This window comes from Marmota marmota, unplaced genomic scaffold (assembly GCF_001458135.2).
Source record: "Marmota marmota marmota unplaced genomic scaffold, marMar, whole genome shotgun sequence".
Lineage (NCBI taxonomy): Eukaryota > Metazoa > Chordata > Mammalia > Rodentia > Sciuridae > Marmota > Marmota marmota.
The window spans coordinates 5,005,034-5,117,843 of NW_025999925.1; the positions used below are offsets into that span (position 1 = coordinate 5,005,034).

General features: G+C 39.3%; 3 protein-coding genes, 1 non-coding gene and 1 pseudogene across 7 annotated transcripts in view; 2 read left to right on the forward strand and 3 right to left on the reverse strand.

Moving 5' to 3' along the window:
* Nucleotides 1–11,263, reverse strand: part of LOC107152298 (NLR family apoptosis inhibitory protein) — a 34,895-nt gene extending 23,632 nt beyond the window's left edge. For both annotated transcript variants that reach the window (XM_015497820.2, XM_048800161.1), the window contains exons 1-5: nt 11,123–11,263; nt 5,380–5,950; nt 3,623–3,722; nt 1,982–2,063; nt 155–206 (exon numbers count right to left, since the gene is read on the reverse strand). In XM_015497820.2, the coding sequence (XP_015353306.1) occupies nt 155–206; nt 1,982–2,063; nt 3,623–3,722; nt 5,380–5,947 (802 nt within the window). In that variant the 5' untranslated portion in view covers nt 5,948–5,950; nt 11,123–11,263. The remainder of the gene's footprint in view (nt 1–154; nt 207–1,981; nt 2,064–3,622; nt 3,723–5,379; nt 5,951–11,122) is intronic.
* A 30,463-nt stretch (nt 11,264–41,726) lies between these two features.
* Aggf1 (angiogenic factor with G-patch and FHA domains 1) lies at nt 41,727–79,304 on the forward strand. The gene is made up of 14 exons (XM_015497822.2): nt 41,727–42,325; nt 46,794–46,896; nt 48,841–49,040; nt 51,452–51,616; nt 53,932–54,120; nt 56,728–57,058; nt 58,345–58,456; nt 58,806–58,857; nt 65,581–65,682; nt 66,749–66,914; nt 68,102–68,184; nt 74,855–74,982; nt 77,164–77,263; nt 78,878–79,304. The coding sequence occupies exons 1-14, from the start codon at nt 42,104–42,106 to the stop codon at nt 79,076–79,078; spliced, it is 2,154 nt and encodes a 717-aa protein (XP_015353308.1). The 5' UTR covers nt 41,727–42,103; the 3' UTR covers nt 79,079–79,304.
* LOC125615794 lies at nt 42,950–46,047 on the forward strand (annotated as a pseudogene).
* Nucleotides 79,305–93,413: 14,109 nt separating the features above from the next.
* On the reverse strand, nt 93,414–108,492 carry Zbed3 (zinc finger BED-type containing 3). 3 transcript variants are annotated; one of them, XM_015497824.2, is made up of 4 exons: nt 105,335–106,316; nt 102,405–102,529; nt 99,276–99,349; nt 93,414–97,310 (listed from the first exon to the last, which is right to left on the reverse strand). In XM_015497824.2, the coding sequence occupies exon 4, from the start codon at nt 97,294–97,296 to the stop codon at nt 96,589–96,591; it is 708 nt and encodes a 235-aa protein (XP_015353310.1). In that variant the 5' UTR covers nt 97,297–97,310; nt 99,276–99,349; nt 102,405–102,529; nt 105,335–106,316; the 3' UTR covers nt 93,414–96,588. The 3 variants fall into 3 exon arrangements, with proteins under 3 accessions (XP_015353310.1, XP_048656120.1, XP_015353309.1); XM_048800163.1 differs by lacking the exons at nt 99,276–99,349; nt 105,335–106,316 and adding an exon at nt 108,394–108,492; XM_015497823.2 differs by lacking the exon at nt 99,276–99,349 and having other exon boundaries at nt 105,335–106,312.
* On the reverse strand, nt 99,457–99,594 carry LOC125615842. The gene has a single exon (XR_007346442.1). It is a non-coding gene; the product is annotated as a small nucleolar RNA SNORA47 (small nucleolar RNA).
* Nucleotides 108,493–112,810: the final 4,318 nt, after the last annotated feature.

Sequence of the window (112,810 nt, forward strand, 5' to 3'; positions counted from 1 at the left end):
ACAAAGCAGAGGGGGAGCAGGGAGGGAAATGGGGGTGGGGTGGGAGAAAGTGCTGTAAAATGAGGAGCTGGAGAGTTTTAAAAAAATGATGGGAATCAAAATGCCAAAGAAGAAATAAACAAGCAAAGCCTTTGGAATATTTCTGAGTTTTTACCTGATGCCATAAGCAATTCTCTTTTAACCCAGGAATTCACAAAATGTTCTCCCTGAGGAAAATTAAATTCATGTTATTGATTATTTAGCTTATATATACCTATTTGTGAATAAGAACTGAAGAACCCCCATATACACCATGAAGAATCTATTAAATAAAAAGGGCAGAGTTGTTGGAGAAACATTCTTTTAATGAATTCTCTTAATGCTGAATGTGTTTTCAGTGACTGTTTACCTGTACCTGTTAGGGGACAGACAGACCTGAACGGTGGGAACATGAGGCTAAGAGAATAATTCTGTAAGATGGGCCCACTGTGCTGACCCCCCACATGCTTTCTTTTCCAAGAGGCAATTTGCCTGCAGCCCTGCCTGACCTCGGTGGACAGGCTATGTCACATTTTTCAGCAAACTACCTGTTTACTGCAGGAGAAATGCATGTCCAAATTAATGTTGATGAGAAGAACCTGAGACACCCTGAAGGAAGAGACTTTTGTGATCAGATTGTGAAACTCTAAGAGATAAGGGTAGTTTCTCCTAACGATAAAGTCTGTAAGAATGTATGGTTAAGAATCCAATTAGAACTGGTCAGCATGGGCCAAAGTGACCTAGAGTTGCCATGGCAGTGGGAACTTGAAAGTCTGATGTCACTCTGCTGTCAGTCAAAAGTCAAGAGGTAGACCTGGGCAGAACTCTCTGGAAACTTCTCTGGGAATAAAATTGGAGTGCAGGAGAAGCAAATTGTCCCTTTCCTTTCTGAAAGGACCCACTCCCCTCCTTTTTCCTATCCTTTCAATAAACTCATTCCTGTTAGGCTGAGTGACATGTCTGAAATCTCTCTGACTTGATCGTAAGAATCAGGGTTTGAAGAGGGGGTCTTCATGGTGCCTCAGTTTCTCAGAAGGCCTCAGCTCCAAAACATACCCAACAGGAAACCTTGTCAGGGTCCCTTTTTCAAGAGACTTGACTCAAAAACAGAAGCGCATTTAGATACCACAGATTCATTTTGACTAATGAAGAAGTACAGGGCAGAGGAAGGAAACAAAATTCAGAAGTGCATTAGGTATTTAGCAACAGATTTTTCTGGGAAAATTGCCTGAAGAGGCACCCCTCCTCCCCCACTCTTAGTCCAGGTTCTCTGCTGGGTTCCAGTCTTCTGTGTCCTGTTAGCCAATCAATTCCTTTTTATTTAAGCCAATTTGGGATGGGTTTCCTGTCACCTGCCCCTAGGAAGTCCTTACTGATTGAGGCTAACTAAATAACCAAGAGGAAGACCCTCTGTGGATGATGGTCTCTCATCAGAAGAACTTACTCAGGCAAGTGGTCAGCTCCAAGAATCTGCGGGAATGGCCTCAGCAAAAGAGCAAAGACTATCAGGAAGGCAGGCAGAGCCAATTAAAAGCCAGTCCCAGAGGGGAAGGGAGGGGGTATGGGATTATAAGTGATGGTGGAATGTGATCATCATTATCCAAAGTACATGTATGAAGATACGAATTGGTGTGGAATATACTTTTTATACAACCAGAGATATGAAAAATTGTGCTGTATATATGTAATAAGAATTGTAATGTATTCTGCTGTCATATATAAATATAAATAGTTAATTAAAAAAAAAAAGAAGGCAGTCCAGGAAAAAGAAATTCTAGGGGCTTGAAATTAACAAAAGGATGTGAATTTTTTTTTTTTTTTTTTGCAGAAGAGAAGCTGGGAATGAAAGGACAGAAAAAAGAAATAGAACCCATGACACAAAAAGAATGCTTCCCACCTTGTGATTCAGATATTACTAGGCAACCAAAGACACTTTGGGAAAATTTTTGCTGTTCTAATTTACCGTTACATCAACAAATCCCTTGTAGCTTTCAATATACTGGGCAATTTCATCTGAGGATTTCTTACTTTGAAGATATTCACATCTATAATAAAAAATAATTAAAAATTACCCAATAGAGTGATACAGTTGTCCTATATCCCAATGAATATGTATTAAAAATATATTGAATTGTTGAATTTTCAATAAAGCTATCAAAAATTTTTACCCTGAAACTTACTTGTGAGAATTATCATTGTTCTGATGTAATTATTCTTTATTTCCATATTGACAGCATGTGTAGTTATTTAATTAAATCTTCAAACAATCCCATACCACCTCACCCACAGACAAAACCAAACCAAGGGGTATCTACTGCTTGGTTTAGACTTTTTCCTATATAGATCTTCAAACAAGTCCCTATATAGCTTGTATGGTTTTCTATTTTTTTTTTGTTTCTATTTTTTGGAAGTTCTGGGGATTGAACCCAGGGCCTCACAAAGACTAGGCAAATCATCTACCACTGAGCTACATCCTCAGCCATATGTGGCTTCTTCTTTTTTTTTTTTTTTAAATTTATTTTTTAGTTGTAGCTGGACACAACACCTTTATTTTATTTAGTTATTTTTATGTGGTGCTGAGGCTCAAACCCAGGGCCTCAAATGTGCTAGGTGAGTGCTCTGCCGCTGAGCCACAACCCCAGCCCCATATGTGGCTACTTTAATGAATAAATGACAAGGAAGAAAAGACAGGGAAGAATGAAATCTATAAATTAAAATCTCAAGAGGAGAGAGGTGAGCATTGATTACTGACTCAGATATTGGATTACATTGAGAATTAATGGTCATCTTCTTTAAAGAGAGATAATAATATTGTGATTGTGGTTTTTAAAAAGGCACTCATAATTCAGAGTTACACACTAAAATATTAAGAGTATTAAAATATTATGGATCATGTAATAGCTGGGATTTGCTTTAAAATAACCTAGTTAATATTATTTCCAGGGGAGATGGGCAGGAGATAGATGAAATATGATTTAGCCACATGTTGACAGGTGGTTAAATAAAAAACTTTCTTAAAAAACTTTAAAGAAATGAATCTGTCTGTGGTAGAAATAGAGAAAGTCATGTTGAAGACACTAATTAGTATTAAAAATAATTAAAATATGCTTCCTTTTCTAAATAAAGACCATTGTAATTTAAAAAGAAATTCTCAAGTTTTTGAAATGAAACATTTTCATTTGGCATATATCAGCAGTATGTAAAACCATTTGTAAGATTGTTTCAAACATTGTTATTTACTTTTTAACTTCTTCTATAAACCATTTTACACCATCTCTATGCAAAGTATCTTGTTTATTAATTGAGGCAAATCATGAAACTTCAACTTGGCAAAACTTATCTTTGCATTGGGGGTAATAAAACAACATTTATAAACTGTTTAAAATTACATAATTCAATTTTTTTTTTACACTGTGACCAGGTCTATCCCAATTGCAGAAGAGAAGCTCGGAATGAAAGGATAGAATAATTCTGGGATAGTCCAGTTTTGGATAGGGAAAGATCAAAACTGATACTCCAGCAAGGTGGCTCTTTTGTCTTTAATTTTGTCTGATTTTTTTTTTCAAAACTGAAAAATTTTATCAGAAAATACTTATCTACTTACTTGGGGAACCACTTGGCATGTTCCTTCCAAGGACTGTCTCCTTCTTCCCAGTCTCCTAAGCATCCACCGCAGGAAAAACACTGCACAGTGTCCCTTTCACCTACATGTGAAAGAAAATGTTTTGATCACCCAGCAATGCCACCAGAGGTGATCATTTTGTGTATGAACAAGACATGCTCCATCTTGCCTGTCCTCTCACAACTCTCTGGCTGAATCTCCATTTCATAGTCCTGCCTTAAATGACCACTTTTGAGCTCTAGAAAGTGACCCCTTGGCCATAGCTATCCTTCACAGAGGACTCTAAGCTATAGAACTCAACATGCTGCCCTAGGTGCTTCCCGGGGCTGGCATGAATGACATTTTGCTCTTTAACCTCTCAGAACCAAAATGATGGAGAAGTGGACAAACATCAGTGAGAAGATCTAAGTTTGACTTTTGCTATGCCATTTCTGTAGAAATGCAGGCACATTTCTTAATTATTTGAGCTCAATAAAGAATAACTAAAATCTGAGGAAAAGGGGCATATTGGTTGGATTAGAATTAGTGCTCATTCTGTGCCTAGCATGAAGTAAGTACTCAGTAAATGATATCTGTTCTTAGAATTCTCATTCACATCCATCAGAACATCTATGGCATGACTATGGCAATTCAAGGTGCCATGCTCTGAAATGCGTTTTGCCCTATATGTTAGAGTAAGATTTAAGATTAAAATAAACAAGCCAGGCGTGGTGGTGCACACCTGTAATCCCAGCAACTTGGGAGGCTAGGGCAAAAGGATCACAGGTTTGAGATTAGCCTCAGCAACTTAGAGAGACCCTAAGCAAATTAGCAAGACACGGTCTCAAAATAAAAAATAAAAGCTGGGCATGATGGTGGCGCATGCCTGTAATCCCAGGGGCTTAGGAGGCTGAGACAGGAGGATCATGAGTTCAAAGCCAGCCTCAGCAACCCAGGGACCCTGTCTCTAATAAAATACAAAAAAAGGGCTGGGGATGTGGCTCAGTAGTTAAGCACCTCTGGGTTCAATCCCCAGTACTACTACTACTACCATTACTACTACTACTACTAATAATAATAACAATAATAAAACCAGTATTACCTAAGGTCAAATTTAAGGACCAGTAACATTCTTATTTTCTATATACTTGACAAATTAATACACATTGTGCTAAATGCAAAATCAAAACAAAATTACTGAAGTTGAATTTTATTAACTTATTTAAATTAATGAATTTTTTTCAGTACTGGGGATTGAACCCTGGAACACTCTACTACTAAGCTATACACCCAGCCATTTTTATTTTTTATTTTGAGACAAGTTCTCACTAAATTGCTGAGGTGGGCCTTATCTTGCAATCAGCCTGCTTCCGCTTTCCCAGTTGATGGGATTACAGGTATGTTCCAACATGTCCTGCTTGAAGTTAATTTTTTTTTTTTTTTAACCCAGAGACACTTAACCACTGAGCCATGTCCCAGCCTTTTTTATATTTTATTTAGAGACAGGATCTCTCTGAGTTGCTTAGGCCTTGCTAAATTGCTGAGAACTCGCTTTGAATTTGCTATTCTCCTGCCTCAGCCGGGAGGATTACAGGTGTGCACCATCAGGCCCAGACTTGAAGTTCAATTTTAATAAAACAGACTTCATATCGGATACAACACACTTAACAAGTGAGGGTTCATAAAATATTGAGAAATGCCACCAGAATATGGAATTTAAACACTTTAGAGAAACACTTCAGAAAAAGATTTCAAGTTACCTGTAAAGATGAAGCCCGCAGCTGAGAGGGCATGTGGGGATATCCCATGGGCATAAAATGGCCAATTCTTGAAGGATTCGAGTCTGGTCTCCTCATTTCGGTACCTTGCTTTGTCCCCTCTCAGCTTCTTCCTTGGATTCTTCACCCTTACGTCATACTTGGCAATGTTACCAACATCTTTGCCCAGAAGGAACTCACAGTGTGGACGAAATTTCTTGTGATTTTCTATGGGAAGTTTTCTGAGGCTGGTACCAAAGAGGATTAAGCTACAGCAGAAGCACTGAATCCCAGATTTTACCCCAGTGAAGTAAAACCCAGCTGCTGCCATCTCTGATGGTATCCATGAACTAAATGACTCGTAGGTCATGAAAGTCTTTAACCTTTTGACTTCACTGCGCATTTGTGAGTTAAAGCCTTTCTGCATTTTTGCTCGGATTTTCTCTTCATTTTCTTCCATTTCCTTTGCCATCTGAACAGCATCTATGCCCAGAAGGGTACTCAGCTCTGGGAGCAAATCATAATCAAATTGAGAAATCCTCTCCTCAGAGGCCTTCCCCTCAGTGGCCATTTTCTGAAAAAGGGACAAAAGGAGGTTGATTGGCTATGGTATACTTTTACTATAAACAGCCTTGCCTTACTGTTTCTGAAGAAGGCAGAACTTGAAGGAATTCAGAAATTACCTGGATTTTCAAGGCAAAAAAAAAAAAAAAAAAAAAAGTTGCTTGGACAATGTCAGTGCTCATCCACTTTATCAATCCACAAATATTTGCTAAATGCTCACTTGTGTGTTAAGCACTGTGAAGGCACTGAGGATCTGGCTCAGTAAGACAGATCATGAAACCTTCCAAATGTCCATCATGGACACATGCAGTAACATGGACATAAATTTACATTTGTGTTAAGGGAAAATATATACAAAATGTTATAGTCCAGTAGTGGTAATTTGATAAAATTATTTAGCTTCTTGTCTGTTTGTTTTCATTTTTCTGGTATTAGAGATTAAACCTGGGGGTGTACTACCTCTGAGCTGCTCTGCTCCCCCAGCCCTTTTTTTACTTTTCATTTTGAAAAAAATGTCTTGCTAAATTGCTGAGACTGGTCTCAAATTTTCTGTCCTCTTGCCTTAGCCTCCCAGGTAGCTGGGATTACAGGTATACATCACCATGATGGCTTAGATTTTTTAAAAGTTATTATTTTAATTGCTTTCACTTTCTAATTGTGCTCACTTTCTAAATGGCAGTGCTCTGTACCCAAGCTATAGGTGACCCACTATACTTACTGTTATGTGTGTGATACATTTTATTTTATAAGCTATTTTCCTAACTAAAAATTATAAGGTATTATCACATTAATAAATATATTTCTTCAGTCAGGGCTGTGGCATTGTTATGGGGCAGGCTATATGGGCAATGACCAAACAGACTCCATTTTACCCTGAGACTCCATATCATGTAAAAAATGCTTCTCCCTTGGGAAAACCCCACCTCTGTACCCATTAATAGTTACCTAGCATAGCATATCTGGCAACACAAAATAGCAATTCTTATACAATGTAAAATTGTTCTCTTTGCTTTCCATTTATCTTGGACAATATACCTTGTCAGAGATTGTCTAGACGTTAGTAACCATTCTCTAACTTGTACTCCACTAGTGTCATTTTGACCCCCTTCCCTTCTGCTTGCTTGCTGCTATGCCAACCTGGAAAGTCCTGTGGGAAATACCAATGTAGCCATTGCATTGTCTCTCAGACTGCCCAATCCAGTGTCTGTACCTGCTTGCTTACAGCAACGTCAACCCAGATGTAGTTTTTACCTTTAAATATCCTAAAATTCTCAGGCTTGGGGCTGTTCCTGCAGAGACAGTCATGGGTCCTGTGGGGAGCAGTTGCCGGCTGGCTGGCTTAATAAAGACTATTCAATTTGGACAAAACTGGGACTTGGTGTGTTTTCTGAGTGCCCTGCCCCACAACAGCATATGCCTGTAATCCCAGCAACTCAGCAAGCTTGAGGCAGGAGGATGACAAGTTTGAGGCCAGCTTCGGCAATTTAGCAAGACCCTGTCTCAAATAAAAAATAAAAAAGAGCTGGGGATGTATCTCAGTGATTAAGTGCCCCTGGGTTCAATTCCTAGTACCTAAATAAATAAACACATTTCTTCAATGTACTTTTTTTTGGGGGGGGGCACCAGGAATTGAACCCAGGGTTGCTTTGCCACTGAGTCACATCCTCAGCTATTTTATTTTGAGATATGGTCTTGCTAAGTCTCTTAGAGCCTCAAAAAATTGAACTTGTGATCCTCTTGCCTCAGCTTCCTCAGCCACTGCGGTTACAGGTGTGTGCCACCATGCCTGGCCATATTGCATTCTTAAAAACCACATCAGACATGGCTGAAGCTATTGGAGGCACAGCTGGATTTCATCCTCTGTAGTCCACAACGAATATCCTGTATCATCAATTTATATCACAGGCCATACCAGATTTTTTAACAAAGAACTCATCATCATTAGTACAACTGCATCTAACATGTCCTTAATTGGGGCTGAGTCTCTTGACATCTCCCAAACATCCTGCATTGCTTCAAATGAAACACTTGAATAGGCTTGAGTCATTCTAAAGACCCCTATTCCAGCATCTCCAAATAAAATCAGATGAAGACCAGATTTTCATGAAATCCTTTTCCTCAAAGGCTTGGGTAAGGGACATATTCCCCATTCAGACATCATGTCCATTTCAATAATATATCAGGGAAAGATAGCACAATAATTATGGACAACATAATTATATTCTAGTACAACACAATTTTTTCCTCATTAATTCCTGCCATCTTTCATTTTTAAATCACAGCTTTATTGGGATATAATTCACACATCATAATATTCACCTGTTTAAAAATATAATTCCAGAGATTTTAGCATATTCAGACTCATGCAACCCTTACCACACTCGATTTTTAAGTAGTTTCATCACCCCCCTCCCCCCAAAAAATGCTCATTAGCAGTTGTTTCCCATTTTTCTCTAACTCTCCTAGCCCTAGATAACCACTAGGTTACTTTCTGTCTCTGCTAGATTTATCCATTCTGGACATTTCATATAAATCGTACAACATGTGGTCCTTAATGTCTGGTTGCATTCACTTAGAATAATGTTTTCAAGGTTCATCCATGTTGTAGCATACATAATACTTCATATTTCCTTTGTTGTCAAATAATATTCTATTATATGGATATACCATATTTTATTTATCCATTTATCAACATTTGGCTTATTTACATTTTTTTTGGCTATTATGAAGAATGCTACTGTGTGCACTTGTGTACAAGATTTTGTGTAGACTTTTTTTTTCTTAAACCTATAGTTGCATTGTCATATCATAAAAATTAATTTAGTTGTACTTTAACTTTTCATCAGTAGGTTTAGATATGACAATACATTATGCACTACTAAATTTTTTTTTTAACCACCTGCAGGCTATTTTATCCATAACAATGTAAAACATCATCAGGCCCCCCGTGGGGCAGCACCAAGAGACCTTGACCATCCTCTTCTTCACATCACATTGTTTGTTTTAGTTGTAGATGGACACAACACCTTTATTTTTATGTGGTGCTAAGGATTGAACTCAGTACCTCACACATGCTAGGTCAGCACTCTACCACTGAGCTCACATTGTTTTAAAAGGACTGTAGATTTCACTTTTGTATCATCATAATTTTTTTTTTAATTCATCAAGGCTAGTATAAATTAGAAATCCATTGTGATTCTTTCACAGTTTAAGGATTAATGGAGCAGACAGACTAACCACCATAATGAATCATCTTAGAGTGGTGTGTTGAAATTTCAGCAGCAACTCCATTTCTTTCCTCCTTTTTTCATGTCATTTCTTAGTTCTATTTTGTTTTTCAGCATGGTGACTGAATCCAGGGCTTTGTATATGTTCAGCCCATGGTATACCAGTGAGGTACAATCAGCCTTTTCATATCATTTGTAATTATCCATCTGAACATTCATTCAGTTCTCTTGTCCTGAGGGTTTATTCATCTTTTATTCTTTTAGCACAACTAGGATCAAATGAGCTAGTTGGTGGGCAACAGCCTTTCTTCACTGTTCTCCTGACATTCAGGTCACATAAGCAATTAGAGGACCTCTTATCACAGCATCACTTAAGTCAAAGGCATAAAATTTAGGCTACCTTTGTATCATCATGTCACCAGTCCAAAGGTGCTTGGTTGCATCTCAACATTTCTGTAATCTCACCTATAGATGTAGTTTGACAGTTTCCCTTTACATGATGTTTTATGTACCCCATTTTTTCCAGCTCAACCAATTTGGAATTTGCCCACATTTCTGCAAAAGCTGCAACAAATTGAAGATCATTATCAAGACCAAGCATGCCTTTCATGTGAAAATACATTTGACAGTACTTTAAAAAAGGAAGAGCTCCTTTGTCACTAATGTATTAAATATACTTTAGCTGGGCATGGTGGCATACACCTGTGATCCTAGTGGCTTGGGAGGCTGAGCAGGAGGATCATGAATTCAAAGCCAGCCTCAGCAAAAGCAAGGTGCTAAGCAACTCAGTGAGACCCTGTCTCTAAATAAAATACAAAATAGGGCTGGGGATGTGACTCAGTGGTTGAGTGCCCCTGAGTTCTATCTCCAGTACTCCCCCAAAAAACTTTAAAAAATAAAAATAAAAATGGGTGGTGGAGCATCCCTATATTTAATCCCCAGTATCATGAAAAACAGAGCAAAAAACAAACAAAAATAAATAAAATTAGCAATAGTTTAAGAAGCTCTCTGTGACAATCTACAGTTTACTTATCTCTTTGAATAATTATATTTTTAGTTGTCTCTTGATGTCCTTTCCCTATAGAGTCACTTTAGTGATCATCTATAAGATGAGGGTCATAGTCCCACCAAAAGAAACATCTTCCCCACTCTCATGTTCCTTCCCTATACAGAAGGAAGTGGTCATGGTTTGGCAACCTAGGACTCTTTTTTAACTTACTTTCACTTTTGCCAATGCCAGCTAATATACAGTATCCTTGACTGACTTCCTCTGTGCCTGGATTTCTTTTTTAATCAATTTAGTTATTTCTTTTGGTTTTAGATCCACCGCCTTCAAATTCCATTAACAGATGCATAACCGTAAAGCAAAAACCATAAATCATCTAAGAAGGGGTCTTTTATACTCCTTGGAGTCAAGTGGCCCAAACTAGGATGTATAACCAGACTTGGAAACATAAACCAGATGCTACAGGGCTGTCCCCCGGTCTAACTCACACCCTAGCATAAGACTACATTCATAAATAGTTTCTTTCATTCAGGTTTGGCCAATAAATGCCACAAAGCTCTTGTCCTCCCTGGAGATAAATAAGCACAGGGTTGCAACAAACCAGTTGTTTCCCATAAGGCGCTCTGGCCCACATGAGAATCCAGAACCAATATATTGACTCAATAAAGTTTTGGTCAATTTTGCTGGCTGTGAAATCATTTCTGGGGAGAAGAGATGATTGCCAAGGCCCTTTCCAATGCTCTTTGACTATAAGTACCAAGAATGCCATTGAAGTAAATATGGTCACGGAGCTAGGATTTAAACTCAAGTTTAAGTAACTTCAACCCCTGTCCTTTTTCTTCCATACCAGCCTTCCTCTGAAGAAAGAAACAAGAACAAGAGAAAGAAGGGAGGTCGTAAGTTTAAATGTGGAAGAAAAGTCCCTTTGTCAGAGAGATCACTGACTTACCTTGAAATTTATCTGGAGTCACGGTCAAATGGAAGGAGAAAGCCAGCTAACTGGAAAGAGAATGAGAAAACATGTGACTTAAATACAAATGCTCTGAGTTTGTCCTTTAATGGGAAATTGTGAGAAAATATTTGAGGAACTAAAACTCAAAACAAATTGCACAAAAAAGTCACCAGTAAATGTGCTAAGATACTGAGTCAACAGGGTTAGTGAACTAACCCTTTCAGGACCAAAAAAGGAATAACAAAACATACCAATTCCCACAACAGGAAATTTTTTATTCTATATATGCGATTTGGTTAATAGTTATGCTGCAAGTGTAAGTCATTAACAGTGACAAGTTTCTATCTTTCTGGTTCTTTCAGGATCTTCTCTTTTATGCTTGGAGTTATAATATTACAAAATATTGTGTCTAGGTGGTCTTTCCATATTCACTGTGCTGGAGCAGGAGACCCACGATTGCCAGGGGAATGTGCAAGGGGAACAGAAGAAAGGGGCTGTGCGAGGACCAGGAGACAGAGGGAGGCGCAAGGGGCACCAAGGGGAGCGTGCTAGGGGCCCTTGGGTCACACCCGACAGGAAACAATGCCATGCTACTCCATGGGACACTAGGAATGCAGTCAGAAGTTCAGGCTAGCGGCCAGGCCCAGGGACTGGAGAGCAAAGGGTCAGGGTTAGGGAGAACTGGATTGGGGTAGGGGCAGCATGCAAGGCGAGAGGGCAGGGGAAGAAAGGGAGGGGATCGCTTAGGGCTAGGTAGGCCCAAGTCCCACCTCCATTACCAGGTGTCAAGGTTTGAGCTGCTAAGGGGACCCAGGCAAGGGGCAGGGCTCTGTTTCCCATAGGCAGCATTCAGGGCCCAGAGGCCAGCCAGTTCTACTCCTCTGCCCCAGGTGAGTAGATCCTTAGAGAGGGACCTGGAACAAAGGAGGGCAGAAACAGGGCACTGTGAGGGGATACCTGGTGTGCAGAGGTGAGGGGTGGTCGGTGGGAAGCCAGGACCCCCTGGAGGAGCACTGGCTAGGGAGAAGCAGGGGGAGTGGAGGGTCCAGGCAGTGCCAGTATACCACAGCACACGGGGAACAGAGGGGAGGCACAGGAGGGGGCCAGAACAAGGGGCCTGAAGTCAAGAGATAGGGACAGGGTCCTAGAGAAGGGCGGCCAGGAGCTCAAACAAGGAGCCAGGCCTAGGAATGGAGAGCCAAGTGCAAGTGCTGGGGTGTGGTGCATGAAAATGGACAGGGCTGGGGAGGGGAAGGAGGGGAGAAAGGGGAGCGGCTGGTGCAAAGGGAGGAAGGCTCATGAACCAGGTCCACTGCTGGGTACCAGGGTTGGGGAACTGGGTCCTGGCTGAGGGAGGCCAAAGGGCCCAGGCCAGGACTATGTTTTCTTCAAGGGAGCCAGCAGGGACAAGAGGCCAAATCCAGTCTCCTGGCCCCAGTGAGCATCCTGGGAAGGGGATCGGGAAAAGGGCCCTGGCAGGGACAGGGATGATAGGAGGGCGTAAGGAGGGCACAGCCTGAAGGGGAGGAAAACAGGTGTTGGTGGGGTGGGGGCCAGGACCTCAGCAAGGAGCCCAGGTTAGGGACTTAGAGAAGGGCCCAAGCCAGGGGAGAGCAGGGAAGGGCAGGGCCGGGAAGGTGGGGCTGCACTAGGGTACTGCAGTACAGGGAAGCCAAGGGGAACAGGGAAGAGGCCTCAGCGAGAGACTCTCAGTCAAATCCCAGGGACTCACATGGAACAAGAAGAGCCATCAGAGGCTCAAGCGAGGAGCCAGGCTGGGGAATGGAGAGCCAAGGGCCAGCGCTGGTGCAGGGGGCTCAGGACAGTGGACAAGGCTGGTGAGGGAAGGCAGGGGATCTGGCAGCCGGGAGCTAGGCTCCAGACCCAGGGCCACTGCCAGGTGTCAGAGTTCTAGGTGCAGGACCAAGGGCCCAGGGAGAGCAGAGGCCCAGGCGAGGGGCAAGGCTCTGTTTTCCATGAGGCACTCTGGCCCCGATGAGAATCCAGAACCTGGGAACGAGCTAAGGACGCCTGGCAAGAGAAGGGGGCCAGGAGAAGGGTGATGGGAGGGCACGGCGGGGGTGGTGGTGGCTGTGTGGAGGAGCGAGAGCCAGGACCCAAGCCAGGTGCCCAGGCAAGGGACCCACCCCACCCACAGAGGATGAGGAACCCAAGGAGCAGGAGACCCGCGAGCGCCAGGGGAAAGCGCGAGGGGAAGAGGAGAAAGGGGCTGCGCTAGGAGCAGGAGACAGAGGGAGGCGCATGGGGCATGGAGTGGAGCTCACTAGGACGACCATGCAAGGGGCCCCCAGGTCAGACCCGACAAGAAGGACGCTACACTACGCCGCCACGTGACTCGAGGAACACAGTCAGGGGCTCAGGCGAGCGGCCCTGTCCAGGGACTGGAGTGCAAAGGCTCAGGGCTCGGGAGGGCTGCCTTGGGGTAGGGGCAACCTACAAGGGGAGAGGGCAGGGGAAGGAAAGTAGGGGATTGCTCAGGGCTAGGTCAGCGCAAGAGCCAAGGGGCAGGGCTGGGGCAGGGGGCTTAGGAAAGTGGACAAGGCTGGGGAGGGAAGGCAGGGGATTTGGCTGCGGAGAGCTAGGCTGCAGGCCTAGGACCACTGCCAGGTGTCAGGGTTCTGGGTGCAGGACCAAGAGCCCAAGGAGAGCAAAGGCCCAGGCGAGGGGCAGGGCTCTGTTTCCCAGAGGGGCACTCTGGTCCAGATGAGAATCCAGGGTCAGGGACCAGGCAAAGGAGGCCTGGCAATGGAAGGGATCAGAAGGAGGGAAACTGGAGGGCACAGCGGGGGAGGGGGGGTCGCGGTGAGTGCAGAGAGGGGCGAGAGCCAGGACTTAAGCGAGGAGATCAGGCAGGGGACTGTCTGACCGACCAAGAATGAGGGATCCCAAGACCAGGAGACCAGAGAGCACCAGGGGAAAGTGCAGGGGAAGGGGAGAAAGGAGCCGCGCGAGGCCCGGGAAACAGAGGGAGGTGCAAGGGGCACCTAAGTGAGCGTGCTAGGAGGCTCAAGCAAGGAGACCCCAGTTTAGGCTCTACACGAAGTGACCCCACCCAACGCCTGGTGACACGAGGAACATGGACAGGGGCTCAGGCAAGCGGCCAGGCCCAGGAGTGGAGAGCGAAGGGTCAGTGTTAGGGAGGGCTTGGTTGGGGTAGGGGCAGCATGCAAGGCAAGAGGGCAGGGGAAGGAAGGAAGGGGATTGCTTAGGGCTAGATCAGCCCAAGTACCATGTCCACTGCCAGGCGTCAAGGTTCGGGAGGTGAATGGGACTCAGGCGAGTGGCAGGGCTATGTTTCCCATGGGAACATTCAGAGTACAAAGGCCAGCCAATTCCACTCCTCTGCCCCAGGTGAGTAGATCCTCAGTGAGAGACCTGGAGCAAAGGAGGGCCAAAAGAGGGCTCTGTGAGGGGATACCTGGTGTGCGCAGGTCGGGGGGGGGGAAGGTGGGGAGCCAGGACTCATTGGAGAAGACCAGTGTAGGGAGAAGCAGGGGGAGTGGAGGGTCCAGGCAGTGCCAGGATACCACAGCACAAGGGGAACAGAGGGAAGGCACAGGGGGGTGCTGGAAAAAAGGGCCTGAAATCAAGGGACAGGGACTGGGTCCTTGAGAAGTGCGGCCAGGGGCTCAAGCAAGGAGCCAGGCCCAGGAATGGAAAGCCAACTGCGAGTGCTGGGGTGTGGTGCATGTAAAGGGGGACAGGGCTGGGAAGGGCAGGGAGGGGAGAAAGGGGAGCAGCTGGTGCAGGAGGAGGAAGCCTCAAGGCCCAGGTCCACTGCCTGGTGTCAGGGTCTGGGAGCAGGCCCCGGGCTGAGGGAGGCCAAAGGGCCCAGGCAAGGGGCAGGGCTACGTTTTCCCAAAGGGAGCCCCCAGGGTCAAGAAACCAGGTCCAGTCCCCTGGCCCCGGTGAGCATCCTGGGAAGGAGATCCCGAAAAGGAGCCTGGCAGGGATAGGGATGACAATAGGCAGGCCTAAGGAGGGCACAGCCTGAAAGGCTGGCAAAAAGATGTAGGTGGGGTGGGGGCCAGGACCTCAGAAATGAGCCCAAGTGAGGGACCCAGAGGAGGGCCCAAGCCAGGGGAGAGCAGGGAAGGGTGGGGCCTGGAAGGCGGGGCTGCACTAGGGTACTGCAGTACAGGGAAGCCAAGGGGAGCAGGGAAGAGGCCCCAGCAAGGGGCCTCAGTCAACACCCAGGGACTCATGGAGCAGGAAGGGCTACCTGAGGGAGGCTCAAGCAAGGAGCCAGGCCAGGAAATGCAGAGTCAAGGGCCAGGGCTGGGGCAGGGCGCTCAGGACAATGGACCAGGCTGGGGAGGGAAAGTAGGGGATCTGGCAGGGTGGAGCTAGGCTCCAGGCCCATGGCCACTGCCAGGTGTCAGGATTCCAGGTGCAGGACCAAGGGCCCAGGGAGAGCAAAGGGCCCAGGTGAGGGGCAGGGCTCTGTTTCCCATAAGGCACCCCTCAAGTATCATGTTTTGAATCATGGGTTACAAACCAGGCAAGGTGGCACATAACTGTAATACTAGCAACTAAGGAGGCTGAGCCAGAAGGATAGCAAGTTTGAGGCCAGCCTCAGCAGATTATCAAGGCCCTAACTCATTTAGTGAGACTCTGTCTCAAAATACAAAATAAAAAGGGCTGAGGATGTAGCTCAGTGGTAAATCACCCCTGGATTCCATCCCTAGTACCCAAACCCCTGACCCTCAGCATCTCAGAGGCTTTCTTCTTTAGATGGGACATGTGCTTGCCAGAGGCCACCCCTCTTTGCCTCACCTGCCTGCCCCTTCATACATGTGAATTCGTGCAGACCCATTTCACAGCTCCTCCTTCCTACTCCTCTAACACTTGGGGCAGTATTAGCACTTTCACATGGACTTCTTGACAGGGCTGCTTATTTTTAGACTGGGAGGTTCACAGACCCAGGAGGTTAGGGCTTATGTCCTCTTTTTACTGTCCATATCCCCAAGGCCTAGGATCTTGTTGGACTTTTAGATGACGTACAAGGTCTGTGGGGTGAATCAATAAATTAATGAGTGTGCCTTGTTTCCCGGGTCCTGGCCTGAAATGTAATTCAAATAGCACCTCAGGCCAAATCAAGAATTTAATCCCACAGAGAGCCTGCAGAGTCCCCAGTCCACCTTCTAATAATACCTGTCTTCAGAACGGAACTAGGCAATATGCAAAAAAAAAAAAAAAAGGTTAGTAGGGTTTCCATAAGCTTACCTCTCAGGCCCAGCAGCCCTTGGCCAGGCTCAGTGGGCACTAGGACTCCAAGATGGCATCAGTCAAACCAGTGAAAGCAGAAACTCATGGATGTCAAACTAGGGGAGCTTCCACAACGGATACTGGTGAGGGATTTCACCCCTAAAGGAACAGCGGGAGCATTTCAGAGAGATTACTACCATTACCGCAGCAAGTACATCAACATGAAGAAGGGGAACATCGCCCGGGCTAACATGGGGCTGGAAGCTTATGTGCTTTTCAGCTACTGCCTTCCTTACAAGGGACTCAAGCGTGAGCAGTGACACTAGTGCCACGGAAGAGGGGCCAATGTGGAGAGTCTATTTGACCAGGACCACCTCCCCCAGGCTCCCCGATGAAGAACTCAAGTCACAGTCAAGGCTGAGTTATTTCATATTCCTGAGAATTGACGACCATAAAAGGTGGCTGGTCTGTGGGGGAAAAAATGTGACAACATCTTGTGCCCTTTTCTTAGGGGACTCAAACTTCTTGCCTTTTCTCCTCAACTATACTACCTACTAAAGGCATAGTATTAGTATTCTACTAACCCATTTCCCAAGGACTGGTTGTGACCCTTCTCTCTTACCATTCATGAAATTAGTCCATGTTATGAATTTGCTAACCACTAAAGAGATAGAGATGGACACAGACATCACCACAAACATGAGGAAGTCACGAAAAATTGAGTGATCTTGAAAAATCCCTTCCTGTTTTTTCCCATTGTTATTCCGAGCAGCAGAAGCCCTGCTGACCCCTGTTGCAACATATTAATATTTTTTTTTGTTTAAAAAACAGCTTTATTGAGATAAAATTCATGCAACTTAAAAAACTCAAAAAGATTATAAGGGAGGCTGTGTCTGTGGCTCAGCGGTAGAGCGCTCGTCTAGCATGTGTGAGGCCCTGGGTTCAAACCTCAGCACCACATAAAAATAAATAAACAAAATAAAGGTATTGTGTCCAACTACAACTAAAAAAATATTTAAAAAAAGATTATAAGGGAATACTGTGAACTAGAAGATATAGATAATTATTGTTAAAAGGTATGGGTTTCTTTTGGGGGGGGTGAATATGTGAATTGTAAGATTTAGAATAATGTTCCTCTTTCATTCCTGATATTAGTAATTTCAGTCTTTTTTTCCCTTGGCCATTCTACTGAAAGATTTGTAAACTTTGTTGAACCAATTTTTGGTTTTATTGACTTTTCTCTATTAATTCCCAGTGTTTCTTTTTCTTATATAAATGCATATTCTTATTTTTCCTCCTTTTTTATATAATAGGTAGCTCGTGATATACTTGGAATGTTATTATATTCTGAAGGATGTGCTTCAGGTAGAAAGAAAATGATCCTAAATAGATCTAAGATGCAAGAAATGGAGAGTCAAGAAAATGGTAAATATATAATTAGATTAAAAAAATTTTTTTTGTAGTTGTAGTTGGACAGAATGCCTTTATTTTATTTGTTTATTTTTATGCAGTGCTAAAAATTGAACCCAGTTCTTCACACATGCTAGGCAAGTGCTCTGTCACTCGGCTACAGTCCATCCCCTAATTAAATTTTAATAAACATTGACTGATTAAAATGAATATTAGTTGGAATGGAACCACCATTTGACCCAGCTATCCCACTCCTAGGTTTATACCCAAAGGACTTAAAAGCAGCATACTACAGCGATGCAGCCACCTCAATGTTTATAGCAGCCTCAATTGACAATAGCTAAACTATGGAAACAGCCTAGATGCCCTTTAATAGATGAATGATAAGGAAACAGGTATGTATACACAATGGAATACTATTCAGTGTTAAAGCAGAATGAAATTATGGCATTTATGGGTAAATGGATGGAGTTGGAGAATATCATGCTAAGCGATATAAGCCAATCCCCCCAAACCAAAGGATAAATGTTTTCTCTGATAAGTGGATACTGATCCATAATGGGCTGGGGGCAAGGGAAGAATGGAAGAACTTTGGATAGAGCAGAAGGGAGGGAGTGTGTGTGGGGGGAAGATGGTACAATCAGATGGACGTTATTATCCCTATGTATGGGTATGATTGCTCTAATGTGTGACTCTACTCATGTACAACTAGAGAAATGAAAAGTTGTGCTCCATTTGTGTAAAAAAATTAAAAATTAATTTAAAAAAAGAAATATGATAACAGGGAAAAATAAACAAATATTAGGGCTGCGGATGTAGCTCAGTGGTAGAGTGCTTACCTAGCATACTTGAAGCCCTAGAGTTTATTACCAATACAGCAAAACAAGATACTCAAATATTAGTATTTTATGAAACAAAAAATTAAATATATAACAATAATAATATATATGAGAGAAGGAGTTAAATGAAATTAAGGTAATTTTTTATTTCACTTAACATGATGTTCTCCAGTTCCACCCATTTACTGGCAAATACTATAATTTCTTTTTTTTATTTAAATTTTTTTTAGTTATTCATGCTAGTATAATGTATTTTGACAAATCATATATACATGGAGTGTAATTTTCCATTCTTGTGGTTATATGTGATGTGGAATTACACTGGTCGTGTATTCATATATGAATATAGGAAAGTTATGTCTGATTCATTCAACTGTCTTCCCCATTCCCAACCCTTTTCTCCCCATTTCTCCCTGTCCAATTCGGTGAACTTTTACTCCCTCCCCTACCGCCTATTGTGAGTCAGTGTCCACATATCAGAGAGAACATTTGGCCTTTGGTTGTATGGGATTGGCTTATTTCACTAAACATGTTAGTCTCCAGTTCCATCCATTTACTAGTAAATGCCACAATTTCATTCTTCTTTTTGGCTGAGTAATATTCCATTGTGTATATGTACCTCATTTTCTTTATCCAGGAACTTGCGGATCTGGCAGCAGGTAGAAGGGACTGGAATTGAGCAGACTGCTTGTTTGGAGCCCAGTTGCTGTTGTCCCTGAGTTAGATAGAAACCAAGATACTTGAATTTTTCTTGACATATTTGGACTTTCTTGAGACTTTGTAACCAGCTTTACATAGGACAGTGAGGAGTCTTGTAGAGACATCGTAGAGACATATTTGGGTTGCTCTGGCCAGCAACAGATCCTCTACATACTGGAGAAATGTGCATCTACATTGTTTTATAGGAAAGGCCCTCAGAACAGGCCAGCACCATCCCAAAGATGGTTGGTGAGGTTTTGAAGCCCCGTGGCAGCCTGGTGCAGGTCAGTTGGCCCTTGTTCCTGTTAGAGTCTCCCACTGGAAGGCAAAGAGTGGATGACTCTGAGGTGCCAATCAAATGTAGAAGAAGGCCTCTTTGACATCCAGGCATGTGAAATAGGCTGCCTCAGCAGGGAACAGACTTAGGAGAGTATATGGATTGGGGACCACAGGATGTAAGGTGACTGTGGCCGGATTCACTGCATGCAAATATTGAACTGGCTGTTAGTCATCAGTTCCTGCTTTCTGGACAGGCAAAAGATACGTATTCTATGGTGATTGGTAAGGATTGAGAATTCTATATTGTAAAATTCTGTCCAAATGTTTTTGAATTCCAAGTTGTGCTTTCTAAGGAATATAGTAGTCTCGGGCAGACCAGTATGGTTCCTGGTTTTAATTCCACCACCATGGGGGATGTCTGGGCTAGTCCAGGTGACTTGTCCTCAGCATGCTCCTGGTACCCAGAAAGGGAGCTGTTGTCCCTATTGTGGTGCCAATGTAAGGCCAAAGAGGCACCACTACTCTTCCCAGGGAACTGTAAGAGTTAGAACCTTTACTTCAGGTTTGCCCGGTGACAGGATTGCCTGGTCTCTAGCCAGGTTGTCAAAGGTTATCTGGTCTTAGAGTTTTCCCAGCAGGTCTCAACCCATCATGGCATCAGGCAATCTGGCATGTACAGAAGCTCATGGATCACTTTGTGACCTGCTACGTTGCAGTGCCAGGGTATCAGGAAAGGGTGACACCCCTTGTAGCCAGTGGGTCCCACAATTATGGTCTGTTTCTTTGAAAGCGGGCCCACAGGTTGGGTTACCATGAAATGGTGAGCCCCAGTGTTCGCCTTAAAGTCAATAGGATGTTCCCCATAATCATTAGGACCATAGGCTCCTGGGGGCCCAAAGGGATGGAGCCCAGTTGGTCCTAGTCCTCATAATTTTTCATGGTTTTCCAGACCCACAAAATCCTTCTCAGAGGCATCATAGAGATATTCACAGTGTTGAGCATCAAGGGGATGTGTGTGGGACTGGGATCACTCGGCCCTTTTATGCTGGTAAGGAGTAATTTTAGCCCAGTTGTCTTCCTCTAGTTAGGGGCATGCATTCCTCCAGTGGCCCTCTAGATGGCAGTAGGCACATTGGTTTAGTCTCAGCCTTGTCCCCAGATCCGTCTGTCCTTCCATCCAGACCTTCCTTGAGATCTGCATTTGGCCCCAATTTTGATATTTGCTTTGGTTTTGTCCTGGTGGGACACCCCCCACCCTTTGGGTGACTTCTGGGTTTGTGGTTAGGGGCAGCTGAATGGAGATCCATCTTCTTCATCTTCCAGTCTGCCTCTCATTGAGCCTCTTGATCTCCGTTGATGAAAACTGGGGTGGCCACTTCAATCAGCTCACTGGCATTCTTTCAAGCAAAACCCTCTAGTTTTGTTGATTTGGGCGAATGTCTCCCTGAGTTTGTCCCACAAAGCTGGCATTAATCATCTGCTGGTTGTGTGGTGCCTTAGGATCAAAGGGAGTGAAGAGTCGGAAGGCCTTGCACAGTCGTCCATAGAACTTACTGCCTGGGGCTCCCATCGGGCATTTGGAGTACTTGTGATATTTAGTTCACATTTAGGGCTCTTTTTCCCTCTTCTTTCAGGCCACCAGTGAGAGCCTTTTGATATCTTTTTACCTTTAGAAGATCTTCCTCTTTGTTGGAGTCCCACCTGGGTCTGTGTCTGGGAATCGGGTTTGGGCATAGGCTTGAATGTTGCCTTGTGTGTCTGGAACATGTTCCTCTAGTCATTTTATTTGTGGATGAAATTTTATTTATTTATTTATATGCAGGGCTGAGAATGAAACCCAGTGCCTCACGCACGCCCTATAGGCGCTCTACCACTGAGCCACAACCTCAGCCCCATCCTCTAGCCATTTTAAAGCAGCTTGGGTCACTCATCTGCACTCCTCCATATTAAACAGAGTCAGAAGCAGGGGACAGCAGTCAATCCAGGTGGGCTGGTGGGTCTGAGTAATGGATTACATCAGATCAATTTTGAAAGCAAGTGTCTCAAGCAAGGAGCTCATGCAAGGGAACACACAAGGGGACATTCAACCTTGTGCTCAAGCCACAAAGCCAGGCCAGAGCCCAACCAGGCAATGTGGCATAAGAGTGGAGGACAAAGGGGGCACAGGATGTCTTCTGTGAGTTTCTAGGCAGATGGCCCAAGAGAGGAGCCCAAGCCAGGTGCTTGTGCAATGTCCCAGGTCCGACCTGGAGGCGCAAGGGAACCGTGCTCCATGGGTCAGAGCAATGAAACTGCTCATATCAGTGGACTTGGTATTTTGTACACAAATGGATCCAAGGGATCCATAGAATCAGTCTCTCAAGTAGATCCCCATTGGGAACTGTTTCAGTGCTCTGGCTCGTGTGGGTCCTTGGCAAGGGAACAGCTGAAGCACTGTGCATTGGGTGTTGAAGTTGTGCATGAAGATTCCAGTTTGGAGCAGATGCAAGCTTGATTCTTCTTGAACGGGTTCTTGATTGCTGCTGCAATTGTCTGAGGATTAGTTATGGCCAAAACCCTCTATGAAGCAACAAAGGGTGGGTAGGGGGAACCAGAGCCTCTGATGTGGGGACCAACACAACAAAAAGTCTTTGAGGACATTAAACAAGTACTCACCAGTGTGCTTGGACTAGGACGCCCTGCCCTCACAAGCCTTTCTTTCTATATGTCCATGAACAGTCTGGAATAGCTGTAGGAGTCCTAACTCGAATACTTGGGGACATTGCACCATCTAGTGGCCTATCTTCCTAAGCAGCTGTGATCTGGGGCTCAAGGCTGGCCACCTTGTCTACAGGGCCCTTGCAGCCTTGGCTCTTCTGGTGGTGGAAGCTGACACTGACTATAGGACAGAAACTGACAGTCTAGGTGCCCCACTCTGTACTGATGCTGTTAGAATCCAAATGACAATATGGCTACTAATGCAAGGATGATCCGATACCGGGGCATGTTATGTAAAAATCCACATGTCTGCATTGAAGTTGTCAGGACTCCTCTAAATTCAGCAACTCTGCTCCCCATTGGGACTGGACAGCCTAATCACAACTGCACCAAGGTCATCTCTAGTAGACCAGACCTGACAAAGCAGCCCCTAAAAGACCCTGATGTGCAGTACTTCACAGATGGAAGTAGCTTTACAGAAGGTGGAATATGTTTTGCTGGACATGCAGTGGTCACTGTGGACTTCACTGTTGAGGCAGATCTTCAGCTTTAGGGAACTTCAACACAAAAGCAGAACTAATCTCTCTGACTCAAGCACTCCAGTTGGCACCAGGAATTGGTGGCAATATTTATACAGACTCAAAATATGCCATTACCACTTTTCATGTTTATGGGGCCTTAGATTAGGAAAGGGGGATAATTAATTCAGGAGGAAAAGACATAAAACATGGCCAGGAAATGATCTTTTAGATGCAGTAGGGGCACCCAAAAATTTTGGTTATATACTGCTGTGGCCACCAAAGGCACCACTGCCACCATTGCTCAGGGCAACCAAAGAGCAGACCAAGAAGCAAGATTTGCAGCTTGTAAAAAGCAGACAGAACATCCAGCTCCCAATCTTAAACACTGCTCTTCTTCCTAATCCTCTAACAGAATGCAAACCATAGTAATCCCAGCAGAAAAATAACTAGTTTAAGACTGAAAAGGGAAGCTATCTCCCAAGTGGATGATGGAGATATACAGATATTCTGATAACTGAATAGCCATCTCTGAGACTGCAGCCCCTGCCTTAATCATACGGTTCCACAGGGGAACACACATTGGCCAAACAGCACTCAAGTCAGCATTTCTACCCCCCCCCCAATAAGCATCTCCTGTGTGATTTGTGAGCAATGGGAAACTTGTACCTGCAACACCCACACCAGGGGCCAAGGCATCCACCAGGAATCCAAACTATAGGAGAAGCACCTTTTGAAGACCTAAAACTAGACTTTACTGAACAACCATGTTTATGAGGCTATAAATATCTTTTGGTTTTTGTGTGCTCATATGCTGGCTGGTAGAAGTCTTTTCAACTAGCACTGAAAAGGCTCAAGAGGTAGCTAGGATGCTCCTCTGGGAAATTGTTTCCCAGATTTGGCATCACAGTAAACATTAGCTCAGACAATGGGCCAGATTTTGTGGCAGAGATGATACAATTATTGCAAAAGTTTAAATATTAGATGGAAATTACATACTGCTATAGGTCACAAAGTTCTGGTAAAGTCGAAAGAATGAATACAACTTTAAAGGCGCAGATGGGTAAACTGTTTTTCAGGAAACTCACCTGCAGGGATGAAATCCTCCCTACTGCACTTTTGAGAATTACATCCTCTCCCATTAAGAGGACTTGATAGAGTCCTCTTAGAGGCTGGGAGAGCCCTATGAGACAATGTGTGGGAGACCTCTCCCACTTACAAGGGGATTGCAGGAAATAGAGAATTAACATTAAGACAACAGCTTCACAATCATGAAATTCATCTGGAAAAATAGGAGACCCAGAATAGCTAAAGTAATTAATTCTAAGCAGGAAGAGTGAAATGGGTGGTTATCGCGATTCCAGATTTTAAACTATACTATAGAGCAATAGTAACAAAAACAGCATGGTACTGGCACCAAAACAGGCTGGTAGACCAATGGTACAGAATAGAGGACACAGAGACAAATCCACAAAATTACAACTACCTTATTAGACAAAGGTGCTAAAACCATGCAATGGAGAAAGGATAGCATCTTCAACAAATGGTGCTGTGAGAACTGGAAATCCATATGCAACAAAATGAAATTGAATCCCTTTCTCTCACTATGCACAAAAGTCAACTCAAAATGGATCAAGGAGCTAGGACTCAGACCAGAGACTCTGCGTCTAATAGAAGATAAAGTTGGCCCTAATCTTCATAATGTGGGGGCAGGCCCCAAATTTCTTAATAAGACACCTATAGCACAAGAGTTAAAACCAAGAATCAACAAATGGGACGAATTCAAACTAAAAAGTTTTTTTCTCAGCAAGAGAAATAATATGTGAGGTGAATAGGGAGCCTACATCCTGGGAACAAATTTTTACCCCTCAAACATCAGATAGAGCTCTAATCTCTAGAGTATGCAAAGAACTCAAAAAGTTAAACAACAAAAAAGCAAATAACCCAATCAACAAATGGGCCAAGGACTTGAACAGAAACTTCTCAGAAGAGGACATACAATCAATCAACAAATACATGCAAAAAATGCTCACCATCTCTAGCAATCAGAGAAATGCAAATTAAAACTACTCTAAGATACCATCTCACTCCAATAAGAATGGCAGCCATTATGAAGTCAAACAACAATAAGTGCTGGCGAGGATGCGGGGGGTGGGGGGTGGGGGGTGCGAGGGGGGAAGTACACTCATACATTGCTGGTGGGAGTGCAAATTGGTGCAGCCAATTTGGAAAGCAGTATGGAGATTCCTTGGAAAGCTGGGAATGGAACCACCATTTGACCCAGCTATTCCCCTTCTCGGACTATACCCAAAAGACCTAAAAAGAGCATACTACAGGGACACGGCCACATCAATGTTTATAGCAGCACCATTCACAATAGCTAGAATGTGGAACCAATCTAGATGCCCTTCAATAGATGAATGGATTAAAAAATGCGGCATTTATACACAATGGAATATTACTCAGCACTAAAAAGTAACAAGATCATGGCATTTGCAGGCAAATGGATGGCATTAGAGCAGATTATGCTAAGTGAAGTTAGCCAATCCCTAAAAAACAAATGCTGAATGTCTTCTCTGATATAAGGGGTGTGACTACCACTAAATAGGGAAGAGAGGTGGGAGGGAAAAAGAGGGAGAAGGGGAGTTGCACGGAAGACGGAAGGAGAACCTCATTGTTATACAGAATACATATATGATGTTGTGGTGAGAAAAAGAAAAAAAAGTGTGTCACATTAGATTGGATAGAGAGAAAGGATGGGAGAGGAGGGGAGGAGTAGAGGGGATAGGAAGGGCAGCAGAATAGAAGAGACAATATAATTGATGCATGTACATTCCATGTATGTATTATATGTCAAAATACATTCTGCTGTCATGTATGACTAAAAAATTAACATAAATCATATGGTAAAAAATTATTTATGTACAAGTATAATGTAACAATTAAAAATATTAGTAAATTTTTTTTAAAAAGACAACAGCTTCAAGCTTTAGGAAAACACAGACTCTCAATCAATGGGTCAGGGAAGGTTGCCAGTAAGTTTGACCACAGGTGCACACTCCTTCAGGCGTGGAGATTTGGTCAAAGGATAGACTATTCCACCCTTAAAACCTCTTTGGAAGGGTCCTTGCACTGTTATTTCATCCTCCCCAACTGCAGTAAAAGTTGCAGATTCAGGCCCCTGGATTCATTACACCAGGCTCAAGCCCATAGCCATGGACTGAAAGTGCACTCCAGATCCCACTGCACCTCGTAAGCTGACCATCTAGAGGAAGGAAACAGCAGACAAGCTTGAGAATCAGAAGGACAACAGCCCTGCTGCGGTCACTCTGGAAGCTGACTAGCCTGCCCATGGCTGAAGCTTGAGGAAACAACAGCCCTGCTTCAGCCACTCAGGGGCTAGCTCATCAATGCACAGTGGAAGATAAACTAACCAACAGGACAAATGAACTGTTTCATCCTCTAAGAGGGTTCTTATATTGTGATGCATTGCCACCCCTTACTTCTAGCTGTATATGTAGTCCTTTCCTTGATCTTTGCCACAGGACTGATACTAGTAAGTCCTGCTGACTGGACTCTTGGTAACGAAATTTCATTTGTACTTTTAAATTTTGCTTACATAGGTTTTCTAGGCTTTGGTTGGTGTTATTAGTTTTACTTTATTGACTTACACAGTTTAACCCATGCTAGCCAAAACGTTAATCTATCACTTAGTATGTTTTCCTTTGATAATCTTAGAGGGCCCTTCCCCACTATGGACACATCTTTTGCCATCATGCGATCCATGTGTCCCACTAATTTATTATAACTAAGGGACAGTTCAAAATATATATTTAGGACCTGCACCGTCAGAGAGATGCTATAGTTCAGTGGCCACTTGCCTCTGGGAAGGAGAAAGAGTCAACATAGCTAGGGTCAAATCCCAATATGTGGGAGACACAACTTACCCAAGAATTTACCCTCCCACTTGGTATTGCTGGCGATTGGCCACTCGGCCTCTAACGGGAAATAAGAATTTTGATTCAAAAATGAACCAACCTGGGCTGGTGTTGTGGCTCAGTGGTAGAGCACCTGCCTGCCACATGTGAGGCACCAGGTTCAATCCTCAGGACCACATAAAAATAAATAAACAGGGTCTGGGGTTGTGGCTCAGAGGCAGAGCACTCGCCTAGCAGGCGTGAGGTGCTGCATTTGATCCTCAGCACTACATAGAAATAAATAGATAAATAAAATAAAGGTATTGTGTCCAACTACAACTAAAAATATATATTTAAAAAATAAATAGAGGTATTGTGTCCATGTAAAACTAAAAATATTTTTTTGAAAAACATCAACCATGGGGTGGGGATGTGGCTTAAGTGGTAGCGCGCTCGCCTGTCATGCGTGCGGCCCAGGTTCGATCCTCAGCACCACATACAAACAAAGATGATGTGTCCGCTGAAAACTAAAATATTAAAAAAAATTCTCTCTCTCTCTTTCTCTCTTTAAAAACAAAACAACAACAACAAAAAAATCCAAAAAAAACAAAAAACCACAAACAAACAAACAAACAAACAAAAACATCAACCATCCTGGGCTGGTGATATAGCTCAGTTGATAGAGTGCTTGCCTAGCATGCACAGGGCCCTGAGTTCAATCCCCAGGGCCACAATCAATCAATCAATCAATCAATAAAAAAATAAAAATAAAAATAAATCAATCATCCTGATCTCCATTACAAGCCCTGGACCAGCTGCTAAACTATATGAGGGTTTAATCCCAAATATTAACCTTCCTTCTTTGGGAAGAATTCCTTTCTGGACCTAGCAGAAAAAATAGCCAAAAGTCTTTGGGTTAAAAATTGTTAGGTCTACGGAGGAGCCCTCATGAGTGAATGGCCCTGAACAGGAATAAGTTTAGATGCTTATTCACTATTACTGTGAAGTAAGACCTGCACTGAACAAAAGGGTGAAAGACCCCAAGGCTGGGATCTTACTTCAGAAGTACCTGGAAAGAAATGTAGAAATGGCAGATTTGGACCCCACCACACCCAGTGTGTCCATGAAACCCCATGTAACAAAATACTGTCCTGGAACACCTCCTAGTGGACAAAGAAAACTACTTGGTTGTGAACAGATAACCCCTATGGGCTGAGAATTAATGGTCTCAAATGCAAAAATCTCTAAAAGAAATGAACTCTTTTTAACTACACCACTTCAGACACTAACCAGATCAGTTCTTTTCAGGGCATCCCTGAGATCCATAAAATTATGGAGTAATTCAGTCCAGACTGAATGGAAAGACCAGATGGGCTGTTTTGAATCTGTGGGGAAAAGGCACATACGTACCTCCCAACAAACTGGAGGAGGACCTGTACTATTGGTGTTATTAGACCTGGATTTTTCCTACTGTCAAATAAAACTTGAAAAGACTTAGGTGTTCCCTTGTCTGAAGACCGAGGACCAAAAAAAAAAGTCCATTGGGGATGGATTTGATCTTGGAGGTCAACAAACTTGGGGTGAAGACATCTGGCCACCCTAGAGGATAATTGCCAGTTATGGTTCTGCTACCTGGGCACAGTACAGCAGTTGGGGCTACAGAACTCCTGTCTATATGCTAAACCAGATTATTCCCTCAAGTGGAGGTGTTGGATGCTCCCCCACTCCCATTCCACTGGGACCCAGTTTAGACCCATCAGTAGTTTCCTCCACTTTGGGTTCATGGTGTCTCATAGTATTATGTGCATTGAGTACCGAAGTGGGCTGACAGTATTGGTTGCAAGTCCTACTAGCCAATTGGTGGGGATAGATGATGGAGGACTGACATCCTCATGGACACCAGGGTATAGGCAATGGAGACTTTTTTTTAAATGAAAGCAGAACAACTGCAGGTGATGGCTCAGTTACTGAGAAGTTCCTGGGCCCAGGACCAATAATCCTCACAGGTACTTTCTCAGATCCATCCACCCAGGTCTTCCTGAGTGATGTGTTCCTTCTGTCTCTCTCCATATTGGGCGTATGGGCAATTGGACCTGGGAATGCTTTACCACTAAGCTACATCCCTGGTTCTTCCTATTTTTTATATTGAGACAGGGTTTTGTTAAGTTGCTGAGGGTCTCACTAAATTTCTGAGACTGGCCTCCAACTTGCCATCCTCCTGCCTAGGCCTCCTGAGCTGCTGGAATTATAGCTTTCAGCTACTCTTTTCTTTCTCCTTCTTTCTCTTCTTCTTCTTCGTACTGGGAATTAAACCCATGGACATTCTACTATGGAGCTACATACCCAACCCTTTTATTGTTTTTTAAACATTCTGAGATGGAGTCTTGCTAATTTGCCTGAGCTGGTCTTAAATTTGTGATCCCCCTGCCTCAGTCTCCAAAGTCTCTGAAATTACAGGCATGCCCCACCATGCTTTGTCTATCTGAGCAACTTTTCCTGGCTCCAAACCTGGCCACAAATTCCTCTTCTTCTTTCCTTCATCCCTGTATATGTTCTTAAGAAAAATGTTTGCTTATTTTTTTTCTTTGACTTCCTTAGAATTCTTCTTTCTCTTCCTCAAACCTAGTCTTAGTTTCTTCATGATAGAGTAAAGTACATTAGGCTCAGAACCCATTCCTTCATTTGTTTTCAGAATACGGAGAAATTGACTATTAGACCCTCCCAAGACAGGGGAAAATCATCCTATATTAATTGTTCTTATCACGATCATAATGATATAACATAAAATTATTTTTATAGCATTTTGTATTATTGTGTTTGGATATTGTTGAATTATAAATGCTATAATATTGTTATTTTCTCATAATAATATTGTTATATACTTATATAATGATTTATAATATGAATTGTTATATTTTAATGCATAATATTCTTTTTTTTTTTTGGGTACTGAGGATTGAACCCTCAACCCTCAGGGGTTTTCAACCACTGAGCTACATACCTAGACTTTCTTTTATATTTTATTTAGAGACAGTCTTGTTGAGCTGCTAAGTGCCTCACTAAATTGTACTCGAAATCTTCCTGCCTCAGCCTCCTGAGCTGCTGTGATTATAGGCAATGTCACTGCTCCCAGCTTAATGTATAATATTCTTATACTATTTTATTTATTTTTTTGGGCAGGGGGAGAATTACTGGTGATTGAACTCATGGGCACTCAGCCACTGAGCCTCATCCCTAGCCCTGTTTTGTATTTTATTTAGATACAGGGTTTCACTGAGTTGCTTAGCACCTTGCTTTTGCTGAGGCTGGCTTTGAACTCGTGATCTTCCTGCTCAGCCTCCCAAGCTGCTGGGATTACAGGCTGTGCCTCTGTGCCCAGCTATCTTATACTATTTTAATGTAATACATTTTTTCTTTTCTTTCTTTCTTTTTTGTTTTTGTTTTTGGTACTAAGGGTTGAACTCAGGGGCACTCATCCACTAAGCCACATCCCCAAACCTTTTTTTTTTAAATTTTATTTAGAGACAGGGTCTCACTGAGTTGCTTAGCACCTGGCTTTTGCTAAAGGTGGCTTTGAACATGGGATCCTCCTGTCTCAGCCTCCTGAGCTGCTGGGATTACAGGCATGCCCAGCTTAATGTAATACATTTAAAAATCTCAGTTTGATAAAAATATAAAAATTACTTTTATGTAATATTACATCATTATTATATGAAACTGGCCTAACATTCTTTCCTTTCCATACAACCTACTGTGAACATAACTGCCCAGATGTGGGGTAATGTTGGGAAAGTTTCTAAGAGAATGAGAATGTATTCTGTCATAGTTATCTGTTTTGGTCCTCTAAAAGAGAATTTGGATTGACTTTTTTTTTTTAACTTATCGTTTAGTTAGTAAAATCAAAGAACCTGTTGCCACAATTCCCTTACTCATTTTCCTCATTATCGTCAGCACTCTTGTCCTTCAAATGGAACTCCCATTGCATTTTTACACAGTGCTCCTATTGAGTAATGTGCATTCAATGAATGATGGGGTTCTAATGCTGTTATTGTCAGTTGTGTTTTTATTTGTGTGATTTCTAATGAATGTTAGATGTCTCCTCCACTAGACTGTACATGATGAGAGACTGAACCTATTTTCAACTCACCATTATAGTGAAATGTGCCTAGCACCATGTCTGGGACATAATGTTTCCTTAATATTTATATAAATGTTGCTGTATTTTTCCTTTAGAAGAATTCTTGAAAATTTATCTACATTTTAGCAATAAAAATGAAGAAGAATATCAGCAGACCCAGGTTAAAGGTGTTATCTTCCATGCCCCAGCTCTCTGATTTTTTTTTTTGTTTGTTTGTACTGGAGATCTAAACCAGGGGCTCTTTTACTACTAAGCTACATCCCCAGCACTTTTTATTTTGAGACAGGGTCTCGCTCACCTGGTGATCCTTCTGTTTCAGCCTCCCCAGTTGCTGGGATTACAGGTGTTCACCATCTTATTCAGTTTCTCACTTTTTTTTTTTTGAGCTCGTAAACTCTGAAAGTCTAATACCACTCAAGCTATTTATCTATAAGCAATTGCTTTTCTCTTGCACTTAATGATTTTTCAATTCAATTTAGCAGCTTAGACTGAACACTTATTGTCTTGGGAACATGCTGGCTGTGCTCAGTACACACGAATTATAGTCACCACTCACTTATTTCTTCTCTTGGCGCTGAGATTGAACCTAGAGCCTCTCGTTTGGTAGGCAAGCACTGTGCCACTGAGCTACACTCCCCTACAACCCCCTCTACTCACTTTTTGATAGATTTTATTTTTTAGAGAAGTTTTAGGGTAACAAAAATTTATTGTTCATTTTCAAAGTCTGAATCAGTTATTTGCAAATTTAATGAATTGCAGTTTTTCAAAGGAACCCATATAGAATGCACATGCATGTGCTTGAGCATCTGTGCATGTGTGCACATACATGTGCATGTGCGCGCGCGCACACACACACACACACACACAGCCCTCTCTCTCTTTATTTTCTGATGTGGTCCTGGGGATTGAACCCAGAAATGCTCTACCATGGAACCACACCCATAGACCTTTTTTATTTTTTTATTTTGAGACCAGATCTCAATAACCTGTCAAGATTAACTTCAAACTTGTGATCTCCCCACCTCAGCCTCCCAAGTTGCTGGGGTGACAGGTGTGCACCACTGCATGCCAGCTCCACTTCCTTTTTCTAGCATTGTTATAACTTCTTCTGGACAACATTTCTTGGATTAAAGGGGAAGGGGAAAACCTATAAACTTCAAAATGCAGCAGGAGCATTTTTATGTCACACTATTAGGAAACATTAAAGGAAAATTTATTGGTCAAATTTTCAGTAAGTTTTAAGCTATTAATTGCTGGACACTTGTCAATTAATATTTTGCTTTTGGAGAAAATGTTGGGGGAATAAAACTTTTACTCTAAGCCAATTGAAATGTTTCTTAACTGGAAGGTTTCTGAATCATCATTCACATAGATGAAGACAAAAAACAAAGAAGAGCCCTGCATATTCTAAACACATTCACTGCTAATCAAAATAGCACCAGGAAGTCAAAGAAGTCAAGCTTCTGTGTGTGTGTGTGTGTGTGTGTGTGTGTGTTACTGGGGATTTAGCCCAAGTTAATCTCTACCACTTAGTTACACTTCCAGCCCCTTTATTTAAAATAAAATATTTTTTAAGATAAGGCCTCACTAAATTGCTGGGACTATAAGCATGTGTCACAACCCTCAACTAAAGGTTCTTAAATGGAGTGTCAGCAATTATTTATTTATTTATATTTTTGGTACCAGGGATTGAACCCAGGGGCATTCAACCACTGAGCCACTCCCCCAGCCCTTTTAAAATTTTATTTAGAGACAGGATCTAGCTGAGTTGCTTAAGGCTTTGCTAAGTTGCTGAGGCTGGCTTTGAACTTGAGATCCTCCTGCCTAAGCCTCCCGAGCTGCTGGGATTACAGGCGGGAGCCATGGTGCCAAGCTTTAGCAATCATTCTTTGAATTGAAATTCTCATAAAGCATGTCTAGAGACTAGTATAGTAAGTAGTTTAGTCATTCAAAATTATTAAAAATTACTAAGACATCTAACAAAGTATATAAACATTCCCCTTGGCTGTATGAAATAAAAACCCAATTTAGTGGGGCTGGGGTTGTGGCTCAGGGGTAGAGCACTTGCCTAGCACCTGTGAGGCACTGGATTCGATTCTCAGAACAACATAAAAAGTAATTAAATAAAATAAAGGTATCATGTCCATCTACAACTAAAAAATAAAAAAAAAAAAACCCAATACAGTGACTTAATCAAATGGGGTTTAGTTTTTTGACTAATGGTGTTCACAGCACCATTAACGTCTCAGCTTCCTCTCATTGTTCCTTTTCTTAGAGTATGGTGGTCACCTCCATGACTGCCTCATGGTCACAAAATAGTTGCTTCACCTTCAATATAATATCCACCTTCCAGGTAAGGGGACTCAGAAGAAAAAGAAAGATTAAAACAAAAGCCTAAATCTGTTCTTTTTTTTTTTTTTTTTTAAACAGAAAGCAATAGCTTTCCCAGAAATCTTGCTTCTAGACTTCTACTTATACCTCATTGGCCATAACTTTGTCACATAGTCAACTAGTTGCAAAAAAGGATCAGAAATACATTCTTTATTAGACGTATTTCTACCTCTAACAAAAGGTGAGCACTTGCTGTGAATGAATTATTGGTGAGAGTTCAGCCCACAATTATGCACAAAGACTCTGAGTCCTAAAATGACAATTTATTTCATGGGGGAGCTGGGAGCCTGGGAAGCTGCAGCCTGCTTTGTTCTTGCACAGCACATCTCTTACAGGGCAGTGTGAGGTTAAATCTTAACTATGGCATAACACATTGAAAACAACTAACTGGTTTGCTAGTACTAAGAAAACATTTCCCCAGTGACAAAACAGGATATGTTCTCATAAAATGGCAGGAAACATACACCTAAAGTACACAGCAGGTAGTATAGTTGGGGCCTTAGTTTTCTCCTTAATCAGGGTCAACATGCCCCACAAGAATTAGCCTAGTGTCAGGAGTCATTGCTGTCCTGCTATGTTCAGCATTCCAGCCTCCTTGGCTTCAGCTAATAGACAGGAATTCTGTGTTGGGATTCCTCAGGGTACTTATTCTCTCCATGAATTCAGGAGGTTGGACCCCCAACAAGTTTCCCTGTAAGAAAGTTGGGGGAATGGCTATTCAGTTAACAACCTAGCAGTGTCTATCTCCAAAACAGTTTTAAAAATAGAATTCAGAGCCAGGTGCTGTGGTGTATGCAGCTGGGAAGGCTGAGGCAGGAGGATCACATGTTCAAAGCTAGCCTCAGCTATTTAACGAGGCCCTAAGCGACTTAGGAAGACCGGGTTTCTGTTCTCAACTAAAAGGCTCAGGGGTCACTCCAATTAAACTGGGCTAACTGGTCTGCACAAAATAACCACACAAGAGACACAAATACCTTTTTCTTTGGGGTTGCTGTGACAGCTCCTCTGACCTTAAGGGTCCGCAGGAAGAGAGAGAGTGAGAGCATATGCTGACCCCTTTTATTGAGGAGAAGCTATTCAAATGAGGCAAGGGGTCAGGTTTCAGGGGGCTGAGTATCTTCATGATGTCACTGTCAGCAGGTTGACTGATACCTGGGTAGGTCACACCCAAGGGCACAGTAAGAGAAGGGGACACACAAAAGGCACTTCCATGGAAGATTCTATCCTAAACAGGGCAAGGGGTTATATTACAAAGGAAAACAGGTGAGCATAGCTCCACTCATGGGGCTGTAGGAAGACACATCCATGCACCAGACTGACCCTCGGACCCAAGAAGGGTGGGGAAAGCTCTGCCACATTTCTGCCACTGAGTGCCTCAGCACCCAGCCGGGGAGTATAACTCAGTCACGTGTAAGGTTGGTCTCCCACACGTGTCTCAAAATAAAAAATAAAAAGGACTGGGGATGTGGTCCAGTGGTTGAGCATAGCTGAGTTTAATCTCTGTATAAATCAATCAACAGAAATCAGAAAGGGTCAATTCACAGGCTGTTTGGAAACGATGAGAAAATAAATGATTTACTTAAGGTTTTGAATAAAAGTTTTTTACAGGCCAAGGCCAGAGATATTACAAGAGATTATTAAAGCTCAGCATGGATGGGCTGGCTTGAGTGAGATTTTTGTTTTGTTTTTGGTACTAGGGATTGAACCCAGCAGGGCTTAACACTAAGCTACATCCCCAGTCCTTTTTATTTTTTACTTTCAGACAGAGTCTTTCCGAGTTGCTGAGGACCTCACTGAGTTGCCAAAACTGGCCTGGAACTTGCAGTCTTCCTGCCTCAGCTTTGGAGTCCCTGGGATTACAGGCATGTGCCACCACACCTGGTGTAATGAACACCTTCAAAAGAATTTAACATCAATGTAGAATTGCTAATTTTTGCTTTTTGTAGCCAAATTTGAATACTGAAAAATAGAAATAAGCCAGTCATGGTCAAAGAAGCACAGTTCAAAGCATAACTTTTAAAATCCATACTTCATTTGCATCTCTTGAAAACTAGTACTTCATAGTATCCAGCAGCCCTTATTACATCCATGTTCTCTACATACCCTCCCTGCCCCATTAACTCACACATTTTGTTGTATATTACAAATACATCAATCCAAAATGGATTGGAACATTTTATTACATAGTCCTTCACCAAAGAGAGTTTGAGAGGTTCAGCTCCAGGATAATTCTTTGATCTTGAATCTTGAAGACCTAGGATTAGGTCTGTGGAGACACACTATTCTCTGAGGGTCAGCATTCTCATTATTGGGGGGAAAGAGAGGGGAGGAAAGTGTAGGAACATTTATAATATAGTAATATATTTATTAAGGGGATTAAGCCCAGGGACTCCACCCTCCACACGCCCCCCACCCCATGCCAGTGAAGCATCCTACCACTGACCTACATCCCCAGCCCTTATTTTGTGCTTTAGCTATGGGCTCTGGCTATGTTGCCCAGGCTGGCCTCAAACTCTTGGGCTCAAACAATCTTCCTGCTTCTCCCTCCCAAGTAACTTGGACAACAGATGTGCACTACCACACTCAGCTTAATAATTTTTAAAATCATTATACAATCATAAGATAAAGGTATAAATGTAAGAGTATCTGTTGGGGATGGAGAAGTTCTTTGGCTTCCTTTACCATCACTCCAGTGTTTCAATGTTACATCCAACAATTTTTCTCTTGGACCTCCAGGGGAGGAAATAGGTAATAGTCAATTGACCAAAGGTAATATGGAGCAATAAATCAGAACTATTGAAATGCTATGGCTCCCCAGACATCCTTCTGTGACATAAAGTAAGATCAGGTAGGGGAGAGTTAGCTACCCACAAGATCCAATATAAATTATGATAAGCGAATGTTCATTAAATAAAGAACTGATGTCTAAAAGACATGGGACATAAGTTAGGCTTTGTTGAGTTGATAGTATTCCTCTATTTTGGAATATGTAGTATTTCAGGTATTTGGACCCCATCTGCTGAAACTCACAAGCTCTTGGAATGGCTCTAAGTCAGGCTGAGCATAAGTTAGCTATTGCTCCATACAGAACACCCAAAACTTTAATAGCTTCAAACAACCACATTATTTCTCACAAGCTTGAGGGTTGTGTGGGGGCTGGCTGATCACCACTGGCATTGATAATGTTCCTGAGGGTTCCCTGGAGCCTCTGCCCTAGTTGGGCTTAGCTCTGGAGCATTTTAGTTGGGAAAGATCTGCTCCATGTGGAACTCATCCGCCTCCTGAGTCCAGCAGAATCCCAGAGAGCAGGCATACTACTGAGTCCTCTTGAAAACTAGATTTAGAAGGGGTTTTCTCTTTGGCATATTACTTCATTCTACTGACTAAAGCAAATTATATGGCCAAACCCTAGACTCAAAGGCAGAATGGAGAATCTCTCTCTCTCTCTCTCTTTTGTTATTATTATGGGGATTGAGTTCAGGGTGCTCTACCACGAAGCTATATCTCAAGCTCTTTGTTGTTTTCTTATTTATTTATTTGGTACTGGGGATTGAACCTAAAGTGGCACCCGCTTTCTCCACAGAAAAGTCTTAACTGGGCTTCTCCAGAAATCTTCACCATGGCTGATTTTGGGACTGTCAGCAAAAGAGTCTCTGCAAAAGAATTCAATGTAGATAAACTTCCTATTTTCATGTTGCCTTGTTTTACTTGGCCACTGGCCGGGAAGATACCAGCACTCCTGGTGTTGGACACCCCCTTACTAGTTTTTCACAAACATATCCAGTATAGTAGTTTGTAGAAATGTGTAAACAAGGCCTCTGGCCTTGAGCTGGGCTTCACAGAGATGTCTACATTTTTAAGATAAGTTACCAACTGGGCTTCATGGTATCAACTGGCAGGGGGAGGAAGGAAAGGGGAGAAGAAGCTCTCCCTTTCTCAGGTGTTGTCCTTGAAGAGTTAACTTGCCCAAATCAGTGAAAGAAAAACCTGATTTTATGTGAACTTCTGCAGACTGTGAACTTCTGAAGCCTTCCCCTTACATGCTGGGTATAAAACTCTGAAACTACCTGAAATCATAGTTCAGGGGATTAATTGATTACAGCAAAATCTGTGCCCTCTGAACCTGGCTACAGCCAAATAAAACTGTTTCCTGCTATCTTTGGTGCCTTACCTCATTTGTCCTTATAACAAACCAGGAGCACTTAACCACTGGGGCATATCCCCAGTCCTTTTTGTTTTGAGACAGGGTCTCACTAAATTGCTTAGGGCCTCATTAAGTTGCTGAGGCTGGCTTTGAACTTGCAATCTTTCTGCCTAAGCCTTCCGAGTGGCTGGGGTCACAGGTATGCTCCACTGCCCCCGGCCTCCTTAGTTATTTTCTATTTTGAAACAGGGTCTCTGCAAGTAGCCAAAGCTGGCCATGAACTTGCAATATACTTGCTTCAGCCTCTGGAGTAGCTGTAATTACAGTGTTACCACTTGGTAAGAATCTCTCTTTAATAAGGAAAACTACAAAATCATGGCAAGGGATATGAGCACAGAACAAATAACAGATAGAAGTCATTATTTGGATCTCCAAAGTGTGGGATGGTCAACTAATGTGTCAGCTTGACTGGGCCACACAATGCCCAGATATCTCCTTAAATGTGATTTCTGTGTGAGGTTGATTTCAAGAGATTAACACTTGACTTGAAGAACTGAGTTAAGCAGATTGCCACTTCCCCCCGCCCCCCATGTGAGTGGACATTGTTAGGTTCAGGGCAGGCTGAACTAAGTTGTCTGCAGGGTGGGCTGAACGAATGGTAGCTGCAGGATAACCCAGGGCACTCAAACCCCCTACTGTCTGGTTCTTTATCACCTGTTTGCGTCAAGGCTGAACACTCAACCCCACTCAAGGCTGAACACTTGACCCCCACCTGTCTGATGCAATGGAAACCCATATCTGACCCCTACCCCATCTGTCTGAAGGCAGAAGATGATACCCTTAGCAACTACTGTATGATCCAATCACTGTACGCCAACAAGGCAGCTTGCAGACCCAAAGACCCCATTAGATTTTGGCTATAAAAACTCCCTCCTGCTGGGCCCCTCTCTCTTGCTCTCTCTTTCTTCCTCTCTTTTTGTCTTCTTCTCTTTCTCACTGCTGCAATAAAGATCTCTTGTGTTGTGGTCACTTTCCTTTCAGACATCAGGCAACACACAAAGGGTTTGAATAGAACAAAAGGCAAGCATTAGTCTCTGCCTGCCTGCTGGAGGGAAGCACCAATTTTCTTCTGCCCTCAGCACTCCTAGTTCTCAGGCCTCCAGATTTGAATTGGGATCTACATGATTGGTTCCCAAACTTGGAGGTCTTCGAACTACGCCAAGAGCTTTCCTGTTTCTCTGGCTTGTAGGTAATACATTATGTGACTTCTTGGCTTCCATAATCAATAGAGCCAATTCCTTATATTCCCTACCCCCCTCTATACACACACACACACACACACACATATATATATATATATACATATATATATACACACACACATATATATAACAAGTAGAAGAAATTACATATATATTACATATATAAATGTAATATATATATATAATTTCTCCCATTGGTTCTATTTACCTGGAAAACCCTGACTTATTACCTGAGAGATCTATCAACTGATGCTAAGTACATGCCAATTCTGATTCATAGAGAGACAGTTAAACTCTTCAGATGAAAGCATGAAAAGAAGAAAAAGTAGGAGGAGAAGAGCAAAGAATGGGGAGGAAAGGGACAAACACAGCAGGGATAGTGATGGTAAAAATGAGAAGACCCTGGAGCTTGTCTGAAGCAAACATGGATGATGAAAAGGATGGAATAACCAGTAACGAGTAACGAGTAATGACAAATTTTCTTTCTAACTTGAACCATTGTTTTTAAACAGGGGTTTCCCCTTTAAATTTTTTTTTTGCCTTTTCTAAAAAAACGAAAAGCTGCATAAGACAGGGAGTCCCATTCCCATAAGCTTCCATGGTCCTTGGAACCCAGTAGTAGTGGCTGGCTGCCCTGTGCACTCATTTGCTTTACCTCCTTCACCCTGAAGCTGTGTGAAATGCTTTACCCAGTACTAGCTGTACAGTCAGATCTGTTTCTTGAGCTTCAGTCGGGTTTCTGAAGTGCTCATTCCCTACTGGACATTGGTACAGGGGTCCTGAAGGTATCTCAAATTGGGTATAATCATCCAGGCATACCTGTGACCCCACAACTCAGGAGGCCAAGGCAGGAGGATTGCAAATTCAAGGCCAGCCTCAGCAACTTAGCTTGGGCTCTAAGCAAGTTAGTGAGACCCTGTCTCAAACTAAAAAACAAAAAGAGCTGGGGAAGTAGTTCAGTGGGGGTTAAATCTCTAAAACCCTACCCTATCACCCCCATAAAAGAAAGACCAAGACCTTTTCAGAAACAGTGTTAAAACTTGGGCTGGGGTTGTGGCTCAGTGGTAGAGACTTGCCTGGCATGTGTGAGTCTCAGCACCACATATAAATAAATAAAAAAAATAAGGTGTCGTGTCCATCTACGACTGAATAAATTTAAAAAAAAGGACTATACCAACTTAAGAGGCTGGTGGAAACATAACTCAGAAGTAAAGTCCTTGCCTAGCATATGTGAGGCTCAGTATTGGCATGTGCTTAGCATGAGACATGTTCAATCCCCAACACCACACACACACACACACACACACACACACACACCAAAGTAAAAGAAAAAATAAAACAGAAGGACTAAAGTAAAAAAGAAGGTATGTGAATTGATAAACTTTCATGTTAATTCTATCCCCAATTAGTCTATACATTTGAATGTAATTTTCAAAAAAACGTCCCATTGGATTGCTTGAGGAATTGAAAAACTAACTTTAAAATTTATATGGAAAAATAGAGAGTCATGATAATTAAGTCAATTATGTCTTTTTTTGTGTGAGTGGTGTTGGGAATTGAACATGGCTCATGCTAAGCACATGCCAATACTGAGCTACATGCCCCCTAATCCCACTAAGCCAATTTTATTTATTTTTTGGTACCAGCGATTTGAACCCAGGGTCACTTTACCACTGAGCCACATCCCCAGCCTTTGTTATTTTTATTTCGAGACAACTTCTCACTAAGTTGCTTAGGGCTGTGCTAATTGCTGAGGCTGGCCTTGAACTTGCAACCCTCCTGCCTCAGCTACCCCAGTCACTGCAATTACAGTCACGTGCCATCATATCCAGCCCATTAAGTCAATTTTGAAAAAGAAAAGCAGAGTGAAGATTTACCTTATCAGTTATTAACACAATACATAGCTCCTCAGCTTCCCCAGGGTCTGGATACTGGGTGATGATTGACCCTGTTATCCCAGGAAAAATGGAATGATTTAATGATGCTGTGCAGCAGTCATCTAATTTGGAAATCTTCTGTCTGTGGATTCCAGAATTTGCTAAGATATGGAGGAGCCTCAGAAAAAATGACCCAAACATGGTGAGCCTTGTCAAAGATGTGTGTCTCACAATCACTGTCCCTTAGGTTTCTGTTAGTGAATTTTCTTGCCACTGTGTTCTGACATTTTGGTTAACCACACAGTTTCTGTGGGTACTGCCTAGTTTGATGGTGGAGAAAGCTGAAGGAAAGAGAATACAGACAATAATGGGAAGTTTTGGGTGTGGTGATGCATGCTTGTAATCCCAGCAGTTCCGGGGTTTAGGTAGGAGGAGTGTAAATTCAAGGTCAACCTTGGCATTGGTGAGGCCCTAAGCAACTTAGAGAGACCCTGTCTAAAAATAAAAAAATAAGAAAAGGCTGGGAATATAACTCAGTGGTAAAGTACCCCTGGGTTCAAACCCTAGTACCAAAAGAAAAACACGGAAGTTTGACCTCTGGAAAATCTCAGGCCAGCTTTCTGAATCCAGTATCTAATTTAAGAGACCTTGAGGAAGGGAGGAAGTGTGTTTTAAGAAGCCCATGATTTAAAGACTAGTGAAGCAAAGCTAGGGTTCATACAGGATAAATCAAGTAAACCTATCCAACAAGAGTATTTTTCTCTCCTGTTCCACAGAGTATTTTCTTTTACTTCCTCACCAAGGGTTCTCTTGTCTGCAAGTCAAATATAATTAATTAGTCCTCTTTCCAGGGTGTCTTAACTCATGGAATCAGCAGATCAAGTAAGCAGGGCATCAGAATACAACGTTCTAGTTCTAAATTATCATTATCTCTACAATCCCTGGCAAATCATTTCCAGATGTGACTCAGTGTTCACATGTGGAAAATACGGAACTGGGAACTGAACTCTAAACAAAACGTTTTTCTCAAAGACGGTCGGCATGTACAGAAATTTCTACCTCGCTAGACCTTCTACAACCACTTTCCTTCCGCCTCTGCACGCACCCTTGTGCGGCTCCGGAACGCAGGCTGGAGGTGCGCAAATGTACCAAAAGGCCCTTCCCGCTTCCCGTCGCTTCCTTTTCCGTCTTGGCCCCGCCCACCTCCGGTAAATCATTTCCGGTTCTGCTCGGGAACCGCCGAGCGCTCTGTCTTCTAATTCTTTAACCCGAGTACTTCTCCAAGACACCTCTCGGCATTTCGGTCGCTGTGAAAGGTTATTGTCAACAAAGTGTTCCAATTTCAAGTCGCGCAGATCGGGCAGGGGCCGGCCTCCGTCCCCTTGCTCATTGGTTCGCCGACCCGTCCGACCACAGGTGATAAGTTTCAGGGCGTCATGGCCAGGGGCCACCGCGGCAGGCAGGGTGTGAGGCCACCTTTCGCAGCCCGCGCTCTCTCGTGGCCTCTGGGGCCGCCGGCATCAATCTTGGTCTGAGCGTAGTGCCTCCGCACTCGCGGGCCACCCCTCGCCGGACCTCATGGCTTGCGAGGCACCGTCCCCCCCGCCGTCGCCTTCGTTGTCACTGTCACCGCCCACCTCCCCCGAGCCTGAACTGGCCCAGCTGAGGCGGAAGGTGGAGAAGTTGGAACGCGAGCTGCGGAGCTGCAAGCGTCAGGTGCGGGAGATAGAGAAGCTGCTGCATCACACGGAGCGGCTGTACCAGAGCGCAGAAAGCAACAACCAGGAGCTCCGCACGCAGGTGCGCTGTCCGCCTCTAGCTCCGAGCCCCTTCCAGCCCCGTGAAGTCTTCGAAGCCTTTGATAGCTTCGGAAGGGCTCCCTAGCTGGAGCCCAAAACTACTTTATAGAGTAACTGGAGTAAATGAAAGCATAGAGTTGTAATTCCAAGTACAACTGGAGCAAATCTAAGTTTCAGTGTACTTGGTTTAAGAGACCCTTGGGGCTAGCGTGAATTGTACTCCAGTGCTTTGGCCAGACGGTCTAAATTCTCACTTGTCCCAACGCCCCATTGACAGTTGCGGGGTGTGTGTATGTTTGTGTGTGTGTGTTGTAATGAGGAATCGAACGCAAGAGTTTCACACATTCTAGGCGCTGTAACTCTGAACTACGTCCCCAGCCTTGTAATATTTTTTCTAGCCTCACATGGTTATTCCCTCTTGTAATCCCAGCAACCTTCAGGAGGCTGAGGCAAGAGGATCTCAAGTTTAAGGCCAGCCTCGGCAACTTATCAAGAACCTGTCTTTAAAGAAAAAAGGCTGGAAATGTAGCCCAGTGTTGTTGTCTTTGGGTTCAATCCCCAATACTGCCGAGAAAAAATGAGCTCCGAGTAAAAATGAGCTCCGAAAATTAACTGCTGAGTTGAAATGACTTCTATGCCCGTTGGTTAGTTGTTGACATTATGACATAGATTGTTTTTTACTCTTTACTCAGTGCTAGTTCTTTAATTCCTTTTATGTATAGGAATTGTGCCAGGATTCAGAAATATGGTAAACATGGGAGGAGACCACAATATGATAACATTAAATAAAACTCTTTTATATTTATAAATTATTAAAATACTGTTTGTCTTAAAGATTCTCAAAGAAAACATTTTACTAATCTTCCAAGAGCCAGCATTTTCTTATTAATGTTAACTTGATAGTGGTCCATCATAAAAAATGGAAATATGTTCCCCAGCTTCTGCTGGCTCTCTGGTGGGGTTGCCCCAAGCTTTGTCCTTTAGCGTTCTGGGCTCTGAAACTTGTGCACAGCATGGCATGTGGAAGCTGAAGCTGTGCCTTGCAAACCCCCCACCTCCTAACCCCAGCCAGCCAGGCCCCTGAGATGAAAGCTGCACCCAGGCCAGCACCAGCAGCTCAGCCACAGAAGCAGCCCTTCCATCTGTAGTTGGCTCATCTGCCACTGCACACCAGCAGTCAGGTCTGATGGTCAATAGCAACCACTGCAGCTGGTGTGGCTGTGGGCTTTTCTGTTAGGCACACACTGGATTGTACCACCACTGTGGGCCTCAGTGGGGGAAGTATTATTGAGCCCTCTGAGACTGACATCATTTACTGGGAGCCTCAGGGAACCCAGCCACCACAGCAGAAGCAGCTTGGTGGCCCTTGTCTTTATGAGATAAAACAGTTTTTGTAGTGTGCCCAGAATCAGGATGATGTTAAGCTCTGTGAAGATTTCAGTGAGATGCTAAAATAGTGCAGAATTGCAAACAGATTAGTTAATCAAGAAGTTCAAATTGAAAAAGTGGAAAATCGGCTCTGATGACCAAGTTACATTAGTATACAGATATAATTGATAGTGAAAGTACGAACTGTAAAACCACAATGTGAAACCTCACTTAATAGCTTTGTTGTTTCTGAATGGCAATGGAAGAGAGTATTCTAATTGTATGGAAGTTCACTGAGTTGGTACAGAATTTGGGACTGGGCAGATGTTTATGTAGCCTCCTTAAACCAGCTGTTCTGATATTCTTTGTAAGTTAATTAGAATAAAGTGATTTTCTACTGAGGGGGAGGAAAAATAAAAAAGAAATGGAAATGTAAGGTGGGGTAGGTGGCTTGTGCCCATAGTCTCCATTATTTGGGAGGCCAAGATAGGAGATCACTTGAACTAAGAGTTCAAGATTAGCCTGGGCAACCTCATCTTAAAAAAAAAAAATGCTAGGGATATAGCTCAGCAGTAGAGCTCGTGCTTAGCATTTGCAAGGTCCTGAGTTGGATCCCCAGCACCACAAAAACATCAAACAACTTAGAAATACTAACTCACAGTAGTAAAGTACCAACTTTAGTACTAATTATAAGTACTAATTTATAGTAGTAACTCTGCTCTCCTAGTCAACCTCCCCTGGGAGGGAAGAATTCGGTTAACTGTCATCCCAAATCATTCATGTTTCATTTGGAGCAGTAAAATGTAGGCTTGAGAATTGAGGATGAAATAATAGAAAACCATAATATGTGCAGGATCTGGCTTTGGGGTCTAAAGACCTTGTGTAAATTACTTGTCTCTTCAGGTATTTTTATATGTAAAATTGGCCATTAGGATAACTAATTTGTAAGGCAGTGGTGTGAATTATGGAGATGTTATCCAAAGTACCAATAATCTAGTACATGTAATAGTGGAAACAGCCAGAGCCAGAACTAGGGCAAAGTAGTCAGGCTCCTAGGATGAGGAAGCTAAAGGGGCACTTATTTTCAGGTATGGACCCTATACTTTTATGGAGCTGCGAGAGAGTGGCTCCTTAGATTTGTTACCTTAAAGTATCTTGCTTGTTTCACACTAGTTCCAGTCCTGGTAATAAGAGCAGATCTGATAACTCATAAAGTGCTTAGATAATCTATATATAATCAGTCTTACACCTTCCTCTATTTAAGCTAATGTATCTTAAATATTTTGTCGCTTTTTTAAAAAGTTGGTTTCATGCATATAGTAGATATTGTCTCATACTAAGAATCTTTCAGAGAAGCATTAACTCATCTGCTTATGGGCATGTCCACACTGTGTTTCTCTGATCAATGCAGTATCCTTTCAGGGGCATTTTAATATATGAGGCATGTGGAAGATAGATGCCCCTCTCAGATGGCCTTGTTCTCTGTTCCCTTCTGCTGCAGTTGTTTAGTCATAAGACTACTATTTAAAGAAAACAAATATGCATTAAGGCATACAAATGGCATTAATGTATTTAAGTGAATAGCTAATTCCAGGTGAAGGACACTGAGTGATACTAGATAATTCAGTATGAATGGAATTTGTAGTTTTTAGATTTTTCTAATTCTCTCTCTCTCTGTGTGTGTGTGTGTGTGTGTGTGTGTGTGAGTGAGAGAGAGAGAGAGAGAGAGAGAGAGTGTGTGTGTGTGTGTGTGTGTGTGTGTGTGTGTGTTAGTTACTGGGGATTGAATACAGGGCTTTATACTTTCTCAGCAAGTCCTCTACCACTGAGCTACACTCCAGTCTTTTTAATTTTTTGAGACAGGGTATCCTTAATTTGCCCAGTATGTTCTTGAACTTGGGATCCTCCTACCTCAGCCTTCTGACTAGGTGGAATTACAGGCTTGTGCCACCGTTCCTGCTATTTTTTTAGAACTGCTGACTTTTTAAATAGTAGCATAAAAACATTCTAGTAGCATAAAAACATTTCTTGTGTGTGTGTTTGGTTGATTTCTTCTTTGTTCTTGCTTTTTTGGCAGTGCTGTGTATTTAACCTGGGGCCTGGTGCATGTTAGGCAAGCACTCAACCACTCAGCCCCAAATGGTCCTATTGGTTAGAAATGAAGGATTCTGTTCATGAAGTCCCATTACTTAGTTTGGCCAGATTAAGTTGGGGGATGGTATTTGTATGTTTGGCAAGCAAATTTTTTTATTTTTATTTTTTGAGAGAGAGAGAGAGAGAGAGAGAGAGAGAGAGAGAGAGAGAATATGAATATCTTTTTTGTAGATGGACACAACACAATGCCTTTATTTTTATGTGGTGCTGAGAATCGAACCCGGTTCCTGCCCGTGCTAGGTGAGCGCTCTACCACTGAGCCACAATCCCAGCCCCACAAAATTTTTGTTTGTTTGTTTGTTTTTTTGTACTGGGAATTGAACTCAGGGACACTCTTCCACTGAGCCACATCCCCAGCCCTATTTTGTATTTTATTTAGAGAGAGGGTCTTACTGAGTTACTTAGTGCCTCGCTTTTCCTGAGACTGGCTTTGAACTCACGATTCTCCTGCCTCAGCCTCCCAAGCTGCTGGGATTATAGGCATGTACCACTGCTCCCTGCTGTGCAAGCAGATTTAAGAATAAAAACATCCATGTGCCAAGTATGATATTGTGTGCTTATAGTGCCAGCACTTGGGAGGCTAAGGTGGGAGGATCATTTTAGCCTAGGAATATCCAGTCCAGTCAAGTCAACATAGTGAAATCCCCATCTCAAAAGAAGAAAAAAAAAATCTGAAAATTAACTCTAAGAGTTATAAGTATTTTTAGTATTTCTGAAAAAGAAACAAACCCTCCTTTGGCTCTTCTTTAAAACTTTTGAACATAAAAGAGTAAGATTTATTCCAGTAAGAAAAAGAGAACTCTTGCAAGGTGAGAGGAGATGTGATAGGGGTTGCCACTTGTCTGAAACTTTTACCAAGAAAAATACTTTCTTGTTTTAATATGAAGAGAATGGTGTATGTAGTATATTGCTTTATGATTTTTCCTAAAGCTTTTGTTTCCTTCCAGGTGGAAGAACTCAGTAAAATACTTCATTGTGGGAGAAATGAAGATAATAAAAAGTTTGATGTAGAAGTACAAACAGAGAACCATACTCCTTGGTCAATTTCAGGTATTCATCTCGTGAGGGTATCCTAATACTATAACATTCAGAACATGCTAACATAGTGTTTCTGTTAAATTTAAAGTAGATAAAGATCTACATAAATATGAGAACTGTCATAATATTGACTTCTTTCCACATAATTTGGTATTTGCAGATAATTAATTTGCTCTCTGGTACTGTCATTTCTTTAATTTCTATAATGTTGCTGATGTGTTTTCTGTGGACTGAAAACATTACTGAGTGAGATATATATATATATATATTTAAGATGTTGATGGACCTTTATTTAATTCATTTTATTTATATGTGGTGCTGAGAATTGAACCTATGCTAGGCAAGCGCTCTACAACTGAACCATAACCCAAGCCCCTCACTGAGTAATTTTTTTTGAGATTTTTTTTTTTTAGTTGTAGGTGGATGTAATACCTTTATTTAATTTATTTTTATTATTTATATGCAGTGCTGAGAATCAAATCCAGTGCCTCACATGTGGTAGGCAAGTGCTCTATCACTGACCTATAACCCCAGCCCCTCACTGAATAATTTTATTTTTTGTTTTTGACATGGGGGGGTCTCACTGTGTTCTCCAGGCTGGTCTCAGACTTCTGGGTTCAAGTGATCCTGCCACTTCAGACTCTGGGACTGCAGAAACTCTTCACCATGCCTGGCTTACTGAGTAAATTGTGCTATATAGATACTTTCATATCTGGCCTTTTTTTGTGTCCAGGGGCTCAGGTTTTCTTGTTGATATGTTCCACTTAGCATTATATTTAGTGCTAGTCTCTTAGGCACTTGGAGGAATGGTAAACCTACCATCATAGCCTCATCAATTGTTATATTATAACACAAAATAATTGAGCTACTGAGTTTTAATTACTATGGATCATAAGAAGTAATCTTTCCCATTATGTTTTACATTGCTTCGTTCATGACATATAGGTAAATTTCTAAACATACCAATAGTAGTAGCCTTATATATGTATGATATTAAATTTTTCTCAGCATGAGAAAAATTGGACAGCAAAATCAAATCCAGTTACTAGGTTTTTTTGTCAGAATACAAGCTATCTACATATTTCTATTTTACCCCCCCCCCTTTTTTAAGAGAGAGAGAGAGAGAGAATTTTTTAATATTTATTTTTTAGTTTTCAGTGGACACAACATCTTTATTTTTATTTTTATGTGGTGCTGAGGATTGAACCCAGTGCCCCGCGCATGTCAGGCAAGTGTGCTACCGCTTGAGCCACATTCCCGCCCCCCTTTTTTTTTTCAGTACTGATGATTGAACCCAGTGTTGCTATACCACTGAGCTATATCCTAGCCTTATTTATTTATTTTTGGCACCAGGGATTGAACCCAGAGGCACTTAACCATTGAGCCACATCCCTACCTTTTTATATTTTTTTATTTTGATACAGGCTCTCCCTAAGTTGCTTAGGGCCTCAGTAAAATTGCTGAGGCTGGCTTTGAACTTGCAATCCTTCTGCCTCAGCCTCCTGTCTTTTTTGGGAGGTGGGGGCCCCACTGGGGATTGAGCCCAGGGGTGCTTAACCACTGAACCACATCCCTAGCCCTATTTTATATTTTATTTTGAGACAGAGTCTCACTAAGTTGTTGAAGCTGGCTTTGAACTTTTAATCATCCTGCCTCAGCCTCCTGAGTTGCTGAGATTATAGGCGAGTGCCACTGTGCTCAGCTCTTCTTTACCCTTGATGTGGAAATCCCAAATCTATTCACCTGGCTTTTTTATAGCTTGATAACTGGGGTACTGATGGAGACAGTAGAATTAAAGGTACACAATTTGAAGATTTATATGCATCATCAGTTTTAATTTTTTAAAATATGTACAGTTGTAATGTGTGTTGTTTTGTACTAAGAGCCAATGTTTCAGAATTAAGCCTGTTTTATGTACACTATTCTAATATGTCACTTAATTTGCTTTTGCTACAGGTTATTATCAGGCATACTATAATGATGATAGTCTTACAAATAAGGTGACTGAACACTCAGTTCAACATTGTCAGAATACTGAAGCTCCTACTTCTAGTTCTGAAGACCAGTCACAAATAGAAAGTGATATTTTCACTGGTACTGTTGCAACAGAAAATGTTAAATGTGAACCTGAAGATCATTTCACCTCAAATTCACAGGTAATAAAACGCTAAGTTGAAGCTTTTTTTCCCATGTTGCTGGGGATTGAACCCAGGGGTGGTTTATCACTGAGCTAAATCCCTATCCCTTTTTCTTTTATTTTGGACAGTGTCCTACTGTATTGCTGAGATGGGTCTTGAGCTTCATTCATTCCTCAGCCTTCTAAGTTGCTGGGATTACAGGCATATGCCATCACACCTGGCAACATGAAATTCTTGATGCTAAAGAACTTGTCCTTATTTGTCATTATTATGTGGAAAGATAGACTCCTTTGGTGCGTTATAACATACTAGGGTTATAAACATTCAATTGTCCCAAGAATAGTACACTTTATTTTATGTTTTGAGATGAGGTTGTGCTATGCTGTGCTGTGTTGCCCAGGTGTCTCAAATCTCTGGGCTCATATGATTCTCATGTTTCAGCCTTCAAGTAGCTGGGACTACAGGCTCATGCCACTGTGTCTTGCAAGTTTTTTTTCCTTGTTGTTGTTTCTGAAATTGAACCCCTGGGCACTATACTACTGAACTACATCCCTAGTCCTTTTTATTTTGAGACAGGGTTTTGGCAAGTGTCGGAGGCTGGCCTCAAAACTGGAATCGTCCTGCCTCAGTTTCCTGAGTGGGAATACATCAGGCTCCACCTGGCAAACTTTCTATTTATTTATTTACTTATTTATTTATACCAGAGATTGAACCCAGGAGTACTTAACCACTGAACCACACCCCCAGCCAACTTTTTATTTTTTGTTTTGAGACAGGGTCTCACTAAATTGCTTAGGGCCTCTCTTAAGTTGCTGAGGCTGACTTTTGAACTTGCAATCCTTGGCCTCCCAAGTTGCTGGGATTACCAGCATTCTTGCCAACAGTTTTTAAAAGCCAAAATTAGGCTGGCTGTGGTGGCTCATATCTGTAATCCCAGTGACTCAGGAGGCTGAGGCAGCTGGTTGCAAGTTCAAGGCCAGCCACAGCAACTTTGCAAGACTCTGTCTCAAAATAAAAAAAATACAAAGGTCTGGATATGTAGCTCAGTGATAGAGCACAACTGGGTTCAATCCCCAGTAACTCTCCCCATCAGAATTTATTTATATGTATAATTGTTTTCCTGCTACGTTGTGCTCTAAAATTTTGTGATGTGTACAAACTAAACAGAGAATTTGTCAGTATATTTTGACTCGGCTAAAGAGCTTTGAACAGCACATACAATATCATGTTTACATGTAAAAACATATTTTGGGGGAGTATAGGGTCTTGGTATGTCTTTTGGGCTGACCTCAAACTCCAAGGGCTTAAGTGATCCTCCTATCTCAGCCTGTGCACTTAGTTATATTTAGAAATAATTTTTTTCCCCTAGTGCCAGATATTGAACCCAGGGCTTGGTGCATGCATGCTAGGCAAGTGCTCTGCCATTGAAGAGCTATGTCCATAGCTGTAAAAAAAAAAAAATTCTTTTATGTTAAATAGCCTCTCCCTGTTCAAATTTCCTTAAATGTTTTGTACATTTGAGTTTTATAATTTGTTTGAATCAGAATTATTATGCCTCATTTAATCTGTAACTTTCTTCTCCATCTCTCTTTTTAAAGTGTTTTTCTCATTTAACATATAATTATTGAAAAATATAGATCTTTTGTCTTAATATTTCATGGTCTGTTTTTTTATAGATTGTTTCCCTATAGTATCATATATTTTTTTTATTTTAAAAAATATTTTATTAGTTATAGATGGACACAAATACCTTTATTTTATTTCATGTGGTGCTGAGGATTGGACCAGTGCCTCACATGTGCTAGGTAAGTGCTCTGCCACTGAGCTACAACCCCAGCCCCCATACATTTTTTAAAAATTAATTATTATTATTATTTTTTTAGGTACTGGGGATTGAACTCAGGGGCACTCAACCATGGAACCCACATCCCCAGCCCTATTTTTGTATTATATTTAGAGACAGGGTCTCTCTGAGTTGCTTAGTCCCTTGCCATTGCTGAGGCTGGCTTTGAACTTGGGATTCTCCTGTCTCAGCCTCCTGAGCCACTAGGATTACAGGTGTGTCCTACCGCGCCCGGCTTATACATTTATTTTTGAATAATTGTTATTCTCTTAGTTTTAGTGTCTTTAAAACTGGATCAAGGGGCTGGAGGTGTAGTTACTGGTAGAGTATTCACCTAGTATGCACAGATTCCTTTATTCCATCTCCACCATTGTAACTAAAAACTGGGTCAAAATTGAATTAAATGACATATTAGTAAACATTTGTTAAAACAGTTCCAATTGTAATTGGTAGCCATATCTTTCCATTGTAGAAATGGAAGTCATTGTTTTTAAACATAGTTTTCTTTCTACTTATTTTAATTCTGATAACTTTTGGATTGATATACAGAAGTTTGTCTTATTTTATGTGACTGTGTCTTCTGTAGGAGTTAACGTCAGCATTAGCAACAGAAGATACATCCTTAGAAGGTTCATCATTAGCTGAGAGTTTGAGAGCTGCTGCAGAAGCTGCTGTATCACAGACTGGATTTAGTTATGATGAAAGTACGGGACTATATTTTGATCACAGCACTGGTTTCTATTACGATTCTGTAAGTGTCTTGGATTTTTTTTTTTTAATACCAAATCGTTATATATTTAACTGCCTGTTAGCAAATACCAAACGCTAAGCTGAAGTAAAAGCAAGATATGGCATTTAAAAATTATGTTTTATTCAAAGCTTTGACAAAAGGATTATAAAATAGCTTGTGATGCTACCCTTTTAGATTTTTGAGTAAGATAAGTTGCTAATTGTGATTATTACAAATCAATATTTTAGAGCAATCTAAATTTTTTTTTTTTTTGTGTGTGTAATTTTGGTGATTAAAATCCATGGCCTTATGCATGCTCAGCAAGTATTCTACCACTGAGCTACCTCCTGAGCTCTTTTTTATTTTATTTTGAGACAGGGTCTCAATAAGTTGCTTAAGCTGACCTTGAACTTGTAATCATCCTTCTCAGCCTCCTATCTAGGATTATAGGCATGCACTGTTGTACCTGGTTCCTAATAACCTTTTATATGTAAAGTAACATGTTACAATGAATTTTTATTAGTCAAATTAGATCATTAATTGTTTTAAAATATTTAAGAACCTAAGTGTATATATTTTTATTTAAGGAAGTGAAATTGTTAATTATAGGTTAGGGGTGAGATTTAAATTTTCAAATTATTTATTTATTTATTTTTAGTACTGGGGATTGAACCTAGGGGTGCTTTTAACATTGAGCCACATCCCTAGTTGAGATTAGAGATTCCATTAGTTTATCTGCACATGGTAGACTGTTTAAAAGTCTTTCATGAAGAGATTTTTTTTCCCATGGGAGTATGCTAATTGACATTACTATTTAATGTCCCAGAAAGTTAAACTCTTATCCAAAGCTATTACTTATTTGGTTTTAAGGAAAATACTGTTTCCAAGTAGAAATTAGGCTTTGTCATTTTTTACCTTCCTGCCTGTATCTTTCCTCTTGACATCTGTTCTGTAAGTAGTTACATTCTGTATGTTATATTTCTAAGTAGACCAGGAACATTCTTATTTTGCCAGTGTGGTGCTAGTTTTCATTTTATTTTAATTAAATAACTTTTTTCTTGTATTTTGCAAATGCCTACGTATTGGATTGACATATTTATCAAAGTTTAAAGGTCTAAGTTATAAAAGTTCCTTTATACCTAGAAATAAAATGAGAAAGTGTCATTAAATTTCTTAAAGGAAAGATGGTGAAAATTCTAAATATTTTTAAAAGAAATCTGCAAAATGTATGGATTAAAGATGATATATTGCTGGGCATTGTGGCTCATGCCTATAATCCCAGCAGCTGGGGAGGCTGAGACAGGCAGATCATGAGTTCAAAGCCAGCCTCAGCAACTCAGAGACCCTGACTCTAAATAAAATATAAAAAAGGGCTGGGGATGTGGCTCAGTGGTTAAGTGCCTCAGGATTAAATCCCTGATACCGAAAAATAAAATAAATAAATTGTAATAGTTAGAAAAATAAATTAATAAATAAGTAAATAAAATAAAACTATCCTTTTCAGAAAGTTTTGCTCCATCTCAGTACATCATATTTTTAGGTGTGTTCTGTATGGATTTATGATATAAATAAAATATAGCTGACTCAGTTAAATTTTGGTTTTGGAGTCTTAACCAGTGTCTCATAAATGTAGGTGATTACATAATTTTATCTTTATGGTTTTTAATTCATAATTTGCTAAAATTCATTTGCACATGACTGTCCTACTCAAGTCTTCCTTACTTTAATATAGAATTAATTAGTGAAGGCAGTTGTTTACCAGGTTCTTTCTATAGAGTGTTATATGTTGTGGTTTTTATAAGTTTTTTTCCTCCCCCTTAAAATTTTCTTACTTTTTGTAATAAACATTAAAGGTAAATCTTGTGTTATTAATACTGAGGGGAGGGGTTGGGGGTTGATGTTATCAGACCATTATTCTGTGGTCATTAAGAATGATGAGTCTGAAATTGCTTCCATATGCAGGTTTTCTAATGCGTGCCTCAGTTTTCATATTTTCAAAAAAGTTTCTCATTATCATTTTTTTGTTAATGTATCAAGTTGAGCCATAAGAAAGTTCAATTTCTTTTAAAGTGAAAAATCATCAAATCGTGGCCATTTCATGTGATTTCATTTAATGTTTAGATTTGCTTTTCATACTAGGAAAATTAAAGCAGATATTGGTAAAGTATTTTGGAAAATTTTTCATATTCTTTTAACTCAGTATCTTCTGAAAATACTACAGTAGTTAAAAGACACATTTACTGTATTTGAATGGATTTGACATTTCTGTTAGGTTTGTTTTTCTACTATATTTCATCATAGATAAATAGAATGTATTGTTTTCTTGACTTTGAAAGGAAAATCAACTATATTATGATCCTTCCACTGGGATTTATTACTACTGTGATGTGGAAAGTGGTCGATATCAATTTCATTCTCGAGTAGACTTGCAACCTTATCAGACTTCTAGTACAAAACAAAGTAAAGATAAAAAATTGAAGAAGAAAAGAAGGGATCCAGATTATTCTATAACAAATGAGGAAAAGGTAATGTCTTTTTAATTTTAAAATGTTACATAATTTCGATAATGTAAGTAAGGCAGCATTTTCTTATGAAACTGAAATTTGTTCTATAACTGATTTTCAATAACATTTTTTAAAATATCAGAATGCAACAATCAAAAAAAGTTAAGATGGAGTGACCATGACCTTTTCACAAATTTTCAATCACTAGATAAAGAAGATATGTCTCAAAATTTGGAGGAGGTAAATTTAGGGCAGTATTTGCTTTATTTTTAAAGATACTTTTAAACCTCACTTTTTGTAGGTGAGAATATATGGATGTGAGCAGTGGTGTGAAGAGACTAGAGTAAATAACTTGAAATGTACATTGTTCCTGAATGCCTACCTGCAAGCCCTTTCTCATCTCTTAGTGGGTATCTAACATTCTATACTGGCAAATAGCTTATTGAAAATAGCACTTTGGACAGTTTCACTCATTTTTCCCCTATACAGTTGTTTAATAAACAATAGTAACAAAATACACAGATTTTTATATATATATATATATATATATATATATATATATATATATATATACACACACACACACACACACACACACACACACACACATATACACATATACATATATATGTGTGTATATATGTATATCTATATATGTATATGTATTTTTTTGGGCGGGGGGCTGTAATTTACATGGCCTTCAAAGCTCCTAATAGTTTTTCAGCTTCTTGTCCTTGATGAATTTGTATTACTGGGAGTGTATATACTTTATCACACTGCAAAAGCTTACCTAGTCTCCAAACTGAATTTATGCTCCTATTAAAAGTATGTGTATAAGATGCTATCATATTTTTATAAAATAATGGAAGAATATACGGATTCACTTCATCATATTGTTCTAAGATAGAAAATTCAGAGTGTGTTACTGACTCAAGGGAAAAGAGGAATATGATTGCTTCTCCAAGGCTAAAATAACAGAGTTGTCTGTTGTATAAAATGGGGACTATAATTATTTATTTTATTTTTATTTTTAGTGGAGCTGGGGATTGAACTCGGGGCCTTACACATGGTAGGCTGAGCTTATACCCCAGGTGTATTTTTGAAAGTCAGTACAAGAGTTAATTTTAAGTTTTCTTACCACAAAAATATGTAATGCATATGTTAAATAGCTTGATTTAGTCATTTGATGTCTATATAATTCATTTATATATATCATGTTGTATATGATAAAAATTTATTTGTGTATTAAAAATAATAGATATGGGGCTGGGGTTGTGACTCAGTGGTAGAGCACTTGCCTAGCATGTGTGAGGCACTGGGTTTGATTCTCATGCACCACCTATAAAAATAAATTAAAAAATAAAGGTCTGTAGGCTTCTTGATGAACAAGAGTAATAAAGTACTTAATAGCAACAGAATAAGAACAGAATGTGTTGTGATGCCAGGGGTATATCTACATAAAATTAATGAAAAAAAATCTCAAAGAGTTTGCATAGAATAACAAGAGTGTCTAACTGTGTGATTGAATTTAGGGTGATTTTTTTTTTTTTCCTTTTTCCTTCCCTTTAAATATGTAGTTTCTAATTTATTTTTTAATATAATTCACAAAGTATGTATGTATGAAGGGTGAAGAGAAAAGAGTAAAGAGTAAAAATCTCAAAAAAATGGTTCATTGACAACTAAAAGAAAAAGTTAAAAAAAAATAATAGATTTGTTTTTTTCCATAAAGCATGCTGACTATGCCTGTACAAGTTAATAATAGTACAGTGCTTATGCCATATAAGTTAAAATTTTGGAAAAAGGAAGATATAAATTTTAGAATAAAAGATAATATAATTTGTCTATATTTTAAAACTTGGGGCACTATGAAGCCTACTTTAAAAATAATCAGGTACATTTGGATTTTTAAATTCATGTATATGTAAAATCAGTTTTATATTTTATTTGCATATTGACTTGCTATTTGGAAAGAGATTGAAAGGAAAATTTAAAGTAGGTAGGTGCTTTCTCTAGCCCTACACTGTCCAATAAGGTAGCTCTCTTAGCTCCATGTGGCTCTTGACCTTTTGAAATGAAGCTAGACCAAATTTGGTATGTTGTATGTATAAAATATGTTTGGATTTTGAAGTCTTCTTAGAAAAAATGGAAACATTCTCATTAATAATTTTTCTTTTTAAAGTATGGCTTCTAGGAAATTTAAAACTACAGATGTGGCTTATGTTATATTTTTATTGGATAGTATATTTTTTATAGTATAGGTTATAACATGGTTCAAGCAATACATATTGAGCGCCTGGACGGAGTAATATTAGGACATTGAGAATAAATAGGGGAGACAGATTTGGAATCAGTTGTAGATGGAGTCTGTACCACTTGGTAATTGACTCCATGTAGTGGTTAAGGGGTGTCAATGATAGGTATAAGATTTTTAATTTGGATGATAAGAGGATGATAATGTCATTCATTAACTGAGAAGAGGAACATGAGAGAAAGAGTAGGCACAGTTTATATCTTTTGTTTTTTCACTATACATTATATCTTTACATTCATTGAAACTTCATATAATAATAAAAGAGACTGATGTTTAAAGTTATTATCCCCTTCTTCCACATATCTGTTCCTTTCCAGGATTTGAATTCAGAAGATCAGAAAGCCTCCAGTGTTGAATATGTAAACTGCAGTGAAGGAGAAATTTTTACAAATGTGAAAAAGAAGGCCAAAATAGACATTCATCACAAAAATAGTTCCCCTAAACTCACTGTTCCAGTTAGTGGAAATGCTATAGCATCTCCTCTTAATGAGAACATCTGTAATTCAGCTTCACTTAAAGATGAGAAAATCACAGAGAGTGATAGTGAGCCAGAAGAAGGTGAAATTACAGACTCTCAAACAGAGGACAGTTATGATGAGGGTAATACCAGTGAAGACAGTGTAACTGCAGAAGAAACAGAGGAGGAAGGTAAGTAAGTAACCATTGAGTTTTAATTAAATACAACTCAGTCTGGTAATTATAAAAGAGCAAAACAGTTAAAAGTGTTAGTAACTCATAGAATATCTGCCCAAAATAAAGTGAGTGTTTTGTTGATATTATTGAAAATTATGTGAACTTAGTTGGTAAATTTTAGAAAGAAGAATGTGAATAAATGAATAATACTTTGGACCTTAAGAAAGTTTCATTGTATCAAATAGCCTAATCAATAGAACAGAAAACCAAACTTCCTACACTCTAACCTGAAAGTATATATTAAAGCTATTTAGTGGATTAGATACTTTTTACAATATATGAAGAAAAAGTAAGTTTTGTTTAAAAAGTGTAGCTCATGAATTCAGTTACTTATGTATTATGGCAAATCTAGTATTTTTTACACACAGATATAAAGGCATACTTTTAAAACACAGTATTTCATATTATAGTATATGAATTAATTTTGTTCTTTTGTTCTTAGTGGGATTTCTCTTATTTTTAATAAGTGGACTAAAATTTTCTAGCTTAAAATAAAAAAATTTGTTTGAGAATATTTTCAAATTTCAAGACCTTAAGAAAGTTAGTTTATTTATTTTTTGATAGATGCTTAATATACTGCACACCTTATGCTATTCACTGTAATAATAGCATTAGGCTTATTCATTCTTATATAAATATCACAGAATTAAAGACGTTTATTTTAGTTGGATTGAAAGTTTTTTGTTTGTTTGTTTTTTGCCCTGGTGGGGATTAAATCCAGGCACTTTTGTATGGTAGGCAAGCACTCTACCACTGAAATCCACCTCCAACTCCAGAATTAAGATTTTTGACCAGTACTTTTTTTTTTTGTACTTGGGATTGAACCCAGGGGCACTTAACCACTGAGCCACATCCCCAGCCCTTTTCATTTTTTTATTTTTATTTATTTTTTCCTGAGATAGCACCTTGCTAAGTTGCTGAGGACTTTGCTAAGTTGCTGAGGCTGGCTTTGAACTTTTGACCCTCCTGCCTCAGCCTCCTGAGCTGCTGAGATTATAGGTGTGCACCACTGTGCCCAGCAATCAGTACATTTTTTATTTGTGTATGTGTGGTACTGGGGATTGGGTTCAGGCCTCGTGCTTACTAAGACCATGCTCTACCATTGAGCAATACCCTTGGTCCTGATGAAAAACATTTTTTGTTCTGTTTTGTTTTTAAGGATGCCTCCTTTATATCCAGGTAAATTTTATTTTATTTGCATAGCATTTGAATTAATGTTTGCCTATTTCTTTCCTTGGCAGATGAAGAAAAAATTTGGCCCCCATGTATTAGAGTAATTGTTATTAGATCACCAGTGCTGCAGACAGGATCTCTTTTTATTATTACAGCTGTAAACCCTGCTACAATTGGAAGGTAAAAATGGTTAATATTATTATAGCATTCTTTCATTTATTTTAAAGACGCTTTATCATGCTAGTATTATGTATCAAACATTGTTTTATGTGCTGTGGGTACAAGGAGGACTAAGGTAAAGTTTCTACCCAGAGAAAGCACATTTGAAGAAAAAAGGACATGTAAACAAATAATTACTATGTGAAAGCATAGCAAATCTAAAATAGCAGTAAGGATATTCTATAATCAAGAGATCTAATGTGAGGCCTTGCCTTTCAACACTTAAAAAAATTCTTACCATATCAGTCTTTAAGTATTTTATTTATATATGCTTCAAAAATTGTTAATGACACTCTACTCAATTCTGCAGAGAAAAAGATATGGAGCATACTCTCCGAATCCCTGAGGTTGGTGTCAGTAAGGTAAGATCTTTGATTTCTCAAGTATAGCCTCCTAGATATAATTTTAAAAATCATCATTTCATAAAAAATTTAAAAAGTCATTATAGTAGAAAGTTTGAAGTTTTTCTCATTAAATAAAAAAAATTAATGTTTAGTATAGTTATGGTAATAAAGGCAGTGCAAATTTAATTATTGCAGTGTTGAGGAAATAAAAATTCTTTATCACAATTTCAGTAAACTAAATTTGTGTGTGTGTGCATGAGAGAGAGAGAGAGAGTGTGTGTGTGTGTGTGTGTTTTTGTTTGTGGGTGTGTGTGTGTGGGGGGAGTTGCGGCGGAGACAAACAGGCTGATCTTGAACTTTTGAGTTCAAATGATCTTCCTGCCTCAGCCTCACAAGAAGCTGGGACTAGGGACTGGGGTTGTGGCTTAGCAGTACAGCTCTCGTCTAGCACGTGCAAGGTGCTGGGTTTGATCCTTAGCACCACATAAAAAATGAATAAATAAAATAAAGGCATTATGTCCATCTACAGCTAAAAAATATTTTAAAAAAAAGGAACTGGGACTATAGGCATGCTACTGCATCTTGCTAATCTGAATCAGGAGTAGAAAATGTGGATTTATTTAATCTAAGTGTTAAAATGGTAGCCATTTGACACATGTTTTTTGAGCAACTATGATACATTAGACCTAGATTCAGGCTACTCTAGTAGGTATAACTTTGGGCTCAAAGTATGCTGCCCAATCTGCCTCCTGCCTCCCTCTCCTAAGCTCTTGGTCTTGGAATTGAACTCAGGGCTTCTAGCATGTTCAGCAAGCACACTATTCTTGAGCTACATCTCCAGCCCAGAGTCCAAAATATTTTATAATTTATGAATAATTTTATCGTCTACCACCTGTGGCTCTTATTTTCCAGTTGAGCCTCCAGTGGCTTCAGGGAAACAAACAGTTGTTTTTTAAAAACAAACAATAAAAATAGAATTATGATTTAAGATAAAAATAGAAAAACATTAAGCCAGGCTCAGTGTCCTGGACTTGTAGTCCCACCACTTGAGAGGCTGAAGCCAGAGGATCATTTGAACACAGACATTCAGAACCAGATTGAGCAAGACAGCAAAACCCTCTCTCAAACAAAACAGAACAAAACAAACCCCAAAAGATTTAGCTATTGAGGCTTTGTTATAAAGTTCATATTTCTCTTTCTTTTTTTTCCCTTCTTTTTGAACTTTTTCCTGTTGTTTTTCCTTCTCCCTTCTTATGGTTGCTAACTCTTTTTTTTCCTTTGCTAAATTTGTTTTATTTATTTATTTATTTATTCATTCATTCGTTCATTCATTCATTCATTGCCAGGGCCTTGCACATGGTAGGCAAACATGCTATTACTGACTATACCTCTGGTTCCCATTTTGTTTTTATTTAATGGAATTGAATATCAATCTAAAATAGATTTATGTGATTTTTGCTTTTAGGGAATGAAATTTGATTCCACTTATTAGTTTGAAAGCCTAATTACTTTTACATTTTTGGTATTTGTTTAGATGAAGGAAAATTCTGATAATATTAACTCTAATCAAATTATCTTACATTTAAAAATTTTTCTATGACCCATGTTTCCTGTTCTGCAAAAAATACTTAATCTGTAATTTAAGTAGTGAAGAAGATCTTCTCCACCACCAATCTAAAATATAGGTAGTTCCTTAGTGACATCTGTTTTTTCTTTCTTTTAAATTAATATCCATTGGTGGAATAGCTAGTTTGTTGGCAAAATTCGTACTACATATCTGTGTGGATGAAAAATACTTATTGAAAAAAACCCTCATATTAATGTTATGGGAACAAACAAATATTCAGATATTTAACCCCAGGACAGATTTCCTGAGTTAAAAATATGGCTAAAGCCACACGATAGTTATGACTAAGTATGAAGTACTTCATACTAAGTATAAAGTAGGATAAATAGTTTTTTTTAATATTGTTTTTAGTTGTTGATAGACCTTTATTTTATTTATTTATATGCGGTGCTGAGAATTAAACCCAGTGCCTCACACATGCCAGGCTAGTGCGCTACCACTGAGACCCAGCTCCAGCCCGTGGATAAATAGTTTTGACTAAATATGAAGCTTTTGTATGTTAAAAAAAAAAGTTTAAGAGCCTGACTGGGACAGCCACAACAAATGTGACAAAATATATTTCCTTTGTACTTTAAAAATTTTACAAAAGTTTATATTCTCAAACCCCATTGTGACACTGATAGGTTAAGTGAGCAAAGGATTTTCACAGTAGGCAATTCACAGTAGAGGAAGTATCGTGATTAATAAATGAAAAACATTCAATCTTTCTAGTAATCTAAACAATAGAGAAGAAACCAATTTGTCATTTTTATTCATCATATTCATTAAAAGTATTTACTACTATTGGGAGATAATTTAGAAGAGTTATTTGGAATAGGATTTAGCAGTGTCAAAAGACTTGAAACTCTTTAAACCCTTAGATATTGTTATTATTCTGAACAGCCTAACTTTTAAAAAACACACAAAGGACATAAAGAGAAAAGTTATAGATAAACCCAAATGGTTAATACAAGGTTTTTAGTAGTAATCAGAGAAATGAAAATTAAAATCACAATGATAAGATTTCATTTCATACCTGCAAGGTTAATAAAAATTTAAATTCTGACAATACCAAGTTTTGGTTAAGGATGCTTAGAGTGACAAGAATTCTCATAGAGTCCTTGTGGGAATATAATCAGCACTTTGGAAAGCAATATGGCTTCCCTGTCATTTATGAAGTCCTGAGTTCAATCCTCAGCACCACATAAAAACAAACAAATAAATAAAGCAATATGGCAATATCTAGATTTGCATATGTTATGATTTAGTAATTCTTTTCCTAGGTTTATACCGTAGAAAAACACTTGAATGATACACAAAGAGATTAAATGTACAAGAAGCCTCAGCAATTAAAATAAATAAATAAAACCCTAAAAAACATAGATGTCCATTTCTAGAAGATTATATTGTAGGTTATACAGCCATACAGCAGGTTCAGCAAAGTGAGTACAGTACAACTCTGCCCCAAAACTGGATGAACCTCATGATATAATGTTAAACCTGAGAGGCAAAGATGAATGTAAAACAAAATGCTGTGGAACCAGGAAGGAGTGATCAGTCTTGAGTACTGATAATCTGGAAAATGCTGAAAAGTTGGTCTTCAGTGTTTCAAATTACCTTTTTATTAAAATTTTTAATAATATGGATAATTACATTAGGTGAAAAAATTCAAATAATATTAATAATCTCAAGTATGTTTAAAAAGTAAAACAGGATATATATTAAATATAATAGTAGTTAAAAGTGAAGGGCTGGAATATAGCTCAGTGACAAAGCATCTGACTTGCATTCCCAAAGCCCTGGGAATGAAAAAAAAAAAAAAAGTGAAATTGTAGATGAATTTTCTTTCTATAGCCTCTATTATTTCTACCAGAATTATGTATAATTTGTATTCAGAAAACTGTTTTAAAAATGATGAAATTTAGTCAAGTATGGTGGCACACACTTGTGATCCTAGTGACTTTGGAAGCTGAGGCAGGAGGATTGCAAGTTCAGAGCCAGCCTCAGCAACTTCATAAGACCTTTTCTCTAAATAAAACATAAAAAGGTCTGGGGATGTGACTCAGGGATTAAAAGCACTTGGGTTTAGGCTGGGGATGTGGTTTAAGTGGTAGCGCGCTAGCCTGGCATGCTTGCGGCCCGGGTTTGATCCTCAGCACCACATACAAACAAAGATGTTGTGTCCGCCAAAAACTAAAAAATAAATATTAAAATTCTCTCTCTCTCTCTTTAAAAAAAAAGAGCACTTGGGTTCAATCCCTGGTACCAAAAATAAATAATCAAGACTAAAGCCCACTTCATTATATCATCAGTGGTTTTTTTGTTTTGGGTTTTTTTTCCTCATATTTTTTTTTATTAAAATATTATAGGTACACATAATAATGAGATTTGTTGTTATATATTCATACATGCACACAGTATAATAATGTAACTTGGCCAGTATATATTCCCTACTGTTTCCCCTTTCCCTCCCTTCTCTCCCCCAGTCCCTTTCCTGTAGTCTATTGATATCCCTTTCATATTCATGAGATCCCTTGGCAACTTTTCTTATCCTTTTCTTCTCAGTTTCCACATCTGAGAGAAAACCCTTGACTTTCTTAGTATGGCTTATTTTGCTTAACATAATGTTTTCAAGTTCTATCCATTTTTCCTGCAGATGACGTAATTTAATTCTTCTTTATGACTGTGTAAAACTTCAGTGCAGTTTTTTTAATACAATTATCTATTGACATACGCTTAGGCTAGTTTCATTGTTTCAACTATTGTGAATTGTGTTGTTATAAAGATGGGTATAAATTTATCACTATATTATGCTGACTTTATTTAATACATAAGGATAAACTCCAAGGAGTTGTATAGCTGGGTCGTATGGTGGTTCTATTCCTTATCTTTTTTTAAAATATTTTTTATTTATATATAACAGCAGAATGTATTGCAACTCTTATTACATATATATAGCTCAATTTTTTATATCTCTGGTTGAACACATAGTATATTCACACCAATTCTTGTCCTCATACATGTACTTTGGATAATAATGATCATCACATTCAACCATCATTAATTACCCCCTGCCCCCTCCTTTTCCCTCCCACCCCCTCACAAATCTATTTTTAAAGTTAAAATTTGTCAAAATAGGGGTGCAAACATGGACCATACATAGTGCCATTTGGAGTCAATAGAAATGTAAAAACGGTAAAGATTCATTTTGAAATCACAGATGCATAAAATTAATTGTAGCACATATTATATTACTTTGATAATTTCATAGCCACTTCCTTTTGCTATTTCTGTGAGCTTTACCATCTTTTAGTTGATCTGCAGTTCTCTTCTCATGTATTTCGTTGAATATAATATTATCATACAAAGTATGTGCTAATTGACTGTTTATGTTATTGGTAAGGCTTCCAGTAGATAGCAGGAAGCCTTACCAATAACATAAACCAATAACATGGGGGATTTTCAGAAGGTAGGAGCTTTAATTTACCATTCTTTTATCTCTCATATTCAGCACAATAGTGACCCTTCAATAAACATTTATCCAATGACTAAGTACTGATACTGTTGCCATTTCCTAAACATGGACCATAAAAATAACTTAAGAAAAACTTGTAGTAGCCATAGGAGCTAGTAAGGATAGATTAGAGACATGAAAGAGAAATGCCATTACAGAAGCAACAAATTCTGACTAACGTCACTACTTGGGTTTGGGTTTTTTTTTTTTAATTTTTGTTTTTGTTTTATTTTTTTTTTATCAGCAAAGTAACATGTTTTATTGAACATGTTACAAGAATTTAGTCAAAAAGATCAAAGCCCATGTCTTCATCGAATTCTTCAGATTCTTCTTTCTTTGCTTCCACTTTCTTCTCAGCTGGAGCAGCCCCCGTGGAGGGAGTAGGACCTCCTGCTGGTGCTGCACCAGCTGCTGGAGTAGGCCCACCAGCCCCTAAGTTGCTAATATTTTTAAATTTTTGATGTACCTTTATTTTTTATTATTTATATGAGGTGCTGAAGAGCGAGCCCAGTGCCTCACACATGCTAGGCTAGTGCTCTGCCAGTGAGCCAAACCCCAGCCCCTCCATTCCTGTGTGCATATCTCATTCCTTGTCTTTTGAGGACTCTACATAGTGCTTTCCATACTGGTTGTACTAATTTACAATCTCACCAACAGTGTAAAAGTGTTCCATTTTTCCACATCCTCTTCAGCATTTATTTATTTTTGGTGGAGCTGGAGATTGAACTCAGGGCCTCACATGTGCTAGGCAAGTACTTTTACCTCTGAGCCACATCCCTAGCCCTTAGCATTTATTATTGTATTCTTTTTTTTTTTTTTTGGTACCAGGGATTGAACTCAGGGGCACTTAACCACTAAGCTGAGTTGCTTAGGGCCTCGATAAGGAGCTGAGGCTGACTTTGAACTCTCGATCCTCCTGCCTCAGTCTTCCTAGCTTCTGGATTACAGGCATGTGCCACCACACCATATTATTATATTCTTGTTGGCTGCCATTTTAACTGAAATGAGATGAAATTTCAGTGTAGTTTTGATTTGCATTTCCCTAATTGCTAAAGATGTTGAATATTTTTTTCATTTATTTGTTGGCCATTTTGTATTTCTTCTCTTGAGAAATGTCTGTTTAGTTTATTTGCCCATTCATTAATTGGGTTATTGTCTTTTGGTTTTAGGTTTTTGGAGTCCTTTATATATTTCTGAATATTAATCCTCTGTTCGAAGAGCAGCTAGCAATGATTTTCTCCCATTCTTTCTTCACATTCTTGTTTTCCTTTGCTGTGCAGAGCTTTTTGATTTGATGCTATCACATTTATTAATTCTTGGTATTATTTCCTGAGCTTTAGGAATCTATTGAGGAAGTCGTTGCCTATGTCTATATTTCAGAATGTTAACCCTATGTTTTCTTTTAGGAATTGCACAGTTTCTCGTCTAATTCCTAGGTCTTTGATCCATTTCGAGTTGAGTTTTCTGAAGGGTGATATATAGGGATCTAGTCTCATTTTTCTACATTGTTATCCATGCTTCAAAACACACACACACACACACACACACACACACGAAAAACCATAGTACTTTTTTTTTTTTTTTTAGTACTTTTTAATTGTTTGGTTTCTTTTCTCTTAAGTTTCATGCAGAAATTTATTTTGATCATGACTTACAAAGATATGTCCTTGTGGATCAAGGCAGTCAGAATGGCACAATTGTTAATGGAAAACAGATTCTTCAGGTGAGTGAATATGTATTATTTGCCTGTACTTTTTTTATTAAAACTAACTGAAATTATTTAAAAACTGAACTGAAAGCTTTTATTCCTTTAGCCATAGTCGTTATAAATATCGTTAGATTCAGATCAGTGTTGAAGTCCAAATGTGTTACTTGGAAGGAAATTTTCAGGAAGGACTAAAACAAAGTACATAATGAGTGGATTCTTAGCTGTTGAATTTGGGGTTCTAATGATATATCTGTGCCTTATTTTTAGATATGTATATACTGTAAAACTATTTAAATATTCTTACGTAGCTTTAGGGGCCTTTTTATTTTTCTTTTTGCATTTTTGTAGATTGAAACTTGGGCCTCGTGCATGCTAAATAAATGATCTACCAGTGAGCTACACTCCCAGTGTTTATTTTTTTCTTTTTAATTGTTTTAATGGAAATGTTCCTAAACTGGAAACTCCTTGAAAGCAGGGGTTATATGTATCCAGTTAATATTCATATATCTTTAGCATGTAACAAAGTCCTTGGCATATAGTGAAAAAATATACAGAATTAGAAGAGAGAGGCCTTATTTTTATTAAGAGTAGCAAATGAAAAAAAATTATTGAGAAAAGAAGAGGGAGGAAAAAAAGGAGATATGTCATACTTATCCCTTTGTCCTAACACTTCATCTTTTTGACTGTAATGATTATGTGTTTTGGTACCAAGTTGTTTGAAGTTCAGAGTTGGGTGTTTCTTTTGGTTTGGGCACGAAGTTAAGGAGATTTTTATGTTTTAATAAGATAGAAATTATAAATTGCTCGGTTCAGGGATCATCTCCACTGTAGAAAACTTTTACTTTACTTGGTGCTGAGGATTGAATCCAGGACCTGTTAAGCATGCTGTCTACCACTGAGCTATATTCCTAATTTATTGTAGATTATTATTTATGGGTCATTAATGAAGTTATAGAAGTGTGTGCATATCTCATTGAGAACCATTTTAAATATTTATTTTAATCTGACATTACTTATATAATGGACATAAAATACAATATGTGACTGTTTTGGTTTGTTTTATTAAATTTTCCCCCTCTAGCCAAAAACTAAATGTGATCCTTATGTACTTGAGCATGGAGATGAAGTGAAAATTGGAGAGACTGTGTTGTCTTTTCACATTCACCCTGGCAGTGATACCTGTGATGGCTGTGAACCAGGGCAGGTTAGAGCTCACCTTCGCCTTGATAAGAAAGATGAGTCTTTTGGTATGTGAAACATATTGTTAAACGTGGGTATGACTGATATATCTTTAAAATATTTAGTTCTAACACTTAGTTAATATATTTAGTGACTTAAGCTGGGCATGGTGTCGCAGCCTTTGTCCCAGCAGCTCAGCACGCTGAGAAAGAAAGACAACAAATTCAAAGCCAGCCTCAGCAACTTAGCAAGGCCCTAAGTAACTTAGCAAGACCCCGTCTCAAAATAAAATATATAAAAAGTATTTGAGGTAAATATGTGTTAATTAGCTTGATTTGGCCATTCTGCAATGTGTGTATATATCAGAATTTCAAAACATCATGCGTATAGTATATATACAAGTTTTGTCAATTCAAGTGAACAGATGATTTTAAAAGTGACATAGTAAAGATTCATTTCCTTTTTTTTTTAATCTTCATTTTGTGGTGCTAGAGTTTGAAACTAGGACCTCACTCATGCTAAGCACATGCTCTGTCTATATCCATAGCCTGGTTTCCTTTTAATATCTGTTTACTGATGTGAGAAAGGTATCCATAGTTAAATCTTGTCTTTTTTTTTCCTGGTACTGGGATTGAACCCAGGGCCTTACACATGCTAGGCAAGTGTTCTAACAATGAGTTATTTCCCTGGCCTGCCTTTTTTATATAACACTAACATAGAAAATATTGTACCAAAAGTGTTAAGGGTTATTTGTTGATGGGTTTTCTGTTCTGTTGATAGTTGATATTTGTATATTGTTGGTATATGCCAATTTTTAAAATAATAAATATCAATCTGTAGGGTATTGCTGTAGTGCTTTAATCTCACCTATCTAAAGCCTCAGAAGTTTAAGTAGAGATTTTGAACAAGTAAGCAGTCATCTTTTTAGACATCAGTTTTTCTTGTAAATAAAAAGTATACATATTCATTGATTAATTTTTCTAATTAATTTGCAAGTGAATGTGGCCCATTACATAACAACATGAATCTTTGGTTTACTTTCAAAATAGGTTAAATTTCCAAATAGGGTACTAATATTACCAATGTTTTGCCTTTTGTGTGTGTGTGGAGGGGTACTGGGGATTGAACCCAGGGGTCCTCTACCACTGAGTTATGTCGATGCCAGCCTTTTAAATTAACATTAGTATTAACTTTCTATAAAGTCTATTATATGTATTGGATTTTTTTAAAACCAAAGACAATTTTTTCTTTTTAGTTGGCCCAGCATTAAGTAAGGAAGAAAAAGAGTTGGAAAGAAGAAAAGAATTAAAGAAAATAAGGGTAAAATATGGTTTGCAGGTAAGGATGTTAAATATTGTCTCATATGTTGAACTGTACATTTGGTTTTGAATAGAAAAGCCTTCAGAATGCTAAGTACATTTATATAATAAAAGAAGAACTATTTAGTGTGATTTTGAGGTTTATGTAATTTCTATTAGTTTTGGTATTCATAATCTAATAACTGCTGAGGTTAGAGTAGGAGAATGATAATCATAATCTGCATTGAGTAGACATTTCTGGTTTTTAAAAAATTTGCATTAAGATGCCATAGAAAAACATAAAAGAATAATTTTATCTGATCTCAAGACTTATTATAAACTAGGAACTAAGACATTATCATACTGGCATAAAGATAAAGCATACAGTTGATGGAACTTGTGTCTAGGAAAATGTAAATAAGGATATATATATGCACACAAACACACATATACATTTTTATATATACACTTATATATATGGACAATTGATTTTAAACAAGGATATGAAAGGTTGTTTTTTTTCCATTAAATATTGCTAGAATAATTGAATGGCAATATGTAAAAGAAAGAATGAACAATAGCAACAAAGAATGTTGATCCATGTCTTTTATCTTATACAAAAATTACAGATATAAATGTAAAACCTAAAACTTTTAAACTAGAAACCTTTTAATAAAAAATAAGGTTTATCTAACACCAAAAGCACAATCTATAAGAATAAATTGATAATCTACACTTCCTCAAGTTTAAAACTTCATTTAAGAATGAAAAGACAAGCCATAGACTGGGAAATATATTTGCAAATCGTGTCTGATAAAAGACATATATCTAGAACATATAAACTCAAAACTCAGTAATGAGAGAACAGTTAAAAAATGGATTGTCTTGCACAGTGATGGACACCTGTAGTCCCAGCTACTTGGGAGACTGGCTCAGAAGGAGCACTTTAGCCCCAGAGCAAAAGGCCCAGTTTGGGTAACTTTTTTTTTTTTTTTTGGTAAACCAAGGATTGAACCCAGGGGTGCTTAACCACTGAATCACATCTCTAGCCTTTTTAAGTTTTCATTTTGAGACAGGGTCTTACTAAGTTGTTAAGGACCTTGCTAAGTTACTTAGGCTCACCTCGAATTTGCAATTCTCCTGCCCCAGCCTTCCAAGTCTCTGGGATTACTGGGCAAAATATTTGAATAGACACTTTACCAAAGAAGATATGTAGATGGCAAATAAATATGAGAATACTTTCAGTATTTTAGTCCTTAAGGAAATGTGAATTAAAACCACAGTGAGATATCACTTAAACATCTATTGGAATGCTAAAAATTTTTAAGCATATATTAGGTGGTAGAAGGTGAGAAACTGGAACTCACATACTGCTGTTAGGAATGTAAAATGTTGTTGCTGCTTTGGAAAAAAGTTTGGTTGTTTTTTAAAAAGCTTAATGGTTTGGGCTGTCCTTCAGGGGTAGAGCACTTGCTCAACATGTGCAAGACCCTAAGTTAGATCCCTAGCCCCACAAAACGAAAACAGAAGTTAAAAATACACCTACTGGGCTGGGGTTGTGGCTCAGTGGTAGAGCGCTTGTCTAGCATGTGCGAGGCGCTGGGTTTGATTCTCAGCACCAGATATAAATAAGTAAATAAAATAAAGGTCCATGAACAACTAATAAAAATATTTTAAAAACTACACCTACTAAGATTCATCCATTCCATTTCAGGGTATTTACCAACGAGAAATTCAAGCATTTTTGGCTTTTTAAAAAAAATTGTTCTTTTTAGATATACATGACAGTAGAGTGTATTTTGACATACATGCATATTTTGATTCAGAGACTAATAAAGAAATGTTCATAGCTGCATTTTTTTTAAAGGTGGTTCAAAGCTACATTTCATGTATTCTCTGTTGTGGTTGTAATTCACTTGTTAATTTGGGAGATAGTCTTTTTTGAGATCTTGTGCTATCCCAAAGTCTGAATTACTTTATTCCTGTTCTAGGAGTGTGCTCAAGGACAGATAACTCTTCCTAGGATGAGGAAGAAAGGCAATACTGTTTCCCTGAGATTAAGGAAGGGGAGAGATTAGGGAGGAGCAAGAAGCAAGGAAGAGAAAGAAACATGTCCATTTAAAAAATAAGCTGTAGTGGCAGAGCAGCAAGGGCTATATTTAAAGCATAAAGTAGACCACTGTTACATTTCCCACTGTCAATTTCTACATTCCTCTGGGCATGGTGGCACATACCTGTAATCCCAGCAGCTTGGGAGGCTGAGGCAGGGGTTTAAAGCCAGCCTCAGCAACTCAGCAAGGCCCTAAGCAACTCAGCAAGACCCTGTCTCTAAATAAAATATTTTTAAAAAGGGCTGGTGATGTAGCTTAGTGGTTAAGCACCCTGGGTTCAATCCCCGGTATTAAAAAAAAAAATTCTACATTTCATTTCTATGGAAAAGTGGGCAATGACATCTCCAAGTTACTTTCTGATGAGAGAGGGTGAAGTTTGGGAAAGTAACCCAAAGTCCTTCTTCTATATCAGGTGGAATGTGGACAGTTAAGAGTGTTCCGGAACAGGGCAGTGCATATATCCACAATGGCAGATGGCAGGTGACTGGACAAGACAGTCAGGGATCATGCTAAGACAACAATAAACAAGATAGCAAAGTATTACTTTTTTGTAAACAATTAGCACAAAAGCAATTAGTATTTCAGCCAGTCTCTGAAAATTATGAAGATAGTAATTTATAATCATATCAGTGAAAAACAGGAGTTTATCTATATAGGAGGTTAGGAAGATTTGTAGGTCTATGAGATGAGACTCAAATTAACTCAGGACAAATCTATTAGGCATTCCCTTACTTTATAGTTTAGATCTATTAGGTATTCCTTACTTTATGTTTCCAACTTAACTTTTGGTAGGGCTGACACACATCTTAAGTTACATTTAAAAAAAGAAAAAACATTGTCTTTCCTTTCAAATGTCCATGTAGGACTATGCTTTGGTTTTACTCTTCTGTCAGGTGTTTTAAGACCAAGTTGGTAAAAATTGATCTTGTTCCTATCTACTGTTCCTATCTACTGTCAGCTGAGCCAGGCGCAAGACCCTGTTTCTAAATAAAATACAAAAAAGAGCTGAGGATATGTTTCAGTGGTTAAGCACCCCTGGGTTCAACCCCGGGACTAAAAAAAAAAAAAAATCAGCCGAGATTCCTCAGATCACTCTTGTGAACACGTGCAAAGCTTGGTTCCTTTAGCTTTCCTTTACCAGTTGTGCCATCTGCCAGGATGGGTCAGGGTCTTGCTGACCGTACATGGCTTCTCTTGGAAGCATTAGGGACATTCTTCTATCCAATGACCCTCCTCTTTGCAGAATGTGCACTGGTTGGATTCTTGTTCTCTAGGATCCTCTCTAATCAGCAGATTGGGTGACTCACCGGAGTTGCAGGGCACAGAGAGGTGTCACATCATTCTCTGGGTCCTGGCTGGCCTTAGAGGGCAAGGGCCAAAATGTTGGTTGCTTTTCCCTTGGCCCTTTTACTTCCTTGACTTTGGTTTCCAAGTTTTTGGTTTTAAACATCCAGCAGACCAGTCTTAAAGTGGAAGTAATGGGTTATAACTATATGGTTATAACTAAGTGGGTTCTATCTATAATTTCACAGTCACTCTTTCCTTTAATTGAAATCAGTATTAATACTGCAAGTCAGCATTCAAATTAATTAATGTTTTTCTGTGAGAAGTAATATTTCTGTAAAACCACTAACGGGCAATAGTTATAAAACAAAACTGAGAATCTTAAATGTCCATTGTACATGGATAAATAAACCACAGTATAATTGTATAGTGGAAAACTATTTATTGATAAAAAAGGAAGAACTGTTGATATAGTCTACCACCTTAGTGAATCTCAAAATAATTATGTTGGGTGAAAGAAGACAGTCAAATGAGTACATACAGTGTGCTTTCAGTTGTGAAGCAGATTCACTGTCTACTGGTTTCCAGCTAGTATTGAGTCTAGTGAGAAAGATGACACTCATATATAACAAGTTATGTGAAACAGATTTATTACTTATAGATAAGCAACAAGGAGTAGCAGAAGCCTAAGATTCATATAAACTAGTCCCCAGGACTCAGAAACCTGATTCTGGGTGGATGGAGTCTCAATCATTTGTGTTCCACTTACACTGCAGATGAGGGACCCTAGAAAGCGACCTGCTTATACATGAAGTCATGTGACTCACTGGGCTGAAGTGTTGAAGAAAATCTGTTTGTAGGTGGGGACTGGAACAGAGCCTGGGCTCTTAAAATCAGTCCTTCCATATCTCAGGGTTTTACATTCCTAACACATTCCACAGTTAGTTTTAAGAACTACAAGTGAGAAAGGGGGAGAATTGGGTTGGTCCAAGGCTACCCAGAGAAATGTCCTGCACCATTTATATAAACTTTAAGATGAGCAAACTGAAATATTGTAACAAAAAGATTTTGTTTTCTGAACACAAAGGAGGATGGACACACAGGGAAGGTCTGGAGAATTGGGTTTCAAAAGGGATAGGGAGGGCTAGAAATGTAGCTCAGTGGTAGGGTGCTTGCCTTGATATGCAAGGCCCTGGGTTCTGTCCTTAGCATTGCAAAAACAAACAAACCAACAAACAAAAACCAAACAACCAAAGATGGAAAGGGAAACTTTGGGGGAAGATGGATGTGTTTATTTTCTTGCATGTAGTGATTATTTCATAGGTATGTCAAGTCTTCAAAGTATCTCATTGTACACTGAATGTATAATTTATTGTTGTTAATGATACTTCATTAAAGCTGTTAAAAAAGTTACCATTTAAATCCTTTAAGAAGAACAGGAAGGAAATTAGTGTTTCCAGTTTACTTTTGAAAAAACTGAAGCTCATTGTCCCCAAACACTAAATGGCAGAGCTAGACATCATATAGGTATTAAGCATGATTGTCCAGTGCTTTTTACTCTTCATGATGATGTAGAATAAGAAGTTGCTACCACTCAACTTTCCATCATGTTGGCTTAGGTACCAACTTCCTCAACAAGACTCCTAAAACACAAGAAGTAAAATCAAGAATCAATAAATGGGATTGTTTCAAACTAAAAAGTTTCTTCACAGCAAAGGAAACAATGTGAAGATACAGCTTACAGAGTGGGAGAAATCTTTGCCTGTTGCACCTCAGATATAGCAATAATCTCCAGGATATATAAAGAACACAAAAAACTTTACAACATTTACTCAATAAATGGGCAAAGGAACTGAACAGGCACTTCACAGAAGAAATATGAATGGTCAACATATAAACTAGTCCCTAGTCAACATCTCTAGCAATTAGAGAAATGTAATTTAAAATTATAATGAGATTTCATCTCACTGCAGTTTAGAAGGAAATGATAGAGAATAAAATGTTCCCTGAAAATTTTTGGTTTTATTTATCTATCTATCTATTTATTTATTTATTTATTGGTATAGGAATGCTCAACCACTGAGCCATTTTTCCAACCCTTTTTATATTTTATTTTGAGACAGGGTCTCACTAAGTTGTTATGGCCTTGCTAAGTTGCCGAGTCTGGCTTTGAACTCCTGATCCTCCTGCCTCAGCCTCCCCAGCCACTGGGATTACAGGCATGCGCCACCATGCCTGGCTTTGGAAAATTTTGACTCAGTTTTTGTATTGTCTTTTGGGGGGAAAAACTCACTTGGGTAGATGGTTTCATAATTTTCTTCTCTGTTTAATAACAAAACTTCTGCAATACTTCCCTTGAGTTATTCTTTAGTTCGTAGCATCTCTGGATCAATGTCATAGTTTTTATGTAAAGATCAATTAGAAGCAGACATGTTGGCATGCAGCGAATCCTAGCAGCTCTGGAGCCTGAGGCAGGATGATCAAAAGTTCAAAGCCAGCCTCAGCAACTGAGCAAGACCCTGTCTCAAAAATAAAAAGGGCTGGTGATGTGATGTAGCTCAGTGGTCAGGCACCCTTGGGGATCAATCCTAGTACCCCCATCCCCCTAAAAAAAATCAACCAGTAATAACAGATCCCTGATATGAATTGACTACCTCTTTGTGCCACTGATACACCATGGTGTATGTACTTTTATTCTTGAACCAGTTATACTATATAGCAGGCTAAAAATTACATATATCTTTTCTTAGGGGTTATTAATTGTATTGTGTTCCATCACCTAGCATGGAGTTTAACACACTCTATACTCAGTTTTTGGGTAGTGGATTAGTCATATAAATGGAGTTGCATTGAAGCAAAAAGCTATTTTTATCACCAGGATGAAAGGGTATTTCCCTTTATATCTATATTTTCCTTTCCAAGAAACAGTATCAAACTACTTTAAGTCTTTGGAACTTTCAGTTCCATTGAGAAGAATGAAAATAGATTCCTTTCTTGAACCCCGAGGTAGGGTCTATATTTTTCTTTACTGAAAATTTATGTGACAATATAGGAGCACAACATTAAGGCAAAATGTATATTTGTGTCATGTTTTCTGCTTACTCTTTATACTTAAGCATGACTCAACTTGAAATAATATAAAAAATTTAAAGACAGTGTAATAAAAACAGCATATCTAATAGCACAGTTGTCATTATCATAGCTTGTTTTATTCCATTTTAGAGGCTTCATTGAACCATACTTTCAAAGTAAGACAAATGTACAGAAATTATATATTAATTATTTTTTCTCAACGAATATTTTGTGTTTTTTAAGAATACAGACTATGAAGACGAAAAGACATTGAAAAATCCGAAATATAAAGATAGAGCTGGAAAACGCAGGGAGCAGGTTGGAAGTGAAGGAACTTTCCAAAGAGATGATGCTCCTGCATCAGTTCACTCGTGAGTATTGAATGATATTGCTTGAGACATTCTTTGGTTCATAATTACATTCATAGGGTAGTCTGACAGGGCAGTATATTCTTACAGGTAGCTTTTAAAGGAATGGTCAGAACAAGATGGAAATAAGTCTATTTTTACTATATTCTAATACTAGCATTTCATTATTTGCTAGAAATTTATATGTGCACATAAATACTTTTACACATCCATACATATGCATGGCAGACATTCCAGATGAAGCCTGGCCTAGTAAGAAATTGTTAATGAGCTAGTATTTTTTTTTTTTTAATTTAATTTTATGGGACTGGAGATTTAACTCAGGGCCTCACACATCCTAGTTAATTGCTTTAGTGCTGAACAACATTCCCAGCATTTTTCATAAAGTCTTTATTTTGGGACAGGTTTCCTGAGTTGCCCAAGCTAGCCTCAAACTTTCCATCTTGTCTCATCCTCTCAAGTAGCTGGAATTACAGGCATGCACCACATGCCTGGCTTTTAATAATCATTTTTAGCATTCAAATTCTTTTGTTTTTGATGACTCTGAGATAGTATTTTACTTATTTTTCTTTGATTCGGTTATTTTTTTCTTGGTAAGATAGCTTTGTAAACGTGAAATGTGATTTTTAGGTCTGCGTTATCACTATTTCTGCATTTAATCATGTTAGGTACATTTTTCCATTCTAAGTTGAGTCAGAATTTTAAATATTTCATGTAGAAGTGGTAATTATAAAATTTTGACTAAATATTTCATCAATATAAAGATATACTACTTATGCTTATTTTAAAAATAGCAGTTTTTTTCCAAATTCTTTTATTAATGTATTATAGTAATGTTGGAATTTGTTATTACATACTCATACATGTGTACAATATAACAACATAATTTGTCCAGTATCATTCTCAGTATTTCCTCTTTTCCTTTCCTCATTCCTTCCCCTGTTCCCTTTCGTCTATTCTACAGATCTCCTTTGATTTTATGAGATTCCCCACCCCCCCACACTTTTCTTTCCTTTATTCTCTCTAGCTTCCATATATGAGAGAAAGCATACGGCCCTTAACCTCCTGAATTTGGCTTATTTCATAATGTTCTCAAATTCCATCCATTTTCCTTCACATGACATGATTTTATTTTCCTTTTTGGCTGAATAAAACTCCATTGTGTATGTATATTACATTTTCTTTATCTTCATTTTTCAATGGACACCTAGACTGGTTCCATAGTTTGGCTATAATGAATTGTGCTGCTACAAATAGCAAGTTTTTTCTTAATGGTACATAAAATGTGGTGCGTCTTACAACTCTTTGAGTCAGATTTGCTGTAACACAGTATTCCTGGGAAATATTAAGATTACATTAGAATTAAATTAGAGGAGAAGAATAAAAAAATGAACAGCTAAATTTGCATATTTTGTAGAACTAATAAGATATTGGAGATTATGAACTTAAAACACCTTAATTTAGCAGAATATAAAGTTACAGCATAAGATGCCAATATTTAATGAGAAGTTTTATTTCTCATAAATTTATCTTTTTTTGTTGTTGTTTGTTTGTTAATGTATAACATATGCACAGGAAAGTATCCAAATAGTAAATATCCAACTCAATGGTATATTGTAAGATTAACACATTACAGAATGTACATTTCCTGGACAAGAAAAAGCAGCTTATCAGTAACCCCAGAAGTCTACATTCCTTTTGCCCCTTGTTTCTGATATATCAATATCCTGCTTTCATCCCCAAAGGTAACCACTATCTTCTCAATAGGTTAACTACCTATTTTAAAAATTTAAATAAATGAACAATTTAGCATTTATTTTGTGTCTGTATTCTCATTGTTCCACATGATTTTGTTAGATAGAGTTTATTTTCAATGTTGTATAATACTCTATTAACCTCAGTTTATCTGTTCATTTTTATCATTAATGAACATCTGAATTGTTTCCCATTTGTTGCTGTTAAATTTGCTGGAAGAATATTCTTGTATATGTCATTTGGTGCATATGTACTTGCTTTTCTCTGATGTAATTCATGTAGGATTAGAGTTTTTGTCTTTAATTTATTAGGTATTGTCAAGCAGTTTTCTAAAGTCACTGTACTAAGTATTTTTAATTCATGAATTTATTCTAAATGTGGCTTAAAAGGTCTTTTATAGATCAATTGTCCTTTTAATTTTCCTTAAAGTGAAATTACTGAAAGCAATAAAGGTCGGAAGATATTGGAGAAGATGGGCTGGAAAAAAGGAGAGGGCCTGGGAAAGGATGGTGGAGGAATGAAAACTCCGGTAAGACTTGCATTTTCTTTGATTCATTTATTCTTTTTTTTTTTCTTTTAGCTGTAGTTAGACATAATACCTTTATTTATTTATTTATTTTTATGTGGTGCTGAGTATGGAACCCAGCACCTTACACGTGCTAGGTGAACGCTCTGCCGCTGAGCCACAACCCCAGCCTCAGATTCATGTATTCTTTTTTTAAATTGTCAATGGACAAAAGTCCATCATTTATTAATATGGGGTGCTGAGAATTGAACCCAGTGCCTCACACATGCTAAACAAGCACTCTACCACTGAGCCACAACCTCAGCCCCCAGATTCATTTATTCTTATAGGAGATATTTAGTGTGCACAATTAATGTGACAGGCATTGCCTTAAGTACTAGGAATACTTAAAGTCAAAATAGATTACTGCCTTTGTGGCATTTAAATTACTGAACATGAGTTTTTTTATTTGGAATTTTATGTTTTGGGAAAGCTTCATTTAGAATTTTTCCCCTATATCTAGACTATACTATAAGTGTTATTTCCTGAGACAAGGGTTCTTCTGTATCCTTTAGTTGTATAGCTTTTTCTTTGTTTTGCAATGTTAGGAATTGAACCCAGGACTTAGCACATGGTATGCAAAGAAGTTACATGTCTAACTTGTTCACTTCTTGTTAATGACATTCTTACCCTGCCTGGTATTGAACATTGCAAAAACAGTGTTAGTTTACCAACAAGCAGATTCTGTATTAGCTGGGAAATCTATTAGGTTCAACAGGACAATGTAACCTGGAAAATAGAGAATACTCTTTGTAAAATATGCAGTAGCTTAATTCTGTAGTCCCTTGGATAATAGGAGGTTCCAGCTGACTTCACAATAAAAACCTTATAAAATAACCTGACTGTAAAACGTTAATGATAATTAACTGGTACCTAAAGAAGTAGATGGATCACTGTGAACGTAATACCAAATTTCTGTAGGTAAAGTAGAATACAATTTTGTAGTGAAACCTGGGCTAGAATATATGTGCTGTATTATTAATGAGCTCTATAGCTTTGGGCAAGGAACTTCAATTTTCTTATGTAAAATGGGGTGTTAATTGTTTTCCTAGGATGTCTGAAAACAAAGTCTATAAGCATGGTGCTTTTTATCGGACACTTAGTGCTGGGGATGAAACCCAGCTCTTCTAGAATGCCAGACAAGCATTATGCTGCTGAACTATTATATACCCAGCCCATCTTTATTATTATTAATGTTTAACCTTCTTGTTCACTTAATTAGGTTAGGATAGGGACAGGAGATTGAAATACATCTATGGCTTTTACTTTTGATTAGAAGGGGATGGTATATTCTGCAACATCAAGATGAAGTTTGCAGTTGCTATTTAAGGACCACTCCATTTTCTTCAAAAATTGGCTGTACTTAGTGACAACAGCCAGACAATGTAGAAATGTTCCATGGACAATGGTATACTTCTTCCTGCATGTATTTTATGCATTTGACAGAGTTTTTTAATTCTCATTTTTTGAATCAATCTTTAATAAATCAAAGAATTATAGTTAGAATAACAAGTAGGACACTGTAGATTTTAATGTTTAGATGCTAAAATAAGTTCTCTGCTCAATTTTTGATAACAGATCCAGCTTCAGCTTCGGCGAACACATGCAGGCTTGGGGACAGGCAAGCCATCCTCAATTGAAGAGGTTCATCTTCTCCAAAACAAGAGTAAAAAAAACTGGGACAAAGCACGAGAGAGGTTTGCTGAAAACTTCCCAGAAACTAAACCTCCAAAAGATGCATCAGGGACTGTGCCTTGGGTAAAAGGGACTGTAGAGTGAAGGCCAGTCATAGAACAAAATTGAAGTTTTTTTGTTTGATTTGGTTTTTTTAAAGAGTTTGGAAACTCTTATTTTATTGCAAAGACTTTCTCCCCCAAAGAGTCAGTGACACAAGGAAACTGTATCACAAATTACCCTCTCCTGATTCAGAAATGTGTAATAAAGTGTGGTTTGCAATTTTTACAAACAATTTTTTAAACCAATAAATAGTGACTGAATCAAGTTATGCAGTGAGTGGACTAAAGTTCACAGGGCATGAATAAGCTTATCAAACTTTATTTTATCTTGTAATTTACTACATCCATATAAGCAACTAGCCATTTTAGCAAAATACATGTAACCTCTAATATCTTAAATGTACACTTGTCGTTGTCTCTGTACATTCAATATTACAAGATGTCCAGTAAAGGAAGGAAACATCCAAAGTTTATGAAAACAGTTCTGATTATGTGCATCCTTGTTTATGCCCTTTAGAACTTAGATAAAAAATGGCCAGAAAACATGGTATTATCCTTGAAAAAGGTAAAGTAACATTATTGAAAAACTAAGGGATAGGTGTCATGTTGTAGAAAATTAGTCTTTTATTGTTTTCTTCTGTGAAGAATCCGTTGATTTGTACTATATATTCAGCATTTACATTTGGTTTGTTTCTTAGCTGATAAAATATTTAGATATGAACAACTGAATACAGTATTGACATAATTCAGTGTGCTAGTATTTGTAGTTTTGATAAATACCATTGCGGGCAATGGAGTCGGGTCAGAGAAATCTGATTTCTAGTGCAAATGGATTTCCTAGCCACAGTCTCAAACTCAAGATATTTATTGAAAATGTCCTTGAATGCAATAAAAATCATTTTAACATTTAAAAGACCAGTGCATTGAGACAGTGATTTAAACATGTTGATCTACTTTGAATTTGCAACCAACCAGAATTTTCCTCATTAAATTGACAGAGAATTAACAAAAGGATAGCATCCAGTGTTAGAGAACTGCAGTGCAGCCATTGGAGTACAGGTGTCACTGCTCCACCAGTTATCACTATCCTTTAACATTGGAATTGACCCTTTTAGAGGAGTGAATATAAACTACAGCTCTGTCATCTACCATGAATAAGTGTTGTCAAGATTTAGATATAAGGAAAAGAAAACTCTGAAAATAAAAGCTATATACTACAGAAGATAATTCAGAAAGAAAGGCAGCCTTTTAGAATTTCCAATTTGCATGGTACACAGGGTACTTAGAGAGAAAGGTGATGGGGAGAGAAAAATAAATTGTGACTAAAGGTAAGAGACATGACCACATAGTCAAGTCCCTAGAGGCTTAGGCTGTGATAATTACATCCTATAATTCCTTTGGATAAAGTATTCTGTTTCTTTCCTGGCCACCTATACAGTTTGACATGTATGCACATTAGACTTGAAGGTAGCCAAAATGCCCTGCATTAAAAAATACCTATTGATCTAAATGTGGTTCTGCTTCTGGAGCCCTGAACAGGTAATAATGTAGGATCCTCAAAATAGATTTTGCTTCTGGTGGATTTCATTAGAGTACAACTGTGTATAATATTTCCATTTTTTGTTTTTACATTTGGGGAAACACTTCATAATTATATTTTGAAGAATAAATTGTTTTTGGTTTTTGGGATTTTTTTTTTTTTTTGCTAAGAAAATAGAAAACTTGAGAATGGTGGTAAAAATTGAAATATATGTAGTATTTGCATTATTAAACCCTTTTGAAGATACCAAGTCAGGGTTACACTACATAGTGATTAATATATTGAATAATGTCCGGGCCTTTTTCCGTCTGTAAAATAAGACTGATACTTATCTCACGTGTCTGCGTTGAATAGCAAATGAGAAAATATACATGTAAGAACTTTGTAAACTGAAAGTCATACAAACATGAGCTTCTAGTGGGTTAGGAGCATAAATGTGAGTTATATACAATTTGGATAATACATGAAATTGTTTTATGTGTAAAACTTAAATAATAGTTTATATGGTGTAAATTTGCTAATTTAAAAATAGCTTTTTAAGTATTCATTTTAGATATAGCTACAGGTTACTGGATTTTAAGAAATCTAACATATTTTTGCCAGAACTTGAGAACTGAAGAAACCGTTCATGTTCAATTTTCACAAACTGTTTTCTGATATTAAATTGTAGAAGAAGCACTCTTATCCTAAAAAAGAAGAACATTTTTCTGCTTTTGGAATGATTTTTACTTCCAATGTTTTATTTTTATTCTAGGTGTGAATTTATGAAAAGCAGTTATTCATTCAAATCAGGAGCCTTCCAGTTCATATATTTATTAATTTGGGATATTTTCACAGAGCAGGTACAAGAAAATAAAAATCTCAAGGGAAGGAGATTTTGGAGCTTGTATACAAGGGTCATTGTACAAAGTTGAACTCTGGGCTCAAATAATCCTCCTGCTTCAGCCTCCCAAGTAGCTGTTCTCAGGAATAATTGAAAGTATTTTCCCTAAAGTCATGTTCTAAGTATGCAGAAATGTAGAGCATCACTGATATCTGTGCTCTGACTCTTTGATTTAAGATATTTCCATTTTTCAGAATTGAAAGTAGAAATATATTTGGATTCTGTAAGGGGTGTTTATGCCTCCTGCTTTATTTGTTTCAGTGTTGACTTCTGGCCTTATAGTTGTAAGGTGACTTTTGGGACTCTAGCCATTGTAGTCATGTCTCAAGAAGAACAGGGAAAGGTCAGTGTTCAGTACTAGTTCTTCTTTATCAGGAAAGTAAAATTATACTCAGAAAATGTCACCATTGAGTTTTTAGGGTCCTTAGCCTTCCACACAGAACCACAAAGCATGCCTACCCATAGAAGGGATGCTCTAAAAGCAGGCAGCAGGATGGTCATAGGGTAATAATGTCCGATTCATTCTACTATCATTTCTACCCCTGTGCCCCCTCCCCTCCCTTCAGTTCCCTCTGTCTAGTCCAAATTACCTCTATTTTCTTTCTCTCCCTCTTATTGTGAATTAGCACCTGCGTATCAGAGAAAATATTCAGCCTTTTGTTCTTTGGGATTGGTTTATTTTGCTTAGCATAATATTCTCCAATTCTATCCATTTGCCAGCAAATGCCATAATTTCATTCTTTTTTAAAGCTGAATAATATTTTATTGTGTATGTATACTATATTTTCTTTATCCATTCTTTTGTTGAAGGGCACCTAGGACACCTAGATTGGTTCCATAGTTTAGCTGTTATGAATTGAGCAGCTATAAACATTGATGTGGCTGCATCCATGTAGTATGCTTTTAAGTCCTTTGGATATAAACCTAGGAGTGGGATGACTAGGTCAAATGATGGTTTCATTCCAAGTTTTTTTAGGAATCTCCATACTGCTTACCATAGTGTCACACCAATTTGCAGTCCTACCAGCAATGTATGAGTGTACCTTTTTCTCCACATCCTCACTGACATGTATTATCACCTGTATTCTTGATGATTGCCATTCTGACTGGAGTGAGATGGAATCTGTAGTTTTGATTTGAATTTCTCCAGTTGCTAGAGATGTTGAACATTTTTTCATGTTTGTTGATCGATTGTATTCTGTGAAGTATCTGTTCGGTTCTTTTGCCCATTTCTTTTTGGGGGGGGGGGGTTGGTGTGTTTTGAGTTCTTTATATATCCTGGAAATTAATGCTCTGAGATGCGTGATGCTCTGAGGTGTGTGTGGTATAAAGATTTTTTCTCATTCCATAGGCTCTCTCTTCATGTTATTGATTGTTTTCTTTGTTGTGAAGAAGCTTGTTAGTTTGATTCCATTCCCATTTATTGATTCTTGATTTTACTTCCTGTGCTTTTGGAATCTGGTTAAGGAAGTCAGTTCCTAGGCCAACATGGTGGAAATTTGGGCCTACTTTTTTTTCTGTTAGGTGCAAGGTCTCTGTTCTAGTGCCTAAGTCTTTGATCCACTTTGAGTTGGTGTTTGTGCATGGTGAGAGATAGGGGTTTAATTTCATTTTGCTATAAATGGATTTCCAATTTTCCCAGCACCGTTTTTTGAAGAGGCTGTCTTTTCTCCAGTGTATGTTTTTGGTGCCTTTGTCAAAACCCTTGATCTTATCCAAGCCTATCTTCTTCCAGTTGGCTCTCAGGCTGGTAACATCTGTCCATTTGTGTGTGCTGGAAGCCTAAGAGTCAGCTTCTATTTCACCATCACCAGCCTCCCCCCACCCCCACCCCAGTCTCCAGTGTATTAACTCACTGTCACCACTCACCTGGACTTCTCACTGGCAGTTTCTCTGTAATCCTTTCTCCTTCCTTCCATCCTCCACACTTCAGACACATGTCTTCATAATTTCTATCCCACCATCTCCAGTTTGGCTTCCACTTACTCAGGACAGAAAATATTCCTGGCCCCTAAGACCCTACATTATCTGGCCACTGCCACTTTTCTCAGTCTTGTGTCACTTGATCTTTGGGCTTTAGCATTTTGGCCTTTTCAATTTGTCAGTCATGTGCTCTCCATCATAGGGCTTCTTAACATTCTTTATATTTGAAATGCTCTTCCTCTGTATTTTACATAGTTAATTTTGACATAGTCTTTAGATCTCTGCTAATTATTCTTTTTTTAAAAATATTTTTTCAGTTGTTGATGGACCTTTACTTATTTTTTATATGGTGCTGAGATTTGAACCCAGTGCCTCATTCTAGGCAAGCGCTGTGCCACTGAGCTTACAACCTCTGCTAATTATTAGCCCCTCTGCTAATTATTCTTTAAGAATGCCTCCTTTGCCCCCCTAAAACTGGTTTAATCACCTTTGATACATGTTCATGAAAAATCAGATTTCTTTAATTTAGACCACTTATCTTGGTTCATAGTTACATATTATTATTGAGGTTTCTATACTAGTTGTCTCTCTCTGTCTTAAGTCTCATGTGAGCAGCACCTCAGTTTGGCTTACTGCTGCATCTCTAGTGCCTGGCTCCATGCCTGGCTTATACTCCTGTAGTCAAAGAAGGAAGCAATAGATCAAGATGGGTTTGGGGAATGGCAAACAGCTTAATGGAGTCTTATGTGACTGAGATAACATGGAAAGAAATTGAAGCTACATAGGGGATCTAAAGCAATGGCTTTCACACTATTTTGACCATGATTCACAATAAGAAATAATTTTTTTGTTGTTGGTAGTGGTACTAGGGAGCCAACCTAGGGCCTCACACATGCTAAGCAAATGCTTTACCACTGACTGGAGGATTTTAAGCAGGAAAGGGAAGGACTGTCATTAGATAATGTATATCAAATTAACTATGATTTATTAAAGAGAGGCAGGATGGAGGCTGAAAACCTTCTTGAGAGGCACCTGACCTCCTTGAAGATTTATTTGGTATAGAAAATATTGATGCTTCGCAGATCAAGATATCTTGTTTGTTTTATTCACTGCTATATCTTCAGTACACAGCACAGGACTGGATGCTTGGAAGGTCCTCAGTAAGCATTTGCCGCTAGGATGGACTGCACATATATAGTGTCAGGTACTATGCTAGGTGCTTATGTGTTCTTGATTCCCACACCTTGTTTTTTGTGAATTCAAAAACTGAGGCTTAAGTCAGCACAGTGGCGCACACCTGTAATCCCAGCAACTCGGGAGGCTGAGGCAGGAGGATGGTAAGCCTCAGCAACTTAGCAAGCAACTGTCTCAAAATAAAAAAGTCTGGGGATGTGTATGGCTTGGTCGTTAAGTGTCTCTTTAGTCCCTAGTACCAAACCAAACTGAGGCTTAAGAATTGTTTATTTTGCTCAAAGCCTGTTTTGCAGAAGTGGCAGAGGAGGGGTTTCAGTCTCAATGCTTTTCATAATAGTGGGTGATTAAGAGCATAAACTGAAGAGAGAATGACAGGAGTTCAAATTACAGCTCCATTTTGAGCTGAATGACTTTTAAAAGCATTTAAACCTACCCCAGTGTCTTCATAGGGTTCTTAGGTAGATTAAATGAGATGAAGCCAGTGTGACACTGTGCATAGTATCCAGTGCATAATCAACCCTCAAATATTAGTGTTTATTAGCACGGTTATCCATGCTGCTACTACCAAGCATATGGCTATAAGATTAGAATTCTAAAGTGGAAACAGTGGTTGTTGAAGTGAGGGAAGATTAAGAATGAGGCTGGCAAGTGTGTGGATCCTCTTCACTTCCCCAATTGATGGCAGGAGTTAGGCGTGGACAAAGAGACTGATCAGGAACTGGATTTCTTAATGTAAATTGGGTCATAAGAAGGAGATTGGGAGGTGAGAAATTATAGAAGATATTGTAGGTGATCCCTTTCATCTTCAAAAGAAAGACTGGCTCCTACGTGACTTTATTTTAGACAATGCCTCCTATTGCCTATGGTGGTCTCAAACTCCTGGGCTCAAGTGATCCTCCTATCTCAGCCTCCCAAGTAGCTAGGACTACAGGTGAACACCACCATGCCTATCTTCTGTATGACTTTAGGAAAGGAGCCATTTGGAGAAATGGTGGTAAGATCTAGCAGGCCAGCCCTAGTTCTCAGAATCTCATGGGAGCACAGGAACTACTAGGTTAACTCCAAAAAGAACTAGATTTCAGATACTTGTATGTCAAAATCCTTCAGCAGCATACATTAATTTAGCAAGTAGCCATGAAGCACTTAGCATAGGCCAGGTAGTTCCAGTCACTAAGGATACAGTAATGAACAAAACAGACAGCACTGGCTGCCTTCATGGACATACATTTTCTTTAGACTGTATTTGGCAGAATGTAAAGGCCAAGTAATACATGAAGCCCCTGATTGTTCCCTAGAGAGTTAATCCCAAATTGATTGCATTCCAGAGTTTGTGCATTGAGGGAAAGGAAGAGGGACTTGATGGGGTTTTGTGTATTGGTTTGTTTCATTGTGCTACTAGGGATTGAATCCAGTGGCACTCTACCATTGAGCTACATCCCCATCCATTTTTATTATTTTTATCTTGAGGTAAGGTTTCTTTAAGTTGCCAAGGCTGACCTTGAACTTTTAATATATTTATTTAAACATTATATTTTTTAATTTTTAATTTTATTTATTCTAATTAGTTATATATGACAGCAGAATGCAATTCAATTCATATTACACAAATAGAACACAATTTTTTATGTCTTTGGTTGAACACAAAATAGTGTCATACTGTTTGTGTTTTCATACATGTACTTAGGGTAATGATGTCCATTTCATTCCACTGTCTTTCCTACCCTATCCTCACCTTCCCTTTCCCCTATCTAAAGTTCATCTATTCCTCCCATGCTTCCCTCCCCCATCCCCATTATGAATCAGCATCCTTATATCAGAGAAGATATTCAACACTTGGTTTTTTGGGATTGGCTTACTTCATTTAGCATTATATTCTTGAGCTGCATCCATTTACCTGCAAATGCCATGATTTTATTCTCTATTAATGCTGAGTAATATTCCATTATGTATATATACCACATTTTTTTTAATCCATTCATTTACTAAAGGGTATCTAGGTTGGATCCACAATTTAGCTATTGTGAATTATGCTGCTATAAACATTGATGTGGCGGTGTTCCTGTAATATGCTGTTTTTAAGTCCTTTGGGTATAGACTAATGAGTGGGATAGCTGGGTCAAATGGTGGTTCTATTCCCAGTTTTCTGAGGAATCTCTGTACTGCTTTCCAGATTGGCTGTACCAATTTGCAGTCCCACCAGTAATGTATGAGTATGCCCTTTTCCCCACATCCTCGCCAACACTTATTGTTGTTTGTATTCTTGATAGCTGCCATTCTAACTGGAGTGAGATGATATCTTAGAGTAATTTTGATTTGCATTTCTTTAGTCTCTAGTGATGTTGAACATTTTTTCATATATTTGTTGATTGATTGTATATCCTCTTCTGAGAAGTGTCTTTTCAGGTCTTTGGCCCATTTATTGATTGGGTTATTTGTGGGGTTAGAGTTACCCCTAACTCTAAACCCTCACACATAGAGAGAGCACTAATCTCTAGGATATATAAAGAACTCAAAAATCTTAACACCAAAAAACCCTCCCAAGCTGTAGGCTCTATATTCACCTCACTGATTGTTTCTTTTGCTGAGAAGAAACGTGAGTTTGAATCATCCCATTTGTTGATTCTTGATTTTTAATTCCTGAGCTATATATAGGGGTCTTATTAAGGAAGTCGGGGCATAATCTGACATGATGGAGATTTGGGCCTACTTTTTTTTTTTTTTTTTAGGTGCAGGGTCTCTGGTGTAATTCCTAGGTCCTTTATCCACTTTGAGTTGAGTTTTGTGCATGGTAAGAGATAAAGGTTTAATTTCATTTTGTTGCATATGGATTTCCAGTTTTCCTAGCACCATTTGTTGAAGAGGCTATCTTTTCTCCAATATTAAACATTATTATTATTATTATTTTTAAAAATTTATTTTTTAGGTGTAGATGGACACAACACAATGCCTTTATTTTTATGTGGTGCTGAGGCTCGCCCGTGCTAGGTGAGTGCTCTACCACTGAGCCACAATCCCAGCCCCAACATTATTAATTATACAAACTAATAAGTTTAGGGAAGCCCCTATCAGGTCCCCTCTTGCCCTGCAGGAGCTCTGTTTCTTCTCACTTGAATAAATTCTACTCTAGTTTTTCCACCATCATTTTCCCTTATTTTTTATTGGTGCATTATAGTTGTACATATTGATGGAATTTGTTGTTACATATTCATACATGTACACAATATAACAATATAATTTAGCCAATATCACTTCCCAGCATTTCCCCACTCCCTCCCTATTTCCCATTCCTTTGTCCCTTTCCTCTAATGATCTCCTTTGATTTTTAGGAGATCTATCTACACTTTTGTTTTCCCTTTTCCTCTCTATTTTCTGCATATTTAAGACCCTTATTAACCTCCTGATCTTGACTTATTTTGCAAGATGGTCTCTAATTCCATCCATTTTCCTGAAAATGCCATAATTTAATTTTTATTTTAATGGCCAGATAAAACTCCATTGTGTATATATATACCACCTTTTTTTTTCTATCTATTCTGCTGATAGACACTGGGCTGGTTCCATGGGTTATAGTGAATTGTGCTGATATAAACATGGTCATGCATGTATCGCTATAGTAAGATACCTTTAAGTCTTCAGGGTAAATACCGAGAAGTGGTATAGCTAGATCATCTGGTCCAGCATCATTTTTTGAAGAGGGTATCTTATACCCAATATGTGCGTTTGGTATCTTTATCAAGAATCAGATGACTATAGGTTTATTTATGGGTTTATTTCTGGGTCCGCTATTCTTTTTCATTGCTCTTCATGTCTGTTTTTATACCAGTATCAGGCTGTTTTTGTAATTATTCCTCTGTAGTATGTTTGTGATTCCTCCAGCATTGCTCATTTTGCTGAGGATTGCCTTGGTTCTTTGAGATCTTTCATGCTTCCATGTGAATTTTAGCATTGTATTTTCTGGTTCTCTGAAGAATGCCATTGGTATTTTGATGGGGATTTTAGTTATATTTTTGAGAGTTTGGGACATGTAGTCAGTAGTAAAACCTTACTAAGTCTCTAGTCCCTCTAGTTGCTTGAGAATAATAGTAATTGCCTGCACAGACACTGGGCTTATAGTTCTAAATCTGAGCAGTCGATTATTAAAGTTGCTTGAGAATAATAGTAATTGCCTGCACAGACATTGGGTTTATAGTTCTAAATCTGAGCAGTCAATTATTAAAGTATCAAAAAAAAAATCATAGCAAAGCACAATAAAAACCATTAATCAAGTCACTGGAAGTTGGTGTTGGTAAAAAACACATAAATCAAAAGAAAATCTCTAGAGATTGAAGAGCAGACACAGTAGGGAAAGCTGGTATTGATGGTGGCAAATAATGTCTCTGCCTGCTGAGGAGGAATGACTTTTCAGGAATTCTTTCATCAAAAATCTAGCTGTCTTTATCTGTGTTAAAATGCCATGGTATTTCATTGCCCAGCAAGCAGAAGACAGGGAGAAGTTGGTAGAATATTATTAAATGTACTTAAACATGTGACAACATATTACTTAGCTTCCAATTACTAGCAGACTTCAGAGGGCAGGAAGGTTGCCAGCTCATTCATCTGATCATTACTTATCTTGACCAAAAGCCCATGAGAATATATACTGAAAGAATAAAGCTCTCATTATCATTTAATGTTTTTCTTTAAAACCTCATTTTAATACTATGAAATCAGATTTCAGAGAATATCATAATTAAGATTTTCATTTAAAAAACCATTTAATACCATTTAAATATATAATGACTCCCAGTGCTACCTGAATTCATTCACATCATAAACCAGCTAAAATGGGCTTTAATCTTTACCATGACCATGCTTCCTTTACTTAACCTTAATATACAATGCTATCAAGACCCATTTATTAGCCACACAAAAGTAATGTTAATCTGGGCTCTGAATAATTGGCAACTATTTTTAAAAATTTATCCTGGAAATATGAGTATTTGCTAACTTAAGAATGTTTTAAAGACTGTGGTAGAGACTCCAGTGTCCATTCTACAAAAAAAGATGGGTTCCAGAAAATTCTAAGCATGGAAGCATTTTTTTAATAACTATATAGTCTTCTAGGGTAATTACTCAGATAGATTGCTACATGTTCACTTTTAAGACATGTCAGAGTACTTAGTAATTACATTCTACATGGAGTATTGACTAGAGTAACTCATTAGCAAATCAAGAATGAAAATTTTGTTTTGATAGAAAAATTAGTTCTGTTGGGAAGGAGAATGACTTGGCACAAACCTTTGTGGTTTGTATGCAACTACTTTCAGGAATCCTCCCAAGGGACCTGCCCTTTCTGAGGCCCTTAGGATTGGTTTTGAGATCCTTTTTGGTAAATAAGAGAACTAGAAATTATAGTCATTGAGTTCAAACCATGTATCAGAATTTTCCTAAAGAATATCTTTCCTTACACCAACCCTGGAAAAGGATGTATTATCCTCATTTTTCAGATGAGGAAACTGAGTTTCAGAGGGTTAGGGTGGTTGTCAAACACCTAACCTAGGTGGTAGGAAGCTTAGATTTTTTAAAAAATTAATTTAACATTTTTTTGTGGTGCTGGGGCTCAAACCCAAGCCTCAAGCGTGCTATGTAAGTATTCTGCTGCTGAGCTGTATCCGCAGGCCAGAAACTTAGATTTTAAATCACATCTGATTCCAGAGAATTGTAACTCCTCACTCTAACCAGCCTTCTTAGTCAACTTGGCCATAATTAGTGCCACATCCCTTTCTCACCATATAATGCTGTAGTAGGTAGAATAATGTACTCCCCCGGGGCCAGGGTTGTGGCTCAGGGGTAGAGTGCTCACCTAGCACATTGGTGGCCCTGAGTTCTATCCTTAGCACCACATAAAAATAAATAAAATAAAGGTATTGTGTCCCACTACAACTAAAAAATAAATATTTAAAAAAAAAAATAATGTACTCTCTGCAGGAATGTCTGTATCCCAATCCTTGGAACCTATTACTATGTTACATTGGAGATAGGGGTTAAGGTTGTAGATAGAATTAGGTTTCTAACCAGCTGAGCTTAACATAAAGAGGGTCCTTTAAGTGAGTAATGTATTGTGAGAGAATTGACTGACCCATGCTACCGTTAGAGATGGAAGGGGGCCACAAAACCAGATTCTCTCCTAGAGCCTCCAGGAAAGAACACAGGCCTGCCAATACTTTGAGATCTATTTGGGACTTCTACAGAACTGTAAAACTAATTTGTGGTGTTTTAAAAGTCACTAAGATGTGTAATCTATTACAGTATAAATAGGAAACTAATACAAAGCCCAACCTCACTTCTGCTGGGGAAGCTGTCAGGCCTGTCCCTGATACCACAGCTTGTGGTATCAACATAAACCCAAGTGTTAACAAAACGCGCAGACCAAGATCCAGAGCTCCCAGTACAGCCAAAGATTAAGAGAGGCCTTGAAGGAAGTGTAACTGTTTAGTCACAGATGCATATGGACCCATGGACTGGGCTTCAGACCCTAATCTGTTGCTTACTACCTGTGTGATCTTCTGCATTCCACTTTATCTTTTGGAAGTTTGGGGTGTCATTTGTAAAACATGAACAATTCTTTCTGCTCTGCCTGTAAGGTAGTGTGAGGACAAAAGGAGTAGATTATTGAGAGTGAGCTGATGATTGCTACATATAGGTTCAGTTCTTGGTAGTGAATCTGATGGAATTAGTACTTAAAACTGTCATTACTTTTAATTATAATTTTTAGCAAAAGAATTTGTGTGTGACTTTCAGTGTTTTCCACTAAATCTGCAGTTAACAAGAAAATCCATTTAAATCAATTAACTGATTCACTAAAATGTCCATTAATGCTTTAATGTATTTCCTGTAATCATAGCTTATTAGAGCCAAAGAGGACCTTAATAATCACCTCATCCATTTTCCAGGCAAAGAAGCACATTCAGGTTGTTGAAAGGGTAAGAAGGTTAGACCTTTTGACATAGAATTCCTTGGCTAGACACAGTGTCACAATTTGTGATCCCAGCAACTCTGGAGGCTGAGGCAGGAGGATCACAAATTCAAAGCCAGCCTGGGCAACTTAATAAGACTCTGCCTCAAAAAAAAAAAAAAAGGGTTAGGGTGTAGCTCAATGGTAGGACCCTCCTGGGTTTAATCCCCTGTACTGTAACAAACAAGAGACGGGGGGGCCAGACCTCTTTAATGAGTCCAACGCAGTCCAGAATTTTTTTAAATGCAGTGTTCATGATTCTCTTTTGAGATTTCGAGAATACAGTTATTTGAAGCAGAAACATCCTAACCCAAATCAAACCCTTCTGTAGCCTCCATAGAGAACAGTTTAGTTTCTTAAAGGTCCCTAGTCATTTCAAGTTTAATTGTCATTATCATCCTGCTTTCCCTCACTCCCTCCTCCCTGCCGGAGTTAAACCTAAAGAATCAGCAGGCACCTTACAACACTAGGAATTGAGTTCAGGACACAGTCTGTATGCCAGTTCCAGCCACCCACCTTGCCACTCTATATTCCCCTCTTAAAAGTACAGGGTGAGCCGGGCACAATGGTACACACCTGTAATCCCAGAGGCTAAGAGGCAGGAGGATTATGAATTCAAAGCCAGTCTCAGCAATTTATCGAGTCCCTAAGCATCTTAGCAAGACCCTGCCTAATAATATATATACACAAACATATACATATATATGTATATATATGGTCTGGGGATGTGGCTCAGTGGTTAAATGCCCCTACCTTCAATTCCTGGTACCAAAAAATGTACACAATGGTGCCATCAGCAGGGCCAGTCATGTAAACCAGGGGAACCCTGTTGATACACATGAAGGGTATCATCGTCACCAGTTATCAGTGACAGCTCTTTTTGAGCACCTGCCACAGCTAGAGAGGTAGATATAATCCTCAGAACCTACCTCTGCATTCTCAAATCTCACTCTTTAGCTGCTAGCTGGGTGCCAGCTCAGTTGCTTGGTTCTGCACTTCATGCTTTTGCAGATGAGCCAAGGAGGAGTCCTTAAAGCTAAAGAGCCTCAATATCTATAGAGGAAACTGGAGTCATCAGGTGACCTGCCACCACTACTATAGTCTAAGCATAGACAGATTACTCTCTGGGATCCTGATCTGTCAAATGATGGACTGATAGGGCCACAGTTTTCTCTAGCAACGGGGATTATATCCAACACTATCGTGGTGGAAGTTTTGTTTAACTACAGATGTCGAGGGAGAGGATTTGTTATTTGGAAAATGTAAACAATTTTTTTTTTACTATAAAAGTAATTCATGCTTGATACTAAAAGTTACAGCAGTGCAGAAGCATGTAGAGCAGAGTAAAATCAGGCCCCTTATGTCCCACAGCCAGCACCAGGCCATGTTCAGGCTGCTTGTTCTCTCTCGTCCCCTAAACATGCCATTCAGCCTCCCATTAGCATTTTCCTGAGGGAATGTTTAAGAGTCTAAGAGTAAATCTGATCTTCATTTTAATGGTTCTGAAATTGGTGAAATTGAAAAGTTACATGTTTTTTTTTTTTTTTTTTTGCTTTTAAGATGAGCTCTTACAGCCCAACTTATAAATCCATGTGAAGAAGTTAAAAATTGCAATAAGTAAGAGAAATAACTTGTACTGTTAAATTAGAGTAATACCAAATTTTGAAAAGACAAAAGAAATGACAGGACATAAAAGGATTGTTTTTTTTTTTTTTTTTTACTGTTATTCATAGGTTGTGACATTATATTAATTATATAATGAGAAAAACAGTTTTACAAAAAATATTCCTGAAAAAATATCTGTAAGAATAGTTCATTGGATTCAAACCAAACAAACAGCCTAATAACTGGAACTTTTAAAATCTTTATTGACTATAGAACTTCAGAAAATGATTGCTACTTCCTTTTAGGCTTTTTTTTTTTTTTTTCTTTTCTGTTAGGACTTATACTCAGAGAATATAAGACAAGAAGAATCATATTACCGATTACAGGAAAACTAACTTGTAAAAGTCTTAAACCAAGTGGATTCCATACCTCAAATATTTATTGAGCATCTATTATTTGCAAGGCACTGTAAGAGTAGAAGAACTGAGAACAACTTATCCCAAGGGCTCAGGGTCTGACAGGGTTGGTAAGACAAGAACCCACACAGCCATGTGCTAAATGAAGAGTTGTGACACAAAATGCTTAGCAGAATCCAAGAAGGTAAGAAAATGCCTCTCAATAAGGAGAGATCAAAGCAAGTTTTGTGGAAAAGGGGGATAATTTTTATTTTTTGAGGTGCTGGGGATTGAAACCAGGACCTTGTACATGCCTGGCAAGGGCAGTACCACGAAACTATACCCCCATTTTTGGGTGGGATTTTTCATTCTCAGATTGAAGGGGTTTAAGTGGAGGGAAAGCGGATTGAGGCACAGAGGTGTCAAGATCAGGGCATGTCAGGAAGAGAGTTCAGTTTGGTTGGAGCATATAGTACATGTAGGGGAGGGGATAGATAAGACTGGCACAGGGTGGGGGAGGAGGAAGAGAATGTAAGGCCACAAAGTTTGCTATAATAAGCAAGTGATGTGTGATCTCAATTTTTTAGCAGGAAAATCGATGTAATCAACATTAACCTCGGGCAGACAATTTTTTGGCCATGGTGTTAGGTAGTGGGTGGTATGAGAAAACAAGGATGGTAAGATGAATCCCAGATGAATGACAAATGAGTTCTGAGCCATGACGACAGAAGGCAGGCAGGAGCAATATTTTACAGAAATAGACTTAGTAGAGCAAGTGCCTAGGAGTCAATGAGACTGAAGTTCAAATCCTGTTCTGCTTTATAACAGTTATATGATTATGAAGACATTAAGTCCTCTGAGCCTGTCTCATCTACAAAATGGATGTATGCATGGAGTTGCTGTGCTGCAGAATAATTCTTGTAAGGTATTTAGCCCAGCTGTGAAACCTGGTAAATGCTCAGTAAATGTTAATGTCACTAATTCCAGTTACTCAGTAACTAAAAATGGAGTTAGGAAGGAAATAGGGGTCCATCCCAGTGACTAAGAGGGATGTGGAGCTCTCTGGAAGGAGAATTGCATCCTGAAGGACTTACTGCATTTGGATCCCATCCCTACTCACTAGCTGTGATCTTGCACAAGCTACTTAACCCCTTTATCTCCCTTTTCTTATTTGTAAAATATAGTGTCAATGTCTCCCCCATGGAGCTGCTGTAAGAATACAGTGAGATAATACATGTAGAATGTGTATTATGTGCCTGATATACTTTAAGTGCCAAGAAAATATTCGCTTTTTGTGAAAGACAGGATGCAGTTGAATAGTTTCCGCCTTCCATTTGTGATGGGAAGATATGCAAATAGGGGCAAGTGACATATAATGGGACTGGGCATGAAGGGTTAGACCCAGTTGAGCCTGGAGATAGGAGTTGCTGGGACAGTTAATTGTATCTCTATGAGATGAGCAAGGAGTATAGAATAGAAATCGTCCTGGAAAATAATCAGCCAAATCCAGAATATAGGTATAAGCTTCAAAAAGTGTGTCATGGGGGAAGAATCATCAGGAGGCTGTTCTAAACTATGAGATGTAAGTTATAACTAGTAGTAATGCATGGACTTCGGACCTTGTTCTTTAAAAAAAAAAAGTGATTCTTCATACAATTGGGGCATCTTGTTTCAGGACTTGTATTAGAGGCTATACAAAAGTTACTGTAATCGTGGCTTCATTGTTGGGCAATACATACTGAAATCCTTTTGGGTGGAACATTGTTTACACATGCATAGGGCACAGAGAAGAAAATGTCAATAAGGCAAAATATTAACAATTGTTCAATGTAGGTAGGCGGTACATATATATGGGGTTTTGATTTTACTAACTTTGCCCTGATGGAGATTTTCAATATTAATGAGTACAAAGGAGGCCTGAAGAAAAACTATTTGGGAACCAGCTCAACCAGGAAAAGCAATTCTTTGGAGGAAAAGCAGGTTCCACCTACCAAAGAAGGGATTATAAAAGGGAGAGATGAATCAAAATAAGACTGAATACAAATCATATTGTAGTGGCTTGGAAAGAGTGGAATGTTGCATGGAAAGCTGACCGGCAGTGAAGAAGTAATAAATGGGGAGGAAGTAGAAGCAGCAAGGATTACTTGACCCTGCTGGGCTGAATTTTTTCAGTACAGAAAAACTGAACATAGCTGAGGAAGATACTCAGGAAAGGGAATAATGCTAGGAGAGCAAACACCTGGGTGGAAAAGAAAGGGTGTGAAAATATGGCAGGAAGATGTAGCCTTAGATGGAAGGATGCTTTCTGTTTTGGCCCAGAAGTGAGGTCCATGAAGATGTGGGGAAGGAACTGCTCTTCCTAGTGACAAGATGTCTTGCTATTATGGTGGCAGGAAGGGGAAAAGTACTATACCTGCCACTGGATTTGAATACAGCAAGGTGAAACAGGTTGCACCTGGCACTGGTTGAACAAGTGGAGGCAGGGGAATAAAACTGGGCAGTCAGCCCTGATAAGTTCTAGAGATAATAAATATAGAAAACTCTAAAGAGCATTCCCCCTCCACACACACAATTTGCTACTGGGCAAACATTATGCATTTGATGAGTAAAACTGTCCTGTGCGTAAAAACCTTTATCCTCATTTCCGTGCCCTCTCCTTGGGCTGGTATGTTATGTAGGCACATAGTATAATAAGTCCTTAGTGTGTAAAGAAGCTTCTGTCCTTTTAGTCACCAGTCCTAAGTGGCCCTGCACTGGAGTGACTAGGGCTGTTTTCCTCTGCTATGCAACTCCATTCCTGTGCCCGACAATGCCTGACAGCACAGGAAGCCAAAGGGGCTCTTTCCCAGGTACCTGGAGAATAAATGGTTTTGGTTCTACTCTGGTATCAGAATCGCGTGGAAGGCCCACATTTGGTGGCAGCGACACTTCATTCTGTGTCCAGGAGATGTCGAAAGCACTGGTCCAAGTCCCACTTGCAGGAGCGCTGCCACGCGCTGGTGGAAGTAACCAAGGTCCTCTACAGCAGGACCTTCGTGACAACGCACCCATCATCCCTTCCCTCCTTGGCCTTCTCTTTGAAAGGCAGGGGTGACGCAACGGCCCAGTGCTGGGAGCCCTCGCCATGCCTCACCTCCGCCAGCTCGCCCAGCCGCGCCTCCAGAGCTGCTCGCTCAGCCTGCAACTCAAGGCGCGCTTGGACCGCAGCGCGTTCCTGCTCCTGAAGCTCCCTGCGCCTGCACTCCAGGGCGCGCTCACCCAGCTCCACCGCCGCTTCACGCCGCTCTAGTTCCTGCTCGCGTCTGCTGCAGCGCACTGCCAGCGCACACATGTGCTCTAACAAGTGTGCCCAGTCACCTTCTGCGGCTGCAGCTGGGTTGGAGGGCGGCAGCAGACAAGGTGGAGTAGGCGGTGAGCACCCTGCGCCACTCTTCTCCAGCTCCCGGCGGTGCGCGCTCTTCAGATGCTTCCACAGTGTGGAGGTTCCCGCCTGGAAGCCAGGGCCATGTCCCACCCGTTCTCCGCAGAGCCGGCAGGTGGCCCAGTGGCCTGACGGGTGCCCTGTGCGTGCCGGGGCCAAATGAAAGTATCCCCAGGCCTCGGAGTATGACGCCCCCAGCAGGCCCGCAGGCTCCAGGGGCAGACCCGCACACCCGCCACAGGCTGCTTCCGCGTAGTCTTGCTTACTGCTTTCTCCCATGGTCACAGCCAGCTCCTCACTCCTCATTCCTTCTGCAGTGTCTGCATCCAGAGGGGGAAGAAAGGGAATCATTATCATCATCTACACACAAAACTATGATTGTAGTTAGCCAATAAAGAAACCTTGCCTCCCTTTCATGTGCAAAGGCAATAGTTGTCTGGGTTTCTTTCTCCTTAACAGTGTTAAGTGCTGATGCATCACAAAAACATGTTACAATTGTCCAGCCTTAGGAATTCTCTTTGGAATCCAATGGGTCCCCATGTCCCATGTATTTATACTAATTGTGAGAAACTAAGGTTCTTGAGCTGAAAAAAAAACTAGCTTAAATAAGTGTTGTAGTTTTAAGACTAGTTAACACACACACTATTTTTCTTTTCAGAAAAAGGGTGAGGTTCTTTTATGTATCATTCTCAACAGTGCTGCAGACTAAACTTTAGAAACAAGCAGAAAATAAACTTTGGGAAATGAAAATTTTGTTTTTAAACTTAAACTGTGGAAGTGCCAGTGGTGAACAGCCTTTCTTTTTCCTTCTGGGTATTGGGGGTTGAAAGTGGTGCTCTATCACTGAGCTACATCCTCAGCTCTTATTTTTTATTTTGAGACAAGGTCTCACTGAATTGCCCAAACTGGCCTGGAACTTGCAATCTGACCTCAGCTCTGGAATTGCTGGGATTACAGAAATGCCCAGCCCAAACTAGTTATATTCATTTCTCAACCTAACTAAATGGTCCCTCTGTATATTTGCAAGTTCTGAAGCTTTGCACAATACTTGTACCTAAGGAAGAAAAAGAAAACAGTGTGTTGTTTTGTCTAACTAATTATCTGTGTTAAAGGGGTTCAAATGTAAGGTGATAACTATCACTGCAGTGTTTTATATTGTGAAAGCAACTCACTATTACAATAACATATCCAAAAAAGGGTGGAGGAAAGGTGAAGTTTGTTGTTTAGGAATAAGTTGATGAAGATCCAAATGTGTGATTCTGGATAATCTTACTTTGAAAATTTAAAAACAATAAGAGAACATATGACAGATCCCTTAAGCTCTTCTGACAACTTATCTTAATGTCAAGATTAAGGTGGAAGAAGCTGGATCAGTGAACTGTCCAGTGCCTGTGTATACTGTCAGGTTCTAAATCAGCAGCAGTGGAGATGATAAAAGTTCCAGAAATCTTTCTAGTTAAACACAACTGGGAATGACTGAAGACAAAGATGAGAACAGGAAAGATAAGCCACTATAATAATAGCAGTTAGTATAAGCTCTTAATTCAATTGCTAATAATCTTGTCAGAGATGCATTAAAAAATTTTAAACCTAATTTGTTCTTTTACCCACCAAGCAAGTCCACTCATGCCATTTAGCAGCTCTCTCACATTAAAAAAAGATAGTCTATCAGAATCATCATAAAAGACAAATATTTGATCTCTTCTAGCATAAAAAATGGCTATGGATCTTCTGATACACAGGACTTAATTTAAATGTGTTTATTCATGATAAGTAAAAGTTCTTTAGAAATAAAATCCTACATTTCCCTCAAGGGATTTATTAAATTGCTGAAGTCCTGAAAGTAGGAGTAGGTGGGATGAGAGGTTATAGACACCTTCAAGAAAGGTAAAAGTTATGGTTGGTAAACAGAACAAGATTTTAGAATTAGAAACATTTTTCTTAATCCTCAAATTTTCTGTGCGTTTTTCCTTTTTAGAATTCCATTTCCTTTTACACTGTGTATAATCTTTCCATAGTTCTTTATTTTTTTAAATTAATGGGTATATACAAAAGTGGAGGTACTGTTGCAATGAATTTCTATGGTTTATTTCATAAGTTTTAAAAAAATTAAACTTTTTCAGTAACATCAAGACTACTGTTTTGCATTTTGATATGCTTTCTTGAGGTAGGTGCTGGAAACTGTATGCAACCTGCAGATTCTCTGTGCCAAAGCCTGAGAGTCATCTTTGCTGATATTTCCCCTAAGAGTGCCAGAGGTGACCCATTTCTATCATGCTTTTTACCTCTATACAAGTTGTCTCTTGGTTTCTTGAAAATTCTGGGATACCCGGAGGAGTGTCACCTGTGTGAATGCCATCTGTTATAAGAGTTAAGATGGGCAGAGAGTGAGAAGCACTGATTTTACTGTCATGACCCTGTGGATTTAGTGGAAAGCCTCATCTGAGCCATGGACAAGCAGTACCACAAATGTCGGCCAGCACAGTGCTGCCCCTCCGAAGTTGGCAGAGGGACATCCTCTGCCTGGGCAACCCTTCGCTTTTGGAGGTCTTAACCGGTAGAAAGCAGTATGGTATGAGACTGCCTCACCTTCTCAGTCCTCCACACTGGGCTGCATTCTGGCTCAATATGTTCTTATTTTCAGACTCAGTATCCAAAGAATGACCCACAGTTGACGAACACAGTCATACAGCCTGCCCAGCTCTGCAAGACATCCTTGAGGTCATCTCAACTGATCCTACTTTCAGCCAACTAACTTGGAAGAGAGTGTCTGGGAAACTCCTGAGTTACAACAGAACATGCAGAAAGCTCTCACAAACGGACACGAACAAAACATGCCACCAAATAGAAAAATGGGCAAGAAATAAGAGCAGGCAGATGATCAAAGAATGAACTCAAATGGCCGGGAAACTTGTAAAAACACAACATCTCATATTCAGGGAGATTGTATAAGAATAACAGTAAGATCATTTTGTATCCATCATTCTAACAAAAGTGAAGAGGTTTAACAGCCAAAGCTAGAAGGGAAGCTGAGAAAAGAACATACTCACACATTATTAGTGAAGATATGACAGCTTTGGGGAATGCAATCTGATAATTTCCATATTAATTAAAAATAGATATAATATCTATTCTGTAAAACTAAAAGCACCAATATACAAAGTCATATGTGGTAGGGTGTTTATTGAAACCTTATTTAGAATAGCAAAAAAGAAACATGGAAATGCTTAACATCACAGTGGCTGGGCTCATAATATCTGGTCATACCAGGGAATATTATGTACCCATTTAAAAGGACGGAAGCTCTGCCAGATGTCCTAGAGGAATTTCTGGAGGAACTGTTCAGACAGAAAAGCAAAATGTAGAAAAGTGTGTATAAAATGATCTCATTATTATTAAATAATACATCTGTATAGAAATTATCAACATACAAATGCTCTTCAACTTGAGATGAGGTAACATCCCAATAAATATAAGTTGAAAATATTGTAAGCAGAAAGTGCATTTAATATACTTAGCCCACTCAACATCCTAGTTTAGCAGTGCAGTACACTGTAGAGTATCAGTTGTTACCCTTTGTGATCACATGGCTGACTGGGAGCTGCAGCTGCTTGCTGCTGCCCACATCACATGAGTATTGTACTGCACATTGCTATCCCAGAAATAGGTCAAGTTCAAAGTATGGTTTCTACAGAATGCACATAACTTTCACACCATTGTAAAGTCGAAAAAATCCTAAGTTGAATCATTGCAAGTTGGGGCCCATCTGTATAAATATATATGAAGAAAAATAAGGAAGGAGACCCTGATTTGATGTGGTGGTAGCTGATATGAAAGGAGGGAAAAGAGGAAGAGGGAGACACAAAAGCAAAAGAAAAAAAGGTACTTATGCAATATGATCATATACATACTTTTAGGCAGTGTGTGTGTGTGTGTGTGTGTGTGTGTATGTAACTATAAAACAATGCTTGGCTCCTCAGGCATATGAGCTCAGGCAAGGTGTTTTAGTTAGCTGTTTTGCCACTGTGACAAAAAAGCCTCAACAATAACAATTTTAGAGAGGGAAAAATTTACTTGGGGTTTGTGGCTTCAGAGGTCTCAGTCCTCAGATGGCTGGCTCCATTGCTCTGGGCCCAAGATGTGGCAGAAAATTATGGTGGAAGAGTCTGGTAGAGGAATGCAGCTCAGGACATAACTAACAGGAAGCAGAGAGGGACTCTACTCACCAGATACAAAATATATACCCCAAAGGCACACCCCCAATGACCCACCTCCTCCACAAACTACCAGCCTAGAATTACCACCCAGTTAATCTCTATCAGTGGATTAATGCACTGATTAAGTTAAGGCTCTCATAACCCAATCATTTCACTTCTAAATGTTCTAGTATTTCTCACACCTGAGCTTTTGGGGGACACCTCATAATGTAAACCATAGGTAGGCCACCCTTACCTATGGAAGCTGGAGGGGACTTCCCAGTCTCATTGGGAAGCCCATTGCTGGCTTCTTGGAAGATCTACATGCATAGAATGCTGCCATCTGTCCTGGAGGAAACCCAGTGTGTGGAGATGCTTAGTGTCAGTGCCCTGCCTAAGCAGAAGGAGATTCTATATCCACAGGAGGCACAGGACACAAGGAGAGAGCAGCACACCTCATTCATTGCCTTGGCACAGGGTAGACACTTGGCCCTATGTAACACAGCTAATTGAGTCTCAATCTCCCCACGTGTCAAGGAAACTGAAAAGATTATCTGCCATTAAACAAGTGGCTAGGTCTTGCATCATGGCTCAGTGGTAGAGCGCTTGCCTGTGAGGCACTGGGTTCGATTCTCAGCACTGCATATAAATAAATGAATAAAAAGATCCATCAACAACAAAAAATTTAAAAAACAAGTGACTAAAATCAGATAATGCAAATGATCTCACTGCTGGATTCCTCAGTGTTATATAAATTTAAGGCATGAACAACAAAGAAGCTACCAGTATTTACTGTTTAGACATGTCCACATTGCAATTTTAGTGGCTAAAATCTGTTTTTCTGTTGGACATCCTGTTATTCAATACAGTAATAGTCTAAACTGGAGGATTTCCCTCAGAACTTTCTTAATACAAAAAGCAAATAAAAAAGAATAACAAATCCAAGGCCTTCATTCTCCAAATTTATTTTTACCTCTAAACTGACTTTCATGTAAAATAAGTTGCCCATCGCTTAGGCCAAAGGAGATAATGGGAAGGGTTTAGTTAGCTGAACCCTGTGATATGTACTTGTCCCTTTCCAAGTACTCAATAACAAAACATGGGCATTTTTTTTGTGTGTGATTAGCTAATAATGGAAAATAAGAGCTCCCTTAATATTTCCTTAAACATTTTTTAAACAACTACGAAGGTGCCAACAAATGTTATTACTTTGCTTACATTCATTCATTCCACCCAGCTCTGTTCAAATGCTCACTGTGCACCTGCCCAGGGTCAAATGCGCGTGCCTGCCGCTGAGCATTTCAACAACACCATGTATTCTCTGCCTTCAGGAAGCTCACCACCTGTTGGGGAAAGAAACGTTTCCAACAATAATTCTGATATCCTGATAAAGATCAGATCAGTATTCACTCATTAGGATGAATTCCATCATACCATGTTCACAAAGCAGAAGGGGAAAGCAAGGGGCAGCTCCTTGGCACCGAGGCCTTGTTGTCTCTCATACTAACCTTGATAATGCTCAGCATCTCTTCTCTGCCCTTCCCCACTGGGTATAAAATTCACTGTGTTATCTACCACCAAAGCCCAGTTCCAACAAAACCCATTACTGTTATTACCATTAGTGATTGATGCCAATAAAATTTCAATGCTTTAGTGTATAACTAAAGAATAAAATATCTTGAAGCTACATAAAAGTACTGCCAGCATGAAACTAATTCAACAATGGAAACTTTTGTGTCTTCAATGGGGGGAATCCTCATGATACAAATGTAGATTTTAGATCTTTTCTGGAAAGGGAGAGGGTGTTATTATTGGTACCATGCCTCTAAAACACTCCTATGCTGAATTTTATTTTGTGCATTCATCATCTGGAAGATATGATGTCTAAGACTGTGAAAATAAAAAAATTCACACTAATATCTCTGCATTTGAGTCTGATCCTGAAGAAGTTCTATTCTAATAATCTATCAGGTTAAAGCTTGAGAGCCTCAGTATGCTCTCCCTGAATACCAATGTAGAGAATGAAAGAAGAGCTCAATTTTGTAAATATTATATAAATATTATTATAAATCAAACAGATATTTCTGTCATTAGCTAAAAGGCAGAGACTCTCAAGGTCTTTGTTTTTCAGTTCTGGTGATTGAACCCAGGGTCTTCTATCACTAAACTACACATACCCCCACCCCTTATTAATGCATTTTAAAAAATATAAATTGTAAAGCATTCTTTTCTTAAGAAGACATTTATCTCAGACCCACATTGCTTTAATATGTGTAGTCATCCTATGAACTACCTATGAAAGCTAATTTTATTTTATATATTTATGCTTATACCCATAAAAAATATTAAGCATGCTAAAGACCAAAGAACCAAATAATGTTCTCAAAAGAACAACTGAATTACAGCTCCATTTGTCCTTCTGCAGTCATGGCTAATCACTTTAGTTGGATTAGTCAGGGAGAAACAGAAATATATGTTGGTTGAGCCCTGGATTAGGTGAGAAGTCCACACTAATGTGAAATTTATACAGACTGTGTGAAAACACTAAGAAAGATTTTCATTTATTCCATCCACCAGTGACAAACCAAAGCAGAACACAATAAGTAAAAGAAATAATTGGCTTTGGCCACTGAAATGTCAGGAAATCACAGTTCATTGTTATCTGTCCATCTCTGTTGACCTATTAGGTTGCTGCCATGTATTCATCTATCTATAAACAAATCCAGACAATTAGAAAAATTAGTTTACAATTATGAGGCTTACAGCTTTCAAAAGCAAGTAAAATTAACTCTAAACTGTAAAATGTGAATACCTAGGTTGGGGAATAAAGAGTTAAGTGTAAAAACATTTAGAAAAAGGTTATTTGTGGATTGAAAAAATTTACTGGACCCACAGCTAATTATCTGGTGAATCAGAGATGTGCCCTAAATGTCATAAGCCAAATTCTTAGATCTTTCTACCATTAGCTAAAAGGCAGTAGAGCACTCTCTATTAATGCATTTTTTAAAATGAAAATTGTAAAACATTCTGCTATAAAGTGGACCTTTATTTCAGATCTGCATTACTTTATTTCATACATAAGGTTCTAAAAGGAAAGGTGGCCATTCATATTATCTTGTAGAAATGCATAATTTAATATGAATTAGAGGGATTTAAAGGTGCCCTACTTCGAAGGTCTTTGTAACTCAAAAAAAAAGATTTTTAAATTGAGAACCAGTTTGGGCTCTTAGCATTTTTACATATTGTATGCTTTCTGTTGCCAGTTGCCTTGAACTACTTTTTGGCCAGAAAAACTACTAATATGAATAAAATATATAGCAAATAATGGCTCTAATTATGTCAAATTATCAAGCAATTCTGCAACAGCTGCTCTTAAACACCTTAACTTTGTAATTTGGGCTCTTTGGAAGTCCAATTGGTTGCAAATACTTTTTTTTTTTCTTCTTCTTTCTAGGAGTGGAGAAAACACTGGTTGGTAAAACTTCGCACTTTTGGCTACTGTATTTACAGTTTTTACAGCAAAGTATTTGCATCTAACTGCTCTGGTATACTCCAAAAAGATCAGGAAATCCTTTTGTTTGAAGACCACAGCAGAAGGAGTGGGGGTGGGGACTCTAGTTTGAGCATCTGGCTGACACTGGGGTTCTCTCTCCACAGGTGGGACACATTAACAAAAGTCCCAATTAAAGAAAGGGCCCACTGCAGGGCGCCCAGCCCTTAGCGCTGCTAACAGTCTCACTGCAATAAAAGCAAAACTTTATAAAGAGACAGTAGGAAAGTGGGGATGGTTTCCGATATTTCGAAAAAGTTTGTTGAAGAGAGTCTGTAGGAAGGTGAAAAAAAGGAGGTGATGGAAAGAAAGCAAGCAGGGCCTCTACGTAGAACCCCGCATCCAATGCATCTCCTGCAATAACGACGATAGCGCAGGGCACGCCCAGCACCCCTGCACAGCGCAGCCTGTTGATGCGCGGGCTGGGCGTCTGCGGCCAACGGGCGTACCCGTGGTCCCCGCGATCCCTGGCGGGTGGCCGCGACGTTCGGGTTCACGTCGCAGCAACCCCGCGCGGCCCCCGACCTTCCCGCTGCGGCCTGCCACGTCCCGGCCGCTGGCCCCGGCGCGGCTCGCGGGATGCCAGGCCCACACTCACCGCGAGGCCCGCGACACGGGCGGGAGTCCCCTGCGGGCCGCGAGTCCAGATCGCCCATCCCCTCCAGGCTCCTCGCAGACATTTTGTCCCGAACGGAAACCTCCGCTTCCCCCTTAAAGACACAGCGCTCAATTCAAGTGTCTGGGAGTGAGAAGGAGGACGGAGACTAGCGGTGGCCTTTAAGAGAACGCGGTGGAGGAGTTACTCTTAAAATCACCCAGGCCCACGAAGGATAGACGTGTTTGCCAGGGTTTTTAAGTGATGCAGCAGCTTAGTGAAGTTTAAAATGTGACTACTATTTTATGTCTTTGCGTTAACCTTCCAAGACCTGGATTCCCTGTCTTGATCTCTGAGCGCAGTTTTCATCCTTTCAGGTTCTGGGCTGTGAAGTCACAAGTTAGAAGAAATCTCCTCCAAGCAAGGTCTGGACAGATAAAGGCAAAGCTCTTTGGTGTCCACCACCAGCATGGTGTACCAGTTTGCCTAGTTTATATTCAGGTACAAACAGCCCCTACAACTCAGTGATTTATAATAATAAAGCTCTATTTCTGAAGAAAATTACATCAGTTACATTGCAGGCTTGGCTCTACTCTACCAATTTCTTTATTCCAGGATCCAGGTCAAAGATTAACTTTTTGAAATATGCTCACTGGAGTGCTGGTAAACCAACTTTGGGGCAGAGGGGAAAGTCCTGATTTGTAATGTTTGCTATTTCAGTGGTGTAAATACTCCCACCATGGCCAATTTCAATCTGCCATATTTAACAGGAGCCTTGCCAAGTTCCTGGTTGAAACTATCAGCTCTTGTACACAACTGACACATGCTGCTCTTAAAACATTGTGGGGACCTGAATTCTGCTTGCATTTTATTGACCAAAGCAAAAATCACATGACCAGGCTTGCTGCCCAAGGTCAAGAAAGCATACTTCCATACACCTTTAAGGAATATTTGCAAGTCAGGTGAGAATGAGCAGAGAGATGTATAACAAGAATTACTGAGTGCAGTAATACAACTCACCTGTCCTGCTTTGGTTCAAGTTTTCGTTGTTTGTGTTTGTTTTGTCATTTTGATGCTATGGATCTGTTAGAGTCTGTAAACAAGTCAAAATAACACCTGGCATTTTGCCAGGGGAATGTTAGAGTTCCTAAACAAGTCTGGATGGTGCCTGGCAAAATGCCAGAAGGAGTGGTTTGAGAAGTAACAAAAGAGAGCCATTAAGTGTAGAGATTCCTTATTGGTTGACTGATGTATCTAGTTTATGCTAATTAGATAAGCTGTGTGGAATGTATAAATACTGCTCCTGTCCTGCAATAAACGGCTCCTACTCCTGCTGTATCAACGTACACAAGTTATTCATCACCCCCCGGTTATTTTGCTGCAGCCGGACTGCGGCATGGATCTAACCCAAGATACTAAGCTAAGTGACTGCTCTACCACTGAGCTGCACCCCCAGACCCTCAATATTTTTAACCTGATTCTTTCTAGAAACTAGAGTTGCAAAGTCTATTTAATAGAATTTCTCCTTACCATCCCAAGAATGATTTCAGAAGAAAAAACTAGTTGGGTGTCTTTTAAAGAGAGAAATTTGCAATGTAAATGTTAACTTTTAGGTTACTATTTTTTTTTAATCCAACTGAAATGATACTTATGGCTATAGACATTAGATTAAAAGAAAAATAACTAGAATAAAGGAATCAGATTAAAACTGTATTTAATTCATGTTTTACTATGTGAACAACTTTTTAAGTTTGTTTTGTCTGGCAACCCTTTTAACAAGAGACTTTATTTTCAGTGCTGGGAGTTGAACCTAGGTCCTTTTTTGCATGTTAGGCAAGTGAGCTATGTCCCCAGTCAAGGCTTTAATGTTTTTTGTTTGTTTGTTTTTAAACATTTTTTTCAATACCTTTATTTTATTTATTTATTTTTATGTGGCGCTGAGGATCAAACCCAGGGCCTCGCATGTGTTAGGCGAGCACTCTACTGCTGAGCCACAACCCCAGCCCGGCTTTAATGTTTTGAATGCCTTAAAAATCCATTTGTCTTTAAAATGACCATGTAATGAAATACAAGATTTTTTTCATTAGTTTACAGAAGAGTTTTCAGTAAGTGCCTTTTTCCCCCCCTGCAGGGATTGAACACAGGGATGCTCTGACTCTGAGCTTTACCCCTTTTCCAGGCCCCCACCTTTTTTAACCCCCTTGACCCCTCCCTCTCTTTTCCAGACCTTTTTATTTTTATTTTGTGAAAGAGTCTTACTAAGTTGATGAGGCTGGCCTTGAACTTGCAAGCCTCCTGCCTCAGCCTCCCAAGAAGTTGGGATTACAAAGTTTCACCTGTACCTGGCTTGCCAAGCAGTATTTTAAGCCTGAGTAAGAGTCTAGAATTTCAAAAGACCATTCCTGCCCTCAAGAAGATAATACTCCAGTAAGAGGGTAGGACAAATGTAACTCTAGGAAAAAAGGGACAGTCAGTGTAAGAGGAAGCATTCAAGTGTCATACTAAATTGAGAACAGCTACATATTTTTCATTGTGGCAGCATTTAAACAAGACCAGGAACATGGTGGAATCTGAACTCCTGGCATATTGTAACCAGATGTGTTTTTCATTTATTTTTGAAGTCCAGAGAAAAGGAACTTGTTTTCCCTGTGTTTCATTCTGTTATCAGAAACCTCTTCCTTATAGTTGTAAATTGAAATTATAAAATGTGTCTCAAATTTCTAATCACTATTCTTCATCTCACATTCCTTATTGAAGTTTCAGCAGAGAAAACACATTTTCTTCTCTTGGTAGTGTGAGTTCTCCTAACTTTCATCATTAATTTAACAATAAATAAACAACATTTCCTTTACATTATCTAATGGTATATAGTTGTCCATAGTATTCCTTCAAATTCTTTTTATTTCTATAAGTTGATAAAATGTCCCCTCTTTCATCTGTTTCCTAATTGTGCTTTTGCTAAGCCCTCCCATGGTGTCATGCCATCTGCTTTTGGTGAGGCACCTTGTAGGAAATAGTTGCATAAAATTAATTATCAGATGTAGTGTTGTGATGGCACTTACCACCATTTTCTGCTGCATCCTGCAGTGTTTTCTCTGTAGGGTCCAGTGGAGACCTTTCTCTGATGTCTCAGTGTCAAGATCTGCATCCCTTGAATAAATGGAACCTTTTAATCCCACTGAGGATTATGTAACAGACTTGTTTTCTTATGTTAGCTGCCAGGCAGGCTAAGAGTCAAATACAGAATATCTACCCTATTAGTTTCTTAGGGCTGCCAAAGTACACAAAGTGACTTAAAACATCGGATATTTATTCTTCCCTAGGTGTAGAGGTTAGAAGTCAAAATCAAGGTGTTAGTGGGGCCATGCTGTTCAGTTTGAGAAAAATATTTATGGAGATTGCCTCAAAGCCCTGAAATACCAAGCTGTGTACCTGGACCACATTCTTTTGGTAGCAGAAAGAAATGGCTTTATTCCTATGGGAGTCGTTAAAAGGTGTTAGAAGTTATTTTATATTTACCAGAGCTATTAGGAAGAAGTGGCTCGGATATTTGTCTCAGAATTTCAACTCCTTTTCCAGAATCCATTAGTCCACCCTCCTATATGGGGTTTATGCATCTAGTCCCCATAAACTACTACATTCTCTAAGGCTGGGGGAAGCTAGGAGGTAAGGCAGGCAAAGACCACCCTCTGCCCCTCACATTCTTTCTCTTCTATGATTCTAAGATGCCTCAGAAAGGCCCATGGTGCTCTTTCTAGCTGCTTCATTTAGTTCCATGTTTGCATTCTCTTCCGATACATGTGCATATGATTAGACAGTGACAATCAAAATCTGCCTCCTATGGGACACACTTAGAAATATTTTTTCCCCTAAAAGTCGGGTACAACTTTTTTTTTTTTAATATTTATTTTTTTTAGTTGTAGTTGGATACAATACCTTCATTTTATTTATTTATTTTTATGTGGTGCTGAGGATGAAACTCAGGGCCTCTCACGTACTAGTGAGCGCTCTACCGCTGAGCCACAACCCCAGCCCTTGGGTATGACTTTTTAAAAAATTGCTATATCTGAAAGAGAAGGAGTAGGTGCTTTAGACTATTTTTCATTCCTATAACAAAATACCCAAGAAATAGGTTCATTTAGCTCTCAGTTCTGGAGGTTCAAGAGCATGGTACTATGCTCAGTTCTGATAGATGGCATCACAGTGAAGGCAGCATGTGTGATAGTGGTGAGTGCCACTTATGGAAGAGAGTCAGAAGAGGAGCCAGACTCCCTTGTAACAACCCATTCCTCTGGGAACAAATCCAGTCACCAGACCTGTATTAATCTCTTCCTTGGATGGCAGCCCATGACCTAACCACCTTTTACCAGACTCCACCTCTCAATCATACTGGGGACCAAGCTTCCAGAAGAAATATAAGGCATCTTGGGAAATTGCAAGGGACACACTCAAACCATATCCAAACCATAGTAGGGTAAGAGAGAAAAGAAAAAACGAAGCAATACGAGTGACAGTGGTAAGACTCCTGTTCTTACCCACCAGGGTCCCTAGGTGAAGCTTATGCTTGGATGAGAAGAGAGCAGAGCAGACAGGACACAGGGAGGTGACCCTGCACAAACAGCCTGGCCCCAGAGAACTTTGCTACATTGGCCCACTTGTTCAAAGAGCTGACAGGGTGGGATTAGGAGTCCCTCTTTTTTGTTTAAAGCACTAGTGTGACTAGCTGGAGTGGACATCTGCAAACTTATCTTGCTATGATTCCAGGAGTTCATCTGTAGTCTGGGTTGATGTGACCTGACCCTGGTGATCAGACATTCCACACAAGTTTTAAAGTTTTTATGAACTCCTTTTGCCAATGGAAAAAGACTGACTTTCACAAAAGAGCCACTGTTTCTATTTTCTGAGATAATTATGAAGAGCAACATCCTCCCCCAGCATTAAATTATTTTATGTTGTGTCTATTTTGCAATGGAAAAAGAATAAATTATTATCCGTGTATGTGTGGCTTTTGGGGACAAGCAGAAGTCTGATTTACAGATGTAGGGTTTATTGCTGTGCTCCCTGAGAAACTATCAGAACGCTTTTGTGTTTTGGTTTTGGTTGGATCTCCTTGGAATGACCCAGCCTGCCTGCCTGGATTTATGATTTAATCAGTTCAGACTCTTTCTCTCTGTCCAACCAGATCTCCTACTAGCTCTTTGAGTCCCAGAAGACTTCTTAGGCTACACCATCTTATAAGGGTCTCTTCTTTGTCTAAATTTCTCTTGTCCTCTCAGTATCAGACTCCTGGCACATTGTTTCCTAGAAGCTAGTCCTGCCTTCACAGCTCCACTGTAATGATCTCAGAGCAATATTTTAGCCCACCATTTCATTGCTGTGACCAAAAGACCTGAGAAGAACAATTAGAGGAGGGAAAGTTCATTTTGAGGCACATGGTTTCAGAGGTCTTAATCATACATGACCGACTTTGTTCCTTGGGGCTCCAGGTAAGGCAGAACATCATGGTAGAAGTGTGTGGGGGAGGAAAGCATCCGGGAACGTGACACTAGGAAGAAGAGAGAGCACTCCTCTTGACAAGAACAAAACATACACCCCAAATGCACATCCCCAGGGCCCCACATACTCCAGCCACACTCTACCTGCCTACAGACACTACCCACTACCTAGGGATTAACGCACGACTTAGGCCAAGGTTCTTATAACTCAATCATTTCACCTCTAAATGTTGCATTGTTTCACACATGAGCTTTTGGGACACCTAATATCTAAACCATAACAGGCAGCAATCAGATCTCACATATCTCCTCCATCCTTCTAAAGCCTTATATGATGCTGGGCAATTAGGTCTCAGCATACTTGGAGGGATTGAAAATTCAACATTCAAGGCTGGGGATGTAGCCCAGTGGTAAAACCCAGACAGGACACAGGGCCTGGCCCCAGAGAACATTGTTACATTGGCGGACTTGTTCAGACTCGTCCCTGAGTTTGATGCTCAACTAAAACAAAAACAAAAAAACTCCAAAAAAAGAAACAAAAAACAGGAAGCAGAATGGTGGTTGCCACAGGCTGGACAAGGAGTGGGGAGATAGTTTTTAATGTGTACAAAGTTGCAGTTTGGGAAGAGGAAAGAATTCTGAAGGTTGATGGTGTAATGGTTGCAGAACCATGTGGATATACAAACCTAATGCCAGCAATGTGTACACTTTCTAAAATTCTTTTGTATCAGGCTTTTTGTTTAGATTTGTTTTTGGAGTTTGTGTCTACAAAAGAACAGTTCAAATCTACTTCGAAGAAAGTTTCCCTCAGAGTGATGGTAAAAAGCTGAGCAATGAAGTGACAGTGGGCAAGTTACTTAACATCTCAGAGTCTCGAATTTTGTTTGGTTTTGTTTTTCATGTGTAAAATGGAGATAATAATAATACCTACCTCCATAGGATTGTTGTGAGGATAAAATGAGATGAATTGCATAAAATGCCCGCAGAAGACCTGAGGTGGAGTACATTACCATCTAAAGGCATGATAATTCATATGACTGCTGAGAATTCTTTCCATTTGTGACTTAAGTGTGGGCTTGAGAACAGATGCAGACCTCAGGCCTCTTGAAAAGGTGCCTTGTGTATGATGTGTGCGCCCACATCTAACCAGACCCCTGGAAGGCACCTGGGTGTTGGTAGGGGGAACAGCCCCACCCAGAGTGTCAGAGCTTTCTCTCAGACTGACTTCCCCACCCACCCAGAGACAAGCTGCCAGCAACTCCTTGGCTCACATGTCCTAGCTGTTCTTCTTTCTTTAGCTCAAGTTTGAAACATCTTTAGAAAAGGACTGGAAAAAGCACCAACTGGGCTGTTTTCCTCTTCTGGTGGTCTAGATGCCAGCACTCACTTGACCACATAGTCAGAGCGCCAGGCAGCTTCCCCAGCAAAGAGGGCTGCTGGAACACAGGAATGGTGGGTAAGGAACAATGAGTGTCCACCTGCTCTGAGAGGTGCACTGGGCAAGCCCAAGAAGTAGCAGCCCCAGGCTCACCTCGATGACCTGGTTCTTTATTGACAATGATCTATTTACCATGATATCTGTTTTCAAAAAACACTTCAAAGAGTGTTAAGTGTGCTCATTTTAAAAGCTTTCAAATTGACATCTAAAATTATGTGGCCTCAGTCATATATAGGGAAATTTATCAGGTTGTGAAAATGAAAATGATGCAGCCACATCAATGTTCATAGCAGCCAAACTGTGGAAGCAACCTAGATGCCCTTCAGTAGATGAAGGGATAAAGAAACTGTTATATATATAAACAATGGAATATTACTCCGTAATAAAAGAGAATAAAATTATGGCATTTGCAGGGAAGTGGATGGAGTTGGAGAGTATCAAGCTAAGTGGAGTAAGCCAAGGCCAAAAAACCAAAGGCCGAATGTCCTCTCTGATAAGTGGATGTTAATCCATAATGTGGTGGGGGGTGGGGGGGCATGGGATGAG

Coding starts and splice junctions, on each gene's coding strand:
- Aggf1 (XM_015497822.2), top strand. CDS start 42,104: ATGGCTTGCGAGGCACCGTCCCCCCCGCCGTCGCCTTCGTTGTCACTG. Junction 51,617..53,931: donor CTGGTTTCTATTACGATTCT/GTAAGTGTCTTG, acceptor TGACTTTGAAAG/GAAAATCAACTATATTATGA. Junction 54,121..56,727: donor CTATAACAAATGAGGAAAAG/GTAATGTCTTTT, acceptor GTTCCTTTCCAG/GATTTGAATTCAGAAGATCA.